General features: G+C 33.1%; 12 protein-coding genes and 1 non-coding gene across 19 annotated transcripts; 8 read left to right on the top strand and 5 right to left on the bottom strand.

Annotated features, from left to right (window-relative positions):
* Positions 1-4,802: 4,802 nt before the first annotated feature.
* On the bottom strand, positions 4,803-9,321 carry LOC123192433 (serine acetyltransferase 2-like). 2 transcript variants are annotated; one of them, XM_044604986.1, is made up of 10 exons: positions 9,106-9,321; positions 8,697-8,963; positions 8,108-8,305; positions 7,967-8,026; positions 7,071-7,166; positions 6,977-7,001; positions 6,676-6,770; positions 5,892-6,058; positions 5,728-5,801; positions 4,803-5,189 (listed from the first exon to the last, which is right to left on the bottom strand). In XM_044604986.1, the coding sequence occupies exons 1-10, from the start codon at positions 9,208-9,210 to the stop codon at positions 5,107-5,109; spliced, it is 1,170 nt and encodes a 389-aa protein (XP_044460921.1). In that variant the 5' UTR covers positions 9,211-9,321; the 3' UTR covers positions 4,803-5,106. The 2 variants fall into 2 exon arrangements, with proteins under 2 accessions (XP_044460921.1, XP_044460929.1); XM_044604994.1 differs by having other exon boundaries at positions 4,803-5,048.
* A 6,953-nt stretch (positions 9,322-16,274) lies between these two features.
* LOC123192420 (isocitrate dehydrogenase [NAD] regulatory subunit 1, mitochondrial) lies at positions 16,275-23,078 on the top strand. Of its 2 annotated transcripts, none has more exons than XM_044604973.1 (4): positions 16,275-16,947; positions 20,053-20,280; positions 21,144-21,222; positions 22,627-23,078. In XM_044604973.1, exons 1-4 carry the CDS (start codon positions 16,426-16,428, stop codon positions 22,899-22,901), a joined length of 1,104 nt encoding a protein of 367 aa, XP_044460908.1. In that variant the 5' UTR covers positions 16,275-16,425; the 3' UTR covers positions 22,902-23,078. The 2 variants fall into 2 exon arrangements, with proteins under 2 accessions (XP_044460908.1, XP_044460901.1); XM_044604966.1 differs by having other exon boundaries at positions 16,283-16,947; positions 20,041-20,280.
* Positions 23,079-24,148: 1,070 nt separating this feature from the next.
* Positions 24,149-28,679, bottom strand: LOC123203363. Of its 5 annotated transcripts, none has more exons than XM_044619791.1 (7): positions 27,870-28,679; positions 27,316-27,389; positions 27,137-27,231; positions 26,615-26,688; positions 26,424-26,527; positions 26,141-26,206; positions 24,149-24,788 (listed from the first exon to the last, which is right to left on the bottom strand). In XM_044619791.1, exons 3-7 carry the CDS (start codon positions 27,199-27,201, stop codon positions 24,522-24,524), a joined length of 576 nt encoding a protein of 191 aa, XP_044475726.1. In that variant the 5' UTR covers positions 27,202-27,231; positions 27,316-27,389; positions 27,870-28,679; the 3' UTR covers positions 24,149-24,521. The 5 variants fall into 5 exon arrangements, with proteins under 5 accessions (XP_044475726.1, XP_044475676.1, XP_044475853.1 ...); XM_044619741.1 differs by having other exon boundaries at positions 27,137-27,237; positions 27,870-28,678; XM_044619918.1 differs by having other exon boundaries at positions 27,090-27,237; positions 27,870-28,675.
* A 2,625-nt stretch (positions 28,680-31,304) lies between these two features.
* On the bottom strand, positions 31,305-35,677 carry LOC123210247 (protein DETOXIFICATION 45, chloroplastic-like). Its single transcript, XM_044628499.1, has 15 exons — positions 35,543-35,677; positions 34,787-35,089; positions 34,511-34,656; positions 34,042-34,182; positions 33,785-33,936; positions 33,392-33,527; positions 33,173-33,269; positions 32,985-33,085; positions 32,732-32,895; positions 32,576-32,647; positions 32,365-32,481; positions 32,168-32,263; positions 31,963-32,084; positions 31,815-31,875; positions 31,305-31,493 (listed from the first exon to the last, which is right to left on the bottom strand). Exons 2-15 carry the CDS (start codon positions 35,071-35,073, stop codon positions 31,482-31,484), a joined length of 1,704 nt encoding a protein of 567 aa, XP_044484434.1. The 5' UTR covers positions 35,074-35,089; positions 35,543-35,677; the 3' UTR covers positions 31,305-31,481.
* A 22,172-nt stretch (positions 35,678-57,849) lies between these two features.
* LOC123215594 (butanoate--CoA ligase AAE1-like) lies at positions 57,850-61,272 on the bottom strand. The gene is made up of 2 exons (XM_044635764.1): positions 61,015-61,272; positions 57,850-59,431 (listed from the first exon to the last, which is right to left on the bottom strand). The coding sequence occupies exons 1-2, from the start codon at positions 61,219-61,221 to the stop codon at positions 57,983-57,985; spliced, it is 1,656 nt and encodes a 551-aa protein (XP_044491699.1). The 5' UTR covers positions 61,222-61,272; the 3' UTR covers positions 57,850-57,982.
* Positions 61,273-81,363: 20,091 nt separating this feature from the next.
* Positions 81,364-82,635, top strand: LOC123192317 (pentatricopeptide repeat-containing protein At2g17670-like). Its single transcript, XM_044604820.1, has one exon. It carries the CDS (start codon positions 81,758-81,760, stop codon positions 82,262-82,264), a length of 507 nt encoding a protein of 168 aa, XP_044460755.1. The 5' UTR covers positions 81,364-81,757; the 3' UTR covers positions 82,265-82,635.
* Positions 82,636-85,100: 2,465 nt separating this feature from the next.
* On the top strand, positions 85,101-86,000 carry LOC123228471. Its single transcript, XM_044653915.1, has one exon. It carries the CDS (start codon positions 85,101-85,103, stop codon positions 85,998-86,000), a length of 900 nt encoding a protein of 299 aa, XP_044509850.1.
* Positions 86,001-100,628: 14,628 nt separating this feature from the next.
* LOC123196098 lies at positions 100,629-100,735 on the top strand. Its single transcript, XR_006497604.1, has one exon. It is a non-coding gene; the product is annotated as a small nucleolar RNA R71 (small nucleolar RNA).
* Positions 100,736-108,981: 8,246 nt separating this feature from the next.
* Positions 108,982-109,887, top strand: LOC123228447. Its single transcript, XM_044653887.1, has one exon. The coding sequence runs from the start codon at positions 108,982-108,984 to the stop codon at positions 109,885-109,887; it is 906 nt and encodes a 301-aa protein (XP_044509822.1).
* A 5,119-nt stretch (positions 109,888-115,006) lies between these two features.
* Positions 115,007-115,870, top strand: LOC123228400. Its single transcript, XM_044653801.1, has one exon. It carries the CDS (start codon positions 115,007-115,009, stop codon positions 115,868-115,870), a length of 864 nt encoding a protein of 287 aa, XP_044509736.1.
* A 5,142-nt stretch (positions 115,871-121,012) lies between these two features.
* LOC123195778 lies at positions 121,013-122,024 on the top strand. Its single transcript, XM_044609620.1, has one exon. The coding sequence runs from the start codon at positions 121,041-121,043 to the stop codon at positions 121,950-121,952; it is 912 nt and encodes a 303-aa protein (XP_044465555.1). The 5' UTR covers positions 121,013-121,040; the 3' UTR covers positions 121,953-122,024.
* A 2,612-nt stretch (positions 122,025-124,636) lies between these two features.
* Positions 124,637-127,563, top strand: LOC123215763. The gene is made up of 7 exons (XM_044635991.1): positions 124,637-124,788; positions 124,854-124,986; positions 125,832-125,935; positions 126,017-126,188; positions 126,397-126,537; positions 126,619-126,707; positions 126,802-127,563. The coding sequence occupies exons 1-7, from the start codon at positions 124,655-124,657 to the stop codon at positions 127,403-127,405; spliced, it is 1,377 nt and encodes a 458-aa protein (XP_044491926.1). The 5' UTR covers positions 124,637-124,654; the 3' UTR covers positions 127,406-127,563.
* A 2,245-nt stretch (positions 127,564-129,808) lies between these two features.
* Positions 129,809-136,201, bottom strand: LOC123229918 (protein S-acyltransferase 10-like). Its single transcript, XM_044655962.1, has 11 exons — positions 135,861-136,201; positions 135,671-135,785; positions 135,398-135,472; positions 135,196-135,267; positions 134,931-135,068; positions 133,615-133,648; positions 132,661-132,770; positions 132,015-132,101; positions 131,646-131,729; positions 130,482-130,547; positions 129,809-130,232 (listed from the first exon to the last, which is right to left on the bottom strand). Exons 1-11 carry the CDS (start codon positions 135,949-135,951, stop codon positions 130,058-130,060), a joined length of 1,047 nt encoding a protein of 348 aa, XP_044511897.1. The 5' UTR covers positions 135,952-136,201; the 3' UTR covers positions 129,809-130,057.
* Between the last annotated feature and the right edge of the window lie 7,978 nt (positions 136,202-144,179).

The following is a 144,179-nucleotide window of genomic DNA, read 5'->3' as shown; positions in this document are numbered from 1 at the left end:
GACCCATAAAATGAGCATACTTGGTTAGGGGGTCAACAACTACAAAGATGACAATTTGAACTTATGATTTCGACAACTCCTTAAAAAAATTCAAAGTGATATCGACAAAGACACCTTTGGGAATAGGCAACAAATTCAACAATCTCAAGGAAGCCACATTCCCAAGTTTGAATTGTTGACAAACAGAACATCCCTTAATGTAGTTCCTAACATTGTGCCATATTCCTTTCTAGTAAACAACTAACGATAACCGCTTGACAGTTGCAGTTACACTTGAATGCCCTCTTGTTGTAGAGATGAAACAAACACAAGAGCTGATTCTACAACTCAAGAAGACCTACAACTAACTTCCCTTTCTATCGAAGCTGATTATTCTGTCACTCATATTTCTTAAAAGCAGAAGAATCATAAGACTTGGCTACAATGATAACCCATAAGGAAGTGTCTACTTGTCACCCATCCTTGATCTGAGACATCAACTCATCAAATAAAACAACAAAAGTGAGAGTAAAGAGTTAACCACTGTGATATCTAGAAAGGGCATCTGCAACAATGTTCTCTTTTCCCTTCCTGTATTTTATCTCATAGTCATACTGGAGCAGTTTAGCTAACCAAGCTTGCTAGGATGGAGTAATCAACTGCTGCTCAAGCAAATACTTGAGACTTTGATGATCAGTGTGAATAACAAAGTGTTGGTTTCAAATATAGTGTTCTCACTTCTAGATGGCAAAAATAATAACAAGCATTTCTTTCTCGTATGCAGAGAGCAGCTGATTCTTGGGTGATAAAGTTTCACTAACATAAGCAATGAGGTGGTTCATATGAATAAGCACCGCCCTAATTCCTTCGTTAGAAGCATTAACTTCTATTAAAAATTCTTTAGACAAATCAGAGGGGTTAAAACTAGTGTTGTGCTGAGACAAAAATTGAGTTTCTCAAATGAATCTTGAGCTTTGATAGTCCACACAAACACATTTTTTTTAGAAGATCAGTGAGTGGCTTAGTAATAAGGCCATTGTTGTGTATGAAACGTCGATAGTACCTTGAAAGACTAAGAAACCCTCTGAGCTGTTTTAAGGTTCTTAGCATTGGCCATTCCTGGATGGCTAGGATTTTTGCGAGGTTAGTTCTAACACCTTTTCCACTAATAACATAACCGAGATACTCCACTTGAGTGACTCCAAAAGTGTACTTATTGTGTTCAGCATAAAGTTTATTAGCTTTTAGCAGTTATAACATTATTTCCAAATGCAATAGTTGTTCTTCCTTACTCTAACTGTAAACAAGAATGTCATAAAAAAAACAAGCACAAACTTCCGAAGGTGAAGCTTAAAGACTTGATTCATGATGTGCTGGAAGGTAGACGACGCATTGGTAAGGCCGAAAGGCATTACTAAGAACTCGTAATGTCCTTCATGGGTTTTGAAGGTTGTTTTTGCAATTGAGAAAAGGTGCTTTCAGATTTGCCAATATCCAAACTGTAAATCAATTTTTTTAAAAAATGACAACCTTGCCTAATTCATCCAATAATTCTTCAATGAGAGGTCCTTGATTGTAGATTGATTCAATGCACGATAGTCAACACACATATGCCAAATGTCATCTTTCTTTTTTACCAACACGATATGACTCATATAAGGTTGGTGTTATCTCTAACTACCCTCAAATCCAACATTTCTTTAACCATTTTTTCAATAACATCCTTCTGCATGCCACTGTACCTATAAAGGCGTAAGTTTACAAGTTGAAAGTCTTCCTTGACAATAATTATGTGGTCCTAAAACCTTTCTAGTGGCAACCTTATTGACTCAGCAAAAAGTTGGTCATATTTTAACAACAAGTGATGCAATGCCTCCTACTCATGAAAGACTCATTCAGTAACTTGCAACTCAAATAATTGCTCTATATCCTGTATTAGAGAGCCACAGAAATTGCATAGAGACAAGTTGTTGTTGCTTCCTCAGTAGTTTATTTAACCTGTCATTTCTAATCATACACATTCTCACTTCTCTATCTCCTTGCAATTGGTGGTACTAGTTCCTTACCCAAAACTTCATAGTTAACTCTTTGAAGTTCTACACAATATCTCCTAAATTTGATAGCCATTGAACCCCTAAAATGAGATCATAACTTCCTAAAGGCAATATATAAGTATCCACAACAAAGATTTGTCCTTGAATTTTCACCTCCAAACCTTCACAATAAGTATCATAACCTAAATCCTGACCATTCGTCATTGTCACTCTCACTCTAGTGACCTTTTTCAAAAAACATCCTACCTTGCAAGTTGTAGAGGCACTTAAAAAATTATAAGTACTCCCTGAATCAATCAGGATATATAATAGTTGTTTACCATAAATTGTTTTCACTCGCATAATTTTAGATCCTCCAAATCCTTGTAAAGCCTAAAGACTTAATTACATTAACCTCAAGTCTTCAATGACAACCCTAACATCCTTTATTTCCCCACAATCTTCATCCTTTGTCTCTACCTGCAATTACAACACAAAAGTCTGCTTCTTCTTACACTTGTGCCCTGGAACATATCTATCATCACACCAAAAACAGAGGCCTTTGACGCTCTTTTCATCAATAGTTTTGCTAGTAGCTATATTTTGGTTAACATGGGGAATAGGTAGAGGTAAACGAGAAATGTTTGGAGTAGGTAGCAGGCTTAAGTTATTGCTGACTTAAAGTTTGGCCTTCCCTAATGCCAGCCCTAGTGTATAACTCATTAAATTTGTCTAAGTATTGCTATAAGAAACTGACTTGTCTCAAGTTACGCAAATCGACCAAAGGATCATCATACATGTAGTTGCCAAACCGTGCACGCATTACTGTCACGTATTCCTCCCAAGTCATCATCGAATCATCCCTGGTTTTCATTAATCCTTAGTGTCATTGGATGGCACGATCCTCTAGATGCAATGCAACTACATTTACTCGATCCTCACTCAAGGTTTTATCAATATCAAAACAATATTTGACCATAGTAATCCAAGTGTCGAAGTTATTGTCATTAAACCTAGGAAACTCCAGTCGAGTGACCTTTTCCCATGACATTTTGGCTTCTGAGTTCACCTTCAAACTACTTCTTTCATTCTTCTGATTAACTGTCTACGACATCACTTCTATTTGCTACAAACTTAGTCCTCCAATTATCTTCCTAATTTCTTCTATCAAATCCTTCATGAAGTCTTGTTGCCTTTTCTTCGATTCAGATACCAAACTTGCTACCATCTACGTGAGTTCTCGTCGTAGCTCTTGTAAACACGTTCCGTCAGCCATTGCTAGGTCGTGCTCTAATACTAATGATGCAAGTTGTTCTAGAATTACAGTGACAGAGAAGAAAGAACACACACAGAGAGAGAATAAAGAAGAACAGAGAGGGAATTTACACACAAAAGTTTTTACTTATTCCTTTCTAGCGTTTACATATATCTCCCGCCCAATGACTAAATGCCAAATTACAAAATAGTCATCTTAGTTCTTGTTTTATTTAACAGCATGACACCATATTGCATAAATTAGAAATCCAACTTTGCACTAAATTGTATAATAACTTCCATGCCAACTCAAACGATTTACTCTGCATTAGAATGTAAATAAATTCATGCTAGATTTTGTAATCCTCGCATTTTTAATTATAGAATTAAACAGAAATTGACGATTAACACTAAATTCAAATAATTAAATTGGATATGATCTCCTTCAAAGCTTAGAATAACATCAGATCCATTCAATCCAAATTATTTTAAAAGTACTTCAATTAGACAATAAGCTTTAGCTTAGCATCGGAATTAAGAACAAAAAGCTATTGATTAAAAGCTTTGAAGTGTCAAATTTTCAGTTAAAGAGAAGATGATATCACCGGACGGAAATGAGAGGATCTAAAGCTACCAAGTAGGAAACGCAGTAGGCTGAACCAAAAATGTTGTCGTTTCTCTAGAGTTCCCGTTGCCTTGTTCTGCTTGACTGGGCCAACTCTTGCGGACTTCAATTACTTTACGTACAGCACAAGTATCTATTAAGCATAATAATAGCATTTTAATTATTTTTTTCTAACCATTTTCATTAATTTTTACAAAATTACTGAAGGGTATTTTCATCTTTTTAATTATTATAACATGTACAAATATCATTACCAAATACTCTCAGCAAGTGCGGGCACTCTGAACGCTTTGTAAGTATTTGGGAGCTCAATTCGCTAACGAGTAAAAAAGGTAATTTCAATCTAAATTTAAGGATTTTAACTTTTTTTTAATCTTAAATAAGAGAAAATTTTTTAATAAAAAAAAATAGAAATAAAAAAAATCTCTGCAATTGAGAATAGGTTGGAAATGGATATACATGTATTCTCTCCCCGTCTCATCCCTGCCCCGCCACTATCCCTGTTCCTATTTTTATCCGTTTATATTAATATATTTATTTAAAATATTAACATATTTTTATAATTTTAGATTATTTATATTTTTCAAATTTATTTAAGTTTTTATTGTTTATATTAAAATGATTAATATATGATATTTGTGACTTTGAAATAGTAAATTAATTTTAATTTTATTTAATTTTGTTATTTAATATATTTATGTTGTGTTTAAAATATATAATAAGGGGATTTTTTCTTATAAAAAAAAAATAGAAAATTTTTCTTCATAAGAAGGAGATATAGAATCTTTATCATCCCTCTAACGAGAACAAATCAAAAATAAAGATTGATATCTTTTATGAGAATGAAGATGGGGATTGAAATCCCTTCTCCATCCCTCCCCATTGCCATCCCCGCTGGCAACATATAAAGATGATTAAAAGATGTCATTTCTAACAAATACCGCAAACAAGTACAAGGAACTATTGATATGAGATGAGCTATATAAACTACAATAACATTATTTCTTCAATGTCCTGTTATGAAACATGCTGCTGCAAATACCAACTCTATTCTGCTGATTAATCTATAAAGCTAACTTCATCGACAATGTAGACCTCTGCCTATGCCCTTGCCTTTTCATATCCCTCACTTGCCTTATTTTCAGTATCTGAAGGTCCTGAAAATGTTGTAAACGGGGTATAATATGATTAGAGATACGAAAATTTCTTCATTCGTCAGCGTATCAATCCACACTTAGCGGTGGACCTTGCCTTTGTAAAAGTGACAGCCACATTTTCGAAAAATATTTTGGTGGTATCTGCAGATTCATCATATCAAGAATCACAGTTAGATAAATGAGACATGGATCAAATTGACAATGAAGCCAAAAATTACCAACATAAGATCAATGGTAGAGAGCTGAAGATAGTTACAGTATGAAATTTTCAGAGAATATAACATATTTTCAAGTACACTATCCATGCAGTTCATTAACAGATATCTTCAGCATTTGACTTTTTTTTTAATAGATTTCACACATATGACATCAATATTACTGTGAGTTCAAAATATGACGCTGCAGACAGATAAAGAACCATTAATCAAACTGAATTTTTGCAGCAGGTGATATCAATTTGCTTCAATGTAATAGTTTGTTTAAATTAACCCTGTATGTTTAATCAGAGCTCTTCCAGAAGACCAGGAATTTCAGCTGTGCCATGAGATTAGTGTGGTAGTATATCATTTTTACAATATTCAATTCAAATGAAGCAGAGGCAGCATCTACCATTGAATTGAATATAATATGTTGCAGGAAGAGTAATTTTTAAAGGTTAGTGCTAATTAACATTACTTACTGTGATTCATTGTCAGAGATGGGTGTTGCTCATCTACATATCCTAACACCGTTGCTGGCGTTCCTGCCACCATGCTAAAGAATGACAAAGAAAGATTTATCAACATTAAATTATTATGAGAACTAATATTCCAATGAGAGCAATTTAGGAAATAATTTCTGCACCTATGCGGAGGAACTTCCTTCAAAACAAGGGAACCGGCAGCAATCATTGCCCCATCACCTATTTTTATATTCCCAAGTATATTCACACAGGCTCCAATCAGTGCACCTTCACCTACTTTTGGATGGCGATCACCAATTTCTTTCCCAGTCCCTCCTAGAGTCACACCCTGCAGAACATTTAAATGTAATTGGCATAATTCAGGAAGTTTCATGCTAAACCAAACTACAAGAGAGTTCACAATTGAAGAAAAAGACTGTTGTATATAAGAAATGAGAAACATCAATAAGAAATTATAGAACTAAAAAATGAAACTTTTGTCCAAGGAAGTTTATAACAAGAACAAAAATAGAAATCAACAGGATTTTTCATCATAAGAAAATGGGAAAAACTAATCATTCTTCACCAATTGTTTTATGCAGATATAATTATACCCTAGCACAAAATGGTATGTTGCCACCAGCCACTTAAGTGTAGCAACAAACAAGTGAAATTAAAACTTTAATGAATATTTTTTGGTTTCATTACATGTTTGTAATAAACTCCATGATCGAAATGCATAAAAACGATCACTAATACAAACCATTCTGAAAGTAAAAATTAATCAGTTTCTTATAGCTATTATGTCTACATTTATACAAGAACTCATAATTAATTAATCTTAAATAACAAAAATGAGAAGAAAAAATATTTCCAAAAAAATATGGTTAAACATTCTCAAAAGCACTCAATATTTCAATATAGAAATACAATGGAGAAAGAGACAGATAGAATGAAGTGGCTTACATGCATCAAAGAAACTCGGTTTCCTACAACAGCAGTTTCACCAATAACAACACCATTCCCATGATCCAATGATATTCCTTCTCCGATTCTTGCAGCTACAAAATATTGCAAGCTTGATTATTTACTTAAAAGCCATAGCAACTACAATTGTATTTCTTTTTGCTGCTCTACACAACTTTTTTTAAAATGGTATATCCCTATTTACTTGTGAAAAACACCACTTTTGTTCTTTTACTAAACTCAACAATGAGATGTTTGGAAGCGGTGAAAAGTATAATACAGAAAAATAAAATGAACATACCTGGATGTATATCAATTCCAAATACCTGAGATGTAAGGAATAAGAAAATTAGAAGGAATAAACCAGAACCAAGGACAACCAAGAAAAAGATTACCTCACTAATTCGGCTTTGCAATGCAAATGCTAACACTTTACGTCCTTGCTTCCATAACACATGTGCTACTCGATATGATTGTAGAGCATGGTAACCCTGAAAAAAAGAAAGAACTGATTACCCTTAGGAGGTGTTTGGTTTGGATAATGTTTTATTATCAAAATAGAAAGATTACCTTGAAGATAGATTACTTAAAAGATTACTGGGTATAAATGATTACTATGTTTAATAAAATTTGATAGGTATAAATAATTATTGTGTTTGGTTAAAGGTAATAAAAGATTACTAGTAAATTATTTTACTTAAATGCCCTTGAATATAATTATTTTTAAATATTTTTTATATTATTTGTCATATTAATTAAAAATAAATTTATTTTTGTCTCAAAAATTAAAAAATTCTAATATAATTATAACAAAATAAAGATTACCTTGGTAATCTTTAAATACCGAAAGTGAAGGTGGTAATCAGATTACCATCTATATTACCTGCCACGTCAGTATAGATAATAGAAGATTATTGTAATCTTCTATTACTAACAATAGGTAATAGAAGATTACTGTAATATTTTATTACTGACAAACAAAGAAATAAAAGATAGATTACCAAGGTAATATTTAAAACCCATAACCAAATGACCCCTTATGGGTACATTTCTGAATCTTGGTTCCACTGCATGTCGAAAGAAAGGGAAAAATTAATGGGTGAAGACAAATAAATATCTTTTCTTTGATTATTGAATATGAGAAATCATTGTTTAATGGAGTATGACATGATCATACCCAATCAAATGGAGTGAAAAATTAAAAAAGGCACAACATTACCCGTATGGCATAAAAGTCGTTTTAGAAAGTTGGGCACAAAACACATTCCCTTTACAAGTGAAAACACATTACCTTGAGATACAAAAGAGCTGAGTTATATGACAAACAAGCAGGGTCTCTGTCCTTAAATGCCTGAGGAAGAGGATGAGTTGAAATATTAAAACCTATACGGTGCAATGTCAAGCAGCGAACTCTATAAATTAGAGTCAGTACCTGTGCATCTAACCGAATGGAACGTTGAATATCTTTATCATGCATCATTACATTAGAAAATATATCCATAAGTTGAGTTGCTAAGAGTGTAGGATTTTGCAGTTGGTTGGCCAAAACAAACCCCAAAGCTTGCTCTAAACAATCATGCGACAAAATACTGGCATACAAGAAGCTACTTAAAATTGGTTCTCTCTCTGCCTGCAATATGCATTTTACCATTATAAAAAGAACCTATAAAATTCAAAATCATTCCAAACTCCTATGAACAACAGAACCATATGCCCGCAATTCATCACTTGAAATATAGAATTCTGGATTGCTACCTAAAGCGGCACAATTCATCTGTAAAGCAAACAAATAGCAAGGTTTAAACTATTTTATCCGTTTGTCCTCCAGCGCAGCAAGAAAGAAACAAAAGAAATTCGACATTTGATTTGATATACGGCTGACTGAAAATACTGCTGTAACTTTCATGCATGCTAGACAATTACTCGGAGATCAAATTGATAAACAATCATTAAACTTATAAATACCAAGTAACAAAACACAAAAGTGGCAAAATAATGAAGAGATAGCAACAAAGTAAGACCTCCAACTTGGCTTCTTGTCGAACAGCATCCCACATCGGGTCAGCACCAGAACAGGGGAAGTTTAAAATCGGGTCGGATTCGGTGCTGGATAACCCCATTGCACAAACAGGAAAGACCTTCTCGAAAGGGAATTTAACAAAGACATCTTCCTGTTTTTGTTCTTCTTTGATAGAAAGACGTCTAGAGAGCATATTGGAGAGCATACCCCGGTGCTCATCGTTCAAACAAGCCATGAAACAGAGAAAAAAGAAGAAGAGAGGAAGTGTCTATTCGATTGAGAGGGAGACAAAGAAGAGGAAACACAGGAGAAGAAATGAGAGGTGTCGTCATGAATATAAAGACAGAGAGAGAGAAAGAAATAAATAATGGAAGTGACCATCTCGATTAAGAGTGGGTGAGTGAACTTACAACTGTTGTTTGTTTGGTAACTTTGGTTCCTTGGTTCTTCTTCTTCCTCGACAGAGGAAAGAAAAAGTTGAACACTTGAAACTCATCAGAATCTCTACTCTCCATACAAAAAAGAGTCGCAAAAAAGTTTCATGAATGCCTCACACTCACACATATGGCTCTAGTGGGCCTATTCAGTTTGAACGGTTCGGCTCCCTCCTCCAAAAGTCTGCATCGAGCTTTTGATGAGGCTCAAAACCAGACTTTAACCGATCTTCATAACCACTATTTTAGTTTATAAAAATATAAATTATTTACGCGTAATTTGTATTTTAAATATATTATTTCAAAATTTTTAATCTAAATTATATTTAATACGTATTTTATATATTTTTTATATTAAACATATAATTTTACTTTTTTTTTTAGAAGTTTTATATTTTTTTAAATAAATTTTTTAAAATATAAAATTGTTCTTCATATTTTCAATTAATTATCATAATCTTATGAATATACAAAACAAAAACTCAATTTTTTATCATCCAAATAAATAATTTTTTTTAATATTTTTTTATGATAATTAAATATTGATTATATATTATGTTATATTAAATTTAATACTCAATTAGATATTTTATATTTAAATTATTAATCAAAAGATTTATAAAAAATATTAAAATTATGTTTGGTATTGTCATATTTTATTAACGATATATCGTATTAAATCTATATATACATATTTTATAGTTTTTTATATGAATTTTAGAACTTTTTTTATAAATGTATTTTTTATTATTTATTACATTATATTCATATGATTTTTTTTTTATAAATTTTAATATTTTATTAATTTTATTAAAAGTCTGACTGAAAAATAGTAATTTTAAAAAATATTATTGATAAAGATGTGCTTTATCATGTTGAATGTACAGAGAAGACAGATCCGATTGAATATGGCCAATTAAACGGCCAGAGACATTCTTCAATTATTTTATTTACAAAAATATGCTTCATCATCATTTGTGTCTAAAATTTTGTACCCACATTCTTGTTTTCGATATTGCAAATTGTCCTGCCTCGCTTTGCAGCTGCCGTTTGCTACCAAATCTCTTCAAGCTGATGTTTCTGTCTTCATTGCGCCTATTCAAAACTGTTTGGGGCCATCTTTGACTTTTCCACGCCATCAAATAGTTACACCTGGGCCCACTGTGACGGCTAAAAAAAGCAGCCATTTTTATGCTACAATTATGATAATCTCCTTGGCGCCCCATAGTTTCAAAAGTGATCACAAGAATCCCTCATGTTTGTGTGTACTATTTTTGTGCCTTTTTTTGGTGTTCATTTAAAAATAAATAGATTTAATGGATCGGATTGGATTAAAATACTAAAATCATGAGTGAGTTCAAAGTTTTTATACTTAAATCTAATAAAATGCAAAACATATAATCTTCGTATTTTCATATTTTGTATTATCTTCTTAAACAAAAAATAAATTTTAAAAAAACTTACAAATCAATATCGCAAATGAGGTATGAATTTTTGTGTTGAAACCTTTGAGGCTAGAAAAATGTTGGAAGAAGAAGAGAGAGAGGGTTTTTTCTAAAATATATGTATATACATATACATATATATATATATATATATATATATATATGTATATATATATATGTATATATGTATATATATATATATATATGTATATATATATGTATATATGTATATATATATATGTATATATGTATGTATATATATGTATATATGTATATATATATATATGTATATATATGTATATATATATATATATATATATATATATATATATACATATACATACATACACGTATCAAGACCGACAATAATAAAGAAATGAGAATTAATTAAAACAATTTAATTTTATGAGGTCTAAAAATGATAGTAGTTATAATTATAGGTATTATATAAGTATGGTCAAGAAAATGAGTTTTGCTAAAATTGTCTTATACACGAAGTATATAAAGATGGTTGGACCGCTGTTGACTAAATTGAAAATGTCTATGATTTCTATTATAAGTCTCTAACTCCAAAATTGTCCCTTTTTTTTCTCCATTTTTCAGACAAATTCATTTTAAAAATAAAGTTTATATTAACTGATTTATTTATTTACTAGTTAAATGATAATTTTATTTTTATTACTATCGGAGAATTTTATTAAAAGTTTAATAAAAAATAAGTGTTTAAATTTTTAAAATTTATAAACAAAAGTTTAAGAATACACTAAATCTTAAGTGGGAATAAGCCCTAATTACAAAACCATTTTTGCGATGGATTGAATATTTGATTAGAGTTTTAGGGCTCTTTTACACGTTGCTCACTCTGTTCTGTAAAAGGACCGCTTTCCCAACAAACCACTAGCCTGTTGAAGGGATAAGTGAATGAACCCCCACAAGTTTGGTGCCAACTGTTCAAATTTTTCACCCAACCCGAGTAAATAAAAAATTCATGAAAGCACCCAATAAATTGGCACTTTATCTTTGCAAGTGCAGTCTGTGCAAATTCTGAATTTATCATAAGACTCTTATACAAGATACTATTTTATCGAACCACATCTTCTAAAATGGAAAAAAAATCAATGCATGGATATAATAAGACAGGAGTTGAGTGTATTCATAACTGCAAAATTTAGGTACAAATTTTTCTGAGCTAGATCAATCAAATCGAGTGTCAGTTATGGAGTAACTTGTGCTTCTTTGCTTGTCTTCTCAATCTTTCCTTCTTCTCCTCGTGCTCAGTTCGCAACTGCTCTATTATATCCTCCCTCCTCACAATCTTTGCACTGTTAATACATCAAACTTTCAGGGATATCAGTCCTTGGGCAGCTGCCATTTGCTATAGTTCTTTCAAACATTCTTATACAAGTGAAAGTGGGCTGAACAATATTATGAAATGGAAGTATTTCAAACATGTTTTTCCAATAAGATGTGACTGTACCTTTGTCTCTCTTCTCTCTGGATGTCAGCAAAACTAGTTACCATGCAGTCACCATTTTCTTCATAATCATCTCTTACGTGCTTCTTATGGTTCTGCCTGGAGCCACACCATTAATTCAAATGATCAAACTATGAACCGAAACAAATATGACAATCAAGTAAATTAATGAACTAATGGGGTAATAATTATATGAGAGTAACAGAAGATGCAGCGTACTGAACCAGTAATAACACTTGTCCAATTAAGATTTTCAACTGGTCATACTTGTTAGTAATTAAAAGATCACAACAATGTAAATATTGATTAAAACCAAAACGATTGAAAGTCTCACCTTGATAAACTTTGACACAGAGAGGAAATATAGTCCTTTTCAATTTCACTGTCGTGACAAAGACTATCCTCAGGCTCTTTTCTCTGCAGAAACTGATGGCCAACACCACATAAAGTCACAACCTTATAATGTAAATTGCATAAGATAACTCTAGATGGTAGCATTGACACACCTGCTCATGTATTTTATAGGACTTTTTCTGTGAAGGAATAGATTCTTCATTTTTAGGCTTGCAGACTTCCATATCCTTTGCCATTTTCAGCTTTGATGGAATTTTCAACCTTATTATCAAGAATGGTTTAGATGACCCATTAAGGTTTTTATTCTTGAAAAAGACTCAAGTCTGCTAGGCTCATTAAGTTCCTTCTTATGCTTAGCTTTATCCACATCAAAAGCCTAATTTTTTGAAGAACACTGAAGCTTGTCTTGAATCACTTTTGCCTTCTTATGTTTAACAACTTTAATTTTGTCTTCTGGTATCAACCTCTTAATAGATCTCATCTGCTTTGACCTCACTTTTTCAATGCAGGGTGCAGGTAACTTTTTGCACTGTTTCATACTTTTATTTGATAGAAAATTTTTGTGCTCTCCGGGAACCTTAGAAATCAGTTGTGACTTTTTGGGTTCATCTTTCTTCTTTCCTTCATCTAAATGCTTCTTTTGTAAAGAGTTTGACATTGCTCCTTGAACGCAAGAACTAGGATGTTGTTGGGTAGCTTTTCCCATGGTAGAAGACAAAGAAGTGAGATTCTCATAATCATCAGAGAATATAAAAGTTTAAAATATTTATAATTTTTTTATTATAATTATTAATTAATTAATTATATTATATTATAATATTTTAAAATATTATAAATAGTAATAGGCCAAGCTAGCCTATGGGCCTAACACCTCGGCCTATGACCTTGCCTAGAAAGTTCATGGGTTGGGTTTAATACACTACAGTGTTAAGTTAAGTTTTATTCGTTGGTTTCAAGGCAAGCCAAGCCAAGACGAGCCTCCATTCAGCTCTGCTCAATTGATGTCTCTAACCATGATTACCAAGGGTAAAATGAAATATTCTATATTGTACATTTATCTATAATTTGTTTTTTTTTTCTATTTTATAAAATGTTTATTTATTAAATTTTCTTATGTATTATTTGTTTTAACAATTCATTTCCCTTGAGCTATTATTAATTTTATTGTTTTATTTAAGATATCAAGTTTTGGTTTTATCTTAGATGTTAAGTTTAGAAGAAGAGAAGAGTAAAGGGCTCATATATTTGATTGATTTCATGTTATGGAAGTATAGGTTTAATGAAGAACACCACTCTAGAGTGCAATTAATGGTAGGAGAGCACAATGACACCTTTTTGGAGGAGACATGTTTTAGACAATTTATTATTATGGAGGCATATAAATTTAGTGTTATGCACCTCTATTCAATGTTTTATAATCAAATTAATCTTGGATACCCTTTCTTATAGTTTTGGTTTCAATTAAATGAAGTGACAATTTGATTTGGGCCTTTGAACTTCGCATTGGTGGTCGGATTCAGGTTTAGTCACCAAGCCAATGTAAAATCATATGTGTCAGTCTAAGGGGCAAACCAATTAAAGTTAAAATATTTCCTCGGATGCAAGATTTGCATTCAATTTTTTAGGAACATGCTTGGGAGGAAGATTTGCATTCAAGCAGTTTTTTTCACAATGGGCTCATGAGGCGAAACATACAAAAATGTATGAGGATGTTGCTAACAAACATTCTCATTACAATTCAAATGACAGAGTAAAAAATGAATGATAGATGAATCTCAAACTTCGTTAATATCATATCCCTTTAAGAGTTTCATAAATAAACTTAGACTTTACTAATATCATATCTCTTTTAAAGTTTCATTGACAATTTTAGACTTTGTTAAGATTGTATTCTTTTTAAGAGCTTTAATAACAACTTTAGACTTTGCTAACATCGTATTTCTTTTAAAAGCTTTAGTGACAACATTAGACTTTGTTAATATCGTATCTTTTTTAAGAGCTTCACTAATGACTTTAGACTTTGCTAATATCACATCCTTTTTGAGACCTTTGTTGACAAATTTAAACCTTGCTAAGATTATATTTGTTTTAAGAATATCACCGATAGCTTTTAACTTTACTACATATTTCATACTAAATCTAACTCTAAATTATATAAACAAGATTAAATATTATACTTATAATTCATACTAATAATAACAATTGAAATAGGATCGAAAAACATATGTTAGAGTGAAAAATGAAAGTTAGAAATGTAATATTTAATCTTGTTTGTCATAAGCTAATCAAAATGAAAGTTCGAGTTCGGTTTAGAAGAAAATTTTGAGGTTTGTAACTCAGTTAAAATTTATAATTCGAATCTATAATTCAATATCATAACTCAAATTTAGTATTCAAATTCATGGCTCAATTTTTTAATCCCAATTTTTCAAATATTTAACACCCATGACAATAACCATTGTGGCCAAAGAGATGTGGAGAAAAAATGGTTCTCTCGTATTGAATTTTTTTCTCACATATTCTGTCGCCTTCATCAATATACCAAAATATAGTGCTATCTTCTTTTTATTGTTTTTTTGTTTGTGCAAAGAACAGAAGCAAAAAAAGGTGCAGGGGAAAGTGACGAAAGAGAAAGGAAAAATGATGGGAAGAAAATGGTGGAGAAGAGACAAATAGGGGAGAGAGGGTGAGAAATGTTGCCTTGTCGGGAGAGATATCTTTTTTTTGGAAAGTCAAAAGAATAGTATAAAAAAGTGGAAAAAGTAAAAAATCACATCAAAAAGTGGTGAAATTACAGTACATTAATTGCTGCATGTTTAATAAAAATCCCAGCTGGCTCATATAAACTATGATTTAACTCGATTTAAATCGATATAATTGGTAGCTCACTAGTTAAATTGAACTCAATTTGATTTAATTTGTATTTAATTTATTTTCCAAATAAGTTATATTTTATTATTCAAAGTCATAAAAAATAAATTCAAATTATGTTAAATCAAATTAAACCGACTTCTAAGGCAGAGCCGATTTAACTCATATCCAACCCTACATTAAATATGTGATAGCTTCATGTTGAATCTGTTTTTCATAGAAAAATAAAACTAAAAAATAAATATCGATGAATATACAAATTTATATGCATCGAAATTGAAAAAGTTAGTACGAAACATAACCTTATTGTTATTAGCATTGTTTTAACTTACTCATGGTTGCCAGCCAAAATATCTAATTTTGTATATGATTGATTCCAACCTAAGGGTTGATGGACTCTTAAACTCATATCTGTTAATTTTAAAAAATTTAAATATTTATTATTTTAATAAAATTTATTTATAGAATAAAGATAAAAATATTATTTAATTAAAAATAATAAAAAAACTAAAAATTTATCACATCCTTTTATTTAATTTAAAAATTTAATAATTTTTTTTTTTTATGAAATTTTGAAAAATAACTATATCTCTCTTAGAGTTTTTTTTTCTGTCATCAAAGACGATGAAATTCTATCTTTGTTTTCAATGAAGATGCCCATACAAGAAGGAAGAGAGATGAGGAGGGAGAGAAAATGCAGTTAGAGAAGATGGAATTCACTGTCTTCGATGATGGAAAAATATCTTAGGAATAAAATGATTATTTTTAAGCTTTAAGTAAAAAAATTATTAAATTTTTAAAGAAAACATTAATAAATTTTTAACTTTTTAAAAATATTTTTAGTAAATAATATTTTTGTATTTAATTTTAATAATAAATTTTAATATAAAAATAAATATTTGAGTTTTTAAAAAATTAATAAGAATATTTGGGATTTTATCATTAGGCTTCAAGGGGCTTGCCAAAATTTCCTAGAATAAAATCGAAACGCCGCGTTTCAGTTCCACTCGGAGTCAATGCCCTTTTCATGATCATCGCCACTTGCCCAATTATTCATTATCTTCGCTTTTGCCAGCTCTTCCGCGTAAACGCACAACTCAAACTCCTCTCGTTTCTGATATTCGTTAATCCAAAACCTCGTAACCCGACCCGATGGCTCGGCGTGCCATACCGATCCTCAAAGAATTCCTTGCGAAATCCACAAACCAATGTTCCGGATCGCTTATCCCGACCCGATCCGTAACCTACATGCCGCGACCAGGAGACGGCGCTCCACATCCGGTAACTCTAATTCCAGGAGATGGAATCGGTCCACTGGTAACCGGCGCCGTCGAGAAAGTAATGGAAGCGATGCACGCGCCGGTTTATTTTGAAAAGTATGAAGTGCACGGTGATATGAAGAAGGTTCCGGAAGAAGTGATTGATTCGATTAAGAAGAACAAGGTTTGTTTGAAGGGAGGTTTGGCGACGCCCATGGGCGGTGGTGTGAGTTCGTTGAACGTGCAGTTGAGAAAGGAGTTGGATTTGTACGCATCATTGGTTAATTGTTTTAATTTGCCGGGATTGGTCACGCGGCACGAGAACGTGGATATTGTTGTAATCAGAGAGAACACCGAGGGTGAGTACTCCGGACTCGAACACGAGGTGGTTCCTGGAGTTGTTGAAAGCCTTAAGGTATTGGTTCAGAAGTTTATGTCATTGAAATTATTTTGTTTACTATATTGCTTTTAGCTGAGTGTTACTTGTCTTGTTTGGGCTGTCATTGATATTATATTACGAAAATAAATTGACGGGACTGGTTTGTGAAGGCATCCATTATTATGCTAGTTCTGAAAAAAAAATATTACATATGTTTTATATTTTCTCTTTCATTAGTAGCATTGTTAGAAAGACTTAGATGTAACGGATGCAATATAATAAATCTATTTGTGTAGATATGTTCACTGAAATAGTTACTATATTGCTTTGAATTGAATTAAATTTGACATCTTGAAAAAAGTTTAGATGTTACTGGTATATTAAGTCACTCATATGTGGTTCATTAATAATGTAATTGATAATTTGATAGTATTCGATGGGATAGATGCAAAATTTTAGGTGTTGATTTCTAAAATCACTCATTGTGGCAGTGGTTATTGATGAAAGGAAAATAAAATATATAGTAAATGTGCCTTGTTTTTATTAAATGGACATATTAATGATGTGGTAAGCTTGTTTAGTATATGTTTTTGTCTTTTAGTAGAAAAGGGTATAGATTCTTGATAATATAATATGACGTGCTTGTCCCATCTAAGTGTATTGGTCTAGGTATAATGTTTATTGAAACTGTTACTATATTGCTTTTAGCTGAATTTCAGTAATAGGACAATTTCAAAACCTTTAGGTGGTACTGGCATCTCAAGTCATTTGTATTTCCGTTGGAAATAATATAACAGTATCTTTTATAAATTCTTGATTATTAATAATATAATTGAAAGTTTTAAATGGGAGGGTTGCAACGTGTTGTTAGGTGCTAGTTTTAAAAACCACTCACTGTTGTGGTGGTTTTTGATGAAAGGAAATAATACAATAAAGCAAATGTTACTTGTTTCTATAAAATGGACATATGAATGATGTGATATGCTTGTTCCACTTGAATTTTGTCCTTTAGGGTCTCGATAAAGTGACATGCTTGCCCTATCTGAGTGTATTGGTCTAGATATCAATGTTTTAGCTTAATATTAGTAATATGACATTTAAAACAAGAAAATAATCTTTAAGTGGCACTGGTGTATTGTTATTCGTATGTCTATTAGAAACAATATATCAAGTATGCATTAAATATTCTTGTCCATTAATAATATGATTGAAAGTTTTAGATGGTATGGGATGCAACATGCTGTTTGGTGTTAGTTTCTTAAACCTTTCATTATGGTGGTGGTTATTGATGAAAGGAAAATAATCTAATGAAGCAAGCCTGGCTTATTTTTATTAAATGGATGTATGAATGTGTTAGACCCGTGGGAACTAGGGTGTACCAGAGCAGGAATAAGGTTGGCAGCACTGGAGCTATGATCAATACTTAGGCAGCTGGCGCAGAGATTTTGGATGATTCTCCTGAGAAAAAAGTAAGCCACGTGGCTGGATGTGAATTGCTGATTTGGTGGGGAACCATTAGCTGCTGATGAATAAAGCATGGCAGAGGGAACAATGGGAGGAGACTGGGATTTGGTTAGTACAAGGGAGCTTCTGCTCAAGAAGGGAGTTTGACCTTTAGGGAACCTTTGGTTTGGGTAATTTTTTTTATCAAAATAAGGAGATTACCTTGAAGATAGATTACTGGGTATAAATGATTACTATATTTGATAAAATTTGGTAGGTATAAATAATTATTGTATTTGGTTAAAGGTAATAAAAGAATACTAGTAAATTATTTTATTTAAATGCCCTTGAATATAATTATTTTTAAATATTTTTATATTAATAAAAAATAAATTTATTTTTATCTCAAAAAATTAATAAATAATAATTTAATTATAATAAAATCAAAATTATTTTGGTAATCTTTTAATACTTATGGTGAAGGTGGTAATCAAATTACCACTTATATTACTTACCACGTCAGTATTGATAATAGAAGATTACCGTAATTTTTTATTACTGATAAACCAAACAAAGTAATATAAGTAATAAAAGATAGATTACCAAGGTAATCTTTAAATCCCTGGAACCAAACGGCCCCTTAAAGTTGTTAAACCTATAGTGTCCTTTTCCTTTTCTTTTTTCTGTATTTCAATAGTACTCTGTGTGTGTAAGCTTTTTACTAGTGTGGCTTACTTTTATACTTCTTTGTTTGATACGAATAAATGAAGTGTTCTTCACAGAGTATGTTCTGCCTGAGCTGATTTCTTTACTGTTTTATTTAATATTTGCTGGGTTTATAACGGCTTTATCCAGATTTTATTAGAATGATATGATATGCATGTTCCACATGAGGGTTTTTTTTTTTTTTTGCACCCGGGGGGGTGGGGGTTGGGGTTTTACTAGTTGAGTGCATAGATTCTGGATAATTTGACATGCTTGTCCCATCTAAGGCATTCTCATTTCATGTCAGTAAATCGATATTGTTGATAACCAAAACGGTTAATGTTTAACCCTTAATTGCACAAACAAATTCATATGACAGAAGAAATGTTTATTGAATCAAAGGGATCACTGAGGGCAAAAAAATGGTTACAAGTTACCAGATGCTCCACCTGGGTAATATGGATTGCAGAGCTCCTCTATGTACTATTACTGAGTGAATTTCTTCTAATCTTCTTTAAATAAGTACATATCCTCATTATTCTATCCTATAATTCTAGCTTGAATATTATTTTGCCTTATCTCCTTGTAGCTTTATCTTCTGCTGTTTGTCACCTTATCTACTAAGTCTATACTTTTCTCCGCTGGTAGACTTTCCAAGCTTTATCCTTCCTTGGTCTTGTATGATAGGTTGCGAGGGGGCCTAACAGTTAACATTAGTTTGTCTGCTTATTTTTAACAAGCATAACTAATAGGACTTGTGGAAGCACTTTTGGCTATGACCTATTTGGTATGATGTCTTCGAGAAAATGTTAAGAAAGTAGAGTTTTTAGCATAAAATTGGTGATTGTTTGGTTGTGTTAATGTAAATGTTTTATTTAATAAATGTTGCTCTTGGGTTTATTTACTGTCCATTCAGTGATTTGTCTCCTTTTTGGTGCGTGGTCCATGATTATGTTTGTATCTCATACTACCTTTTGCTAGGTGATAACAAAGTTTTGTTCAGAGCGTATTGCAAAGTATGCTTTTGAGTATGCATACCTGAACAACAGAAAGAAGGTGACTGCTGTGCATAAAGCAAACATTATGAAGCTTGCTGATGGTCTATTCTTGGAATCTTGTCGAGAGGTTGCCACGAAGTATCCTGGGATCAAGTACAATGAAATTATTGTGGACAACTGCTGCATGCAGCTTGTTTCCAAGCCTGAGCAATTTGATGTCATGGTATACAGTTACATTCAGATGATACTATAATTGGAAAATATTTGTTTGCTTTGATGGGTCATAATTATGGGTGATGTCAACTTGCCTGGCTAGTTTCTGTCCAACATTTATTTGAAGTCTAAGATATACCACAAATTTGGTTTTGCTTTCTGTTTTTCATTTATTAATTTCATATCTTTTTGAATCTGTATATTGGTGATGAGACAAGTTGCTTGACTTATTAGATCAATAGTGTTTTATAGTTTATAACTCATGATAATTAACTTATAACAAAACTAACTCTTCACTCTCAAAGTTCTGCTGAAGTATATATCCAAGAGCAACCATCCAAGGTATAAGTATTGGTGAAAATAAGAAAGTGAGATCCCTTATCATGGTGGGGGTGGATATTGAAATATGATTCAACCCTCTAGTACTTAAAAAATGTGGGTTGCTTTTTTTCGCTTGGCAGAGCATTTGAAGAAACCATTTTCTATGAAGTGAAATTTATTGATAGCTGAAAAAATAAGACATTCTCAAAATCAGAACTCTCAAAGTGAAGAGTTAGTCTTGTTATCTTAGTACACCTAATATCCATTTCCGAACTGTGAGTAATGGTACACTATTTTTGCCAAAAAGTTAGAAGAAGAATAGAAATGGATAATATATGTTTCTTTTTTTTATTGAGAATGCTGCCTGTGTGTTGAAAATGTTGACTCTTTTGATAATTATTGTGCGGGTATGTTTACTGTGTCTGGGGTATTGGTGCTGAATTTTGATTGTGGTCTCTTGCAACTTAAGACTGCCTTCTGTCTCGAATTTATTCATTGCCTCCTATTTCAATGGTTAATCCTATAGCTGATTCTATTGGGTTAAAATTTCAGGTTACTCCCAATCTTTACGGCAACCTAGTTGCAAATACAGCAGCTGGTATAGCTGGTGGCACAGGAGTCATGCCTGGAGGTATGAGAACTGAGTTTTCCCTCTGTATTGATTTGATTGTGTTGAATTATATTAACGTCCCTCTTTATGGCAATTGCTTCTCAGAAACTGGGTATCATATAGCTAACTTGTCTAAAATCGGTTAGTTTGATCGCATTCTAATGCCAATTAAGCTTGTATGTCTGTAAAAAAGAAAGATAAAGGTTAAATTTAATGTGTTAAATGAAGAAGCTTTGTCTTCATTGAATTTTTGTTGTTGAATTCTTATTTGTGTTATCATTTGTGGGATGAGAAATTCTAATAATGTAATTGACTACATGTTTATATTACAGAATGCGGGATACTTTTACAGGATTGTGAATAGAGTTTAGTCTGTAAATGTGTAACAGTTCAAAGTGTTTTGCTACTGTAGCATTACTAGAGATTACATAGGAATGGGAGACTGGAAGGAGCTGCTTTGATTAAAGGGATCAAGTGTTCTTTTCTTATGAGAAACTAAAGAAGATGTACTGACAATAGTTTAAAAAAGGAGTACAAGTAATCAAAGCAATTGAGTTTCATCTTACACATGCCACCATTTCGAATCAAGAGTGTTAACTTGTTATGTTAAAATCATTAGCTTCTGTTCCTGGGTAGAAAGATCAATGATTTTAAACAATTTAAGCAGAAATGAAATTGAGTTTAAAATCAAAGTGGAAATATGTAGTATGTGAGAGAAATTTGCCAGTTTTGTTGGTGAGAAATTGCACTTGTATGTCAGTCTCATACCATAAGTTACCTCCTGTCAGAAAGCTTTGCAAAGAGTAACTTAATCTGAGGCTTGGCAATAAGTGAAACACCATGTCCTATCCCAGGCTTTGAGAGCTTAAACTCTTAGTGGGCATCTGTCTTGGTCTCTCTCCTTTCATCACAGACTAATGTTCAAGACCAGAGGACTCTCTCCTTGCTCTTTTTTTCAGTTTTTTCCTTTAAAGAATGAAAAATGGTCTCTCTTGTTGTATGCCACCTCTTGGAAACTTCTCTGGAATCTATTTTATGAAATATATTTTGCTTATGAAGTTGTTTAACCGGTATAGTGGTATTTAGTTGACTATAGTGGATATGCAGATCCCTTTAATTGGTTTTGTTCTGCTGCAATCATCGTAAAATTATGATAAGATAGCTTCACTAACAGATACTATTATGTCTTATCTTCAAAAGTTTGATAATGTTTCTCTTATTTCATATTGCTTATTACGTGTATTACTTATTAAGAAGTTGTTTATTTTATTCTTTGGTTTTTAGTATTGGGATAGTGTGCCTTTTTTTTTTGGTCTTCCTTTCATTTTCCCCTTCTAAACATATATATAGAGAAAATATCTCACTGCATTTTAGGAATTATATTTCTGGTTTAAATTTGATTGTGATTGGCACTGTGGTTTGCAGGCAATGTTGGGGCTGATCATGCTATATTTGAGCAAGGTGCTTCTGCGGGAAATGTGGGCAATGAGAATATAGTGGAACAAAAGAAAGCAAACCCTGTAGCATTGCTTCTTTCATCCGCCATGATGCTGAGACATCTCCAGTTTCCCTCATTTGCTGATCGGTTAGAAACCGCTGTCAAACGAGTAATATTGGAAGGCAAGTACAGGACAAAAGACCTTGGAGGAACCAGCACCACTCAAGAAGTGACGGATGCAGTCCTAGCAGCTTTAGATTGAGAACATAGTTTTTATTTACTTTTCTTGCCAAGAGAGTACTTCTGGATTAATTCTGGGATTTTAGCCATGCCCATATATTTTTCATTTCACCTCTCAATCTTATTTATTGTCCGATTTTCCTCAAACTACAATTGAAATTACCTCTCTTGTCTAAATAAATCTCAAATTAAGTTAAAAGATGATGTCTTTTAACTTAACCATGTGTACGGGAAATGGTTGATTATTTTTGTATACTGATTTAGTAGTCCTAGAAATGGGTTCCGATCATCCACCCCACAACCACAACACACACCACCCACCACCCCCACCCCCCCCTCTTTGTGAGACTGAGACTCTGATTAGAATCAGTTTCGGTTTGGATTCATGATTTCTACCTATGCATTTCCTTTGACATCTCCATACATTTTTATTGAAAGCTTCTTCTTGTGAAATGAATTATCTAAGTTTTTGTTCAAGGGGCTGACGCGGTTCTTCTCTTTGGAGGGAGCCCGGCTTCCAGAACCGAACAGTTGTTTTTGTTGAGAAGAAATACTTTGGATCTTGAATTCAGAGACTAACACTGCAAGCAACAAAGTTAGAAGGAACTACTAGTATCAATAACCCTACACCATGTCCATAAATATGTCAGATGTTTTCTTGTCTTGATGATTTGATAGAAGATGGATGCTGATCTTGAAACAATAAATTTAGATGCCAAGAGAGATGGATATGTGGACTCTGGCTTGTTAATCATCTTGAGTTCCCATTACCAGTCAGCAAAAGTAGAGAAAACAAGTTCACCACTTCATTTTGCACTGTTTAAATATAAAAGTAATGTTATATGTACAGTCTGTCTGTACATAAAAATTACAAAGATTGAGATGAAACTGAAGTGGCAGATGTCATCTGTTAAAAACATTTGCCACATCAGCACCTCATCAGTTTGTATAATTTTTCTGTGCATAAAGTTTGTGCACACAGCATTATTTGTAAATCTAAATATATATATTCCTTATTAGAAGAGTTGAAGCTTCTCTTTATAGTTCAATATCTACTATAAAAAATAGATGCATTTTTTATTGCTCCAATCTAATCAACATCTTTTCCATGATATATGGTGAATGTTATCAGGCATGCCTATGCGTGCTATATTATCAACAAATCCTAAAAAATTGTTCTAATTACGGGCAAAACTATGCCTAATATTGAGTTTGTAATGATTTCATATGGTATTGGGGTGCAATAATGAGTGGCAACTAAGTATGCAGTTACACTCAAAAAACTTGCAATCTCATATTAATGGATCTTTCAATTTTTTTGTTCTTCACAAAGACATTATCATCTCATAGTGACAATAACGTTCTTTCATAGACCAATGAAAAGGCAAATTTATCACTAACCTTTAATGGGTTTTGTAAGCAAATTTGTGGAAATGATACTTTGTTACATAGCCTACATGAGGGCATCAGTCCTTTTGCTCCCAAATTATGTGTGAAATATGTCATTTGAAATGATTATAACTAGTTCAGCTACATGTTGAAGTCCGAAGGAAGAGATATTTGTTACTCTATTCTGATGATGAATTGTGTTTGGGCAATCGATCCTGATGCCTTCACTACATAAGGGTTATGTGCTGAGAGATTAAATCCAAATGCTTGAAAAGGCTTCCTCAAGAGCCCTCTTCTTGCTCAGTTCTATACTCCATCCTCCTGCCAATCCACCCCTCTCAGCTCGGAGCTTCATCATTTCCTCGTCATCAAAAGAATAACCATGAGTGTCCAGGCCCCCTGGAAGTGGTACTGGTTGTGGGCCCATGCCCGTAGGCCGAGGCTGCCCTCCAGCAAGTGTAGGAGCATATTGTCCCTGTGTACCAACAGCAATGCCTGCCTGAGAACTCTGGCCTGGGGCCTGTCTCAGCAACAAAACAAATTAGTAAATAAAGTTAAAGGAGAATTTAAGGAAAAAAATAAAAGAATAATGAATAGAAACTTGAAGAATAATTTTTAAGATAAAATCTCCAAGACTCCTGAATTCCCACTAAGGGCAGATCGGGATCAGGGAAATAAAAAGAAGATTAGAAGATAATTCTTCAGAAATTTTCATCAGTGAATGTTCGAGCTTGAAAGCTAGTAAAAACATGGCAATGGAAAAATGAAAACTGATTATCCATGTGAAAGATGTCATTCCTAGATTTTAAATCTAAAATGCATGTCTTAATTGTCATCCTCAGCTAGGAAAAGCAGAAGAAAGAGTTTGTAAAAATAGTGCTTAGATAGAGCAATACTCGCGAAAAGGCAGTCCTATATAGAATTGTTTTTGCAGGGCTATATAATCCCACACCAGGTATAATATGGCAACCAGATGCACCTAGCCTTACATGCAAGATATGCAACAAGCTGGCTTACACAAAATAAACATCAAAATAAGCATTTAACTTCAAGAAATAGATAAGTACGATTCATGTTATATTGGACTCCAAGATTTACAAGGCCTTCGAACCTTGCATGAGTTTTCACAATATACAGCATTAAGGCTTTCAGTGCACAGTAAAAATTCACATAGTTGCTCATACCAGCATGCTTTACTGAAAAAGAAGGCTTTCTATTTGCATGTAGGATAACATGGATAAATTAAAAAATTTATATAAATACAGATTGAACAAAGTACCAACTAAAGGCAAAATGGAAGACAAACACTTATGGAAGTGATCAGTGTTGGCCTTGTTTTGGGTTATTTGGCAGGAGTGCAGTATATATAATAGGGAAACAAAAGACAAGGTTCATAATCTGTGGGATAGAATATACTTCTTTTCCTTTCTCAGTGCTTCTATTACAAAGGAGTTTGAAGATGGCTCCTTTTTCTTCATTTCTAGACAAACCTGTTTTTTGAGGTTTACAATTTTATTTTATTTTTTTATAGGATGGGTATATATTAAACAGTAAAAGTTCAATATTGGAAAGTAGTCCAAACTATGAAATTTCAATATCTTTCACATGCTTTAAGGTAGCAATAATGACACAAGTAGATCAATCTAGTGACAAGTAATCTCGTTCCGCATTACATAAACCAATTTGAAAGAAAGAAAGAAAAAAATCTACCCATAATGAAGTACACATGACTCGTAACAAATTTGTAAAATAATTAGTGACTTCTGTTAATCCACATAGCTAGGAGTAGACTCAAGTGGTTAATAAAAAGCGTAAGACTCAATAATCAAGAAAAAGCATAACTAATTATACATAAAACAATCTCATCCTCACCCCTTCAATATCATTCTGTGCAGGATTTCCTTTGCTTGCTGCCAGAGCTGCAGCTAATTCTTCTGCCTGTTTGATTAGGATCAATATTACTACAATTAATAACTTCTAAGCAAATTTTTGTAGATAATATCTCAAAGTAACTAAGGCTAGATTCAAACAGAGAACATAGATTCACAGTAATCTCTGCGACATAAATCAAAGAAGAAAGGCCAAATTTAATCATCTGTCATAATTGAAATTGTGGAGGATCTTTATTGTAAGAAAATTATTACAACACAAATACCTTTCGAGCTTGATTGATCATTATAAGTTCAGCATTTTCTTTTTGGTATTGTTGAATTTTTTCTTCAATAGCTTGTATGTCTATTCCTTCAATCAAGTTGAATACTGCAACATAAGGCTTTCATGTTATAATAGCTCTCTTGCAATTGGAATCTCAGTGTGATAGATAATTTGGATAACCAGAGTTCTTACTCATATCCTCCACTTCCTCCAAGTAATCATTGTATTCTCTCAATGATGGAAAATCATCTTCTCGTTTATTATATCTATAAAATTGAAAACTGTTTAGTCTGTTGGCATCAATGATGCTAAATAGTACTGCCTTTTCAGTAATCAAAAAAAAAAAAGTAATTAATAGAATGGGCTGGAAAAATCAGCAATAACAAGGAAAATCATGTGTCCATGACACAGAAATATTGGTTGTACTATGACCCAAACTCACTAGCTACTTGTTAATGTTAATGCAAAAAAGAAAGCACAATTAGTAATTCCAAAGTGTATGAAAACTGATACCAAGGTGTACTTTGAAAAAGAATAAAAGTAAAAAATCATATCACTGATGACTCTTGAAGTTCATGCTATAGACAAATATTACCCACATGTTGTTACTGATGATTCTAAAATATGCAGTTGTTTATCATAACATTATCAAAGGAAATGACTTAACCACATCCACGTGAATCTAATAACAAATTCAAGCAGAGAGAGATCTACATGCTCGCAATCCTCTTCCTGATGGCCATCTCCCTGTTGTGGGGATTCGATAAGGCTTTTATCATTTTTGTTTCCCTCTCAGCCTATTCTCTCCTTTGATCCTTCATAATAAGCATACTATTAGTTAAAAAAGATTCATGTGAAAAAAAAAAAAATTCTCTGGCAATATTTATGTATACCTCTTCAAATAGAATATTCTGCAAAAGGCTCTTAAGGATTTAGCCCAGAAAACTAGATTTCAAATTTAACATATCTGTGCAGTAAACATCCCATCAGTTTGGTTGCCAACTCAAACTCCAAATGAAGACACTATTTCGAGATATATGATATTGGTAGTGCATAAATTTTCCAACACATTGTCACGACTTAGCAACATACATTGGGCTTTGACATGAGCAAACAAGTTTTACAAAAAAAAGTAATAAATTCTATTATGCATTTTTCACTGCACTATCTTATGTTCTGAATTTTCCAAATCACTATTGATTAGATTGAGCTAAAGAAACCCAAAAAGAAAAGATAATCATCAACCAGAGCTATTTGAAAACCAAGAAAGGGAAATTATCAATCAAAAGATTCTTCAGCAACAGAGTTTAAGCTCCACCATACAATGGAAACATTAAAAATCTTCAAAAAGTAAAAATGTCACAAATAGCAACGAAATGAAGGTAAAATATCTTATAATAACTTATTCACAATCTATATTAAAAGAGGAAGAAGCTAAAAAGTGCACCATTAGATAAAATGGCAGCCAACTGTGGGTAGAATCGAAGCTGAGAGTTGCGTAGGGTGACGAGTTCGTGAAGTGAGCTGCCTTGGCTAGGATGATGAGGTAGAGCTTTCGTAAACGGAGAACTGGCGATGCGTCGTCGATGGAGCTTTAGTCTGTAGAATGAACAGATAAGACTGTGCTATAGATAAAGCTTCTATGGGCCAAGCTGAGTAGCCAAGCCGGGCCTGGGCGCTCTCTATTTGGGCTCAAAATCCATGGGTTTGCCTCCCTGGTTTCATGGGCCAAGTGCAAATATAATTTGTTATTTAAAAAAAATTGATTCGATGAGTCCTTATACTTTCTTCAGTGTTGCCCCAGTAGTACCAGAAATGACAATTTAGACCCTACAGTAATTTGAAGAAATTACTGTACACCAGAGCCTTATTAAATGTTTAATTTGTCCATGGTGTTTCCGTTTGTGTTGAAAATGTCATAATGCAGCTGAAAGTGATACCATCTGTGATGACACTGAGATACTATTCATATGACAAGATATCGATTCAAGTCAAGACACAGAATACAGTGATTGTCTATGGAACCACAACACAGACCATCTCCAATCTTGAAGCCGCTGGAAATCATGGGAATTCCAGCATTGTGATAGAGAGAAACCAGTTTTCCTTCCAAATCAACGCCCACAAGCCCGCCATTTTTGGTCATTTGTGGTAGGCCTATGTATGTAAGCACAGTTCCTACAAACTTTCGGACGACAGGTAATCTATTAATTTTTTTCTCATAATTGCGAGACATCCACTGCAACAATTTGTCACACAATTCTGATTGGTTATATTTTTTTTAATTTAATCTGTCTTTTATATATATATATATATATATATATATTATAATGAAAATGAACAATTTTGCAGAATGGGCAGTTTGATGAAAGTCGTCTGTATCCTCATCTCTTCCCTGTTAAGGGGAAGATTAGAAATCCCCGTCTAAATATTGATCTTTCCACCCGTCTCGTCGCAGCATTATCCTGTCCCTGGTGGTGCATGTGTCCCTGACATGGTTCATTATCTGTTCAACCTCAACAAATTCATAATGATCATAACTGATTTGGGTACATAAGCGATCCGTTTAACTCTAAACACATACACCAGACTTCGTCATGTTTTCCAAAAGGCCAAGGGACTAATTCCCACCCAAATAATGTTATTTTCACAAATTTCCACTTATTAATTTTAAAAATTCTGTTTACCTATGAACTGTTATATTTATTAATTTTAAAAATAAAATTGTTATTTAATCCATAATATTAAAAATAAACAAAAATTTTATCTCTTTTTCCTCTTAAACTCTAAACTTCAAAAAGTAGCAATTCCTCCCTTAAATCAAATTTTAAAAAATCATTTCCCCCCTTAAAGTTTAATTCAATCTCTGGCCATTTCCTCCACCACCATCTCCGACAATTTCTCTCTCATAATAGTTCCTCTTCCGCTAGTAATTTGCCTCGGCATCTCTTCTCCCTCCAACGGTCGTGCATTACTCGTCTGGGAAGACAAATCTTCTTCTCAAAAGATGTCGAGTCATCTTCTTCTTCTAGATGACTTGTCTTCTTCTAGGAAGACGACCATCTTTCTAGACGAAGACAAGATCCTTACGATAAAGCTCTTTGTCTTTCAGGCTTGAATAACCAGTTGGAGGAGGGAGAAATGATGAGAGAGACACCACCAAAGGAATATGAAGCATTAAGGAGGAGAGGCTATTGATGATAGCATTAGAGATGCCATAGAAAATTGAAAACTAAACCCTAAGGAGAAAAATATTATTTTTTAAAACTTGACTTAGAGAGAAATTGTTAGTTTTTAAAATTTAGGAGGAAAAAATAATATAAAATATTAAAGGATTAGAGTTTTACTAACTTTAACCGTTTATGAATAGATAAATAAAATTTTTATAATTAAATAATAAAAACTTGGAAAATCAGCCAACTTTGAGTGGGAATTAGTTCCCCGGCCTTTCCAAAATGGGAAAAGGACTATTTCCCACCCAAATTTTAGAGTATTCTCAAACCTATACTCACGGGAGATGAAAAACCCCAATTCTCACCCGTGACGAAATTATCGTCTAAAATTTCAGTTAGAGACGAGTAAAATCATCATTTTACTTATAAACTTTAAATTTTATCATTTCCCCCCTGTAGGTTTTAAAAACTAACGCCTCAACCCATTCTCAAAGTCTGAAAAGTTTAGATTTCACTCCTAAGATTTGCTTCCTTCTCTGGCCACCATCGATGGCCAATGCATTCCACCAATCTTTTATCTTCGATTGCAAAGAACGACGAAGGATGACCCTTTGTCGCCCAGATCTAGACGACGCTTTGTCGTCCTTCGTTGTCGCTTCTGGATGGTGCAACAAGCGACGAAGAGTCGTCCTTCGTTGTCTGGGTGGTGCTACGAAGAGATCTCTGTCTCTTTGTTGTACCGTGCAACGAGGAGATGAAGATCTCTTCATTGTACCACCACCGTCGTACTAGGAGAAGGAGGAGGCTGAAGACGACATCGGAAGATGAAGTTGAAGAATGAGGATGAAACTGCTATTTTTGAAAGCTATGGGGGGCGGTTGAGTTTTAAAAAATATGGAAACCCTATGTTTGGGGGTAAAAATGTTGGTTTTTAAAGTTTAAAAACTTTAGGTAAATATAAAATGTTAATTTTTAAAACCTGAGAGAGGGACAAAGAATAATAAACTTTATAACTTTTTAATATAAACAGTAAAATAACTATTTTACTCTTACCTTTAACAAACAAAATTAACAAAAGTTTGGCTATGGGTGAAAATTGAGATTTTTCATCTCTCATGAATATAGGTTTGAGAATGACCTACAAGTTGGATGAAAAATAGTTCTTTTTCCCTTCCAAAATAAAGCTTGGGGCTTGTAGCGTAGAGCAGACTCAAATAAAAAGATTCGTAAATCAGCCAATAATCAACAAATCATCCCACCAGCTCTTAGTTTCCCACACGTGCTCACCGCCATTCTCTGTTAAGTTCCCTCTCAAGTCATTCCTCACTGCAAAGTGTGTATCTAAACTCGGAAATCTTTATTTTTAAACCCCCTCTTGCTGAACTCCACTCCACTAGACCGAATCTTGAACTCTCGAACCCTTGACCAGGTCAAGGCCTGATCTAGGTTTGAGTTCTACTTCCACCACGACGAAGAGTTACATATTGAAAGTACTTTATTCTATTTTATTTTGTTATTAACATTTCTTATTATAATTTTTTTTATTTTATATTAAATCAATTATGGAAATTGGAAATACATACCAAACAAATTATAAAATCCTTATGTGAATAAAATAAAATATAAATAAATTTTACTAATTTATTTAACAGACTATGGTGACAATATGTGATTGAGTGATATAATTATTTATCTTTTTTACTGTAAAATTATTTTAAAAAATATATTATCACATTGATAAATTTATACAAATTATTTTACATATAATATTATCGATGGAAATGACAATATTCTTATATAGTTGAAACTTAATTTACTTATTTGCTGGTAAATAAGACAGCTTAATTAACATCTAAAAGCTGCCTGCTGCATCATCACCTTCCAAGTTAGATGACAACCTGAAATGTAAATTAATTATAATATCAATTTATTGCCACTAATAGTCTAAATTTAGAGGAGTTAAATGGGTCAAACCGGATCATAGGTCGCCCCGACCTGAAATATAGGAAAATAGTTTGGCCTATATATGTAGAGTTGGGGTATGAGTCTTATATTTTTTATGAGTCAAACTGGCCCATAAAATCTATTTCTGTGTAAACTTTAGACCTGATCTAATCTATAGGTCTGATGAGCCATGGTGAAGCCAGTGTGGGCAATTGCCACCTCTACTTAATCTTACTTCAGGAAGGAAAATGAACATTGAAAAAGAAAAGTGATACCTCAAGTTTTGATGCCACGTCCTTCTGTAAGAACCACCAGGGCCCATTCTTTGAATATAATCTGATTAAAATTAGAAAAATGTTGAAATTTTAAACTAAAAACCCTGTCGTCTTCCGATAAGTCAATGTCCATATGAACAATTAGTACCTCATATATCCAGCAATTACACGCAGGCCCATGAAAAGGGTCAAACCGATCCAAACGCCCGAAAGACCGATGACATTAGGAGCATACAGCAAGAATGCACAAGAAATTGCGGCTATCACCATCTGTATACCATTTTGAAATGATTTAACACTGTTTATAAACTTATTAACATCTGTAAATTTTTACTGAAAGGTGTATAGTTTACCGTGGTGAAGGCAATGTATGAAAAATCAGAAACACCATAATGCAAACCATCAAAAATGTAAGCCAGACAAGTGATGGGCTCACAGGCACAGAGAAACTGCACAAAATTTGGATGGAAACTCATTAATCTGATCAACTTTTGAAGCTTAACAAATATAAACAAAAGTGAAGCTAGTTGCAGAGTTTGCGGATACATACTAGTATGATGGATCTGATTACTCCAAGTACTTGTGAGTCATTGGTGAACCATGTGGCTATGTAACTAAAAGAAGTGCCAAAAATCAGGGCTAGACAAACACCAGTGAACAATCCAGTCTGCAGAAACATAACACAAATTCTGTGAGAAATAAGAGGATTTTGTAAGTAGAATTGGCTTAGCTGCAGCCATGCGTCGAAGCACACGAGCAACCTTTAAGGCGAAATGTGTTATCTCTTTCACTGTGTTGTAGTGTCCCTTAGCAAGATAACTTGCAATGAGAGCCTGCAAATGATGGAAGCAGATTGGTAAAGAAATATGCTTTCAGAAAGATGAGAAAGAGGGAGACAGAGGGCAAGAAAAATTTACCTGACCAGATGCAGCTTGTGCATCTGCAAGAAGGGACATAGATAACCAGACTTGTAAACATATTTGATGAGCCGCCATAGCTATAGCTCCTTGACGAGCAGCCATTGATGTGCTCAAAGTTATGGTCAAGACACAAGCAAGAGTTCTTCCCAGAAGAAAACCGCCTGAACACAAGTTTCATTTCATTATAATTGTAGCATGATAAAGAGCAAAATGTAAGTTGATTTTTAGTAGCTAAATGAAGGACAGTTACCAGATTTTAGGTAGTCAGCAAAGTGCAAAATTTTCATGTTGGGTACCAATAAAACAGTCCTTTTGTTAAGATACCAAATCATCAAGAAAGCAACAATGTATCTGAAAAATTGGAAGCAAAGAGCAGTATTGATCAGTTTAATTAGCATTGCTAAGGAAGATTAAACTCAGAGCAGTGGGAGAACATACTGAGAAATAACAGTTGAAATGGCTGCACCAGTTGCACCCAACTGACAATAGTTCATAAGTATAGGGAACATTAATACAGCCGCAAAATTTCCCAATCCTGCAAAGTATCATTGAAATCAATAATTTGCTCTGAAGCTTTTATTCTAGTTTGAGTTAGGAATATATAAATGCAACATGTTATATTTTGTGAGAGTCTCAGGAGGCAGAGCAGAAACTTGCCTAAACATAATACAGGAGTCCTTGTATCCTTAAAACCACGGAATATGCCCTGAATGGCTAGATAAACTACCACTGCAGGAGCACCGATTGCTCTAAGACACAGAAATTGTTGTGCTGGAACATGCATGGATGAAGCCTGTCCATTAAAACAATTAAGAAATAGTCCTCCCCTTTCACTTTAAATGGCGAATGATGTATGTAAAATTTAAACGAATTCATAATGGAGTTGGCAAACAGCATATCTGGACAATGGGATCTGTGACAGACAGAAGCTAGTAATCCCACAATTAGAATTAGTTTATAAATGTAGTCAGTGGAAACATTGAAGAAAAAACCACAGAACCATGGTCCAATCTTATAGACAAGTTATATACTGAAAGAAGTTCAACTTACAGATGATATTCCCATCATGTTAAGAAACACTCCAGATCCAAAATACATCGCTAGGGCCTCAGAGACACCAATTGCAAATGCTAAAACTAAGGCAGTAGAGACAGAAGGAAGAAACTTTTTATCATTGTCCTTTGCCTTCGTAAAGCTACAATCTGCAAGAGTAAGTTCATGTTCTTTGAAGCAAGTTTCAGATCAAGTGCTTTGACTGAATGGTAGTAAATAGGCAACGAACTCAATACTTTTTCATGTAGTTTCACCTGAAGCAGACTCCTTCGCATTCTTTGAGATATCTTCAGCCACAAAAGATGTTGCAATATTGAGAAGAGGAATATTAAATACTTTTGAGAGGATGTTGAATATCGATACAGAAATTCCTGCAGATGCCAACTCCAAGGCACCTTTTTTTTGTACAGTTGGAATATTAGAACTCAAGAAAGACAAGAGGATATATAAGCATGACACACCAAATGTTCTGAAAGCAATGGATCATAGCAATAAGTTGTGTTTCAGATTTTCAGAAAACCAACATGCAGCCAATGGGGTATATTAACTATGCATGGTCTAGATAATGTTTTGATAATAGAGTTTATTTAGTAGGAAATAACATCATGCCCTCAATCAAATACTATTGTTCTCATATTCTGCCACGTTGAATTCATAAAGCATTCAACAATTCCAGAAGCCTCAGTATAATAATAGGCAGAAAATAGATAAAGAACAACTTACCCAGTTTACCAATATAAGCTGTTTCCATCAATTGTGCTAAGGGCTCAATTGCTTGTCCAGCAATTGCAGGTAAAGAAAGCATTATAAGATCCATTTTGACATTCTGTGAAGGGGATTGACTGTTAGCCAGGGCCACCCTTGACTCACTGGAAACCAATCCAGAGTTTAAATTATCTTGTTCATCCAATTGTGAAGCATTAACAGAAAAGGTAACTTGTTCATATGAAAATCAGAAAAAGAGGGAAAAGAAAAAGAAAAGGAAAAGAGAAATCTTACAACTTTTCCTTGCTGAGTTCTGCTCCACTGTTAGATGCGAATTCCCCAACACTAGGGCTGATTCGAATAAAATCTGAAGTATCTTGACTGCTGATTGATCCACAACACTTAATGACATTGTTGAAGCTAAAACCTCCTCTGTTTGTCCCCGCAAAACGAAATGTCTGATGAGCTTTTGCGGCACCTTTTCCTACAAAAGGCTTGCCGAGTTTCTTTATTGCTCTTCTTTCAAAACTACTACCAGTAATCCCGTATGAGGGTCCTCCCATCAGCTGAGAAACTGTCATTTTGTCGATAATTTACCTGCTTGTATTACACAAAATCCTTTTTAAGTCATGCAAATAACACATGCCATTCCCAACATACTGGCAAAGAAAATGAAAATTTTGGCATTTCAGTTTGGTTCCTGAGGCTATTGACATGTTATGAAATACAAGAGACAAATCTACTAACTATGTTGCTTACATGGGACCTCATCAAACAAAAGCCTGAACCAAATACGATAAGTTGTTAAATGAAGTGAAGTCAACAGGAAAAAAAAAAAAAAAGTAAAAACATCTCCTCTGATTCCTCTTTTCCGTACAAACTAGCTGTATACTTAGAATAATAAGAAGAAAAGAAGAAAACCCAGAAAGCTAAAAGCTGCAACTAACAAACTTAACAAACATAAAACACACGCACATACAGCTACTAAATTTCATACAGCAGTAAGATTTAAACAAAGAATATAAACAATGTGGTAGAGTGAGAGAAAACCTGAGGAGTTTAGGGGGAAGCAGAGACAGAGCTATCTCACAATAAATTTAAGAGATGCTTAAGATAACTGCAACGTGGGAAGATTTCAGTATATCTGTGTATATATATACTTGAAGTTCGAAGTGCCTAGCCTTTTTTTTTTTTTTTTTTTTTTTAAGCAAGTAATTTCATCATTATTTTTAGAATTGAAATCTCACATTAAATAAGGTAAATTTTAAATTTAATAATTGATATTATAATTATCAATAAAATTATGTGTATCTATTTTGGGTACATAAATATATACACATTTATATGTGTCATCATATGATTGGATGATTTTGAATTAAGAATAAAACAATAACCAATCATATGATAACATATATGAGTGTATATACATTTATGTACTTAAAATAAATACATATAATATTACTCTATAATTATTAAATAAAAAAAATAAAAAATTTACTCTTATATATCAAAAAGATACTTTAATTCAAATTCTTTTGTGGATAGATTTTTGTTTTTTTATTTTATGGTTCAAACAAAAAATAGTGACTAGCCTTATTGTCAGAGAATAGGTGTGGATTTTTTTTGGCAGCTTGGATTTGATTAAATACAAGGAAGACTTACTGCACTACGAGAGTAGTAGGCATGGGTCTACAGTAATTTGGCCAAAAAAAAAAAAGTTAGAATATACCCACACTCAATTTTTCTTACAGTATGGTGTAGTCCAAATATTCCCCAAAATTTCCCAAAATCTTTACTTCCCATAATTAGGGATGGCAACAGGGAGAAGCGGGGAGAGGATCTCAATCTCAGTCTCTATTCCCGTAAGAGATATTAATCCTTATCCCTGTAAGAGAACAAAAATGATTTCTTGTCTCCTCTTTATAAAGACAAATCTCTTCTCTGTCCTCGCAGGGAAAAATCTTTTCCCCATACTCATAAAGAAAAATCTTTTTTTTATACCTTTTAAATATAATATAAATATATTAAATAATAAAATTAAGTAAAATTAAAACCAATTCACTACTTTAAATATCACAAATATAATATATTAACCACAATAATATGTACAACACAAACCTAAAAAAAATTTTAAAAATAAATAATCTAAAACTATAAATATATGTTATTTTTTAAGTAAATATATTAATATAAAGGGACAAGAATGGAGGCGGGGTGGGGCGGGGACATATGTATCCCCGTCCTTGACTTGTCTCCTATTGCGGAGATTTTTTTATCTCCATTTTTGTCATTTTTCTTGTTTTTATTAAAAAATCCCCTCCCTGTTAATGTCAGGGAGAGTTGAAATCCCTAAAATTGAATCAAAATTATCATTTCTACCCATAATACTTAATTCACTTATTCCCTCCAAATTTCTACCATTGCTTCTTAAAACCTATGTTTAAGGTGCAAGGCGTCATACTTTTAAAATTATCCAAGTTTCACTCAATAATACTTTAGTTATACTATTATAAATTGTTGATATTTAGGTATTTAAAATTTTCAATATAACATTTTAATTTATTTTTTCAAATCAGCAAACAAATAACATGTAAAAATTTAATCTAGAGTCCAGGGCCCACTCTCAACAAAATTTCTACATCGGCCACTAAGTACAGTGCTGTAGGGAAAAAGGGGATTTGGTAAGTCGCAGCAATGAAAGCTTACAGTATACAACCCACATCAACCGCGTTTATTCTTCCTATCAAATAAAAGGAGCTTATAATTTATAAGTACAGCCGTTCAGACTGCAACACGTTTCACTTGAAATTTAAACAATCCAACAGGCCACGCGGTGCGTTTGTTGTCATTGTATAATTATTGGTGCTGATATAAATGATTGATTGCTTTGCCTATTCCCATGTGAGGATAGGATTTTCGTGTCACCAAGTCAATGGGTAGTGTAGTTTTCACGTATTATTCTAATGGAATGTTTTTTAATCCATTTTTTTTTTTAATGAAACGTTTGAATCGTGATTTAAAGACGGATTCCACTGTCAAATAGTTATTGGGTGGCCAAATTTCTGCATATTTTTTTAATGGGATTGTTGAGATCAGGATCAATAGAATGGTTGAATTATGGAGGTTTAGATGAATGGATCAAGCTGCTGTTGGAAATCAAGGTACTGTTTGCCCACCACCATGAGAGTTACCTGAAAGTGAGGGAAATAGAGACGGCGTCCCCTCAATTATTCTTAACGCACATGCATCATGAGCCTTGTCTTTGTTGAAAATGAGATAATCCTGTAACGTGGCCCTCCCACTCCAAGTTAACATGTGCATCTCTTTTATTGGCTTCTTTGTTAGCTCCTTGGAGAAAAAAATACTTAATTATAGTCTGCCCCACAACCTGCTTGACTGATGAATGATTTCCAATCGCCATGATTCACGGTCGGTTAGAAAATCTCAAATTTCTGTTGTTGTTATCATGACTTACAAGTTTATTACAGAGGAATCTTTTACTGGTTTTATCTTTAAGAAGAAATCTAGCGAAGGGCTTTGAAATTGTCATCCGTAATTATTTATCTTTCGGAAAAAAGAAAATGGAGGGCTTTGAATAACCCAAACTCAGAACCTTGTCTCACCTTAAGTTTTCATCTCTGCTGCCAACCAACCATTTCTCTGACGGACGTTATCCATATTCCGTGGTGGATTTAAGCCAGGGCAAGGTTGGATTAAAACCGTAATATCCAACTCAAACTTGTTCGAAAGTTAATATATGTTAAAATATAGTTGATTTATAAGTATAAAAATAAAAATCTATAATATACAAAACTAAGTAGTTTGTGTTAATATATAATTTATTATATTTACATATTACTTACTTATATTATTTTTATTAGATATTAGACTTCAGTCTCGAACATTGATATCATATCAGAATATATTGGATATATAAGTATGAAGATCAAAACTCATATTACATAAAACTAATTGACTTATGTTAAAGTCTGATCTACCACATTTATATATCACTCACTTATATTATTTTTATTAGATATAAAACTTTAATCTCTACCAACATACAATGTCATAAGTTAGATCAAATAAAATCCACTGCCTTTCATAATCATATTCAATTATTAAGATAAATAAGGGAAAAATTGGATAATAATAATGGTGATATAATGAAACACTATTTGTTTGCCTACAATGTGAACCAATAAAAGAAATCCGGAATATTTAGTCTGCCAAGAATTGGTGCTTTGCTTCTACAATAATTGAACATTATATTTAATGCTTGAAAACTATATGGCCATATAAAGGACTTATTTATAGAATTGTAAGCATCCATTCACGTGAGTCACAACATTTTAGTCATGTCACTTCATTTTCTATTAATTAATCAAAATTCGAATTTGATAAATTGTTATACATAAAGTGACAATCTTATAGACATTCCTTCAAACGGATGTTATAATCATCACTAATCAATCATTTAATTTATATAGTTATGTCTATATATTCAAACTTAATGGGGAAAATATATTTGAACTATTAGTTGAATGAAAGATCGAAAACAAATTGTTTTCTATCACTTTGGACAATGTCTTTACAAATGATACTTTTATTGAGTTGGTCAAGGAATGATGAGAACAATACTTGAAGGAAATGGTGAATTTTCCATCTTAGATGTTGTGCTCATATTATTAATTTAGTGGTCCATGATGGTTTGAAAGATGTTGATACAAGTGTTCACAAAGTGAAGGAAAAATATAAAATACATTAGAGGGTTACAAAGCATAAGTTTTTTTAGTGTGTTAATTTGTTGTCATTGACTAGGAAGAAAAGTTTGAGATAGGCTATTCCAATTAGATGGAATTCTACCTTTCTTATGCTTGAGAGTGCTCTTTATTATTGTCTTGCCTTTTATTATCTTTCTTTGAGTGATAATAATTACAACAATTGTCCATTACCAAATGAGTAAGATTGAATTGAGAAATAAGCAAATTGTTTTTTTTTTTTTTATATGATATTATGTGCTTATTTTCTAGTAGTAAGTATTAAACTGACAACTTTTATTTCTGCTCAATTTTTGTTGTATACCTTACTTTGAAACAACATATGGATGGAGTAAATGATTACATGAAACATAAGGAGCTGTGATGTTTGAAATGTTTGTGAAGTATTGGCTTGAATTTAAAGTGATCTTAGTTAGAGTTGTGATACTTCATTCTCGTCACAAAATTTAGACAAAACTATTTTCTTTGCATAATGAGTATGCATCAGAGCCTAGGATTTCTCTATCAACTAGTCCATTATCTTCTGCTAAAACTAATATTAATATTTAATTAGTTAATTAACAATCCAGGGCGATGCCATAAGTGAAGTTATGATGTAGGCTTAAAAAATTGTTTTTGTTTTGGTTAATCATTATTTTTCTCCAAAAAGGCTTATTAGTATATACGTAAAATATTGTTAATTTTATTTGGTGATACTTTTATAGGAATTTGATACTTTGAAAGAGAGGAGTTTAGGCTACTTTCACAAAAAATAAGAGTTTTGAGCAATATTTAGAAGAGTTTAAGATGGATAGAAAGTTTGATTTGGATGTTTTTGCATTTTGGAATCATTAGCTTATGATGTTTTGAGTATTCCTTTATCAGTAGTATTAGGTCTGAGTCCAGCCATGACAGGTCAATCCGATCCAGTTTACTTTAACTGTCAAAGGCAATTGATATGGGGGAGTTATTGACAGTTGAACATTTATTTAAATGTCAAAACTACCTTCCTAATTATATTAATGTCATTTTACGTAAAAAATAGTTTTTTTCTCACTAGAACCATGAAACACAAAAGACACAGAGAGATCATGTCTTCCAAGGATTGTGGTACTTGAGTAAATGAGGTCTTGGAAATGAATCATGTCAACACCTTATGTCGTATTCTGATGGTTTCATTACAAACACGAAGCTGGGTACATTAATTTTAATGTTTACAATTTTTATAAAATTTGATTTAACATGTTTAAATGTTTCCAACATTGACATTAAAGGATATGTTCTATTTATTCCATATTTTATGTGAATTAAATTCTGTATTATGTATTATATAATCTAAAATTTTGATTTGTGATTGAAAATCTATTTAAATTTGAATTTTGGGCACAAATTAAATTTGACCAAAATTGCATGAAAGTGATGATAAAAAACATGTTAGGTAGTTGCTTGGAATTATTTTACATGTTTTAAATTAAAAATTGCATTGAAATAACGTCAGAATCGATGAAAATTGAGCCGAAAATTGTGATTTGCAATGTGACTTTCAAGCAATTGTTTTGCTAGATTTTGGCAACCAAGGCTGTTGTTGGTTTGAGAAGAACGACCGACCAGAGAGCTTTAAAAGCCTTATGGTATTGTTGTCGAAGGATGACCGAAAATGACAAACTAGATGGTGAAATATTTATGGTTTTTTACACATAATCGGTTTGGGAAAACCTAATTGCTCGACCTATTTGGTCAACAGGTTAACCCATGGTCAATTAGGTTGACCCTAAATCGATAAACTCCTACTCAGATCAGTTGAACAATCAATGGTTAAAGTTTGACCTCATAAGTTAATGGTCAACAGTAGTCCTCTGACGTGTGTAAGAGCATGAGGTGTATGAGAAACCTTTTCCGGCTTATGGCAACGCGTATGGCTCACTCCTGGCATGTGAATGCATATGCATGCACTATTTCGACGAGTGGAGGTGCATGCGATATCGACTTAGCACGTGAAGGTGCATAGGACTATATTTTGGCACATGTCAACGCATCAGCAACTCTTTTTAGCATGTTTGGACACGTGAAACCCTTTTCTGATGTGTGGTAACTGTGTGATGCTTGGATCAATATGTGGAATGTGTTCCATGGGTCTTACAATGCGTAAAGACATGTAATACTTTATTCTGGCTCTCGAAAACACATATCGATATTTCAAAAACACATATTTCTAATTCATGCAAGTTTGTTGACTAGGGACCATCATATTAAGTAAATGATGTGATCATTTGATGATCTAATGACGCATATTGAGACTATATATATAAAATCAGTCGTACTCTCTTAATTGAAAAAGAGATAGTACATAGTCTAAACATATCTATGTATGACTATTAGCCCCATTATTAATGATCTTATTTGGGATAAGAATTCAAAAACTTTTGGGATTGAATGGATACATTACAACTTGTTAAAGAGCGAGGCATAGTAATGTACTTGAGAAAATCCACCATTTTGACGTTATTCCCAAATTAACGAAATGTAAGGTATTTGACCTATCACAAATTTCATAGAAACTTTATCGTGGATAAAGTGACTCTAAGAATGATACAAGTTGATGAAATGATCCTAGTCATAATAAATGATACATTTGTTGTATCGTTTATTTTATATGTTAAGTGTAAGAATTCTGATATTGACTGTAACACCCCAAAACTATAATAAAACATATGATTTCAAAAGACTTCATAAATCCCTTAAATAAAGTCAAATCTTGAATACAAAGTTTTTCAACCACAAAAAGCATGAAAAACAAAAATCTTTCAAACAAAACATACAATCAAATAGTTACTAAACTAATTTATTATTTTTTTTTCTCTTAGCCAATCTTCCCAGCTAACTTCTTTTATTCTTTATTCCCCAAAGCTAAACAGAAACTCACACTTTATGACATCTTTAATCTGCAAAAATGTTAATGACGAGGGGTAAGCCGTCAACTCAGTAAGCAGAAGCTAAATGTTATATATGCATACTTAAACATTTAATTTAAACATTAATAAAGAAAATCAAATAAAAGAAGGTCAAACAAAAAACCAAGTGCTTACACATATAAAATCACAAATAAATAAATAAATAAATTATTTCAGAACCTTTCAAACTATCAAACTTAAGTTAAAATTTATTTTAAACTCTTGTCACGTAGTGTCACCTGTACTCCCGGTGACCCGGCCAGAATTTCAGAATCAAATGTCACCTGTAATCCCGGTGACTCGGCCAGAATTTCAAAAATGTGCACAACAGAACAAATAATCCAACTGGACCAAACTTATAGTTTCAGAGTTCAGAGCAGATATTCAGAGACTACGGACAATGAGTCAAAACCGTATATATATAAACAAAATTTCAAATCATAAATGTACCATAAATAATTTTATTGAATCAATGTCTGAATAATTAAAATTTAAGTGGAACAAAAAGTATACGAAAATATTTTATAACTTGCAAAAGTCATTTGATACAAACAGAATGAAATATCATTTATATAACTTACAACCCAGGTATGTGAGCAAAACAATTATATATATATATAAATCAAAGAAACATATATATATATATATATTATATAAACAAAGCATTTGTAGAAATTCTTTGGGTTTGTTTTGAGTATCATTTCCATACATATATGCATACAAAAAGAATAGTTTCTACTTACCTCGACTACCAGCAAAAGCCTACACAAACCCTTATACGATCCAAGCTATCACGTACAACCTATTCGGATCCTAGCCAAAACCAATGAATTCAAATTGTAATAATACTCTTAGTAATATCCTTAAATCCCGCTGAAAATCCTCAATTCCAAAACTAATTTTACAAATTCTAATAGTGTCTAAGGTGAATAATCCTAGACTTAACTAACACATATTTATACTGTATAACCTTTGTTCTATGAATTTTATAAATTTTTACACAAATTAAAACATTACAAAACTTTGCAGGGACAAAGAAGACATATAGATGGTTTACCCAAAAATTATTCAGCCAAAAAAAAATAAATATAAACTTCTAAAAAAAATTACTTCCGTCCACAGCTCCTAATCACAGCAACAGTTTTCAAGTTTGACAGTTCATGCTTCCAGCAATTTTATAAAATTCTGTATAACTCGAAAATTCACGAAATTTTGCAAATATAAACTTAACATATTGACGTTTTTATCAAATAAATATGAACCCAAAAATATTTTAAAAGTCATGCAAAACGAAATTTTTATCACAAACCATTAACACTGCCAAAAACATTCCAGATTGAACATATACTCTTATAATAATTTTAGTAGATAACATAAAATTTACAAAATTTTGAAAACTTCCAGAATTAAACTATATATGCTAATTTACTTATAAAAAAATTATTCGAGTCACAATCAATTCAAAAAGAAACTGAAAATTATATTTTTTTACTGGTCACAAATTCTGTCAAATAAATTTTAGGTTTAACACTCAATACTTTAACAATTTTAATAAATTATATTAAATAGATAAAATTATGAAAATTTTCAGAACATAACTAGACATATTGATTTATGTAAAAAAAATATTTAAATTGAAAACGATGAAAAAAATATATATAAAAATAAATAAATCTTTTACAAAATTAAGATATCGACAAATTACTAAAAAATTGTATTATTATTATTTTTTCTTTCTTTTCATAAAACGAAATTAATATATAAAATAAAAATAGAATTAAAGGTACATAATTTCCTTTTGTTTTTAGTAAATTTACAAACTAATATAAAACTATCATGAAACAAACAATTTACAATGCAAAATTGAGTCGAATCCTAAAAGAAACCCTAATCTTTAAATCATAAAACACCTATATATCAAAATAATAAAATATTAAGACATACCTTAATGAAATAAAACAACACTATTTCCTTGCTTTAGTCTCCTACTCACAATTCTTCTCTTCCTAAAATCATTACTCCAAACTTTGCTCTTTGTTTTGAAAATAAGAAAATCCTCTCTCTCCCTTTATTAATAATGATTTTATTTTTCTTTAAAGAAAAATAAGTTTTGAAATAAATCCACATTTATCACCAATAAAATATCTCATCTCTTAATGGAAAGATTTAACTATTATCTAGATTTTACCTAATAAAATATTTTTAAAAATTAAACTCACCTTATCCCCTAAAATTTAAATTTTATCCTATTTAAATAATAATAATAATAATAATAATAATAATAATAATAATAATTATACTAATGATAATAATAATTAAAAGGTGAATATTACAATTCTCCCCCCTAAAAAAAAATTTCGTCCTCGAAATTAGTACATACCTAAAGCTTCAAAAAGTTGAGGATACTTCTCCTTTATTTCAGCCTCTTGCTCCCACGTGGCCTCTTCTAACGAGTGATTTCTCCAACGCACCTTTACCAATGGAATAACTCTATTCCTTAGAAATTGCTCTTTTCTATCAATGACTTCTAAGGCTTGCTCTTCATATGACAAATCTTCAGAGATTTCGATTGGCTGATAGTCTAAAACATGGGATGGGTCCGCCAAATATTTCCTTAATGCCGAAACATGAAATACATTGTGAAGCCTTGAGAGACTTGGTGGTAAGGCCACACGGTATGCAACTGCACCAATCCTCTCCAAAATTTCGAATGGCCCTATAAACCTAGGGCTTAGCTTCCCTCTCTTTCCAAACCGAAAAACTCCTTTCCAAGGTGACACCTTCAGAAAAACAAAATCTCCAACCTCAAATTCCAACTCTCGTCTACGATGATCAGCATAACTCTTTTGTCTACTTTGAGCTGTGCGAAGCCTTTCTCTAATCAACTTAATTTTGTCAGATGTAATCTGAACGAGCTCTGGTCCTAGCAACTTCCTTTCTCCAACTTCTTCCCAACAAATAGGTGATCTACACTTCCGACCATACAAAGCTTCATAAGGAGCCATACCAATACTAGAGTGGAAACTGTTATTATAAGCAAACTCTATTAGTGGTAAATGGTCTTCCCAAGAACCACCCAAGTCTAGCATACATGCTCTCAACATATCTTCAAGGGTTTGGATAGTCCTTTCAGATTGACCATCAGTTTGAGGATGGAAAGCAGTGCTAAAACTAAGTTTTGTCCCAAGATTTTGGTGCAAACTTACCCAAAATTTAGAGGTGAAACATGCATCTCTATCCGACACAATAGATTGAGGAACTCCATGCAATCTCACAACCTCTCGAATAAATAAGTCAGCCAACTGAAACATATTATAGGTGATTTTCACTGCCAAGAAATGTGCTGATTTAGTCAAACGATCAACCACCACCCATATAGAATCAAATCCCCTTTTTGAACGAGGCAAACCACTCACAAAATCCATAGTAATATGGTCCCATTTCCATTCAGGAATAGACAAAGGCTGTAGAGGTCCCCCAGGTCTTTGATGTTCAATCTTTACTTGTTGGCACACCAAACATTTAGAGACATAATCAGCAATATCATTCTTCATGTTTCTCCACCAAAAGTTATTTCTCAAATCACGATACATTTTAGTACCCCCTGGATGAACGCTATATGCAGATTCATGAGCTTCACTCAAAATTTCCTTTTTCAAATTATTATCATTAGGCACACAAATTCGTTTCCCAAACCTTAAAATATCATCGTCAGACAATCCAAATTCCAACTTATTTCCTTTCTTTACTTCATTTACAATTTCCAATAATAACGGATCCTCCTTCTGAGCCATTTTAATTCTTTCAATTAACATTGGTTGAACCTTTATGTTTGCCAGAAAACCACTATAGCCAGGTAATACCACCATGACTTCATATTTCCTCAAATCATCCAATATATGTTTCTGAGTACAAATTAAATTTGCTATACCCCCAAATGATTTTCTACTAAGAGCATCAGCTACCACATTAGCCTTCCCTGGATGATAATGAATACGACAATCATAATCCTTCACAAGTTCTAACCATCTCCTTTGCCTCAAATTTAACTCTTTTTGGGTAAATAAATACTTCAAGCTTTTATGATCAGTGAAAATCTCACAAGTTTCCCCATAGAGGTAATGCCTCCAGATCTTTAAAGCAAAAACCACAGCTGCCAACTCCAGATCATGAGTAGGATAATTTCGTTCATAATTTTTCAGTTGCCTAGAAGCATAAGCCACCACCTTACCATGTTGCATCAACACACATCCCAAACCTTTCTTAGATGCATCACTATAAATGATAAAACCACCACCGCTTGAAGGAACAGTTAGCACCGGTGCAGAAACCAATCTTTTCTTTAACTCTTGAAAACTCTTCTCACACTCCTCATCCCAATGAAATTTGACATCTTTTCTTGTCAGCTGAGTCAAAGGTGATGCAAGACTAGAAAATCCTTCCACAAATCGCCTATAATAACCAGCTAACCCCAAAAAACTTCTAACTTCTGTAACATTAGCAGGTCGTTGCCAATTCACCACAGCTTCAATCTTAGAAGGGTCAACACTAATTCCATCCTTAGTTACCACATGTCCCAAAAACACCACCTTGTCTATCCAGAACTCACACTTTTTAAATTTTGCATAAAACTTTTTCTCTCGAAGGGTTTGTAAAACAATCCTTAAATGTTCTTCATGTTCCTCCTCACTCTTAGAGAAAACCAATATATCATCTATAAATACAATAACAAATTGATCCAAATAATTTTGAAATACTCTATTCATCAAGTCCATAAAAGCTGCTGGAGCATTAGTTAACCCGAAAGGCATGACTAAAAATTCATAATGCCCATAACGAGTACGAAATGCTGTCTTTGGCACATCATCAGGCTTAATCTTCAATTGATGGTACCCTGATCGTAAGTCAATCTTTGAAAACACTGCTGCACCTTGCAATTGATCAAATAGGTCGTCAATCCTAGGAAGAGGATACTTGTTTTTAATGGTGACCAAGTTCAGCTGACGATAGTCAATGCATAATCTCATAGACCCATCTTTTTTCTTCACAAATAATACAGGAGCACCCCAAGGTGAAACACTAGGACGGATGAGTCTTTTATCCAATAACTCTTGCAATTGAACCTTCAACTCTTTTAACTCTAAAGGTGCCATCCTATATGGAGCCTTAGAAATTGGAGCAGTCCCAGGTAATAAATCAATTGCAAATTCAATCTCTCGATCAGGAGGTAAGCCTGGTAAGTCTTCTGGAAATACATCTGAAAAATCTCTAACTATCAGAATATCCTCAAGTCTTGCCTCTTTATCCTTATCAACTGTAACACAAGCCACAAATCCCCCACTTCTTTTATTTACTAAGTTTCTAACTCTAACTGCCGAAATCAACCCACTATAGGAACTTTGTGCCCCTTGAAATCGAAAAGCTTCATCTTCTGATATATGAAAAATAACCTCCTTGGAAAAACAATTAATACTAGCATGATACTTTGCTAACCAATTCATCCCTAGAATAACATCAAAGTCATACATCTCTAAGGGTAAAAGATCTACAAGAAATTTTCTACCCCCAAGGCAAATTTTCACAAGACTTATAAACACAATCAATCCACACACAATCACCTAGAGGAGTAGCGATTGATAAAGGGTATTTTAGTGGCTCAGGGGATTTCTCACAATGACAAGTAAAAGCACATGATACAAAAGAATGAGTTGCACCAGAGTCAAATAAAGCTTTAGCTTCCTTAGAAAATAGAGATAATGTACCTGCCACCACATCGTTGGAAGCCTCAACATCTTGATTAGTCATGGCAAATACTCGTCCTTGAGTCTTTGGCTTCTTGTTTTGACCTTCAACATTTTGAGTGCTAAAAACACCACGCTTCTTTGGGCAGTCTTTGACTAAATGCCCTATCTGTCCACAGTTAAAACAAGCTCCAGTCTTTCTGTGACATTCTCCAGAATGTGCCCTACCACAAAAACTACAAAGTGATGCTATATTATTCTGAAGAGATCCCCCTCCCATAGGCTTTTGAGATGAACCACCCAAATTTCGAGGTTGAAAAGAACCAATTTGCTTGCTTGAACCACCACTACGATTGCCACCAGGCTTAAACTGCTTACTCCGTTTGTCTCGAGCATTCTGAGACTCAGCTAAATATCTCTCTGCTATCATTGCCCGCTCAACCATATCAGCATAAGTATTCAACTTTAGAATAGACAATCGACTCTTGATAGCTGGTCTTAAACCCTCAAAGAAACGTCGACAACGACTACCTTCATCCTTTATAAGTCCTGCTGTAAAACGAGATAGAGTAGTAAACTTTTCTTCATACTCAGCCACAGATTTGTCACCTTGAATTAGACTAAGAAAATCAGCCTCCATCTTAAAGCGCACATGATCAGGAAAGTATTTCTCATTGAAAACCTCTTCAAACCTACTCCAAGTAATAGGGGCTGCACCCAATTAATTCCTTAAAAGACGTGAAGTAGCCTCCCACCAATGATCAGCCTCACCTTGAAGCATAAATGTAGCAAAGACAACCTTTTGATTATCACTACACCCCATAGCTGTGAATATCTTTTGCATTTGCTTCAACCAAGCTTCAGCTACCATAGGATCTGTGGTCCCTTTGAAGACAGGAGGTCCTAACTTCTTAAATTGCTCCAACGTTGCACCACTAGCATTAACATCTTGTTCTTCATTCCTCACATCCTGCCTTGCGGGGGCTTGACCATTTGCTAATTGCTCCAAGACTCGAGCTTGACTTTCTAGAAATTTATTAATCGCATACAACATCGGGTTGCTTTCTTGAGCAAGTTGACGAAGGGTAATGTTGTCATTATCTTGATTGTCATCTCTTGAAGCTGAAGGGTCTTGCCTTGTAGCAGATCTACGTGGTGGCATCTTAATGACAATATCAAAATTAGCAAAACTTTAGTGTAAACTAAAAATATAAGCCTATATATATACTAAATTTATCTAAAGATAATCATATAACATGATTTTATTGCTAAATCATATTACCACAACACAAATTAAATCATCTTAAAAGTCTACAGAATCTTAAACCTAAAGCTCTGATACCACAACTGTAACACCCCAAAACTATAATAAAACATATGATTTCAAAAGACTTCATAAATCCCTTAAATAAAGTCAAATCTTGAATACAAAGTTTTTCAACCACAAAAAGCATGAAAAACAAAAATCTTTCAAACAAAACATACAATCAAATAGTTACTAAACTAATTTATTATTTTTTTTTCTCTTAGCCAATCTTCCCAGCTAACTTCTTTTATTCTTCATTCCCCAAAGCTAAACAGAAACTCACACTTTATGACATCTTTAATCTGCAAAAATGTTAATGACGAGGGGTAAGCCGTCAACTCAGTAAGCAGAAGCTAAATGTTATATATGCATACTTAAACATTTAATTTAAACATTAATAAAGAAAATCAAATAAAAGAAGGTCAAACAAAAAACCAAGTGCTTACACATATAAAATCACAAATAAATAAATAAATAAATTATTTCAGAACCTTTCAAACTATCAAACTTAAGTTAAAATTTATTTTAAACTCTTGTCACGTAGTGTCACCTGTACTCCCGGTGACCCGGCCAGAATTTCAGAATCAAATGTCACCTGTAATCCCGGTGACCCGACCAGAATTTCAAAAATGTGCATAACAGAACAAATAATCCAGCTGGACCAAACTTATAGTTTCAGAGTTCAGAGCAGATATTCAGAGACTACGGACAATGAGTCAAAACCGTATATATATAAACAAAATTTCAAATCATAAATGTACCATAAATAATTTTATTGAATCAATGTCTGAATAATTAAAATTTAAGTGGAACAAAAAGTATACGAAAATATTTTATAACTTGCAAAAGTCATTTGATACAAACAGAATGAAATATCATTTATATAACTTACAACCCAGGTATGTGAGCAAAACAATTATATATATATATAAATCAAAGAAACATATATATATATATATATTATATAAACAAAGCATTTGTAGAAATTCTTTGGGTTTGTTTTGAGTATCATTTCCAAACATATATGCATACAAAAAGAATAGTTTCTACTTACCTCGACTACCAGCAAAAGCCTACACAAACCCTTATACGATCCAAGCTATCACGTACAACCTATTCGGATCCTAGCCAAAACCAATGAATTCAAATTGTAATAATACTCTTAGTAATATCCTTAAATCCCGCTGAAAATCCTCAATTCCAAAACTAATTTTACAAATTCTAATAGTGTCTAAGGTGAATAATCCTAGACTTAACTAACACATATTTATACTGTATAACCTTTGTTCTATGAATTTTATAAATTTTTACACAAATTAAAACATTACAAAACTTTGCAGGGACAAAGAAGACATATAGATGGTTTACCCAAAAATTATTCAGCCAAAAAAAAATAAATATAAACTTCTAAAAAAAATTACTTCCGTCCACAGCTCCTAATCACAGCAACAGTTTTCAAGTTTGACAGTTCATGCTTCCAGCAATTTTATAAAATTCTGTATAACTCGAAAATTCACGAAATTTTGCAAATATAAACTTAACATATTGACGTTTTTATCAAATAAATATGAACCCAAAAATATTTTAAAAGTCATGCAAAACGAAATTTTTATCACAAACCATTAACACTGCCAAAAACATTCCAGATTGAACATATACTCTTATAATAATTTTAGTAGATAACATAAAATTTACAAAATTTTGAAAACTTCCAGAATTAAACTATATATGCTAATTTACTTATAAAAAAATTATTCGAGTCACAATCAATTCAAAAAGAAACTGAAAATTATATTTTTTTACTGGTCACAAATTCTGTCAAATAAATTTTAGGTTTAACACTCAATACTTTAACAATTTTAATAAATTATATTAAATAGATAAAATTATGAAAATTTTCAGAACATAACTAGACATATTGATTTATGTAAAAAAAATATTTAAATTGAAAACGATGAAAAAAATATATATAAAAATAAATAAATCTTTTACAAAATTAAGATATCGACAAATTACTAAAAAATTGTATTATTATTATTTTTTCTTTCTTTTCATAAAACGAAATTAATATATAAAATAAAAATAGAATTAAAGGTACATAATTTCCTTTTGTTTTTAGTAAATTTACAAACTAATATAAAACTATCATGAAACAAACAATTTACAATGCAAAATTGAGTCGAATCCTAAAAGAAACCCTAATCTTTAAATCATAAAACACCTATATATCAAAATAATAAAATATTAAGACATACCTTAATGAAATAAAACAACACTATTTCCTTGCTTTAGTCTCCTACTCACAATTCTTCTCTTCCTAAAATCATTACTCCAAACTTTGCTCTTTGTTTTGAAAATAAGAAAATCCTCTCTCTCCCTTTATTAATAATGATTTTATTTTTCTTTAAAGAAAAATAAGTTTTGAAATAAATCCACATTTATCACCAATAAAATATCTCATCTCTTAATGGAAAGATTTAACTATTATCTAGATTTTACCTAATAAAATATTTTTAAAAATTAAACTCACCTTATCCCCTAAAATTTAAATTTTATCCTATTTAAATAATAATAATAATAATAATAATAATAATAATAATTATACTAATGATAATAATAATTAAAAGGTGAATATTACATTGACATAATTAAGTTAAATTCTCATCCAAAATTAATATTGGCACAATTAGATTCAATTTTAAAATGTCAAGCGTTTGAGTCATGGAAGATGATTGAAAACATAGTGAATTTTCGATTTTGTCTTATGTGAGATATTTTAAATTTTAATACTTAATTGCGACAATTAATGTTCATTTGGTTACACTGATTGAGTCATGTTTGATATATGTCTTTGTGATCTAGTTAACTATAACATCCTAGGACAAAATGATTGATTTAAATGAGAATGATACTGAATAGGGATAATTACAATGTGTGGCATTTCATAATGCACAATATCTTAGATGAGCAAAAGACTTTGGAGACCGTAAATCAGGTTAAGATGGAGTCGCAACTGTCGAAGAGATAAAAATTTGAATGATGCCTTGCACAAACATGATGTGGACACACATCATACATGTAAGAAGCAAGACTCATTTTATGTGATATCTTGACCAGTTTCATGCATAACGATCTGGTATACGAGTATCAGTAATGTTTAACTACATATATCATAAATATGGTTTTGATAGAAAAGTTTGGAAGAATTATAGCCTCAAATAAAAGCAATTGATTATTAAATTTGATCGAACGTCAAATATGATTGTATAACTGAAGTCAGCTAGGCGCAAATTGACAAATAAATAATAGGTTCATGTAATAGAGCGATCTTTTCCAAAAGTGGGAGAAATTGCCAATGTAAGGCATGAATATTTGAGCCAAACACCTCGCTCTCTCTCTGAGATTTTGTGTGTTTAAGGATTATGAATAATAATCTCTAATTCGCAACAATGTGCCATATATTAATTGAAAATGCCTATAGCACATGCAAGTGTGTGTCTAAAGCACAAGACCGTGTATCACTTAAATTTGAAATTTATACATAATCAATCTTATCTGACTGATGTGACACAACACACAAGTATGACCTCTCTATACATAGCCGTGTGTTTCCCAAAACTTGCATTTTGGCTTAAAAATCACATCTAATCATGATTACATCATATACTCATGAATAAAGACTATTTTACTTTCAAGACGTATTTGCAGGTGTTACTAAAATAGGTTGCATGGGCAAAGTATTGCTATAATACTAGTGTTCACTCCTCAACTCAAACTTCTCCCTTTGAGGTTGTCTAGGGAAGGCCACCCCTAACTCTTCTTTCATATGTCCCAGGAACTACAAAAGTATAAGTCATAGAAGATTTGCTCCTTCAATGAGATGACACATGTTAGGAGTTACAATGTCAAATTTGAGAAGCACAAAATCGAATGAAATAAATCTATGATTGTTGCCAGGTAGAACAGAAATTTGAAGTTAGTGACTCAGTCTGTAAGGCTTCAACCATATCGGCAAACATTGGTGCATCAAGGATCCTCTACCAAACTTTTTGATCGCTTATACAACCCGACCCCTTAGGTAATCCGAAAGATTGACAAGGTAGCATATGAGTTAAAACTTCCACCAGCTAGCCACATTCATCTGGTCTTTCCCGTGTCATTACTTAAACGACATGAAGGTCCATCTTCCATAGAAATTACTCTTGATCTTCCTGATATTGGCCCTGAAGTTTCTAAAGACCTTAAGCAGCCTGAAGCCATTTTGGCAGTGTGTGGCCGTGGTTGGAAGTAAGAACTTCTTGGGTTCTTCGTCAGACCTTTATTCTTGATTACCCGAATTTTTCACTGCTTTGAGGACAAGGCTTTTCAAAGAGGGAGGAGCTGTTACAGTTCGCATGTTGCATAACGTGGTGCCTTCTTCTTTGTTAGTGTAAGTTATATTCCTGTTTTACATGGGATGTATTTTTCGGTAAACTCTGTTTATTATTGTTCATGGGATAGTGTTTTTACTGTGTTTGTTAGCTTAAATTGCTCATGTACGCCTATATAAAGGCTTCTAAAAATGAATGAGAGATCATGACTATTTCCTCACCTGCTTATTTTATACAATGTTTTATTTCCTTTTCTCCAACATAGCTTGCAAGCAAAGAACTCATAAGCAGAGGCGAGGTCGTGGCCATGGATCCCCGGAGGGAGACTATATCATGTCAGAACATAAATAACCTTTCCTCTAGTCCTATTACAGAAGAGAAAGGGAGCTCTTTTGTAACACATGAAATTACTCTGCAAAAATTTCTTAACATTGAATGTAGTCTCTTGAGTTACAAGCTAAACCTCTTTAAAAAGATTATCCAGTTCATCATAATCACCATCTCCTTTGCACTAAATTCTATCTTTGATTTAGTGTAAGTATCGTTGGTACAGTTTTTAATCGAAGTAGGTCCTTTTGTTGCTGAGTCAATTGAAAACATGATTTGGTACAGTGGGTTGATCAAAAAAAAGAAACACTTAGACGCTGTACTTCTGATCTTCTTCAGCCAATTATTAAAATATTTTTATTACCATTCAAGTACATCTTCCTGTCGGTGGGGAAGAAATCTTTAAAGAGCAAAATAAAGCGCTCTTGGTTCATCACTAAGCAAATTCAAAGCTTAAAGACCATTTAAAAAATCTGAAGAGTCTTAACTTGGATTCGAAAGGTTGGTGGAGATGAGAGTTCTGGAATATGATTCATGTCAAGAAAGTAGGTTTGAATTTGTTTATGTCACTTTGTCTTTGACTGGTTGTTGTATATAAGGCCAAATATTGTGGAACCATGCATTTGTTCGGACAATTCTTCCAACTTCATATTTTGTAAATGGACTAGTTATTCTGGAGATCTCACTCGTTTGTTTTTAGCTTTAAACAATTATTAACTTTTTTCTCTGCATAAAACAGACCCCTCATGCTATTACTCCTGTTTTTAAGTCTCCATGTAATAAAGTATGGTCCCCCAGAGCACGGTCCCCCAGAGCACATGCTCCATGTAGCTTGCAATCATTCTTTGGGGTTTCTTTCTGATAATTGAAGCTTATAACTTCCACATTTTGGAAAGCGCTTTTCCTCTATTGGCTTTCTTGATAAGCACTTTGGAGAACACCATTCTTGGTTGAATTCTGCATTGCTAATTGCCATCAATAATATATGGTCAAATAATTCTCAATTTTGTTGGTGCCATGATAAAAGATACAGATAGGAGTTCTACCTTTCTGGGTCTTCATTATGGATTTCTTAGAAGGATTCCTCGTCATATATCTTCTTAAGCAATCTTTAGCTTCCTTAAATAAAGTAGAGCCATGTGGTAGCTTTGTTGCTATTATTGCAAAAGCCCATGTGATGTTAGGTCAAAGACCTTGCATTCTGATGTGTAACAGCCAAATTTACAGTGAATCAAGAGGATGAATGTGTACTTAGCAGAGGATTTACAGGAATTGTTCATTGAAGTTAAACAAAGGGTAATGCTATCTGAATAATAAATTCACCATAAGAGACTATGAGAGTGACTTGAGGCTCACTGTCATTGAGACATGTGAGAAGGTTTCAATTTTAGGGGCTAAGCTTCTGATAATTGAAGTTGAATTTTAATTTGTGGCCCCTCCTAATAAGTGCTATTACCGGCATTACTCAATTTCTTGATAAGCTTTTTGGAGAACAAACCCACTTCCAATTAATACTCCATTTGTAATTTTCCCACACAAAATGCTTGATTGAAATTTGCCTTGCCAGTTGCTATCATAATCATGTCCCCAGCAATAATTTTCCAATTCCCTTGGTGGGCATGGCACTATATATGTCGTAATGTTAATGATCTCATCAAATGGTATTGCTTGTCCTCATCTTTGCAAGCATATCAGCCACTTCTCTATTTACCTAAAGCTTTTGATTAAGTCTACCTTAGTTTTGCTATAACATCCCAATCCTCATCTTCAAGGCCGTTTTTTATGGTAATATCCCTTACCCACTTTGCTAAAAAAATAGTAACTCAATTGGTGCTCTTGATTTGTCCAGAAAGATGATGATTTGAGTTTGGAGACAAGTTTTTAAGCCCTGCAAACATTTGCTATTGGATACATCAAACTTGGAAGATTGATAACCCTTTTTTATGATGGAGATTTTCCAGTTTATGTTCAATGTATTTCACTGTTACTTTTAGTGCAGACGAGGCATCACTCTGTTGAGAATATTCATTTTAGACTTTTGCACTAGAAGGATGCCCCGCACATGAAATGTTTTAATTTGGCCTAAAATGACTATTCCATAAAGTATTACGCCAAGGATTTATTCCCACCCAAAGTATTATATTTTCCTAAGTTTCCTCAAATAAAATTTGAAAATCCTATTTATCCACATATGAACGGTTAAGTCAATTAGTTTTAAAGGTAAAATCATAATTTTATATTTAATATTAAAAATAAACTTAACTTTGATTTTATTTCTCTCCTAAACCCTAAAAACTAACAATTTTTCTTTAACCTAAGTTTTTAGAAACAATATTTTCTTTCTAAAGTTTTCAAACTTTCAGATTCACTTTTTCTGACGATTTCTAGATAATGTCTCTTCCTCTTCAACGTTACTTTATTTTTATGATTAAACTTTCACATTATTTCCTAAAGATGTCACTTTATTAGTTTCTGTAAGAGACACACTGGCCTAGATTTCAATTTGTTTACTTAAGATCCACGCTTGAATGTTACAATCACAAAATGTTCCCTTCAGTCATTTTCTTAATTCAAAATTCTGATGTGGCATAATGTCAATGCTTTCATAATGCATGATGGATCCCTTGCTCCAGAATCTATCCAGTGAATATTCTGCAAAGATTCTTCATTCAGGAGAGGATGGCCTTTGGATAGCAGAAGATATGTTTCCTGCCACGTAATAATTTAATTTGGGGCCATTAAGTTCAACGATAATATTTTAGATCAAAGGACTTATTCCTAGGGCTAGATTCGAACTGAGTTGAGCTTGAGTTCAATTCGATTCACATATACTTGACTCAAGTTTGAGCTCGTGAAAGCCAAACTCAAATTCGGCTCGAATTTAACTCGTTTTTCGTTATCAAAATGATGTCATTTTAATACATATTAATCAAAACGACGTTATTTTATATCAAAAATTTTAATTAGAAAATCTAATGAACAGTTGGAGCTTGAGCTCTAGCTCGACTGAGCTAGGCTAAGGCCGACTCGTTTTGGGCTTGATTGAGCCTAGCTCGAGCTAGCTAGGTTTGAATCCAGCCTTACTTATTCCTTTCCTCCACCCAGTATGTTGTTTTCTTAAGTTTTTCACCCTTAATTTTAAAAATCTCATTTACTTAAACCCTAAAAATTAACAAATTTTTTTAATCCAAATTTTCAAAAATAGCATTTTTCCCCTAGGGTTTCTAAATTTTCAGATTCAATTCTTTCGATGACAAAAGAGACTTCTTTGGTAGTCCTCCTTTCAACTCAATGCAGCGTCATCTTCATTTGTCTTTGGACGAAGACAAGGTCTTCGTCAGAGACAAAGACGAGTCGTCTTCGTTTTTTGACGATGACGATGCCATATAGCGCCGAAAGGAGGACGACTAGAAGAAGAACATGCCAGAGAGGAAGAGATATTGCCTTGAGATCGTCGGAGAAATCTCTTTGTCACCAAAAAAGTTGAATCTAAAGGTTTGGAAACCCTAAGGGGAAAATGTTATTTTTGAAAACTTGGATTAAGGGAAAATTGTTAGTTTTTAGGGTTTGGGGGAGGGGGGGAATGATATAATTAATAGACTCAGTTAATTTTAACCGTTCATGTATGGGTAAATGAGATTTTTAAAATTAAGTATGAAAACTAAGTCCTTTGGTCTAAAATATTATTGTTAAACTTAATGGCCCCAAATTAAATTATTGAAGTGATAGGAAATATAACCTCTGCTATCCAATGGCTATCCTCTCCTGAATGAAGAATCTTTGCAGAATATTCACTGGATAGATTCTGGAGCAGGGGATGCATCATGCATTATGAAAGCATTGACATTATGCCACATTAGAATTTTGAATTAAGAAAAATGACTGAAAGGAACATTTTGTGATTGTACCATGCAATGCAAGCTTGGATCTTAAGTAGACAAATTGAAATCTTGGCCAGTGTGTCTCTTACAGAAACTAATAAAGTGACATATTTAGGAAATAATGTGAAAGTTTAATCATAAAAATAAGCTATGATCAATGGGATTGGCTGAGCTTCTCCCTGAGAGTAAACTTCTGCACCTTTCCTGTTGAATTGACTGGTATATCCTCAAAAATCACTGACCTGGGAACCATATAACCTGGTAAATGATCCTCACAAAATTTAATAAGCTCTTCAGGATTTGAATCACAACCCTCCTTCAATTTCACAAAAGCACAAGGCACCTGCTTCAATTGATCATCAGGTTTTCCAACAACAGCAGCCTCCGAAACTTTTGGATTACTTAACAAGACTGCTTCCACTTCTAGTGAGCTTATAGTCTCTGCCCCAGAAATGATGATATCGGTTTTCCGGTCCTTTATTTGTATGTAACCATCAGGATGTCTAACTGCAAGATCCCCAGTATGATACCATCCATCCCTGAAAACTTCCTGCGTTGCTTCCGAATTTTTAAGGTACCCCAACATTATACCATTGGCCTTAAACATTATCTCACCAATTCTTTTCCCATCAAATGGTACACTTTTCATTGTATTAGGATCTTTGACATCAACCCCTTTAATGAAAAGGCTGTGAAGGCCCTCACGACGTCTAATCTTTTCGCTTTCATCAATTGTTGAAGAATCCCATTCAGGTTTCCAGGGCCGAACGGTAGCTATGCCAAGGACTTCTGTCATTCCATATGCATGTCCAATGTTGAACCCCAATTCTGCAACTTTCTCAAGGATTTGCACCGTTGGCAATGCACCAGCAATGACAACATACACCTTGTTCTGAAGTGGCTTTTTCTCGCTTGTTGAGGCGTTTGAGATTATGTTCAAGAGGGCTGGTGCTCCACAAAAGTGAGTGACATTGCAAAGGAATATCGAATCAAATATAATCTTCGCGGAGACAGTTCTAAGGCAAATATTGGTGCCACCAAGAGCAGCAAGTGCCCAAGTGCAACACCAGCCATTGCACCGAAACATGTCGACTGTCCAAAGAAACACAGGCATTTCCCCCATGCCACAGCGAGAAATTTGTGCCAATGAATTGAGATAAGCAGCTCTGTGGCTGTAAACCACCCCTTTAGGATGCCCTGTTGAGCCTGAAGTAAAGTTCACCGAAATTGGAGCACATTCATTTTCTGGTTGTATCATCTCAAAATGATCGGACTTTCCCATCTTAAGAACATCATTATAATCCAAACTACCAGGCGGTGGATTATTCACCATTAAAGAATCTGCTGCTTCAACATCAAACTCTGGGATCACCACAAGGAGAGGTGGCTTAACACTTGTCTGAGAGAGTATGTTGAATGCTTTGAGGACAAGTTCAACAAACTGATAATCAACAAACATGATTTTGGCCTCAAGCTGTTGGAGAATTGATGCCACCATGGCTGCATCCAACCTGGTGTTAAGTGCAGAAAGAACTAGCCCAGCCATTGGAACTGCAAAATGGAGTTCATAAAGTGCTGGAACATTTGGAGCCAAAGCTGCCACCTGAATTGGAAGTGATGCTTAAACTTGGTGGTAATTTTGTAAATGAATTTTCTAAATAAGTATTCATAAGTCAGTCTCTGAGGGGGACATTTTCAGAATTCTTAACTTGCAGAACTAGTTGTAGTGTAAACTTACAAAATGTGTGAATACTGAGAATTTTTCAATCATGTAATAAAAATAAGACACAATGAAAAGAACATTTTTCCATTATGTCTATAGATTTATAAATCAAACAATAAACCCTCAACTAATTATATATCTTTTCTTCCACCATTTCCATGGTTTTTTTTTCTCCACAGGAGTTTTAAGTTTTCAAGTAGACTAAAACAAAGCAAAAATATTTTACATCTAAATTTCTAATTGGATGATGCCTGTCCTTAACTCTCAGATTGCTTTCTTTGTCAAGAGTGGCCCGATATAACTATATTAAGATCATGTTTGATTACTATTGAATATTTAGATATAGTTCTGATTAGAGAATTTATATAAGATTATTTTGATTAAAGTAGAACTAGAAAGTAAGAGTGTGTGTGTATGTATATATATATATATGTAGAGTTAAAAAAAAAAAAAAGAAACAGTTCAAGGGGATTATTATGTATAAGTAGAGGTGTCAAAGAGGTTGGACGCTTATTATTTTGGCTCCGTTTACATTGGTTTGACATTGAAAAAAATAAGTCGTGTTAGATCTGTGGGCTTAGCCAGCCGTGCCCAATGCTATGAGATAAGACAACAAGTTGGCCCGTGATGGTTGTTAAAAATATAAAAAATTATATTATTTAAGAAAATTAAATAAAAATTAAAAATATTTAAAAATTATAATTTTCTGGGCAATCTACAAAAACAGGTTGACCGACTCGTTAAAGATCCATAGAGACATAAGTTAAAAATCCTAGGTTGTTTTGCAAACTTTCATGCTAGGCCTTCGCCTAGCGTAACATAAGGGTTCAATGGCCTATACTGGGATCGAACCAATACAACCCGGTCTACTAGCACCCTTATGTACAAAGGAAAGGGACTAGAGTCTCGATTCTAGACGGCTCCATTTAATTTATGAGTTTATTTTATTCATGGAACATGGACTTATATGATGGATGGAGATATAATAGAGCAACTTGGCTCATTAAAGATTTGACGACCGACAATGATATAAAATTAAAATTGACCAAGTTTTAAAAGTGAAAGGTTCCTCCAATCGAGATGTACCAAGTCTAATTCAGTACAAGTCTCCTATATGAGATAACAATAAAAAAATGAGAAGTAAACTTATAAAAATATTTTATAGACATTTAGGTCATGAAAGTCATCGTCCCATTTCAAGCACAGCTATTTTTTTATACTGAATTTACAGCATGACTAACGCATAATATTGACCATGAAGTCGACTTTGACACATAGGGTTCATCTCTATATTAGTTTAGTTTCTTCTCTACAGATCAATATATAGAGAAGTTAGCAAGAAATCAATAGAACAGACAAAAGGGAAGGAAAAAAAGACGCAAAAATTCTATATGGGGATGAGTTTCAGCGAAGATTATTAAAATATAAAGAAGAGGAAGAAATAACAATGATAATGAACTTACAATATCACCCTGAGAAATCTGCAAGTTGAGCAAAGCAGAAGCGAGTTTGAGGCACCTTTCATACGTTTCTCTCCATGAAAATCTTACAGTAGTTCCATAAACAATGGAAGTCTTATCTCCATAGACATGAGCTGCCCTCTCAAGGAAGTTGATTGGCGTCAATGGGACGCAGTTTGCAGAGCACTGAAGCATACATTCCATTTGCATTTCTTACGTCTTTTAAGGGACTCGTTCAGAATGCAAGATAAGTGAGAGTCTATTTATATATAGTCGGATGAGTCAGCCCACTCTATTTAATATATATATATATATATATATATAATGCTAAATTAGAAAAGAAAAACAGCCCGGTTATTGGCATATTGATTGTGAATCATCAATGCGTTCATATGGTATTTGTATGCTTTGAATAAGGAAGCTTCCTGAGTCTCTCTAATATGTTTAACTTCATAATATTAATCAATTAAAGAATAATTTCGTGGGCATTGAAGAAGTATCATGAATGAAAATATAGTACAATTAGATTACAAAAAATTCACATATAAACATACAAACCCTTATTCATATAAAAGTTTTCATGGTGATTGGCTATTAAGGAGTGTTTATATTGGCTCCGAAATTACATTATATCCCCATATTTTTCTTTCCCCTTTTTCTTTTATTAGAAAATTGACAGAAAGACTTGATGTTTATTTCTTGACGCCATAGACAGTTGTATGAACTCGCTCAGAAGTTACTTCGTCAAGGGTTTAGAAAATTTTGAGTCAATCCCATTAACAAACAAGTCTTGATGAATCTCTTCTGAATAACATCTCAATTCAGCAATTACCATCATTGATTTTATCAGTCGCAGTATATACTCCAGACAGAACCCATTCTAAGACCTAAAGACCAAGGAAATTTACACTGTAACTTAATAGATTTATATCACTTCTGAAATTTTCTCTTATTCTACATTTCTACAATTAACATGATTACAAGTGCTACTGTTCTTGTATCACAGTAGATGAATGAAGCAAATGCATGATCAACTATGGTAATTAAGTGAATCAATCAACTGTATGATCAACTTTGTCAGATAACAAAAGTATATATATACTTTTGTATACATAATTGGGTAGATAAGTGATGTGTTTTGAATTAAGGATAAAGTAATACTCTATTACATGATAAATACATATTATTTGCATATACCCAATTTTATATTTAAATGTATTTACACAAGATATTGTTTTTTGGTTTTATCAAAATGGCATTGTTGGGATTTTGCAGCAACAAAGCAAAGTTACATCTTAATTGTGAGGTTTATAAGTTAATAGAGGTTTCTTTTCTTTGGGTGGAATTCGTCAAATGATCCCAAGGAATCGTTTCTGCCCTCTCAACACGCGCTCCTCGGGCAAGAACATGCTGACCACATTTCTTCACGTTCAACTCCAAGTTTAATGCCTAAAACCCGCTAATTAAGACTTTCCTCGACCTCTCCTTCTTTCCTTTGACAAATCTACAAAATGGATTGATGTAGATGATTGACTCACCCCGTGCTTCGTATAACTTCTTTTTTATTATCTTCTCAAATTCGCTTCCATTTTTCGGTTAAGATACTCCCTATATGGCTGCAAAACGCTTCTGAATTTTCAACACAATTGCTTTAACATCAATTTGTAGTTATTTGATATTGTAAGTCATGTCATCACAGTGGGGTTCTGTACCGAAATTTGGCGAATGGGATGTGAATAATCCTGCCTCAGCTGATGGATATACTGTGATATTTAAGAAGGCTAGGGAGAAGAAAAGGGCTGCTGGTTTTTCTGGTGGGCATATTGAGCTATCGCCGAGGAAACATTATAAAGATACTAGTAAACCTCCCCCCATTAAAAAATGGCTTTGTTGTGCTCATATTCCTTATTGAGATCACTATGTAAGATTTATGGCTCACATGGTATTTATTTTATCAAGTATAATTATATTTATTTGATAAAATAATTAATTTTAATAAGATTTACAATATCTAAATTCTATTGGTTGATGAGAAGATATGACTTTTTATAATAAAAAATATAACTCATTGAAAGAAAGAATGTAACTTTTGATAAAAAGTTATAATTAACATTATAAATAAGGTTTGATATTTTCTCTACCTCTCATAACAAAACACTTGTAAATACTTAAGTTTTTTCCATCATCAAGAAAGGGGTTAAATAAGAGAAATTAACATCCTCCAAATTCTTCTACATTTTTCTTTATGTTTTGTACATTTCAATATACAATGGATTTAAGTATGTTTTCTATCTTCAAATTATATGAAAAATATTAAGTTTAAATTTTATGCGTATGATAGTTTAATGTTCAATTGTTTTTTCATGAATATATTATAACTAATATGTGGTACTAGAGCATGGTTTAGAAACCCATGCTTTTTCATTAAAGATTATTGATTTAATGTATAGTTAAAATCTTAAATATTTGTAATGTATTATGAATGATTTCAAATTATATTATAATGATTTGAATATTTATTATTTGAAATTTATATTATGAATGATTTGTAAATCACCAAAGTGGTCAAGTCTTAATGTAAGCTCAAATTATAAATATTTCTAATAATTTGAATTTTACTATAATTTAAAATTTATATTACGAATGATTTGTTAGTCAATAAAATGCTTAAAGTTTAATGTCAATAAATTTTAAATTATAATTTATTATTATTTTAATTTACCCATATACTTTTATATATAAAAATGATATTAAAATTATGCAATGATGTTTGTTAGTAGTAAATTGAAGTTTGCACGGGATTAGCCCAAAGGAGACAAACATGATTGTGGTAAGTAGTATGTTCAATTAGTTTTACTTTACATATCCAAAGATAGCAAATAGATCTAATCATTTCAGATGTGGTTATCAATTATTATTTATAGTTGTATATCTTAATATCACCTAAAGTAGAACTTTGATCTACTTAATGTTATATTTTGAATTTGAATTCATGTGATAGATTTTATGATTCAAAACATTAATGTATAATTAATTTAATTTTATTTGCAATATATATACTCATTTCACTTCATTCATTCACGTGCTTCTTTTGTTCCTTTATTTAATGGATTGAATTTCTTTGATTGGAGTGAACAAGTCCAATTTCACTTAGATGTTTTGGATCTTGATTCGACACTCCAAATACTGATGAAAGTAGCAATGATGGGAAAGATCAAATAGATTAAATTTAATGTTTATACAAATGACAATTGCACCCTAATTTGGTCTCTATAAACTTATCCCTAACTATGAACAATCTAACATCTCACTAACATGATCTTAATACTGAATACATTGACAATATTGTGTGCATAATCATCCATAATTTACATATACATAATATCATAAAGGTCACATTTACTAATGACATTCAATCAAGATTCTCACATTATTCATGATCTTATTCTCATCACTTGTTCACATATTCATTAATATCCAGAGTCTCTTTTATGATAATTAAAACTAATCGAATAGGCAGATCATGCCATCACATACAAATATATATATATATATATATATATGTAAATAATCCCTTTAATCATAACATAAACCATGGTTGAATTATGTCTCTCATCAATACTAGTAGACTAAACATGATACTATGTTTAATTTCCATTCCAAAAGGAATTATACAGGAGCATCAAATAGCCTTAACATGATTCACAATGAAAATAATAGGTTTTACTTACCTTGAATTCGCAAAAGTTAAAGTGCATAAGTAGACTCCATTCTCTCTGGATTTTCTTCTATCCATGTTGCCAAAATTGGGTTGCCAGCGCTGCCAACATAAAGTTAAAAGATCAAACTTCAAACTCTTTCTCTCTTAAGAAGGTGCGTGCACTAGATTAGGGATGAAAATCCCTAAAACGTAGCTATCATGCCTTTTTTAAAAAACTGAAATCACGTACAACACACACGAGTGTATATCCAAGGTATATAACCATGTGTCACTAAATTTGAAATTCAAGTAGAAACCATCTTAGGGCGAATATGGCAATGACACATGGACTTGACCTCATTATACATGGTTGTGTGTCACCAAAAACTTACACTTTAACTTTTAAATCCATATAATATCTAATATAACTGTGCCCTTGAGACATACTTATGAGTGTTATAATTCCTCCCCCTTAATGGAATTCCATCCTCATAATTCATTAGAAATAGTTCAGGTTGGTTTTCTCTCATAGTTTGCTTTATCTCCCAAGTGGTCTCTTTAACCTTATGATTCCTCCAAAGCACCTTGACCAAGGGAATTTGCCAATTCTTTAGTTGCTTGATACTTTTATCTAGGTTCTAAGTTGGTCTCTTATCATAAGTCAAGTCCTCTGACAATTAATTCTCCTTGGTCCTCAACATATGTGAAGAATCACCAATATACTTGTGCAACGATGAAACATGAAACATATCATGAATATGGTCAATGCTTGTTAGCAACAGAAGTTTATAGGCTACCATATTGATCTATTCTATAATCTTATATGGATTGATATACCTGGTAGCTAACTTACCCTTTCTTATAAACCTTATTATGTGTTTGAAACGGGCCACACGGATGAAAACTCTATCACTTACACTACAAATCTCGACATCTTTGATCGACATAACTCTTTTATCGATCATGGGCCTGTTTCATCACCTATTTAATCAACTAGATATCTTCAATCAATTTTTGAGTCAATTCTAGTCCAAATAGTAGAATCAGTACATCTCTATTAGTGTAGAGGAGAAGGACACCTCCTTTCATAGGGTGTTATTTAAATTGTCGCTTGATAATTATTATCATAGGCAAACTCTACCAAAGACAACATCTTTGCCTAACTCTCCTTATAATCCAAATAACAAGCTCTTAACATGTCTTCTAACACTTGATTAGTTTATTTGGTTTGACTATTTGTTTGAAGGCTAGCATAAACCTCATGTTTCTATATGATACAATAGTCTTGGACACACCATGCAATCTGAAAATTTCTTAAACATATAATTTTTCCAATCGATCTGTAGGGGTGCTATCATTGATAGGCGGGAAATGTATCGACTTAGTCATGTTGTCTATTATTATCCACAATGCATTGAAACCACTCTAAACCCTTGGGAGCCCAATAATGAAATCTATGGAGATATGTTACCCTTTCGATTCAGGTATACTTAGAGGTTGAAGCAATCTTGATGGTCTCTAGTGCTCGACCTTAACCTACTGATCGGTGAGACACTTAGCAACATACTCATCAACGTCTCTCTTCATATTAGATCACCAGAAACTCATCCTTAAATCTTGATGCATCTTTACACTCCTGTGATAGGCAATGTAAAGAGAACTATAAGCCTTTGTAAGAATCCTTTTCCTCAACTCATTTATAGGTGGAACACAAACTTTGTTTCTAAACTTAAATACACTATCTAGCACCTAAAAAGCTATCTCAAGACCTTTCTAAATCCTCTAAACTCTCTATTTACACCAATCATCCTCTAACTAGGTTATCTTGATTTCCTCCATCAATGTGGATTTGATCTCTAATTTAGCTAGAACCCTGATCACCAACTCAATTTACTCTTAGTCCAAATCTATCTAGATTTCTCACTGAACCATTAGTTGTGATAGAAATACCTCTATACTGAGGGTATTTACTATTCATTTATCTTGTCGAAGTGATACTTGATGTCATAGTCATAGTCTTTCATTAGCTTGAGTCATCTCCTTTGTCTCATATTTAGCTCCTTTTGAGTGAAGAAATATTTTAGGCTTTTGTGATCAGTGTATATATTGTATCTCACTCTATATAGGTAATGTATCCAAATTTTGGGAGCAAACACTACCATTGCCAACTCTAAATCATCTATGGGGTATTGGTATTGAAATCTTTTAATTGTCTCAAGGAATATGTTATTACCTTACCTCACTGCATTAATATTGCTTTTAAACCACTATGAGATGCATCAATGTACATATCATATTCGACTTCTTCCTTTGGTTGGGCCAACATAGAGTAGAAGTCAACCTCTTTTCTAACTCTTAGAAACTCTACTCATATGTATCTAATAATTGGAAATAAGTTTCCTTTTTTGTGAAAGCTATGAGAGGTTTTGTTAGCTTAGCGAACCTCTCAACCAACCTTTTGTAGTACCTTACGAAACCTAGAAAACTGTAAAACTTTTTGACAATTTTTAGTTTCTATCAGTCAAACACTGTTTCAATCTTGCTCAGGTCAACTGATACACCCTCTACTAAGACTACATTCCCAAAAGAAAACTACTCTATTAAGCCAAAATTCATATTTTGTGAACTTTGCATACAATTACTTCTCCCTTAACTTTTGCAAGGTAAATCTCAGGTGTTGCTCATACTCCTCATGACTTTTAGAGTACACTAGTATTTCATCAATGGAGACCATAATGAACTTATCTAAGCAGTCATGGAATACTCGATTCATCAAGTCTATGAATACTACGAGGGCATTCGTCAATTTGAATAACATCACAGCAAATGCAAAATGGTCATACTGCATCTAGAAAACTATCTTAGGTATATCCTACTTTCCACCCTTACTTAATGATAACCTGTTTTTAAATCTATTTTAGAGAACACCACTAAACCTCATATTTGATCAAACAAAACATCTATTTTGGCCAATGGGTACTTGTTCTTAACATTACTTTATTCAGCTCTTGATAATCTATGCACATTCTCATAAACCCATTTTCTTTTTCACGAATAGGAAATGAGCTTTCCAAGGGGAATGACTCAGTTTAATGAACTCATTTTCAAGTAATTCTTAAAACTACTTTTTTAATTCTTACAATTCAGCTAGAGCCATTCCGTAGAGTGTTTTTGAAATAAGTGTTATGTTTGACATCAGTTCTATACTGAACTTTGTCTCTCATTCAGGAGCTAATCTTGGTAACTCTGTTAGAAAGATATCTAGAAATTCTCAAATGACTAACGTTTCATTTATAATTAGGCTTGTCTCCACCTTACTCACCATATGACCTAACAAACCTGTGCACTTTTTACTCAACATTTTCCTTACCTTCATGACATTGGTCATCATACTTTTGAAGCACTGTTTACTGAACTCAAACTGATCTATATTTTTTAAGCTAAATTGGAGTTTCTTTCATCAACAATCAATCTTAGTTCCATTCTTCCCTAGGAAATCCATCCCTCAGGTGTAATACCCTCAGGTACGTTTCAGGGGCATTTATGTCTTTTGACCCTGTTTCAAGATATTTTCAGTTTAAATATATATGTTCACCTGCATGTGTGTGCTTATATATATATATATATATATATATATATATATATATATATATATGTATGTATATATTAAAAAGATATGGATATATATAAAGAGAAAAAAGACAAAACAAAGAAACTTCAAGGGTTTTCCATCATCTTCCCATCCATTCCAGCAGCCAACATTCTTCATGTTATTTTCTTTTGTTTTGTGAAGATAAAGGAAGGAATTGAAGGGGATGACAAAATAAAAAAAGGAAACAAAAAAGCACTTTAGAAACCTTGGTAACCAAAAGATCTCCTTCCTTTCCCTTTACCTATGTTTATATGCATGTTATGTGAGTATGTTAGTGTGTTTTGGTGTTGATTTGAAGTGGTTTTAGTGATAAAAGAAGCAAAACAAAGAGGAGAGAGCCAACTTGTCAAGATTTGGCTTGAAACAAGGTAAGGGGTATTATCCTTGATATGTTTCATGTTTTATACTTTTGGTTCCTTGGATCTATGTTATAAATGATGATTTTGAAGTTGAGGAATGTTGTTTTGCCATTTGAGGTACCTGTGTGTGTGATTTTGTTCATGGTTGAGAGTTGGATAATATTTACAGTTTTACCACTGATTTCATCCCACATTTTGACTGTCTTATCTAATGAATTATGAGTGTTATTATAGCTTTTTGGAAAACTCTTTGAATCCTCTTTTCAGTGATATATAGCTCGTATTAATTAGATACCGTTTGGACTATTAAATGGCATGAACAAAAAAAACTATCTTACCAAATAAACAGTGAAGACAGTTTTTTGCCACTGACTTCATCCCACGTTTTGGCTACCTTATATGATGAATCATGAGTGTTATTATAGCTTGTTGGAAAGCTCTTTGAATCCTATTTCCAATGATATACAACTTGTATGAATTAGAAATTGTTTGGACTATTAAATATTATATGAACCAAAAGAACTGCTTTACCAAATAAATAGTAATGACAGTTTTTTTGCCATTGATTTCATCTCACGTTTTTACTGCCTTATCTAATGAATTATAAGTGCTATTATATTTTGTTGGAAATCTCTTTGAATCCTCTTTTCAATGATATACAGCTTGTATAAAGTAGAAATCGTTGGGACTATTAAATTGTATGAAAAAGAAGGCTACCCTACCACATGAACAGTCTCATGAATAGTATTTCACAGTTTTTGGAAATAAAGAAAAGGAGGAGAAAAAGGAAAGGAAGAAAGAAAGAAAGGAAAGGAAAGAAAAGAGAGAAAAAGAAAAAAAGAAGAAGAAAAGAAATAAAAGCAAGAAAAGGAATTTGGGGCACAAGATTCAGGGGTCGTCCCAAGAGTATGGTATGGTGAGTTATGGATAGTTTTAGATGGAAGCAAGATTAGTAAGATATAATACACGCATGTATGCTATGAACTATGAGGGGGCACTTTACACTACACTGCCCACAGTAGGGCACATCCGTAGTAGGATATAGACCCACAGTAGGGTCCACTCGTAATAGAATATACTCGTAATAGAGCACAACTCAGATTAAAAAATGGTATAGTGAGAGAAAGGAAAAGAGCTCGAGCTTAGAAAAGTGTCAAATCCATATAGTCAGCTTCCAGAAAGTATTAAATAGACACCAGTTGGGACAAAGTATAACCCAATCAACAAGAATGAACTAGATTATTCTCTCGATTTCTTATAGAGATTATGATGTGGGGTTAAGTCCCGAGAGTTAGTTAAAATAAGAAAAGAGATAATTTACTTCATTCTTTCCCCTTATTGAGTGTTCTTATCTCTCACTTCCTTTTCTTTTATAATTGCAGGTACGAATGATCGAGGTAGTTGTGAGGTAAGGTCAAGTTAGCAAAGATAGACCTAGGCTTGGCCGAATCACCTATGGTTTCTGTTACATGCATATGATACTATTGATTTTTGACCCTATTCAGATAGTTGTATAGTTGTATCTAGGGGCATGTATATGATTACTCCATGATTTTAGATGTTTCAGATGAGTTTCATATGGAATATATACATTTTTTGTTTACTTCCAGATTTTCAGTTTTCTTAGAATACTTTTTAAACACTTTTGGTGATGTGTTCATTTTAAAGTATTTAAAAAAAAAATATAGTGACTTCGGATATTAATTTGTAATATTTCTCCTTTGATAGGTAGTACTTATGGGGAGGGATGTTACATAGAATCATGCCAAAGTCTGACATCTTGAACACTATTAAATCCACAAAGAAGTTGTTTGTCTTAGATTTCTGTAGTTTGCCCCAATAGCATCTCATCACTTATTATATACTAAGCATATAGTAATCTTATCTTAACTCTTTAAGCCACCTTTACTAGTTGTACCCTTAATCTCTCAAGTAAAGTCTTGACTATAAAACAATGAATAACACTACGATCAATTAAAATGTATAAAAAATTATTAAGATAGGAAATCTAACGAGTGATTATTGATCAGTTGACCTCAACAAGTCTCTAGGTGGTGTTGGAAACTTTCGTAGTGGCTCCCCCCACTAGCTACTCGATTCGAATGATAACTCCAAGGCAAGATCTAGCCATGCACCTTGGATAATGACACTTGTAGTAGACTATTTACCTAGTCAGGTACTTTTTTCTATAATACCTGGCATACCTCTAACAAGCGGGAATCTTTAGTCCCTTTGCTTATTGCTGCTTTTCCAACCGTTTTTGCTCCTTTTGGGTTAGAATGACCTATTTCATTTTCTTTCTAAAGAAAGGCCCTTAGACTAGGGTTGATTGAGTTAGGGTCTAGCCATACATCCTTTTGACAAACACCTTAACCCTCAAGGCTCTACTCAAGGCCTCATTGTATGTCTGGGATGACTATGTACCCATCATCACATCTTGGGCTATAACTAGGTTGAACTCGTACACAAATTTATCCATCATCCCAATTTCAGTGTTAGCTATCTTAAGGGTGTATTTTGCTAAGTGATTGAATTTGTTGAAGTATTCTTTTACTGAATATGTACCTTATATTAATGTAAGAAACTCCTAAGCTCGATGCACATTACATCTGCCCCCTATACTCAACCTCAAACCTCCTCTTGAATTTTGACCAAGAAATCTTTAAATTTTTTTCCATTTCTAGGATCAGGTTTTATCATGTTCTAGCACTTGACTTGAGGAAGTAGGTGGCATATTAGACTTTCTCTTGATCTGTCATGTCAAATAGAGTCATGACACTATCTATCGACTTTAGTCATTCTTAAGTTATAACTAGGTCTTTTGTACTATTAAATTTTTAAGGTTGGTACATGTTGGGTAAGTAAAAGATGGGGTGCAACTAAGTCTTGGTTAGTATTATTGTTGATGTTATTGGTACGAATGCCACTTTAATAAAGCCTTAAGTTTGTGCTTGAGTCGACTCACTAACATGAGTTAGACTACCTCTTTACTCTCTTAATATCTCTCTAACTATATTTTTGACAACAATAGCACTTAAACCTGCTTATGGAACTTGAGGTATTGCCCCGTCACTCTAAGTCCCCAATAGGTTCTAAGTCTAATTATTACTAGTACTGGCTTTGGTTTGCCTTATTTTTCCTAAAAAACTTACAACTATAAATCTCTATATAAACTTCGTAGGTATAATAAATTTTTACTTACAGTGATTGGTTATGAGTATGGTCAGCATCGCTTAAAGGACTTACATTCTTACTCTATTTGACTACACATAAACTTAGGACATTTTTTTAGTACCAAAATCATGCTTTGATACTAATTTGTAACACCTCCTCCAAAAGTACTACCCTCTAGAGGAAGATGTCCCTAAATTCACTATTTTTAGTATGCTCAACTTTAAAAAAAAATTCAAGAACTCATTAAAGAAATGTCATAAAACCCTTGAATAACATCATTTATTAATTATCAAAATTATAAAAATATCCTTTGTCATAAAAACCATTGGAAGTGTACAAAAGATTTCTCGAACTCAAAACATAACTGAAAAGTCATAATGTATAGTCAAATACATAAATGGAAAACCATAATAAAATAAAAATGGAGAGAAGAAAGAATAATGAGAATGCCTTCACAATTATATGCCAATTGACCATTGTTTGTCCCATAATCGTTACGATCAATTGCACCTATACATATGTAAGTGGAGGAGTAAGTAATGAAACACTCAATAAATAAGAAATTCTATTGTTAATTTTTACTTAAATTCCTAATATACCTTTGATCTCGACTTATACTATCTTTGTCATCAAATGTTGGTATTAAGCTCTCATAAGAATGATAATAGATCCTATTTATAATCTCTGTGCTCATATTGTACTATAAGGAATGTCAAGGCTACAAATCTAATCTCTTGGGTCAAATTATATCTCATTCAATCACTAAGGAATCACTCTCTAGATTTTCATTTGGTATGACCATGACTTACTTGATTAAAGCATTATTATCCGAAAATTGTAATTGAATTGTATACTAGATCGATTGGACCAGATCAAATTCAAGGATTTGATACTTTGGCTATGTGAGTTCTCTTTCTGTTTCTTTATGGTTAAACTTATTCACAACTAGGCTCTACTACAAGCAAATACCATACTATAGGTACAGTATCCTATTATGAATGATACAATGAATATGTACCTATGGTACCTATACTAGCAATCCTATGATGACTAGTATACATGCACCTTAAGCTTTCACTAAACTCAAGCTCGTCCTAGCTTCCACCTTAAGCAAATGCCTTGCTAAAATCTCATCTTTTAGACACGTTAAGCACTACTACGTATTAAGAACTTTTGCTAGCTCTCAAGATGACTCATAGGTTTTTAGCTTGATTCCTTTCACTCTTTTCTTTATTCTACTTTGAACACATGGGTGTATGTCTCTTAACATATAAGAGTGTGTCTGACTATTTACTTGCACACAACCAACCTTCTTGTGGCCTTTCCTCATATGGCATTTTTCTTATACACATAGGGGTATGCCTTACTCATATAGGCATATGCCCTTTCAGATATTTTAATATACTTTTTTTTTTTAAAACTCGTCTAAACCATGTCACTTTGTAGGGGTATTTTGGTTATTTCACCATCATATATGATCGTGGTAAAATTACACATAGGAAGTCCATATATCCTAGTCAAATACTCACTGATCAACGATATACAATGGTTGTCAGGCTGGTAGAAAACATAAGTTAGATTTTGGACTTTGTGCATACAGTCGTGTGTTCTATACCACATGAGTGTGTATTGAGTCCAAAATGCAAAAAATGTCTGATTTTCACCCTAATTTAGTCTATACAAACTCCTCCCTCTTCATCAGTAAGTTAACATCTCTCTAACATGATCTTAATATTGAATAGGTTGACAATATTGTATGCATAATCATCCATAATTAATATATATAATATCATAAAGGTCACATATACTAATGACATTCATTCAATCAAGATTCTCACAACATCATTCATCATTCTATTCTTATCATATGTTCACATATTCATTAACATCTAGAGTCTCTTATATGATAATTAAAACTAATCAAAGAGGTAGATCATGGCATCACATATAAGTATATATGCATACATGTACATAATCCTTTTAATCATAACAGAAACCATAGTTGAATCACATCTCTCACCAATACTAGCAGACCAAACATGATATTATGCTTAATTTCCATTATAAAAGGAATCATACAAGAGCATCAAACAACCTCAACATGATTCATAACAAAAATAACATGACTTACTAACCTCAAATTCGCAGAAGTTGAAGTGCATAAATAGGCTTCCTTCTTTTCATATTTTCTCCTATCCACATCGTTGGAACTAGCTCACTAGAGCTATTAATGGAAAGCTAGAAGATCGAGCTTCAAGCACACACTTTTTCTCAAGAAGGTGAATGTGTTAGATTAGGGATAAAAATCTCTAAAATGCAACCATCATGCCTTTTTAAAAACTTGAAATCGTGTACAACACATACATACATGTATCTAGGGTACCTCGTTGTGTGTCACTAAATTTAAAATTTATGTTAAAACTATCTTATCTGGTTGATGTGGTAATAACACATTGGCATAACCTCATTATACACAGTTGTGTGTCACTCAAAACTCACACTTTGACTTTTAAAATAACATAATATTTAATATAACTATTGTGCCTTTGAGACATGCCTATGGTTGTAACAGTTAATATGATGGTTCATGTACCATGCATGAACATATTCTTAAGATGAAAAGCTTAGTAATAAAACTAAGGACTTTATGAATGAATATGGATGAGTATTTGTTAGTATAATTCATACTTAATTCCTTACCTCTTGAACAATGTGGATCATTTCAAATGAATTGCAATATTATAAAGGGCAAGTGGAATATTAACGAATTGACCAATATACTTGTTTAAAAGGAGAAAAGGTTAAAGAATCAAATAGTTCATTCTATTCATCTTCTAAGTCATCAAGAAATTAGAAAGAATTCTAAAAGGGAAGGAAGAAAGAGCAGGATTTCACAACCTCATAAGAAAGAACATGAGATTGTTAAGTGCCATTTTTGCAATAATGTTAGACACTTAAAGAAAGATTGTCCCAAATGTAAAGTTTCGTTTGAAAAGAAAGGTAAGCATTGTACTTTAGTATGTTTTGAATCAAACTTTACAAAAGTTCCTCATAATACTCGGTGGATTGATTATGGTTCCACTACTCATATTTCAAACATGTTGTGGGGATTCCTTGTGATTCAAACCATCAAGTCAAATGAAAATTTTGTGTTCATGGGGAATAAAACCAAAGCTCCAATTAAAGGCATTGGCACTTACCGTATACTTTTAGATACAAGACATTATTTAGACTTGTTTAATACTCTTTATGTACCTATATTTTCTCGCAACTTAGTTTCTTTACAAAAACTTGATGTGCAAGATTTTCATTTAAGTTTGGCTTTGGATCTTTTAGTTTATTTAAGATTAATGATATTATTAGTTATGGAATATTATGTGATGGTCTCTATAAGTTTAAACTTGATAATGTATTTGTTGAGACTTTAATGACCTTGCATCATAATGAGGGCACTAAATGCAATTTAGTTGATGAGAATTATGCTTGCTTATGACATGAACATTTGAGTCATGTTTCCAAAAAAAGGATGCTAAGATTAGTAAAGAATGAAATCTTTTCAAATTTAGATTTTACTGATCTTGACATATGTATTGATTGTATTAAAGGAAAACAAACAAAACACACTAAGAAATGAGCCAGAAGAAGTACATAACTTCTTGAGATTATACACACTAACATTTGTGGACCTTTTCATACTCAAAGTTTTGTAGAGAAATATATTTTATCATATTTATTAATGATTTTCATGTTATAGATATGTTTATCTATTGCATTATAAAACTCAATTGATTAATGCACTTAAGGTGTATGTTAGAAAGGTTGAAACACAATTAGATAAAAAGGTGAAAATTGTAAAGTCTGATAGAGGTAGTGAATTTTATGGAAAGTTTAATGAATCAGGATAATTTCCATGTCCATTTGCCAAATTCCTTGAAAGACATGGTATTTGTGCTCATCATACAATGTCAAGTACACCACAACAAAATAGTTTAGAAAAGTGTAATTATGCCTTAATGAAAATGGTAAGAAGTATGATGAGTCATTCATCTTTACCTTTATCTTTATAGATGTATCCAAAAAAAAAAAACCATAATGTATTTACTAAATAGGATACCTAGTACAACAGTTTCAAAAACATCTTTTGAATTATAAATAGGAGAGAAACCTAGTTTAAGACATTTACTTGTTTGGGGTCGCTTGACAAAAGAATTTATAATCCACATGCAAAGAAATTGGACTTTAGAACAACTAATGGATATTTCATTGGCTATCCAAAAAAGTCCAAAAGGTATAGATTTTATTGTCCTAATTATAATGCAAGAATTGTTGTATCTAGAAATGTTAGGTTCATTGAAAATGGTGAGATTAATGGGAATGAAAGAATGTATAATATTAGCATTTATGAAGTTAAGGTGGAAGTTCTTATACCCAAAACTTCTACAATTGTTGTTCCCTAAGTTATAGTTCAACCAAATAATAATTAAGAACAACAAATGAATGAGCAAACACTTTATGAAAAAAATGCCAATGAAGAACCAACTATAGTCAAACCACAATAAACACCATTAAAAAGATCGAAAAAAGAAGGAGATTTGTTATTTTAGATGACTATATGGTTTATTTCCAAGAGTTAGAAATTGACAATGATCCACTTTTTTTTTTTTTTTTTACAAGCTATGAATTGTGATGGTTCTACTAAATGGTTAAATGTCAAGGAAGAAAAGTTAAAATCTATGATCAAAATGAAGTTTGGGATCTTGTTGAATTACCTAAAGTATATTAAAAAATGGATGCATATGGATTTTTAAGACTAAACATGATTTAAAAGGTAAAATTGAACGACGTACACACAACTTGTTGTCGAAAGTTTACTAAAAAAAAAGACATTGATTATAGAAAAACTTTTTCAGTAGTCTCTAAAAAAGTTTCTTTTAGAATCATTATGGCTTTGGTGACTCATTATGATTTAAAATTACATCAACTAAATGTTAAAACTACCTTTCTTAATAGAAATTTAGAGGAAAAGGTTTATATGGATAACTTGAAGATTTTTCAATTAAGGGAAAGGAACACAAGGTGTGTAAATTAAAGAAATCAATATACAAACGTAAACAAGCCTCCTTATAATGGTATCTTAAGTTTAATTATACTGTCATTTCTTTTGGTTTTCAAGAAAACATTATAGATCGATGTATATATGTAAAGATTAGTATGGGCAAGTTTATTTTTCTAGTTATGTATATTGATGATATGTTGCTTGTTGTTAAAGAGAATAAATTTAATCTCATGCAATGTTTGAAAAATGAATTGGAATGACAACAAATGAAAATTATTCTCATGCATCAGTTGTGGGGAGTTTAATGTATGTATGTTCAAACTTGCACCGGACTAGACATTAGTTTTTTTGTCAGAATGTTAGACAAATTTTAAAATAATCCAGGTTTGGAACATTGGAAAACTACAAAGAAAGTTCTAAGATACTTATAAGGAACTAAGGATTATATGTTTACTTATAGAAGGTTTGATCATCTTGAGGTAAGTGGATATTCAGATTTAGACTATGTTGGATGTATTGATACAAGAAAATCTACATTTGGTTGTTTGTTTCTATTAGTTGGAGGAGCAATTTCATGAAAGAGTGCAAAACAATCTATCATTACTGCATCCATTATGGAAGCTGAGTTTGTGGTATACTTTGAGGCCACTATTAATGGGTTATGGCTATGGAACTTTATTTCAAGACTTTGGATTGTCAACGGTATTGTCAAACCGCTAAAAATTTATTATAAAAACTTTGTTGCAGTTTTCTTCTCTAAAAACAACAAGTGTTCTGTAGGTGCTAAACATACAGAAATAAAATACTTTATCATTAAAGAAGAAGTTCATAAACAAAAAGTGTCAGTTGAACACATTAACATTAATCTTATGATTGTAGGTCCTTTGTCAAAAAAATTACCTCTCAAAACATTTAATGAACATATTGAAATGATAAGTATTATTAGACATCATTAATGACATCGTATTATGTATATATTAAGTTTATGTATATGACACTCTGAGTTCATTTATATGTTTATGATATTTACAATTTTCTATTTGTACACATAATTGTTTAGAATAATGTTTACAAGAATAGTCTTATAATAAAGACATCAAAGTTGAACCATTATGATTATCTTTATTAAAGATCATGTTAAATTGAAAATTAATGTTGTGGTACATAGAAAGGACTGTATGTCAAGAAAATGGAATACTACCGTTATGACTCTCATTAATATTCAACTTAATAATGATATAATATTATAGCCAATGGAAAAAAGATTTTGCTATATAAATTTATGCGCATTACATCTTTCTTATTAAATTGTAAAAATAATATTATATGAACCAAACAAGAGAATATAAAATTTTTGACTCACATGATATTTATTTTATCAAGTATAATTGCATTTATTTGATAAAATAATTAATTTTAATAAGATTTTCAATATTGAAATCCTATTGACTAATAAAAAGATATGACTCATTATAAGGATGTATACTTTTGATGAAAAGTTACAATTAACACTATAAATAAAAGTTGCTCCTCTCTCTATATCTCTTATAAACAAAACAACAATATTACTACAAATATTTAAGTTTTTTTTGTCATCAAGAAATGAGTTAAGAAAGAGAAATCAACATCCTCTAAATTCCTCTACATTTCTCTTTATACATACAACGGGTCCAAGTATATGTATTATCTTCAAACTATATGAAAAATATAAAATTTAAGATTTATGGATATATGACAATTTGATATTCAGTTTTTTTTTTTTAATGAATATATTATGACTAACACATTTTTTTCTAATGTACTTGCATATAACGTTGGAAACGTGCCGAGTCGAGCCTAAATAGGGCATGACTTGTTTTTGACTCATTTTGGACTACGCTTGACTCAGGTTTGGTTCAGGCTCGCCAAGCTTGCTCAATCATATATTTGTGTTTGGTTTGCTTGGTAATTTTATTATTTGTGATCGGCTCGCACTCGCTTCAGGTTTGCATTTCAAACTTGTTTCAAAATATAAAGAGAGATGAATAGTAAATTCATAAAAATACAAATTGAAGAAATTACAATGGAACAAATTATGCTTAATAGGTGAAACTTATGGACTAAAATAATAAAAACATAGGGTAATAGTTGTAGATTAGAGGGTGATAATGATATTGATGATGAGAATCACCGAAGATACATCAGTGGAACGCTAGAGAAATGCAAAGGAGGAGTCATGTCGACAACAACTGCAAAACAGAGAGCAAACAAGAGCTTATCATCTCATTGTCGGTCAGCCTATCATCTCATTGTCGTTGATCGTCTTGTCTTTTTGGTAAACGGTTAAACATGTGATGCAATAGAGGTGGGAATGTCTTTAGGACTAGAAGGAAAGAAAACATAGTGCGAGAACACATTTAGGGCTAGAAGGAAAATGAAATATCTTTAGGTAGGGATGGAAACAATGTCGTTTGCTGAGGGTTTAAACTAGCAGTGCTTAGCTTGTGAGCTGAGTGAGCCAAACATGGTTCTACTTTCTAGCTTGTACTCGGGTTCATGTTCATTTTCTCGTGCTTGTCCAAGCTAACTCGTTCCAATCCCGAATAAGCTAGTTTCGAATCCAACCCTACTTACATAGAATAGTTTTGTAATTTAACATCTAGGTATTTCCATTTATTGTAAAACAAATTGAGAGGAATTAGGGACTATGATCGTTCATGTGAAATGATAACCAGATATAGCTCAGCAGATAGCCAAGCCAGAGATTATTGTCATGTATATCTAGTAATTTAATCAGAAGAAGGTATTCATAATTCAACAAGGCGTGATGTTTCAGTAATTGCGTCCTTCTCAGAAGATATGGCATGTTTGCGTTTTAAATCATATTTGATAATGTTTATATAGTGTGCATGGCATCATCAGACACTCAACTACGCAAGCTCCATCTGGTGGATTACAGACAAAGCAAGCACTAACCACCGAGTGATTTTTAGTCAAGGATTGCAACGACATGACTATCCAAATTTATGTTGAAGTTGCATCCCAAATAACCCCACCAGCCGAAGAGCTGGGACTTCTTAATTGGGAGATAAGGATCGGGTTACACTTTGAAAATAGATCAGAATAATTTATTATTTTTGTTAATCATTCATGTCAACATAATCAACTAATTGAGCATGTCACAACTTGAGGGAGCTTTTTCTAGTGGCGAGTTGCCAAATCAATAGTCTCAAAATCCACTTTTCCACCACGGAACGTTCCACAATGCACCAAGAGGAGCCGTGCCGCTTTTAAATAGAAATATTTGTCGATAAAAAACTATAGATTTCCATTCTAATCCATATCATTTTTGTAGCAATAAATTATATACATAAACAGCACTATATTACTATATGAATATATATTATTTTATTTTTAATAATCTAATCATATAATGATACATCATTATTTATGTATAAAATTATACACAAAAATTATATACATAACACTACTTTTTATGTTGACTGTTAAACGGTATTCTCATATCCACCATATTTTGTTGAAATGTAATTAAACCTTCCCTTCCTCAATAACAAGAAAACTTTTCTTTAATAGTAAATCTACTTAGTATATACAAGAGAATTTCCTTATTTACCTTCATTTCAAAAAGGGAAAACTATCTTTTGTTTTCTACCCAAGATTTTTCTAATATTATAAATACTTCATTTTAATTCAATTAGAGTAAGAATAAAATTTTATAATTATATTTAAATTATGAACTTTTTGATATTTCTATTTAAATAATGTAACTTCTCTCAAATTTTATAAATATAAAAGACTAATGCAAGGAGGGGGGGGAGAGACAAAAGCATAGACCCATATAAATGGCACTTCAGCAATTTATCTAGCTAAATCACTTTATACATATCCATTTCATGATATTTTGTAAACATCAAAGGATACTATAGTTATATCGTAATATTTTAAATTTATTAAAATTTTATTTAAGTGATTATGAACACTTATTTATGAGAGATGAATGACTGTTTGATGTGAGATGTACATAAGAACAGACGAATGTTCAAGTGCAAAAAAGTAAAATTAACACTATGAGCACTTGTGCATGTAACAAAAATGATCGTTCATGAGTAGGAATTATCAAAAATTCATAATTTTGATCCTAGTCATTTGTAATATTTACACTTATGTTTATATTGCACAATGATAAGATAATATTTATACTTATATTTATATTTATTGGTAATATATAAAATATTAGCATTTTTTAAATTACATGGACAAATTCAACAAGCTCTGTCCCCTTGCCAATTCATCCTTTTTAAGTACTATGTGGGCTTCCGAGAGCTTGGTATGTAAAAGTTGGGCCCAACTTTTCATTGAATGTAGAAGCCCGGCTCATTCGACATGCTTCTCTTCCCTCTCTTTTCTTTTTCTCAAGCCCTTTTTAAGCCCTAACTCTCCTGCACCTTCATCATTTACCAGATAGACTCTTTCACAGAGATGAAGACTTAAGTAGCAGAACAGAATTGAAAGAGAAAAATGGGAAAAATCCCACCTGTCTTACGCCCTTTGGTTTCAGCCAACACGCTTATAACAACTCCATTACAAATTGAAAAATCCCAACGCCATAACTTTCTCAACAAAAGACCCTCCAGAAAACAGCAGCAAAAAGGACTCATGATTCACTAAAAGCCAAAAGAATTCCATCTCTGTTCAAGTCCTCTGAACTCTCAGAAGCCAAGAAACTATTGGACTCCTTCATTTCAACCATACAAACCCCACCTGACTGCCCCTTCCACAACTCTCTCCTTCAATCCTACGCTTTGATGTCCACCGTTGATAATTCGATCTCTTCTCCGCCGCATGATCCAAACCAACACCGCTTTCTCCACCGACCGTTTAACTTACCTTATTTTTTCTTTCGCAGGCGTGCAAAGCACCTGATTCTGACCTCTCTCGGGTTCAAAAAAAAAAAAAAAAGGCTCAATTTGATGTTCTATACTTCATTGATGAATGGTTTGCGTAGGAAACGAGACTCATTGGGTGCACTGACATTGTTAGAGGAGATGGAGACTAGGGATTGTAGTCCTAATTGTTGCATGTATAACGCGTTGCTGCATGTTTTGTGTAAGTCGAAATTGTTGGAGAAAGGAATTGAATTTTATGAGATGATGAAAGAGGGTGGTATGAAGCCTGAGATGGCTAGTTATGCCACATTTGTGAGGGCACTTTGTCGAGTTGGCCAGGTTTCTGAGGCTTACGAAGTTTTTGATTATGCGGTTGAAAGTAAGAGTTTGACAGATGTTGGTGCTTACACTACATTGGAAATGTAAAGCACACTTAAGTGGCTGAAGCTATAGAAAAAGTCCATGCGGTCTATTTGGTTGGTTTTGATTACTATTGTACTCTCTTTATGTAATTGTTCTTATAGGTTGTCCTCTGTGCCGTTTACACTGGCAATCAAATCATCTCCCAGCTTATGCTATAGTATAGCACTCTCAATTTTTTGTGTTGAATTTGCTTGTAACAGTAAATATGCCTTCCCTCCATTTGTTATTCTCAAATGCATTGCTTAATAGTATAATTTGCTGATGCCATCAGAACAGGTTTTTTAAGGTGCATTTAAGGATATGGTCCTGTTCTTTTGTGGCATAAGATGCTGCTCTCAAGAGTTAAACTTGCATTCTAGCACTCTTCAGGCTCAGAATATCATGGTTATGTCTGGCAATAATCCCTCCGTAATAACTTGGATGTGATTCTTATTATTTGGAGGGTTATTTTTCTTTATCAGGTTATACCCACTGCATTATTCTTTCCTTCGCGTAAAAACTACTGCCTAACTTATTGAATTTTACACTACGTTTTTATTTAGTTTAGGTAAATGCTGCATGCTACTAATGACAACCATATACATAATGTTTTCAGCTACCTAGCTCATTTCTTTTCATAAGTACTTGTTTTTGTTCAATCACTTACTAATTTTTAGTTTGCTTTCAAAGGATCCAATGTTATTCAAATGCTAGCGTGCAACTATTGGCACCGTTGTGCTCTTATTATGAGAACTGAAAGAATTAAAGTTGTTGTGTCTCATTGACCTGCATTTACATTTGTAGTCCCCAACCAAGCCTATTCATTCTTCTGGCTAGTTTTTTACAGTTCTGATGCATCAAAAATTGCCAAAATTATACATTTATGGAATTACTGTTTCTCCATTAATTATTCTTAAATGCATTTATCAATTTTCTGATCCCATCAGAACAGGGTTGTGGAGGTAAGTATAAGGACATCGTCCTATCCTATACAGTTTTAGCATTAAGAGGCTGCTCTTAAGAATCAAACGTGCATTCTACCACTCTTCAGGCTCAGAATATCACAATTACGTCAGGCAATAATCTCCTGAAATAACTTGAAATCTCATTATTTAAAGGATATATGGTTATTATCATGTTACACCCACTGCACAACCTCTTCCTATGAGAAAAAGCTACTGCATATCCTGTTCTTACTGGCTAATGCTGCATAAATTTACTACATTGACAACCATATACATAACCATTTTAGAAACTTACCTCATTTATTTTTCTAAGATGACCCGACGTATGCAAAATACTACTGTATAATGATTTTGTACCATTATACCCATGTGATTAGACCTGAGATTAAAAATTAAATTGCAGTGTCTCATTGACCTGGATTTATATCCGTAGTCCACTACCATGCCTTTTCATTCTTTCGGTTCATTTGCTTCCATGTTGATGGACCAAGGAATACTTGTATGTAACACAATGAGGTTTCTTCTTTGTGAAGCTTCAAATTGTTACATATTAATTTTAAGTTGTCAAATTGGGACTGAAATGACTTCTTCACTGCATTTCTTAATGGCTGCTCTTTGGGATTGAGGCTATTGTAGGTTTGAAGATGGTTTGAGATTAATCATGCACTACTTTTTGCTGTCTTAATTGAGCACTTCCAAGTTATAATTAGGATGTGCTAGTCAGATGGAATTTGACATGGGAAATGTAAGCACGGTTTGCCCTTTAACATATATTTCAACTTAAAACATATTTTAAATATTAATAAAAACTATGTGCATTCAGTTTTGAGCACTCAATTGGGTATCTAAATAATGTATCATTACATAGTACATGATTAGGTTATTTTAATATGATAACACATCATCTGAGTATTCATTTAAATGTTGGAGTTTCTCGCACTCTTTTGATTATTTTCTAGCCATTTATCTTTGCATCATTGTTCAACGATTGATGTGAGAAATCCTATCTTGGATTCTTATGACAAATAAAGTCTCAAAATCTGCAAACGACTGGAATTATTCATTACAAAAGTACCAGGGCTACAATTTTCTGATTGAAAATGTCAACAATGTCTAGTCCTGAACCCATTCTGGCAACACAAAACAAACGAATGCCACGGCATTGTCTGCGACACAAATGCTAACCAACATTGTCTGCCAAGTTACATATAACTAATTGTTTTCCTGTCTCCAATTATTACTCTCTTGTTAACAATTTTTCCATTGCAAATTATATATGCTAAATTCTACAGCTTGCCACGGCATCCAGTGACGAATTGAATGAAAAATATTAATGAATTTTTTTGTATGATCTTTTGTACCAGCCCTAAATAGTCCTCATATTAGGTCTAGATGCTTGGACTCGAACGTTGCAAATTCTTGTCTCCTTTTGTCTTTCGCTTTCATGGTTTTCTTATAGTGTTTCATTCTACTTAGTCAATGTACTGTTTTATTGAAATTAGACAACCATAAATTTGCCAGCCTTTTATGTTTTAAATTACTCTATCCAAGTCAATGATTGAATCCTGGTTCAGAAAAAAGCACTAGGAATGATTGGGGAGACAAAGAGGCATCTCCATCTTACCACCATGACCACTCAGCAAAAACAAATTTTCAATTTCCCAGTTTCATGACCACATGATTAAAGAATGAGTAAGGTTTGCATTTTGCCAACAACAAAGTTTACCAATATCTTCCTTGGTTAGGTGCATCACATTGCCATCACATGCATGAAGACTCAAGTGGAGCCCTCATTGTATGCTATTTATATAACTTCAAAAGGGATTGCCATACAAGCTTCAATTTTTTCTTTCTTGGTGATTTCATCAGCATCACTTGGAAAAAATTAAACAAGAATGGCAACTTTTAATGCCTTTCAAGCAATGCAAGTTCCTTCAAGGTCTATTAGTTTGCCTGCAAGATTGTTACATCCTACTTCACTAAAGATTGAAGAAATGTTTAAAAAACTTAAAACCTGGGATTCTCCATCTGCAGCTGTGACTTTCAGTGGAATCGAGGCTATTCAAACTGGTTTGATAAGGCTTGCAGAGTTGTATGCTTGTGTGGAGGAGCTTTTCCACTCTCCCTTGACACAAAAAGCTCTTAATAATCAACAACATGTGGAGTTGGTGGAAGAGGCTCTTGATAGGTCAATTGGATTATTGGACGCATGCAGCAATGCAAGAGAGTTGATTTCGAGTATGAAGGAGCAAATGCAAGATCTTCAGTCAGCTTTACGCAGAAGGGGTGGAGATTACTCCACCATTGAAACCAGTATTCAAGCTTATATTAACTTCAGAAAGAAGTCAAAGAAGGACATTGCAAAGTGCCTTGGAGCGCTAAAAAAAATAGAAAACGTCCATTTAACAAATGCTGATCATCAATATCTTTTCTTGGTGATTAAAGTATTAAAAGAATCCAGTGCCATCACAATCTCAATCTTCAAATCCCTCTTATTGTTCCTGTCCATGTCAGTGACAAAATCCAAGTCTAGAGGATGGTCAGTTTTGATATCGAAAATTATCCCAGTTGAGAAAGGCCACAAGGTTATAAATGAAGTGGAGTGTACGGAGATGGCCCTCTACTCTTTACAGGTACAAATGCGAGGAAACAATGGCAAAGCCGATGTGCAAATGGCACTCAAGAAACTAGAAACAGTTGATGGAAGTATCAGAGGTCTTGAGAGAGGATTAGATTGTTTGTTCAGAGGCTTAATCCAAAATAGAATGTCACTTCTTAATGCTCTAACACCTTGATCATTGACTAGTTTATGATTAAGTATGAGCATTTCGTAGATGTAATTGTTCAAAAAACCCAATTTTGCAAGAGAAACAATGTAATAGATGACATTGAGATCCATATATGTTTTAGTAATTCTTTAAATTTATTTTACTGTTATTAGTGTCATATATTTGCAAGATTTGCAACCTATATACATTATGAAGTGAGTTTAATGTTCTCAATACCTCCGATGACATCCTATTGAGCTTTTTCAAATGCTCAGGTCATATTGAATAATGAAATTTCCAGGAATATAAAAATCTATTATTGAAGTATTAAGATATCACTTTCTAATAACTATGGGTACATACAATGGAGGTATTATGTCTGCGTGAAAGTGAACAAACCACATAATAAGATTGTACATAGAGATGGCAATAGACAGATAGAGTCAAATACCTTAATCTTTACCTTTGTCCCTTCAAGAGAAACATTTCTCCATTTCTATTCCATCTCCAATACGGGGATGACGGAGGCTGAAACATTTATCCCTATTCCTACCCAATCCCCAATTGCGGGGATTTTATCCATTTTTGTTCTCATCCTCAACCCCATCTTTATTGGGGAATCCTCTCTTTGTTTAAAGAGAGATAGATTGAAAACTTGATTTTACGAGCCAAATTGTTGTCTCTAATTATATATATTGACTTTTATATAATATGTTGGTTCATTATCAAGATATTGTTGATTTTAGATATAATTCGTATAATTTTACTTTTGAGGCATTACAACTCAAAATGTGCCTTGAAAGTTTAAAAGCATATAGGCTATTTGAATTATTCATTTTGCTTGAAAATATTAAAAGAAAATTGACTATATAGTTTGTGAGTTTTTAAGAGGGTTGCAACGTTATATTTTATTTATTTATATAAACCAAAGAAGTCGGTTCATCATTTGCCATGCATGCATCATCTGCTGCATCATATTTCTGGTCTCTTTAAACAGCTCACCCTTCCCACATTATCAGCAAAATAGCCAGAGATAAGATTTCAGGTGATGAACCAACCAAAAATTAATAATTGACTGGTAATTTTCTCTGTTCATTTATATTGTTAAGTTCTGTAATTTTTTAAGCAATCAACAATTCGATTCTTGTGCTCTACTTTTTCCCGTATCATATCTGCCATTTGATTCTACTCTCCTAGCTTTCATTCCAGGACTACGGGAAAGGGGAATGTACAAGAAGCAACAAAACCTGAAGAAAAATGAAACAAAATAACATTAAAGATATCACTGTTCTGCACTGTGAAAATTATCCACCAAAGACAAGATGCATATGTATTTATAATCCTCTTAATTACTCTCTAATCAGTGACGTTAATTGTTAAACAAACGCCGCTAATCTCTCCTCAAGATAATTAATTGTTCCATTGTCTCTAATATTTAATCTCCCAATTATACACTGCATGATTCTTGGCTAAGTTGATTTCTTTGCTAATTTGTACACTTTCCTAAGGAATTCGGTGCATGCCCAAATGAAAAGAAAGATTTGGAGTTAGATTTTGTTGTAAAAATTAGTCCTTTAGACTCAGTACAATTCTATGAAATTATATTTTTGTCTCCAATTGTCGTTTTCCATCTTTGTTTTGGGTTATAGGAATTGTTAACACTTGGCCAATGGGGCTCCAAATCTTTGCTTGACTCCAGGAAATGAGACAATTACGAAATGACAGCCTTTTGTGCTCTTAAATTAAGGAAATGGAGACTGGAAATGTATCTAAGCATGATTGACTGCTGGCAAAATTAGAATTACAAGAAACTACGAAGCAATTGCGAGGAGACAGAGTCAGACAACTCCCATTTAACAAATTCATCACGATCTCATACTCTGGTAATTTTAGCTGAACTTGTTTCATATTTGATAAAAGAAAGAGCCAAGGTTTCAGGTAGAAATGGATTCGATCCAAGCTGGAATTCAAGTTTGAATTGAACAAACCTAGTTTAAACCGATCAAAACATTTAAATTCAATTTAGTCCGGATTGAATTCAAAGATAAATTATTTTTTAATTTAGTTTGAGCATCAATTTATCAATCTTAAACCAATTTTGAATTGATTCTTTTAGATTTAATCTAATCTTGAGATGGGCTTTGTTTGGTTTCAATTCGAATTGAATCAAACTCTAGTTCAATTTGTTAGCTAACAATGCAATATTCCATTTGTCATCTCTTTGGCAAAAGGTTTACTCATGTAGGGAAAATATAGAACTAACAATTTTTAATATGATCTATTAACTTGACATGATATGATATGAAAAAATTTAGGTAGAACGGAGTTTTTTTTACATAAACTTAAAACTAAATAAGGTTAGATTCAAGTTGACACAAAACTAACTCGAATTTACCAAAAACGTTTGAGAAATTTTATTTCAGTAGAATTTGTTTGGGACAAATTTAAGAAATGTTAATAGACAAGAATCAACAACAACCAGAATTTGTGCATACTACATATAGTTATATCTTTGTATAGTTGTAATTACTCTGATTGGTCTTGATTTTTATTTAGAAATTTTATTCTAATTTTGAATTTTGAGAATGAGATTTGGCTATTAAAATTATTAATATGTTTTGAAGGCTTTTGATATGTAATCATTTTTGGCTACTTATGAACAAGGAAAAGTGCTATGTTATGTATCTTGTTAATAGTAGATTGAAAGAATTTGAAGAAAAATTGCAACGCTCAAAACTATAGGAGAGTTGAAAGAGTGAATGATCAATTCAAGTTGTATTAGGTCAACATAAACATAGTTAAGGTTAAGTTAGGGTTCAAAGTTTTCAATATATTCTCATTCGGATCAAGTAAGAATTGAAAGCTTTTTACCCAAAACCTAAATTAATACTATATAAATGTAACTTGATGATACAAATTACAAGGTTTAAAAAAATGAATTCTATATTATTTGTATGTTTACAAAAAGGGAGAACGGCTAGTTTCCATTCATTTTTTTATCTTAGTGACACTTTCCCACTCTTGAACACGACACTTCCATCAAAATGTAAAGGGTAATTTTAAAGGTCAAATAGTATATTCACCAATTTTTTAATATATATATTATAAGATTAATTTCATTTACACCCCTTAATATAAATAAATTAATTTTTCTTCACCAACTTAACTATTTATCACTAAAACTTTTATCTTTAATTATTGAAGAAAAAAACCAAAACCCTAAAAACTAAATTTAAAAAATTGAAATAGTAGCTTGGAATGAATGTTATTGGTAAGAGTTAGAATAACATCAAACTTATGTGATTAAGCTAGAATTACACCATCTCAGTTTAATTCAACTAGAATCACATCATTTCAGTGTAACTTTAATAATTGTCGATGATTGTTTTAATTTTTTATATTTATTTTTATAATTGTTAATTCTAAAATTAATATAAACTAGAGACGAAAACATATTTAATAAAAGTTTGAAGGAAAAATGTTATTTAGTTTCAATAAACATTGAAAATAATAGATGATATTTTAGTCTTTTTAGTAAGTCTATCCTAAATGGAAAAATATTATTTTTATTGTTCAAGGGTGAAAAAGGAGATATCAATTAAAATAATATTTTTTCCCCTTGTATACATAAATAGTCACTTTTTTTTCTATTATACATATATAGTCTAAAACATAAAATACTTAAAATACCTTTAGACTTTATACTCACCCAGCCAAGACTTACACAATCAAGCATAAACTCATCCAATTGAAACATGAAACTTACTTATTTACCCAACCAAGGTTGAGATATGAGGTGAAAATGTGAAATTTTTTGATGATTTTAACAGTGGAAAGGTCGGCCGAGTGGTTGGTTGGTTGGTTGGTAGACCACTCAGCTAACCAATTTATTTTTAAAAAATTGGTTGCCACCTAGCCAAGCTCCCAACCAAACAATTTATTTTAAAAATTGGTTTGGTTGGGTGTTTAGCTAACTAACTGACCAATCCATCTAGACAATCTCAAATCTCATAATATTCTCATTTTAAAGGTAAAGTCAAATTAAAAAGTAATTTTATTTGTATAATAGGAAAAAAGATGGTTATATATGTATAAAAGACAAAAAAAGTGACTATTTTAATTAATATCACGTGAAAAAGTGTCATTAAAACAAAAAAGTTGAAAAATAGTAGTTCTCTCTTATAAATATAAGTCGAAAAGTGCATTCAAAAAGCACTTAAGGATACATTTGATTTGAGAAATATTTCATTACCAAAACTTAAATATTAGCATAAAGATCAATTATCTTAATGTGTATAATTTAATAATGTGTTTAGGTAAATTGGTATGTATAAGTAATTATTATATTTGGTTTGTAGTATTAAAAAATACAAAGATATTATTTTATTTAAATGTCTTTTATCAAGTAGGTTTAAACTGTTATAAAAATAAGATTACTTTAATAATCTTTTAATATTTAAGAGAGCAATATTATATGTATACACTTTTGAACACATAAATAATATATCATTATGTGATTAAGTATTTTATCCTTAATTCAAAATTGTTATTATACCACCAAATCTCAAAACTTTAAGAGTTTATATCATTTTTCCCCTCATAGTTTAAAAAACTAACATTTTCTCTCACCTAAAGTTTAAAAAAGTTATTTTTCCCCCTAAAGTTTTTTCTTCATTTTCTGACAATCAAAATCTGTTGTTGTCATTGGCCGACCACCCCAACATCTTCTTCTTTGGTTATCAACGTTCCCACAAAAGTAAGCTTTTTGTCGAACAAAGATTATTCGTCTTCTTCCAACGAACCTGTTCCAATGGGAAGGTTGACAGTCAGAGAAGAAGATGTTGGGGTGGTCCGTTGACGGCAGCAATAGATTCTAATTGTTGGAGAATGGAGAAAAAACTTTAGAGGGAAAAGTGAATTTTTCAAACTATAGGAGGGGAGAATGATATAAATTCTTAGGTTTTAGGATTCAATGATAAAATAACAAATTTTCTTGTTGTTTTGATTAAAGTTAATAGTCTGTATAGGTAGGTATTTGAAGTTTTAAAACTCCATGGGTGGAACTTTGCAAATGCATCAACACTTGGGTGGGCATAAGTTTTTTGGCCAACATATTAATTTTATACATGCCAATCATGTGATAATCAGTAACCCACATGCAATTTATGCATGCAATTAGCCGTACGAGCCGCTGATGGCGTCTGCCCTTTTGGCCCTGTACGGTCACATGGTTTGTCTTAGATTGATTCATTTGAAAGCAAGCAAAAACCCACTCTACCTTCTGCCGTTTTGGTCTCTCTCTATCCTTCATCCTCCTCTCACATGCATTCAATATTAATATTATTCCCTTTCTTCAGGCACATGACTCAATAAATTAAGCATTACATAGTGGGTTATGTGTAATATTTCTTATCCAATAATCCAATTCACTGCAAAGCTATTGTTTCTTTTGGACAATAGGCTCTGCAATTCTATCTATTTTGGACAATAGGTATTACAATTCAAAATATTGTCTTGATAATTTGAAGAGTATTCAAGGTATTTTATCAGTCTTATCTTCGCATCTATAAATAATATGTGATGTATATATATATTTAATATTTTTTCTTTACTTTGCTGGTGTAAGATTTGTTTAGGAGTGTTATATTATAAGTCTCATTCTTGTTCAAGTTGGTCTGGTTAGGCAAATAACGTGCTCATGTTTCTCTAAGGTTGAATAAAAAAGCATGGTCGGCTGCAGTTGCATGGCCATATATTGGCCATGGGAATCGAATAATCTGCAATTAATCTGTTACATCAGGCAAGCAATAATAGCAATAATATAATGGGCGTTATAAACTGTATGACAGACGAGCATCAAGCTAATTGATTGATGAAAAATGGGTAGGTCATCATTTTCATGGCGGTTGTAATTTTCAATCAAGGGATATGGCTGTCATCGTGACCATGTTTGAAAGTTGTATAGCATGAAAAGGACGAATGAGTTTGGAGTTGGAATTTAAAGCTTAAAATTTCATCAGCTTAAGCAACAAAAAGAAACTATTTACATATAAATCATTCTTAGGTATGTAAATCATTAAGGGTTCCAATTTCCCCAACCTCTATCATTTGGGACCAATGTGATGTGAAGATGATAAGTTCATTGATTGGGTTTAACTTTCATTATGAATAATTAGAGGCATAAATGGATATATTTGTGCACAAAGTCCCACTATATTCAACAAAATGACTCTGGAATTGGTCGTTCACATGCTCCCTCGTACATTGCAAGCATAATGTACGGTTTATATATGCATTAATTGGTTAGATAAATAACTCAACATCATATAGGGGACAAGGAGAATCAACCCATCATCATCTTTTGTTAAGTCATTTGCACGTGCTGCCAATGTGCAAAATTTAAAGCAACGGATTAATTGTCCCATAATCAGCCCATTATCAATTTCCAAGCTAAACAAATGCTTGTTTCCTTGTCTGCTAAACGCACACATCCAGCACTCTACTGTAGCTTTGTCCTCACAAGTTGCTCTAGCAATTGCCTAGATCCATGGCCTGTATATGATCCTTTTCAATACTTTTTTTCACTGCTTAATCAGTGCTTTGAAGAAAGACATAATTCTGCTTAACCTAATGATGATCAATGAATAAAACTGTGTTGGAATTTGTGGCTTCAAACCATATAAGAGAACAAACATTTTTCATTATAAATATTTACCACACTACATTACAACATACAATAACTCCTTGATATATATTTCTATTAATGGATAAGATGGTTAAACTATCAAAGCGGTTTATAGGAAGTTAAATAACTAAATTCAGACAAGAAAAAAAATTCATGAAATTCAAAATTTTTAAAATGTTTCGTGGCATGATTTTTTATATGTCACAACACTGACTTTTTTTGTCTTCAATCATCTTCATGTTGTGACATAACATCACTTTTATCATGTCGTGACATTAGAATTTTTTTTTTTATCTAAACCAACTTCATTGTGTGGCAACATTACTTTTCTTATATGGTGACATAAGCCATCCTCAAAAGTTTTACACTACACTTTCCAAAAATGTTTAATTTTCAACACTTATCCTTGAACCTTTTTGGTGGCAATTCCAAGGAGAGTTTTCAACATTTCAAATCTAGACTCCGACAACATTTTGGTGAAGATATCAATGCATGACTTGAGTTTCGGAATTACACTAAACCATCTTGATCTCTTTTAATATCTTGGCTACTCTTATAGCATGCTACTTTATATTTATGTGCTTAGTCTTTCCATGATGGACTTAATTTTCAAAAATGTAAATAGCATATTTGTTGTCACACGCAATTATGGTTACTTCAACTTGTTCTTCTTCCAAACCCTTCCTTAACTTTATGATTCATATTACTTGATTTGTCATTGTTGCGACAATAACATATTTCGAATCCCAAAGTAAAACCGTAGCTTGTAGTGTTTTTCATATCATCTATGCTTCTAGCCCAATCACTATTTACATATCCTTACACCTTCTTCTCCTCAGTTCTCCTAATCTAAAATCCCTGATTCTTGGTTCATTTAAGATATTTCAAAATCCTCTTTTTTAGGTTCATGCATAAAACCTAGTTATTGTTAAGTACATCAAACCTCCCATTAGACTTTTAAATCTTTTTTCCTTGGCCCTTTTAGTTCCATCAACCTTTCTAAGCCTAAAATTCACTACTAAAGGAGTTGAAGAATGCTTACAATTCTTTGCAGAGAACTTCTTTCAGAATTTTTTGTGTATACTTTCTTTGGCATATGAAAATGTCATCCTTCTCCTGATTCAGTTTTAGACCTAGAAAGTATTTCATTTTTCCTAAATTTGTCATCTTTAACTTTTTCATCATGGTACGTGCTGTCATTGACACCCAAATTAAATCTTAAATTCCTGCAACAAAAATGTAGTAAAGGAAAGTAGGGATCGTTCCCTCGAAGAGCCTTGATTAGTATGTCGTCACAAATAATCGAAACAAAGAAATAAAGGGGGGTTTTGAACTGAATGCAAATTATAATGGAAAACAATAAATAAAAATTCAGAAAAATAATCTAAAAGGAATAAATCGATTTAACAAACCTTGGTCTTCGGTCACATCCACCATTGGAACTACGATCGATCATCGAAACAAAATATCAAATTAATTATTCAAATATTCGTTGTGGTACTAAATTAACCTGTCCTTCCTTACGATTAGTTAACCAAAAACATGTATTTCAATTAACCCTTATTGATTAATAATTCGGATACGATCTCGAATTTAATTAAACAATAGCATTACGAATTAGAAAGACCAACAAAGCAAGACAACACAAACGTACGACGTTGCATTTAATCTAGTTGATTATTTCCCTAGGATTATCGCTTCTGACGCAGCAAACGATAAACTTAGTTGCCACTTCGATTAGATGGATTGAACAATTACGGATTCAACACCTAAACTAGCCGTAGATTATATTAATTGATAAACTAATCACGCGCCTTAGAAATCAACCAACATAATCATAAACAAATAATTCAGAAAGATAATCAATACTCGAATAAATAAAAAGATGCATTAAAGAACAAAAATAAATCTCACAATCATTGTAGTTCCATGGTTTCAGATCCCTTCAACCAAGATAAATTATTCAGCCACTGTAGACCATGTTTTTCTCTCTAATTCTCTAAGTACAATGGTTGATAATTCTTAAATAAAAATAAGAGTATATATATATTATCTTCCTACTAAAAATCTGGAAATTGAAAGTGAATCCTAATCTCCTAATCCAATCAAGCAAAGTGATCCATATCTTCCCAAAAAGAAAGGAAAAGATATGTATTTTTAATATAAATCCTTCTTCCAAAAATATCATTCCTTATTTAGCTCAATTAATCATCTTTTCCAGCTGGTGATTATCCTTTTCCTAGGAAGCAAATCTTAATATTTTCTGGACTCTTGCAACTGATCTGGGCGTTCAGATCTGTTTTTCGGATTCTGCTCTCATCTTTCACGTGCCCACGCCTAGTCTGCATTACGAAATTTCCAGTTTAATATATCTGCTCTAGTTTTTCCTCTTTTTGGCCCTATTTATTCCAAAATTGCTCAAAGCTTCCTAAAAGCAAAAAGATAAGTAATTCTATTAGATTGCATCAAATTTCCACACAACACAAGGAAATTATAAATCAAAATAGTAACAATTAATGGCCTTATCAAATTCCCTCACACTTATCTTTTTGCTCGTCCTCGAGTAAGACAAAAAACAAAAACAAAGCAAACACAAAAATGTTCCATCAATCTCTTTTCTCACGATACCGAAAAGTGTGCATACCTTAAGATTCAACCCAACCAAGATTCAAGCGTCAACACACATCATTATCAAACTTCACAAGGAAATATGCACAAAAACAAATCAAGATAATCACATTCTAAAGCATGTATAAAGTTTTGGTGAATCTCCTCACGGTTATCACTCATATCACTCATGTGTTTAATGGTTCGGTGTTTCGCTCAAATTCTTCTAATGCAAACATTCTACCATAAGCTTGCTCATGCACCAAATCTCCACTACTTAGATTATATACATGCATAAATCAAAAGGACTTTATTTTAGGTTGTAATGGGGTTTTGGGTAAAGGTGATGATTAATGGATACAAAAGGTTAAAACCATGAATATTAACAAAACATTTAAACACATAAGGGGAACAAAAATGTCAAGCTAAAGCCACCACATTCACCACATTTCTTTGCTACTTGTCATTGCCTTTCTCTTCTCTCTTTTTCAACTTCTTTTCTTTTTTTCTCTTTCTTTTCTGTCTTTTTTTTTTTTTTACTCGAATAAATAAGAGAATTGGGTAGCAAAGATAACAATATAAGGCAATCTCAATAGCACTCTCAATGCCAACTTCTTTTCATCATCTCTTCTTATACAATTAAGTTCCCTTTTCCCCCACACTTAAATTTCTCAAGACAACAAATTCACCAAACAACAAATTTTAGTTTAAATGCCCTGCTAATTTTCATGGTTGGGTGAAGATATTTGTTTGAAGGCTTGGGTTTGTAATATGGTTTTAGCACAAAGAATCAAGGGCTTTGTAAGGCTCAAGGGGCTAACTAGGGAAATTTAAAATAGGTTGGCTTTTTAAGCTAAAGAGTTTAAACAAGAATGCCTTTATCATTTTCATGCATGCATATTTCAATGTGGTCTCGAAACGGTTCAAAGCAAGTTCTAGAGACATATTCACATGGAAGAATATCACTCATCAAAGAAAACATAGATTGATATGAATGTTTCAATCTTTTTCGGCTCAAAACTCACGGGTTAATTAAATTCACCTCAACTTCAAACAAACTCGAGCACTCAATTATCAAAATTTGTTTAAATGCATACCCCTAATTAATCTAACAAATCAGTGTACAATGCTCTCCTATTGAATCGGCTAAATTCCAAGGCATGCATACAAATTAATTCATTCAAAGTGAGATTAATGGACTGTTTAGCTGACTAAAAACAGGGAGGGATACACTAGCTGCCATAAAAATCAAACTTTATCCAGCAAGGAACAGCAACATAGACAGAACGAAGTAAAGAAAAAAAAATGAGGCATAACAGAATAAGCATATCGCACAAGAGGACAGAAAAAAAAAACTGACAGAAAAATAAAACAAGTAGACAAAATAAACTAATAGTAGAACAGAAAGATGACACATAAGAACAGAGCAGAAAAAAAATAAATATGAGACTGAAAGACAGAAAACTGAAAGACAGAGCAGTAAACAACAGAAAATAAAACACAAATACACCCTCCCCCACACTTAAACCAAACATTGTCCTCAATGTTTAAACAAATAGAATAATAATTAAAACATAAATTTAAAAGAAAAGGACGAGGAAACTTCTCTGATTTTGTGGAGAAGGAGGAACAGTTCGAATTATGGAGATGGTGGAAATGGCGGCGTGAATCCTTGCGAATTGAAAAAGGCTAGCAGATTGCGCTCCATACGGTCTAATTTTTGTTCACATCTCTGCAGTTGGGTCCCTATGCTATCGAATGAATGAGCATATGAAGATGATGGAAGATCTACTTGTGGTTGGGTATGGCAGGGAGCTGCTTCTGCTTGCGATCTGTGCTGCTATGTGGCCTGGAATGAGGCGGTGCTGCTGGTCTAGGTGGCAGGAAGCTGAAACTACCATCTGCTTGTTGTCTTACAATCCCCATCCTGTCTAAACAAGTTATATCCAATGGTTCTACCTCACAAGCAGTATGCATGTTATGATTAGAAATATCTAATAAACCCAAGTTAACAGCTAATTGAGTAATATATGAACCAAGGATTAAAGGGTTTATTCTTTTTCTGGACCACTGACTGGAATTGGGTGAGTAACCAAAAGCCTAAATTAACCTGAATGTTATGCTCCAGACACCATAAAAAATAAAACTCAACTTTGGAAATGGTACCTGCACTATCCCTCCTTCCAGAAAAATTAAAAGCTAAGAATCGTTGTAAATATTTGAACACGGGGCTTTTTAAATACGAACTCTTAGAAGCACTAGGATTATAAGGAGCAACATCAACTGACCATTCATGCCATAATTCAGTAGGATTAAAATCAGGATTGTAATCACATTGGGATCGTATGTAGCGTTCACTCTTTTCATCCTCTTTTTTCAAAAACCCCAAAGCAATGTTAAATTCAGAAATTGAACATGAACATTCTTTCCCCATTAGCCTAAACTCAACTATCCCCTTGGTAAACAAATCAAATTCCTCAGCAACATTAAACTGAAATGTTGTATAAAATTCACGGGTGAGCTCAATAAACGCAGGGCAGTCCGCATATACATAATTTTGCTAATTCAATCTATTCACGAGCTCATCAATTTCATTACGAATTCCTAATTGATCAAGAGTGTGAGTGTGAATATACTTACATGGGTAGATTTTTCACTCACACATAGACCCATACCGTTGTTGGTCTTGTGCATCTATGAATGTATTGAAACCGCCTAATTTGAGTTGTAGGCTACTGGAGATTTCCAATTGCTTCCCTTTTTGAGTGCGCGAACGTGGACCCGAGCGGACGGAAGCCGTGGTGGTTGGTTGTGGCTGAGGTGACGGTGAAGGGAATGATGGTGGAGGAGTTACATTCGTCGGAGACGGTGTGGACTGTGGTGCGCTATTGCTCGGTGAATCATCAGAATCGGACAACAGCTCTGGTGTGGATGGTCTCCGATGGCCGAATTTTGCTGCTCGATGAAGCTGTGAACGGGTTCGGACCATGGTGTTTCAGAATAGAGGAAAGGGCTGCTAGGTTTTTATTTTAGGTGGAGAGAATTTGTGAAGCGTAGGTTTGGCGAATATGGTCTCTGGAAGCAAATAAACCCAGCCTTATAATCACACTAAATCATATGACCCCCTTGAATTTTAGAAAATAGCAAAGCAGAAGCTGGACTTTTGACAGAAGCACATGACCCAATTCCAGAACATCAAAATGCAGATTTCTCCCCCATGAACATTTACAGACAGCTCACTAGAACCTGGCAGGAGGAAGAACATGATTGAACAGTAACATAAAAATAAATTAAAATAAACCTAAGCAAAAATCATAAAATAATTGCTAATTAAATATCTAAAAATCCTAAAACTGAAATTGAAAACTAAAATTGGAACACATAAACCAGAATTAAAGCAAATGTCTAGAAAATTAAAATTTAAGCATTAATTAAAATAAGATTGAAAGCTTGGATTGCCTCCCAAGTAGCGCCTTTGTTTACAGTCATCGGCTCGACGTAATGCCTTCATCTATTTATCCGGGATCTTTCAGCTCCAGCTCTGGTGCCTGCAAAATAGAAGGTAACAATTTTTCATTAGGCACTAGCAATTCAATATAAGATAAATTATCTGTATTTTTCAGCTCTCTGCACTCATTCATCGCTGCCACTATATTCTGCACATCTGAAATTAATTTAGGTTCATCTCTTTCTTTCAAAATATTGTCCTGGTTAGCTGCTTCCAACTCATCTTCAGCATCAAAAATTTCCTGCGCTAGAGAATCAATTAAATCAATTGAATACACAGGAAAATCCACATCAGGATATTTCATAACATCATAAATATTAAATTGGACAGCTTCTCCATCAAATTCCATGGTCAGTGTGCCTTTATGAACATCAATTTTCGTTTTAGCAGTTTTCAGAAAAGGTCTTCCCAATAAAATAGGTGCAGATTGGTCATTACTTTCCATGTCAAGAACATAAAAATCAACTGGAAAAATTAATTTATCATTAACCTGAACAAGAACATCTTCAATTAATCCTTTCGGATATGTGTTCAATCTATCGGCCAACTGAATAACTACACCAGTTTGTTCTAAAGGACCCAGATTAAGAGCAGAATAAATGGAATATGACATTACATTAATAGATGCTCCTAAATCTAACATGACTTTTTCAATTTTTATTCCCCCTATGGTGCAAGGGATGCAAAACATACCTGGATCTTTGCATTTTTCAGGAAGATTTTTGCGAATTATGGCTGAAACATTTTCTCCTACCTTTATTTTTTCATACCTTTTGAGTTTTTGCTTTCTTTTCAATGTACACAGCTCTTTCAAAAATTTAGCATAGCGAGGCACTTGTTTTATTGCATCAAACAGTGGAATATTGACTTCACAGTCTCGAAAGGTCTCATATAAATCCGTATTGCTTTCGTACTTCAGTTTTAAAACTTTAGGAAAAGGAGGAACAGGTTTGTATTCTCTGAGAGAAGGATATTTACTTGTCGCTACCTTTTCGGAAGAATTATTTTCTGCTGCCAATTTTTCTCTGTTTTTTGCTGGTTGTGTTGGTGCAAGTTGTGCTTTAATTGGCATCTCCAACTCCTTTTCACTCCTCAACATTATGACACTAACATTCTCCTTTGGGTTCATCACAATTTGTGACGGCAGTTTGCTTGAATTTTGTGCTTCCAGCCTACTGATTGCAGTAGCCATCTGACTCATTTGATTTTCTAGATTTTGAATGCTGATTCTGGTTTCCTGTTGAAATTTCACAGTGTTAGTAGCCAAAGTTTTAACAATATCTTCAAGAGATGTACCTGAATCAGAATTTTGAGTTGGTTGCTGCTGTCTAGAAATATAGGGTTACTGATATGGCTAAAAATTATTCGAAGGCTGATTCGTATTTGCATTCCCATAACGAAAATTAGGATGATCTCTCCAACCGGAGTTGTAGGTATTTGAATAAGGATTATAATTATGATTTCGCTGCTGCTGTCCTAAAAATCCGCCCACTGCATTAGCATGTTCAGAGCAGTCCTCCTGAAGTGTTGGGTACACATCAGTTGGATGTCCTCCTACCGAACAAATTCTGTAAACTTTCGCTACCTCTGTTTTTCCTACAGCCATTTGACGTACGAGAGTAGTTAGATCATCAAGTCGTTTTTCAAGAGAAGATACATTTACCTCATTGACACGCCGAGACGAATGGTCTAATCTATTTCTAAATTGTTGTGAATTCGACGCCATATTTGCAATTAAATTTCGGGCTGCTTCAGGTGTTTTGTCAGCCAATGCTCCACCACTTGTTGCATCAATCATATTTCTCTCATTCGATAGAAGTCCTTCGTAGAAATATTGAATAAGCAGCTGGTCCTAATTTAGTGATATGGACAGCTTGCACAAAGTTTTTTAAAGCGCTCCCAATATTCGTATAAAGATTCTCCAGTATGCTGCCGAATGCCACAGATTTCTTTCCTTATACTGGCTGTTCTTGATGCTGGAAAAAATTTCTGCAGAAATAATCTTTTCATCTCATGCCAAGTAGTGATACTTCCAGCAGGTAGATAATACAACCAATCTTGCGTATCATCTTTCAAAGAAAACGGAAAAGCCCTCATCTTGATTTGTTCTTCGGTTACTCCATTCGGTTTCATTCCGGTGCACACCACATGAAATTCTTTTAAATGTTTATGAGGATCTTCACCTACAGAACCACGAAAAATAGGTAAAAGATGAATTAGTCCAGATTTTAATTCGAAAGTAGTATTAACATCTAAATTCGGAAAAGTAATGCAGTGTGGTTGTTGATTTAAATTTGGAGCAGCAAGCTCTCTTAAAGTCTGATTTTCAGTCATGTTTTCCTTTGTTTCGTGAACTGATTTGTGTGCTTGCAGTCTCCTTTTCGCTTCTTTTCTTAGCCCTTTTACAGTCTTTTCAATTTCTGGATCAAACTGTAAACTGGCTTGTTTCAAAGATCGCGTAACGAACATACAAATTAAAAACTCCCCGACAACGGCGCCAAAATTTGGTACGTGCTGTCGTTGACACCCAAATTAAATCCTAAATTCCTGCAACAAAAATGTAGTAAAGAAAAGTAGGGATCGTTCCCTCGAAGAGCCTTGATTAGTATGTCGTCACAAATAATCGAAACAAAGAAATAAAGGGGGGTTTTGAACTGAATGCAAATTATAATGGAAAACAATAAATAAAAATTTAGAAAAATAATCTAAAAGGAATAAATCGATTTAACAAACCTTGGTCTTCGGTCACATCCACCATTGGAACTACGATCGATCATCGAAACAAAATATCAAATTAATTATTCAAATATTCGTTGTAGTACTAAATTAACCTGTCCTTCCTTACGATTAGTTAACCAAAAACATGTATTTCAATTAACCCTTATTGATTAATAATTCGGATACGATCTCGAATTTAATTAAACAATAGCATTACGAATTAGAAAGACCAACAAAGCAAGACAACACAAACGTACGACGTTGCATTTAATCTAGTTGATTATTTCCCTAGGATTATCGCTTCTGACGCAGCAAACGATAAACTTAGTTGCCACTTCGATTAGATGGATTGAACAATTACGGATTCAGCACCTAAACTAGCTGTAGATTATATTAATTGATAAACTAATCGCGCGCCTTAGAAATCAACCAACATAATCATAAACAAATAATTCATAAAGATAATCAATACTCGAATAAATAAAAAGATGCATTAAAGAACAAAAATAAATCTCACAATCATTGTAGTTCCATGGTTTCAGATCCTTTCAACCAAGATAAATTATTCAGCCACTGTAGACCATGTTTTTCTCTCTAATTCTCTAAGTACAATGGTTGATAATTCTTAAATAAAAATAAGAGCATATATATATTATCTTCCTACTAAAAATCTGGAAATTGAAAGTGAATCCTAATCTCCTAATCCAATCAAGCAAAGTGATCCATATCTTCCTAAAAAGAAAGGAAAAGATATGTATTTTTAATATAAATCCTTCTTCCAAAAATATCATTCCTTATTTAGCTCAATTAATCCTCTTTTCCAGCTGGTGATTATCCTTTTCCTAGGAAGCAAATCTTAATATTTTCTGGACTCTTGCAGCTGATCTGGGCGTTCAGATCTGTTTTCAGGATTCTGCTCTCATCTTTCACGTGCCCACGCCTAGTTTGCATTACGAAATTTCCAGTTTAATATATCTGCTCTAGTTTTTCCTCTTTTTGGCCCTATTTATTCCAAAATTGCTCAAAGCTTCCTAAAAGCAAAAAGATAAGTAATTCTATTAGATTGCATCAAATTTCCACACAACACAAGGAAATTATAAATCAAAATAGTAACAATTAATGACCTTATCACATCACAATCTTCTTAAACTCATCAATATCTTTTGTATTACTTCCAATATTCAAGAGATCATCAACATATAGAAATTGTCACGATTCCACCTATTTTCTTACTTCCATACAAGGTTGTATCATAAAGACTCCTCTTGAATCCTTTTGTTTCACACAACGAACCTATTTTACTATACCAAGTTCTTGAATCCTTGTGTTTCACAACACAAATCTTTCATTTCCTTCCCACACAAATCCTTCAGGTTGAGCTACATAAATTTTCTTTTCAAGCTAACCATTTATGTGATACCCCTAGGCGAATCCCACATCGACAAAGCACGAGAGAGATGCTAAGTCTGTATCCCACATTGGTTAGTGGTGGGAGAATTTGATTGGTTAAAGGCCTGTGAGCTCCTTAACTGTTAAGACGCGTTTTGGGTTGCAAAGCCCAGAAGCAAACCCATGATGGACTGTGTGTCCAAAGTGGACAATATCTTAACAGTGGGCCGGGTTATTGGACCTGGGGTATTACAAATGGTATCAGAGCAACTCCGCGTGTCCTCTTGAACGATGGTGGGGCAAACCTCAGTGAGGACGCTGAGTCCCGTAAGGGGGGGTGTATGTGATACCCTTAGGCGAATCCCACATCGACAAAGCACGAGAGAGATGTTGGGTCTGTGTGTGCTCTGCTATGGATCTCACATTGGTTAGTGGTGAGAGAATTGGATTGGTTAAATAACCTGTGAGCTCCTTAAATTGTTAAGACGCGTTTTGGGTTGCAAAGCCCATTAGCAAACCCATGATGGACTGTGTGTCCAAAGTGGACAATATCTTGACAGTGGGCCGGGCTATTGGACCTGAGGTGTTACAAATGGTATCAGAGCAATGTCGCGTGTCCTCTTGAACGATGGTGGGGTAAACCTCAGCAAGGACGCTGAGTCCCGTAAGGGGGGATGTATGTGATACCCCTAGGCGAATCCCACATCGATAAAGCACGAGAGAGATGCTAGGTCTGTATCCCACATTGGTTAGTGGTGGGAGAATTTGATTGGTTAAATAGTCTGTGAGCTCCTTAACTGTTAAGACGCGTTTTGGGTTGCAAAGCCCAGAAGCAAACCCATGATGGACTGTGTGTCCAAAGTGGACAATATCTTAACAGTGGGCCGGGTTATTGGACTTGGGGTGTTACAAATGGTATCAGAGCAACTCCGCGTATCCTCTTGAACGATGGTGGGGCAAACCTCAACGAGGACGCTAAGTCCCGTAAGGGGGGGTGTATGTGATACCCTTAGGCGAATCCCACATCGACAAAGCACGGGAGAGATGCTGGGTCTGTGTGTGCTCTCCTATGGATCTCACATTGGTTAGTGGTGGGAGAATTGGATTGGTTAAATAGCCTGTGAGCTCCTTAAACTGTTAAGACGCGTTTTGGGTTGCAAAGCCCAAAAGCAAACCCATGATAGACTATGTGTCCAAAGTGGACAATATCTTGACAGTGGGTCAGGTTATTGGACCTGAAGTGTTACAATTTAGAAATATATACTTTGCATCTACATTTAAAATTTCCCATTTCCTTTGAGTAACAAGTGTAATGACAAGTCTTACCACATCTAATTAGCCACAAGGGCGAAGGTGCAAGTATAGTCAACTCCTAGAATTTAAGAATAGCATTTCATAACCAATCTGACTCTTAACTTCTTAATTGAATCATCTAGATTCATCTTAACCTTTTAAACCCATTTGAATCAATTAACTTTCTTTCCCGTAGGTGCATCTACAAGCTCACAAGTTTTATTCTTCTTAATCATTGAAATTTCCTTTTTCATTGCAGTTTGCCAACGTTTATGCTCACTTGCTTATGCAAAGGATGTTGGTTCAATTATGACACTATTGTACCTTTGATAAATCTCATGAAGAGGTCTTGTACCTTTTAGTAGTATCTCATCTTCATCATCTCTTAATGCATCTCATGCATCATCTACTTCTTGATAAACTACAACTTCATCAATTTCATCTCTCCCATATTCATGTGGCTTCTTTATCAAACACAACATCCCAATCGACTAAAGTTTTCTTCAGTCTTGGATTATAGAGTTGAACACATCTACCTTTGGTAATAGGTTTATTCAAAGCTTTGTTGAATCATTTAGAAAGACGGAGACAGGGAGAGAGAAAAATTTGAAAAATAACCTTTAGCTTGAACAAAAACACGTTTTATCAGCCTTGTTATCAAGTTTGCTCCTCCTTACATCAAGTGTATGCATATATCCAATACAACCAAACTAAAAAACCCCTTAATGGCTAAGAATGAACCTAAGGGGGAGAAGGGGCGGGTGAATAGGTTTTTTAAAAAAATTAATGCACAAATGTGAATTTTATAACAACAATTAATATAAGCACAAAATAAAGAGATAAGGGTTTAAAAATGTTTTGTATTTAGAGTGGTTCCGAGCTTTCTCTTGCAAGTCTTCTACAACTATGTCTTCAAGCAAATCGACTTAAAGTTCCACTACCTTTTTAACCATTTAGACTTGTTTATCCGAGATTGTGTCTACTACAACAGTTGAATTAGAATTTCACCCATAAGAGTTTGAATACAATAGTTTGTGTATAAAATTGCCTCACAAAGGCTGATAATACAAGTTTAGTACAAATGGTCTCTCAAGTATTTGAATTTAGCTTAGAAAGAGAGGAGAGCATTTGAGCTTTGAGAAAGTTTTGAGCTTAAAAATGTAGCAATGTAATGTCTAACCCTTTTTCACTTCAAATGAGCTCAATTTATTGACTTAAATGGCTTGAAAATGCAATAGATCCATTGGGTTTGAAAATTTATTTGTTGACTTTCAAAAATGACATTTTTCTCTTGAAATTATGATGAAACGATCAGTACCATTAGTTGAAACGGTTGGTACCTACATTTTTCGCTCAAAGTTAATCTTGATTAGAGCTCCTAACAATTGAATTTAAATTCTCATGCCACTAATGAACGTTTGGTACGATTGATATGCACAATCATTCTTCTCTTTGTAACACTAAGTCTTAAAAATTTCAGAGTCGTGAATGAGGGTGCAAACAAGTTGATGAACGAGTTCTTTAATGACTAATTTTTGCACTATGCACAATTGGTACACTTTTCTTGACTGTAAGTTCCATTGACATTTACTTTGACCATGAATGAGATTCATGAACACACATCATCCTCACTACTTTTCACAAAATTAAAAGCATAGTCAATATGAGGCTTACGAATAGTCGATACTATATGGTTGACTTTCTCCCTCGTTGACCACACTTCAATGATTGAACACTGATGGGTGTTGAGATGCCTTCTAAGTGCATGACTTATAATTGGTCAAGAACGTTTACTACTTTGCTTGGAACGATCATGCATGACCAAATTGAACTTGCCCCAAATTTCATAAGCATGAGCTAGCATAGAACGACTTGCAACAAGACTTGATGAGCATGTCATTTTTCTTCATGAAACAAACGTGCGTCTTGATGTATAGGTCGTTCACAGAGTTTAATTCTACATTTTTCACACTTTTTCCATTTCGTAATGTTTTACACATTCTTTAGACATGTTAGCCACTTTAACTTATGTTTTTATCATCATCAAAATATTTAGAGATTCAATACAAACACTCTTACATAACTGAGCATTGGTTTTGCTCCACTACAAGCTTCACATAAAGTCATATTCATAATCTTTGTTGGTAATTTGTTTAGCAAATATACAATAGTGTTTATTGTTTCAGCTAAAAAATCATTTGGTAGTTTCAATCTACTAAAAGGAAGACATCTTGTCATTTTCGTTGTTATTCAATTCTTCCATTCAACAACTCCATTTTTGCAAAGAAAAATAGATCATAGTGTATTAATGCTAAAATCCAAAATCTACACAAAAAATAAATAAATAAATAAATAAAATTTGGAAAAGGAGTACTCCTTGCCATTGTCAATTCTCAAAATTTTCAGATAAAGGCCACATTGAGTTTCACCCATTGTTTTAAACTTCTTAAACAATCCAAACACCTATGATTTAAATTTTAGAAATTAGATCCATGTTATCCCTGTGGCATCATCAATGAAAAGTAAGAAATAGTTACTTACATTTAGTGAATGTGTTTACATAAGTCCACAAATATCTAAGTGAACCAACTGCAATAATTCTTTTGCTCTCTAATTTATAGAATTAGGAAAAGGTTGCCTATGTTGTTCCCTAATTGGTGGCTCTCACAAACACAATCACTTGCTTCAATGGTGGGTAGTAGACAATGTTTTTAAAATCAGACCGATAGTCGAACTGATTATCTTACTGGTTCATGGTTTAACCAATTCAACTGAACAACCAATTGTTCAATCTATTACCAAATTATTATATATTTTTAAATAGTATCGAACATTTACCACTTATTTGAAACATAAAACATATAAACCATAATTTCAAATATGTTAATTAAACAGCTAACACTTCATTACAAAGATAAAGAAAAAAATCAATTACAAATCTTACCATTAATTTAATTAAGATCCTATAAATTGTAATTCTTTTTAGTTTTAATAAGACAAAAATTATGTAGTATTATGTAACTATGGTTTTGTTGGTTTTAAATAGCTTTTTCTAGTTTAACAGGGTTACCAAATTTGACCTAATTTTAAATAAATCAATATTTATATATACACTAGATCAGATTATAAAATGGGACCAGATTATAGATTGGTTCATTATTTAACTGGTCAAACCGGCTAGCTGGTTCGGTTTTAAAAACACTGGTAGTAAGGGTTATTCAAATCAAACCAAGTTTGAGTTTAGGCTAGCTCAAATTCGACTCGGCTTATAGGATTCTGGCTCAAGCCTTGAGTTCGAGATTGATATGATTAGCCAAGCTCGAGCTTGGCTTAGTTAAGCTCGATACTATAGCTTAAATATATGTTTTTCTAATAAATTTCTAACTTATTAATTATTAAAGTAAAAAAAAAAAGTTTTCTACTAAAAAATACATAAAGGAAGTTGCAGTAGGTTAGTTGAGTTATTAGAATCAATTTCATATATGTAGAATAATTAAAAACTTAAATTTGGTTGAAACTTGATATTTGAGTTTTTATTTATAGTGGTTAAACAAAGTTGTTGAAATGTACCTTCCCAATAAAATTTTTTGAAAGTTTGTCTTGACATGATTATTTCAGTGTGATGACAATGACTTTCTATTTTCAATCATTTTCATGTTATGTTGCGATATCACTTATATCATACTATGACATTAACTCAGTAGGATTTTTTTAATCTAAACCAACTTTATTGTGTCGAGACATTACTTTTCTTACATTGTGGCACAAGTCTTCCTATAAAGTTTTACACTTCTAACAAAGGTTCAATTTTCAACACTATGGTTAACTAGTGGTATCTATAAAGTATGTGTCAAGATAGGCAACTTTTTGGCTTTGCAACCTAATTTAGGTCAAGACAACACACAAAGTGGTTCTAATTAGGGTGGATATGAATGGAGTTAAACTTGAACACTCTTGGTTCAAGTTTGACTTGAATTAAAAATTATTTAACTTGAGTTAGATTTGAGTTCATTGAGTCAAAATTAAAGGTAACTTAAGTTTGACTCAATTCGACTTAAATTTGATTCGAGTTTATAGTTTGAATTTATGACTTAGATTTGCAGGATAGATTCATGGCTTGAGTTCGCGACTTATTGACAAAATGATTTTATTTTACCCAATAATTGATAAAACGATATTGTTTTAATAATTTTTTGGCATAACCAGAATGGAGTCGCAAGCAAAGTTCGAATTGAATCAAACCATCTTTTGGCTCATGAGTTAGATTGAGTCAAACTTCTTCTAACTCAAGTTTAACTCGATTTTAAAAAATGAGTTAACTGTTTTAGCTTACAATGGGTTAATATTCAAGTCAAGCCAGCTCGGTTCAATTTCAGCCCTAGCTTTGATACAATCTATAACATTTTAGTTTAACAGCTCAACTCACAGTCAAAATATTATATATCTACTTTTAGACACATAATCCATCAAAAATTTGCTTAGGAATTCATAGACATTTTAATCAGTCTTCACTTGTATGAGATGTCTATGCCCAACATTTCCTATATATTTTGTCAATCTTAGATCTTTTTAGAGTACTACATGTAGCCAATCTTATGGCCACGAATGATTAAAGAAACAATTTGCTGTCATAGATTGTTGTCGAAAAATGCTACGAGGGAATCAGAAAGTTGGACATGCATTCGGTTTTGATTTGACAGGGCAATCACTTGAATGTCTTTATTATATATAGAGATTGATTGACTCTTCGCCATTCAAACATCTCTTGCATTTTGCAGAGAGATTAAACTCAATTGCTAAAGTAAAAGATGGCAGGCTCTTCTGCATTTTCTGATGTTCATCCTCCTGTTAGGTCCGTTAGTTTGCCATCTAGAATTCACCCCACTTCTGTCAAGTTAGAATCAACATTAGACCACGTTAAAGCTTCGCAAATTCCTTCAACATCACCACGAGCTGATACAATAAAAAATGGCCTTGTTGGTCTTGCAGAGTTGTACAATTGCATTACAGAATTCATTCACTCCCCACAAACACAACAGGCTCTTCTTCGCCACAAGAATGGAAAATTGGTTGAAGAAACTTTGGACAGATCAGTCATATTGCTGGACACTCGTGGCACAGCTAGAGACATATTGTTGACAATGAAGCAATATGTACAAACTCTTCAATCGGCTCTACGCAGAAGGGGCGGAGACTCAAGCATCGAAAGCCATATTGCAGCTTACATTAGCTTTAAAAAGAAGGGGAAAAAGGACATTGCAAAGTACCTTGGAGCATTGAAGAAATTGGAAAGCAAAGGTTCCATTTCTTCCTCACTTTTAGAAGCAGAACATCATTTATCATTTATAATCAAAGTTTTAAATGAAACATGTGCCATGAGCATCGCCATTTTTCGAGCTCTTTTGCTATTCTTGTCGACGCCAACATTGAAGACAAAGCTTGGAGGGTGGCATTTGATCTCAAAGTATGTGTCCATGAGACTATTATCTTCTGAGCAGAAAGAGCAGAAGATAATTAATGAAGTAGAGAGTGTGGATGTTGCACTTTACTCTCTACAACGGACGAGCACTGCAAAGAAAAACGAAGTACACATAGCTCAAAGATTGTTAGAGAATCTTCATGTTAGTGTTGAAGGGCTTGAAGGAGGATTAGATTCCCTGTTCAGATGTCTAGTCCAAAATAGAGTCTCTTTTCTTAACATACTTACCAGCTAGAACTGTATAATGATCAAATTGTATTGTAAAAGGGATCAAACTGGCATGGCATCAACTTTTTACAGGATTGCTATCGTTCCAAATCTATATATGCTTCTAATATAGGTATATTTGAATGTAAAATTTGCTGCACAATTGCCTCTTTACAGCTTAATTCTTTTTCTAAGCTTCAATTATATCTTTAATTGTATATTTGAGTGTTGTAACAAGTGATTCATCAAATAAAGCGTCAAGTTCCAACTGACAAGTAATTCTTGATAAAAAGATGGATGAGACATTTAGAACAATTCAATCTAGGCAAAGCCGGACCTAAACCGAACTAGTTCGGGTTCAAAAGTTGGTATAGTTTGAATTTATATAGAGTTGAGAGGGTTACAGGCCAGATAGATAGCTCGATTTAGTTCAAATTTGACTTGTGATTTGATTCGAATCATTTCAAATAATTGTTAAAACGATGTTAATTTACCTATTATTAGGAAAAATGATATCATTTTATTAAAAAACAGTAAACTCAAGTCACAAATCCGAACCATAAATTTAAATTACAAATCCAAGTCAAGCTTTGAACTTGAGAACTAAGCTGAGTCAAACTCAAATTACCTTAAATTTGACTCAATAAACCTAGCCAAATTCAAACTGTCTTATTTATCATTCGAATCAAACTTAATCTGGGGATATTTGGACACAGCTCTGTTCCTATCCACTATCAGGAAAGTTTTTGTTCCAAGGCTTTTTTAACTTATGCTCTGCGGGGATTGTAATAATGAGCATGTGCTTCCAATATTTGTTTTTCCCAGATAATTTGTCATCTCAAAATTCATCCAGTTAGCCACGCATACTCTGCAAAATTTTCTGAAACTCCCTTGACATCAAGTTCCAAGATAAATAAATGTCCACCTCAATGCTTCGTTGTCTTGCATGGACACCTACAACTTTTCTGGCTCCTGTCACAGAACTTCTTGTGATTCACAATAACAGACTAAAGAATAGTTTATGTGGCCACATCAGGACCTTTTGTAAGCCTAGATTCATGCCTACGATTTATTTTTAAAGTTACACCAACCAATAATCTTGATTCTAGAGCCAGCCTAATATTATTTTTAGACTCAAATGTTACCTCTTTGTGATTCTTTACAGACAGGAATCACAAACTATATACAATATTAATCACGTTCTGCTCATTATGAATTCAATTCTTTGAAATTTAATTTTCTCACTCCTCTCTGATACTTTTTATACTTGTTAATTAGAATTTTATACCCACTGACAACACGTAAAATTAGAGTGATCTCACATAAGATGATGAAAATAAGTAGGATTGATAATTTAATTGATTGTGTAATGGTGTTTAAATAACAAACAAAATGAAAAACATTCTTAAATGGTTTAGTTTGTTGCTCCGGATCCTATATTCAATAGTATGTTAGTGAGTTCTCTACCTTGAATATGGTAGAATAACTATAAATGTTACAAATAAACTCTCAAAATAGTTTTCTAGAAGTGTTTTCGGATTGATCCTCTCTACCTTTGTACAATCTTTCTTTCATAGGAATAAGAGGTAAGGTTTAGTAAAGAAATTATATAGAAACTATACCCTAGACCCTATTACATTTAATCTAGTTATCTAGAAGGTAGTTGTTGATCAAGTTATACCAATGAAATGAGAGATAATGATATCATGATTATCGCATGCTTGTCAAAGACAAGGATAGAAGATGATTAAGTATATCACAAAATTGTCAAGTTTTTTTCCTCCCTACTGTTTTTGGGTGAAAGAGCTTTTATTTGCACTTTAGGTTGGCATGAACGTAGATGATATGGTTGGTTGTTGGGTGTTGTTTGCATAGGTAGACATTATATAATGGCTAGTTGCCTTTTTGATGTCATTCTGTAAGTTTGAGCACAAAAGAGTTTGACCGTATAACAACTGCCCCGCAATTTCTGGAGTGTGAGCATGACTTAAACAACTTTGGACCTTTTGAATAGATAAGTGACCTATGAACATTTGGGGTCTTTTGCTTTTGTAACATGTTGTGACTATGACGTCTACACTTTGCTTTTATTGTATGGCATAACATCGTATACCTTTCATGGTGAAATAGCTTGCCATGAATCATTGTAATGGGCAAGTAAGGCATGTTTCCTTCTTGATTACTTAACCTGTTAAAAGTGAGACATGCCAACAAGGAGAGCGCATATTCTTCAGCATTGATTTTTGGTTCATCAGACTAAGTCAAGAAGACATCAAGGGCTTATTTAAGCTTGCCTAAGGGAATACTTGCTAAGTTATGTTCAACCACTTTTATCAAATAAGCTCATTAAGCATTCAAATGATCATGCAAATCTAGCCTTCAAGCTTAGTAACCTAGGTTGCTTAGCCTATCTAAGTTAGTTTTAAGACCACACTATGTTGGGATTAATTAGACAATATCTTACGAATGTGAGCTTTATTATACACATTGGGAGAAGATATTTGTATGGATGGTTTTCGCTTGATATAAGTTATCATCTGCATTGCCACAAGTTGGCACCATAGCTTATTCATCATGAGTTATACTCTACATGATGAGTGTTAATGGTTCCTTGGACTATGTTAGGTTGTACACATCAAAAGGTGACACCCAAGGTGTAAGTTATTATCTATAAATCAAATATCAAAGCCTTTTTCAACCTAACATGATTTAAGGTCTACATGCCGAGAGACAATGTCAACATGACATAAGTTATCATCTATACAACGAATATTCACACCTTAGCCTGGTCAACATAAGTTATGCTCTACACATTGAGATATAACATTGTTATAATGTAAATTAGTATCTGCATATTGTTGTTTGACATTGTAACAAAGTGAGTTATAATTAGTTGATCATCAAAACATAAGTTGTAGTTTGTGCGTTATAGATTGATGTCATTGTAATGTGATTAGTGTTCTACACATCAAGGGTTGACACTGCCCAAGTGTAAGTTATGTTCTTCACATCATAAGTTGATGTCATTTTAACATCAATTACTTCTACACATCATATATTGACATCGTTATGATGTTAGTTAGGGATTGCACATCATACGTTGATATGTTGATGGAAACCAACAGGCTCATTGCATACGTTGCCATTTGTACATCAAAAAGGAATCTTGGTCTTTGGCTCAAGGGCACCCTTTAGTTTCTCTACAAGTAGAAATGAGAGATATTCATGTGAGAGATCTACAACCTTATAACGGCTAAAGGTTATGACAAGACCAAAGTCCCCAACATTGCTATCAACGTGTTGACGGTAATGGTAAGACCATCATAGTTTCATTCAGTTGTGTTGTCATGTAAATTAATATTGGTGTCATTTTTTGGAATCTCATTACAAATTGATGGAAAGAGTGTGTTATTGCTGGGAATTTAGAAAGAGCCTTGTAGGGCCCTCCTTCCAGCTCCAAATTGTTTATACGAAAGTTTGTACCAATGAAAAGTACAAAAGATCTTCTATCTTCTCATGGAGAAAAGAAGATAAAAGACTCAGAAGTTTACGTCCAATGTTATATTATCAAGTACTTTGACATAAATTTGGTAGAATAACTATAAAAACGTTACCAATGAGCTCTCAAAATAGTCTTCCAAAAGTGTTCTCGGATTAGATCCCACCTACCTTTGAACAATCCTTCCTTTATATGACTAAAATGTTGGGTTCAATGAGGAAATTATATAAGAGATATATCCTAAGTTTTATTACATCAAATCTAGTTATCAGGAAGGAAATAGGTAATCATGTTATCCCAATGAAATGAAAAATAATGATATCATGATTGTTATCCTATATCCATCGAAGATAAGGATGGAAGGTGTTGAAGTATATCATGGACCATCAACTTTCTTTATTCTCATTGTTTCTGAGTAAAAGAGTTTTTATCCGTATTTTAAACTAATTTGTAGATAGATGATATAACTAATTGTTGTGTGTTGTTTACATAACTAAATATTATACAATAACTAGTTAACTCTCTGATGTCATTTTTGTGAATCTTAATTTTGACTAAGAGTTTTGATAGCATTTAACAATTTTATAATTATGTTCATTGGCTCGAGAGAACTCTCAGTTGATGATAAAAAGTTGACTAGTTTGTGGCCCAAATATTGAATGACAACTTTTCTACACAGAAATATTAACCGACGTGTCATTCAATTCCAAAATCATCCAATGTTCATTACAAAAATTTTTAAATGAAAAGCAGGGCACATCCACTTAGGGCTACAATTACATCAATAAAAGTTACAATTTTATATCCAGCTTACAGTTTTTACATGTGATAAAAGCCAAAAGTTATATATTCAACTGTAATATTCATGGCATGGCCCATGGGGCATGGCTGCTTCGAAAGCCTCATCGTCAACAGGCTTATGAGAGATCACCACCTATCTCCCAAACCCACTTGCCCAAACTACTGCAATCCATTTACATAATATTTTGAAGCACACATGATGCAATGGAATGAATGCACGTGTCCTCATGATCAGCTTTGTGTAACTTCACGATTGCTGATGATATCAAAGGGAAAAAAAGAGGAAAACGAAATGGGAACCTTGATATTGAAAAAGATAAAAATCCATGGAGACGAGAAATACAAGCCACTCGTGCACACAATATTTATGGATATAATAATATATCTTACCATTTATTAATCTGTGTGAGATCTGGATCTTGACATTTCTTAAACTAGTTTTGTCTGATATGTTTTGTTAATCAAGGTTCTTCCAGTGGAGACAACCCAGACAGGCCACGTAGCAGCTGCTTTTTAATATTTTGGAGATGGAGGGTAAGGTGGCAAGAGGGAAGGCAAGCTTGGGGATGACTCTTCTGGTTATATGTAGAAGAAGAATACAAAATTACACAACAGCAAGACACTTCATTCCCCTTTATAGGCTGAAGATCAATAAAGAAATTGCATATTATTGAAGCTTTGTTGGCCGGCAACTTGACAAGAGAACCGCATTCAGAGGAATCTACATACTTTATACACATCCTCATCACATTGCTGTGATGGGATTTTTATTTTAATTGAGCTTTTCAAGTGTCCCTATAAATATAGAGTTATTTACTTGATAGGACCATCTCAAATTTTGATTTTCATGGCTAGTAAATACCATGTTCGATCAATCAGTCTGCCTTCGAGGTCACATCCTAGCACCGTAATAATTGAAGAAGAGTTATGCAAGCTTAAGGCATTGGAGGAATCATCAAGATTGTTGTTAACATCAGGGTCAATTTGCAGGAGTCTTTCAGGACTTGAAGAGTTGTACATGTGCTTGGATGATCTTCTTAATATGCCATCAAGCCAACAAGTTCTCTCTCAGAATAAACATGAGAAGTGTGTTGATGAATTGTTGGAAGGATCACTGAAGCTCCTGGATATTTGTGGCACCACAAGATATACCTTGTTGCAAATTAAGGAACATATTCAAGCTCTTCACTCAGCCATTCGAAGGAGAAAGGGGGGTTCAAGTGTTGAAAACAGCATTGCTAGCTTCACTTGTTTCAAGAAGAAGATGAAGAAGGATGCAAAGAAAATTATTGGCATATTGAAGCAAATGGATAACAATCTTGGAGTATCACCACTTCTGGAACAAGATCATCACCTCTCGGCTGTGATTCGAGTTCTTAAAGAAGTTAATGCAACAAACAGCTCCATCTTTCAGTCTCTCTTGTTCTTCTTGTCAAGACCAGGGTCGAAGCAAAGGCTAAACAGGTGGTCACTGGTTTCAAAAATGATGAACAAGAGAGGCATAGCATGTGAAGAGAAGCAAGAGATTTTGATTGAGTTGGAAAGTCTGGATTCTGCACTGTGCAACTGTGATGTTGAGAAGATGCAAAATATCCATGAAAGACTAAAGGCTACGGAGAACAGCATTGAAGGCCTAGAGAAAGGTTTGGAGAAAATGTTTAGGGGCTTGATCAGATCAAGAACCTCTCTCTTAAACATAATCTCCCTATAGGCCATTTTTCTATATGATAAATCCTGCATAGGCATCCAAATATTAGAGGATCAGGAAGGATTTCAATGTCAAATTCGAAAGCTTGTAAAAATATTGATATCTGTAGTTATAAAATGAAATACAAATAGAAAATCCACAATTCAAATTATCATGATTATTCTCTTTTTAATCTTTGCCATCTTTTTAAACTACAGTCTGCAATGAAATGGATAAATTATCAGTATTGAAGGAGATTTATCCAAGTTAATTTATTTGATTTCCAATTCTCAAAGCCTAATCTCATCGCTATAAATATAGAGGGCAAAGTGACTCATGTAACATTTCGCCAGCTTGATCTAACATGAATCAATATGCCTCCTGATTCTATTACATTTCTGGGATTGAAATGTGGCTTCAAGACTCAATTTTATCAAAAAAAACTTGTTGGGTTCATATATTTATCAACAGATGGGATGTCCATGAAAATGCAGAACCAACTAATGAGGCCGTTTCATCTTTTCTAAGTCATGAAATCATACGCAATAATAAACAGTTTTTGTATTGATAATTGATTGGGCATGAATAATTAAATGATTTGATAAGAACCTTGTGTGTGTGTGTGTGTGTGTGTGCACGCGCGCACATATTGTACATTTTGTTGTCACAATGTTTATATGAATATTTGATTAACACCTGGCAAAAATCAGTCATGTACTACATCTAATATGCTTCGTACTTCTTATATTTCTTGTACAAATGGACAGTGCACGATAATCTAATTTTACAAGTGGCAGAAATTAATGACAATCGGTTCACTACGTAGAGTACCCTTCTCCATTTTCAAGTTATAACATTAAAAAGCTTGAGAACATGCACGTATTTTCATGAAAATATATCCCAATTGATTTTTACATTAGATCAGTTTTACATATATGTTTTTTTTCTTCTAAATTTAGGTTTAGTCATGTCCTAGAATTGAACTTGCAGTATATACATGACACTAGAGTTTTATAGTATATGTATGAGATCTAATCTTGTAGTACATATGTGGACCTAAGATACATATAATACAAGTATGGGACTTGTACTGTAGTTTCATATTTCTAGAATAGTCATGAAAACATGTTTTTTGTTGATAGTTATGTTTTTTATGGGGTAATTAATTAAAATAAGTAAAAATTTATCCATTTATACGTTTTTATGCCAACATAAAAAAGTTTCACCAAATTAAACAAACACTAATTTTTTTACCCTTTTTACCCTTATGTTGAAAAACCAAGTAAAAATATTTTTTCTGAAAATGTGCGTCGGTTTATGGTGATTACGATGGTGGCTAGGGATTTTACAGTGAAACCCTAAATATGTCAAATTATGTATATGGATATTTTTGAATGTTTCGAATGGTATAAAATGATATAGTTTCGATGTTAATGGATGTCTGGAAGTGTAGCCGTTGAGAGACAAAAACGCGCAAATTTATAGTGTCGCACAAACTGCGCAAAACACTGTTCATATTGTGCAAATACTGTTCAAACCGCTTGCAAAATCGTGTAAAAATCCTGTTCACAGACTATGATATCTGCTTTTACGCGGTTTGAACAGTGTTTACTCTGTGTGAACAGTATTTGCGCGATTTGTGCAGTTTGTGCAGCACTGTAAATTTGTGTGTTTTTGTCTCTCAACGGCTACACTTCCAGACATCCATTAACATCGAAACTACATCATTTTATACCATTCGAAACATTCAAAAACATCTATATACATAATTCGACATATTTAGGGTTTCACTGTAAAATCTCTAGTCACCATCATAACCACCATAAACCGACGCATATTCTCAGAAAAAATATTTTTACTTGGTTTTTCAACATAAGGGTAAAAAGGGTAAAAAAATTAGTGTTTGCTTAGTTTGATGAAACTTTTTTATGTTGGCCTAAAAATGTATAAACGGACAGATTTGGCCTAAATAACATTTTCTTAGTCATCTAGAATACACTTTTGGACCCTTAAATATGATGTCTCATTATATGTAATGCCTGAAAAACATGGTGAAAGCAATTTTCTTTTAAAAACTTACTTTTTCTAAAAGCTTTTTTCTATATCATTCAATCTATGTTGAAAAAAGAATTAGACACTTTGGTCATGAGAGTTGCACAACTGTGCAATCTTATTTCCCTACATATATGTATTGGATTGTTACACATAATCTATACCTTATTATAAAAGTGTGTATAAAGAATCTCATAAATACCCTTTTGTAATATAAGTAATTGAATGGAAATGAATAAAATCTATAAGTGCAGGACTTAGTTTTCTCCTATTTAGTAAATGATTTTTTACTCACTAACTCATTTTCTCTTTGATTTTGTAGGTAACATGTAAAGTTGGTAATTGTGAGATTTGTCTAAAGTGTTATAGTATAAGAAAAATTATACTTTCTCTAGTTTACCTCTTTTCGATTTTAAAACTAAACATTTAATCATATAAGTGATGGTAAACACCCACAAGCATTAAAATCTTTATCATACAACTTATTAAAATTCAAAACATTCAATTAAAATGAAATCAAACAACCGTACACTAACCTACATTGACCAATAGATGACCTTAGCTCAAGAAAATTAGCTATCCATTATCTCAAACATCAAATCTATCATTAATATAAGAAATAATAAAATTAAGTACTAATTGAAGTATAGAAAGCTTCTCTAAAATAAGATATGAATCCAATAGATCTAGTCTCCTTTGATCGTCCCAAGCCCTTATTCTTAGAAATCGAGTCAAAGAATCAAAGAAATATGTAACAGGAATCTCAGACTTGCAATCTAAATAAAAAATGTGTTAATCACAAAATATATAGTTGCAATGGTACAACAGTCGTTCCAATAATCGTTCTTCTAACCCTTCAACATTCTATTTGGATTGGAGATATAGCCTCAAACGCTCATTCATTCTTAGAAACACTCGCTTTTCTTGGAAATTTCCTTCTACCAACTTTTGATAGGTTGATCCAATTTGAGAGCCAAAATTCTTATTTTTCTCATCAAACTTGTCTGTTTACTTGCAAAATAGAATATTGCCAAAATTATAGTAGTTTTGTGAGATCAATAAACCATAATTTAATCAAAACAAAAAGATTGAAAATATTAAATATAGCCTAAATATGAGCATGTCACCCTCTCTACGATCACTCTCGAAATCCACCCTTCCACCTTCGACTCTAGTGTTTCAAACCATATATCTCAATGCTAGCAATAGAAAACTGAAAGATCTTACCCAAAGTAACCAATTGCACTTCCATCTGCCTTGACAATTGTTGCTACATCGCTCTCTCATATGCTGTACGACCTTCTTGTTCCTCATCCTCTCAAAAAAAGCTCCAAAAATGATACAAACTGAAATTCCAATTTGCTCAAACACATTCTTCAAGCTAGTAACCAACTTTGATATTCAAACACAATGGTAAAATGATTTAATATTCTTTTGCTTATATCTTTATAATTGCCAACGAGATTTATGTATCTCTTATGGGAAACAAAGTAAACTTAAGCAACAAAGAAATAACAATTTGGTAACCCCCAAGTAAGAGCAGTCATACATTTACAAAATTATCCCTAAGCTAATAATATTCGTTAGTAAATCTTAAAGTCGTTGGTCTACATTGATGGTTTCTTATTGTTTCTAACCACTCTAGTGCACTCCACATTGTTCAGCGACCACATCTCATCCTCCCCACTCCCCTTCTCATAAGGCTTTTCTAACCGCTCAAGTTGTTTGACCGCTGAGTTCTCTCTTTCCCATTCTTCTTCTTGCAATGCTCACTTTTCCTCTATTTCCTAGGTCTTCAGTGGGTTAATCTCTATCCCATAGCCACTGGTATATATGTATCGGACATAGTTTGAGAATTTAGTTTAATGGTACTGCATTCTTGTTTTTATCACAAACAATAATAAAGTAAATTTTAAAGAATCTTACAGCTAGCTTTATGTTGCTCCACGTAATTGATGAGGCTAGCAAAAGATGTAAAACTTGGAAACAAAGCAGTAATATCAGTACACGTTTTTGAATAGAAGTTGAGCCTGGAAATTTGATTAAACTTGGCTCCTTGCTCGATAAGATCTCACACATGGCAAATCTTTTGCCCTTCTTTATTAAGTTTCCCGACTCCAGGTGTTATATTTAATAAATCATGAATTCGTAAACTCCAATTTGAAGCCGGATTAGAGTCTTCACTCATAAATAATTTTACTGCCAAGTTTCATTTTGCTTTTAGATATTCAAAATAATTACTTAACCACCATGCCTTACATAAAACTTACAAAATGCAGACCAATTAGACACTAATATAGAAAATTATAGAGAATTATAGAGCATTGACCCTCCCATACATTGGGTGGTGAACGTTATTGTGGGCATGGAATCTCAAGAGTGATGGGATTTCTTTTTTTTATTTAGACAATGCGAAGGTCAATGCATGGAGGAGTAGCATTCATGGTAGTTGAAAACATATGAACTGTCCTTAATAAAGGAGAATAAATCATGCATAAAGCTGATGCCTAATATTGCCAGGTTGACAGCCATAAAGAGAGCTGGGTGACATAACATGCAAATTCCTGTTTTATGCTAACTACCTTACCCATCTAATCTTGATGAGCCTGCAGATTAAATAATGTTCTAAATGATATTATCTAATTGGCCTTTCCAGATCCAAATGTGAAGTATTTCGAGATCCTCCAAATATCCATGTAGTTTTTGAGAAGGGTACAATAATTTATTATGGTAACCAACTTCCATGAATTGACACATGAAAAGACTAACCTGGCGGTGGCAATGCCCAAGGGTGGTGCATGCAGAAATTAAGTTATATTGAGACAAGCCCAATGAACCTAGTTGGTTTTAAAATTTAATGCAAAATTATATGCTCAAAGAGATGCAGTGTACCCAGACAACAACCATGTTTTTGCATTAAATGAGATGAGTTTGCACTTTATCTTTGGTGGAAGACGTGACAACTTAACCCATTCCAAAGAAAAACCCACATTGCTTTCATTTGCCAATGGGCCATGGCATTGACTAGCACTTCAATATGCTTTCTCTTGTTTAGATTGTTGGTAAGTATAAATATGTAATAAAGCAGCTTAACAATATAGATTAATTTAAACCTGTCTTATATCAAATCTTTGTAGCAAATATGGTTGCTTTCTCCACAAATTCCACTAAACACTACAATGTTCGATCCATTAGCTTGCCTGCTAGATCACATCCAACCACAGTTAAAGTTGAAGAGGCGCTTGACAAGCTTACATCTTGGGAGATGCACTCATCTTCTTCAAAAGCAGAGAAAATTCGGGCTGGTCTATCAGGTCTTGGAGAGTTATATAGAAGTATAGGTGAACTTTTTAGTTTACCACTGACTCAGCAAGCTCTATCTCAACATCAAAATGAGAAATGGGTCAATGAATTGTTAGATGGTTTCTTGAGGTACTTAGACATATGTGGCAATACAAGGGAAGCTATTTTGTTAATGAAAGAAAGTGTTCGTGAACTTCAGTCAGCTCTTCGGAGGAGCAAGTGTGGAGAGATGAGTTTTGAAAGCAATGTTACTGCTTATATCTGCTCTAGAAAGACAATGAAAAAGGAAATTGCCAAGTCTCTTGCTTCATTAAAATATGGGAAGAACATAATGGCAGCCTCCCCAGATCTTGATAATCTTAATGATCACCTCTACTTGGTGATTAGAATTCTTCGAAAAGTAAGTTTAATCACAACCTCAATCTTGAACTCACTCTTGTCATTCCTCTCTGTGCCAATGCTGAAGCCAAAGCCCACAAGATGGTCACTGGTTTTGAAGCTAGTCCATAAGAGAGTTGCAACATATGAAAGTCAATGGGAAGTGAATGAGTTAGAGAGTGTGGACATTGCAATAACCAATCTATTGGTGCAACAATCAAGTAAAGATGTTGAAGCAGAGAAGATTGAATCTGCCCATGAGAGACTGCAGGCTTTGGATGCTAGTATTGAAGGTTTTGAGCATGGATTGGAAGGATTGTTTAGGCGTTTGATCCATGCAAAAGTTACTCTTTTGAATATATTTTCTCAATAGATTAGAGTTTTATCATAGTTTCAGTAAATTTGTAATATGAAATTGAGTTATGGATCCGAATTTTAGAGGATCTGATAAGGGTGTATATTTGCCTTGGTGAATGATATTGTATAGTAAATTTGAATAAAATTTGAAGTGTATTTTCTCATTCAATAAGAAGATAGTCTTCCTTATCTCAAATCATTTTATTATTAAATTACAATAATATTTATTAACTATTAGAATTTTTTTTAATTTGGGTTAACGTTAATTACAATTTTAGTTTAATAATATCAATTAATCGAATAATTCAATAATAGTTTACAAATGAGTTTAAATAGTTAATTAAGAAAAACTCAATATAATCTAAATAGAAGATATTATTTTGGATTTTAAAATTTATTAAACTTTTGATGGAATTCAATATCTACTATATATCGATTATGTTTTTCAAAACTCATTAATAACTGTTATTCAGAAAGTTTCTATGAAAAAAAAATCAGTTATAATCAGTTAAATCAAACTAAGTTGGTCGCTCTAAGGACCCAGAATGCTCACTTGAAAAGATTAATCTTAATTACAAGAGCATCTCCTTCTTATTCAATGGACCGTTACTCGCTGTGTCTATTTTACTGGCAGCCAGAATGAAAGAAGCTCATGAAGCTTGGTTCGAATCCTCCTAATGGTGTTACGCATTTGTTTTAAAGATGGTTTGTTCAATACCCTTAAGTTTGTAAGTTTGATTTGTTTTGCTTTTGGTTCTGTTAGCGAAACGGTAGCGAAAATGGTTGTTGTGAGGATTAAGTTGCTGAGGAACGAGAGAGAGGTGGTGTTCAAACAAACGAGAAGTGACATTGCTCTGCCTCTTCAGTCTAAACAAGATGCCACTGCTCCTATCCGAGTACTGAATTTTTACGAGGAAACGTTGGTTGAAATGAATTATGTATTCAAGTTATGTTTGAAATTTGTATTATCTTATAATCTATCTCTTTTATGTATGACTCATAAACTCTTCGGTAAATTAATAGTGAGCGTCTTTATAACAAATTTATATTCTGTCATTCATCTACACATATATCAAAATCCTTTTTTAGCAAAATATCATATCCATCCAATTAGCAAAGTGTTGACGATAATCAATAATTTATTGTTAATATGGTTATAATACAATTTAATCATTTTATTAATAATATCCCATCAAAGTTAAAACATAAAAGTAGCATTTATCTCATATCACTATCGATTTACATTAGTTGACTTTCGTAATAACAATTAGATATTATTGGATTAAACAAAACTCTAATCCCACTATAGTTGTGGATTTAAATGGTCGTTGGCATTCATTAGTAAGCTTAACAGAGACATATATTTTCATATTTGAGAATGATAAATCTTTTATTGATTCATTATAGTTTTTATATATCTTTCAAAATAATCAATCACCACCATTCTAGTAATACAATCTCAATGACTACGTTGTGTTGGTGTCAAACTATATTAATCCATATATAAAACGGTTTGATGACCTCAATTCAAAAGATCATGTGTATCACTGTTTATCATATGATATATTTTATAAACACTAGAGTTACCATATATAAAAAATCTTTCAGCAGGTCAACCCAATGAACCTATTTATGCAACATGCACTTATATATTGTATTAAGTTGTTAATAAATAATTTTGACATATATCAAAATTAATGTTTTCAAAGTCAAAGTCAGATCGAATATCGATCTAATAATGGACGCAATTTGATCCAAACAATGAGTAGACTAATAAATTATTTAAATAAATATTAAAAATAATATTATATAGTTGATTATTAAATATTTAATCTCAATTATTGGTAGCATACAAATAAATTTAGTAAATTATATATAAATTTTAGCAACGAAATTTTTTTTTTTATAAAATAAAAAAAATAATAAAACAAACTTTAATCTGGCATGGTGGATCTTCCCGCCTTGTGCAAACAGTTGAGTCTGCTGAATCGATATCAACCAGATGATTTAGAACACCTACAGTTTTTGTGTATTATTGAGTATATAGTCAGCTTCCCACCTCTTGATGGTCCTGTGCTCTTTTGTTTTAGACCAAACACGACAGATGAATCGAGAAAGCCAATTTCTAAACTGAAAGTTGAGGTAGTAATAAATTACGTACCGCGAGACTGAGGCTAAATGATATCAACTATCCGGCAGGAGAATTGGCGGAGATCTGAATCAACAATTGGCCGAAGTCAGATGTACGGACTTGGAAAAGAAACTGCAGGGGAGGGTTAAATCCTCGAGAAAAATAAAAAGAAGCAAGCAGGATGATGATTTGCAGAAGCAAGATTTACGCAATTCTTATCAGAAAGCTCTATCCAAAGTAGTGAGAAAGATAGCTGATTTGGAAAAGAACTCTCTGATGCTGCTGTCAAGGCTGCCAAGTAAAATTCCCAATGACTTCTGCTTGATCAGTTCAAGCTTTCTGTATTTAACACTGATTCTCTCTTAATAAAAATACAACTTAAAAGAAAAAAAAAAGAGAGAGAGAAAATCATAGGATTCTTCCACGTGTGTAATTTGTTCGCACTTGTCAAATAACGTAACGGCTATATTTGGAGAGCTGGATTACCAAAAATGAAGCAAAGTCTAAGGAGGACCCACCCGTCCCACTCCACCATGAGGAAACAGCTAAAAGATTAATTTTAATTCTAAAACATCTCTCTCTCTCAAATGACCGTTGCTCACTCTTTCTTATTCTGTCTATTTTTACTAGAAGCCAAGATGACTGTGAGTGTGGCTCAAACCAAGAAGCTCATGAAGCTTGTTCTATCTCTTTTCCGCAGAGGCTTCAACTCCTCCAAATGGTATGTTATTTACTTGCATTTGTTTTTATAGGTTTGATTTGACTTGTTTTTTTCTATTTTATTAGCAAAACGGCAGCGAAGATGGCCGTCGCCAGGATTAAGTTGTTGAGGAACAAGAGAGAGGCGGTGGTTAAACAAATGAGACGTGACATTGCTTTGCTTCTGCAGTCTAAACAAGATGCCACTGCTCGTATCCGGGTACTTATGGCAATGTTGATTCAAATGAAAATTTTACATTTTTGCTATAAATGAAATTTGTATTCTCTCTTAATTGAGGTTATATTGCGGGGCAGGGGGGAATTCAATTTGTTGTTGTGCATTATTGAATACTAGATGCTAGCTTATTTTGTGGGCTTCAAATTTGTGAGAGAGGCTTGTTGGATTACCTCAATTAATTTCGTAGGTAATCCTGTTGGTAACATTATTGTCAGTAGGTTGAATGTTCCCTGTCAAACTTTTTATGTTAATTGCTGCACGAAGTTAAAAACATGTCAAAGAGATCTTTTCTCATTTTGAGTAATGAAATTTCAGCTCTGTGTTCACCATATGCTGGGTTTCAATATTTTTGTTTCTTAGCATGCATTGGTATTTAGAAGAACTTGAACAACATTCTAGCATGGTTAATTGTCAGACCTTGTAGGTATATGATGTCTAAGCTTATTTTGGTTTTGGGCAAAATGATTGTGTTTTTGAAATGATTCTCTTGGACCTGTTGACATGACTGCTACGTGCTTACATCTTCCTTCTTAGGCTACGCTTCTTGAACTCAGAAATAGATCTCTCCATAAATTGGAGCATATGACTGCATTGAGTTGTCATTATATTTTCATATAGGCGCAATGTTCTTGCTGTAAAGTGACCTTAAAGTCTAGTTTCAAATCATGCCTTTGAAATATTTGACAAGGTCCCTCTGCTTACTATCAATTCGTCAAAGCATTTGCTTTAGAATTATGGTTTTGGCACCTTGGATTGCAGCAAGTATGAATTTCGAGGATTATTTGCTTGGATAGTTGCCATTAGATTAATGTTTTTTGTTTTTGTAGGTTGAACATGTTATACGAGAACAGAATGTTCTGGCTGCAAATGAGTTCATTGAGCTCTTCTGTGAGTTAATTGTGGCCAGGCTGACCATCATCGCCAAGCAAAGGTTAGAAAACATTAATTATTATATTGTAAAGCTATGACAAGTCTACGATGTAGTTCTTATGTGGATCCCAATACATTGCAGGGAGTGCCCTGCAGACCTAAAAGAAGGGATCGCTAGTGTGATATTTGCCTCTCCTAGGTGCTCAGAAATTCCAGAACTAATGGCAATGAGGAAGATTTTTGAGAAGAAATATGGGAAAGAATTTGTCTCTGCAGCAACTGATCTGCGGCCGAATTCCGGTGTAAATAGAATGGTAAATCAAAGATTTATGCCTTCAGAAAGTGCAGTTATCTCATTCTTTTAGATATGGATTCATACTATCATAAAACTGCTCATCAACTAGGTTATTTGTAAATTATATTTTTGAGATGGTACATACATGAACATTTTGCATATTATGTTCCCTTGTTGCATCTCAGTACCTTTTCAGATGACTTAATAGCCCTTGGCCTTACTTCCAGTTGATTGAGAAACTCTCTGTCAGAACCCCTCCTGGAGAAGTGAAGTTAAAAGTGATGAAAGAAATAGCAAAAGAGTATCGGATTGACTGGGATACAACTGAATCCGAAACAGAGCTTCTCAAGCCTCCAGAAGAGCGTATAGTGTGTTTTTCTTTCTGTCTCCCTCTTTCTCATTTGTTATACGTTCAAGTCATCCAGTTTCCATATTCTATTCTTTAACAGGAAGGACCAGATGTTTTTGTTAGCCCTACCAGCTTACCTGTGAAACATACGCCAGTTCAGCCTGTCAAACCAAATAATTCAGCTATCAGGTTACTCAGTCAATCTCATTTTATTGGCTGCCAAATGTTTTAGATAGTGAAGTTTATATTCATTGTTTTTATTAGCTTCTGATTTCTGGTGCAGATCAGCAAGTAATGGAAATAGGAGCACTCTGCATTTTGAAGATACAACATCAGCTGCTGAAGCAGCTGCAGAATCAGCGAAGCAAGCAATCGCAGCTGCACAAGCTGCTGCCTATCTTGCAAGCACAGGCTCCAGACAAGTCACTCAGTCATCTGGTTTTAATGAAATTCCAAATGCTTTAAGCAACAAATCTGGATCTATAACTCTTTTTGGAAATTCAGCTGGCCTATTCATGTCATGCGATCCCCCAATGAACTCCGAAATTATAGATCAACAATGTGAATCACAGAAGTTTGATAGGTCTCATTATCTTAGCCATGAGGAGAGAAAGCCTGACCATAGTGAAGGTGGAGACGGCTATGGGAGGCACAGGTACAAGGCCCCTTATGCACATTCAGATATAGAGTTTGATGAATCTGATTGTGATGAGGAAATTGAAATGGAAGAACCTCCTGCCAGCATTTATCAACCACCTGAGCGACCTCCACCACCAGTACCTTCAACTGTTGACAAACAGGATTTCATTCATCATGTTCATCCTAAATTGCCAGATTATAATGATCTTGCTGCTCGCTTTGAATCTCTCAAGTATCGTAAATCGTAAGCATAATGTTAAATGCCTAGAGTATCAATTTTGTCTGGGTTCTGTAATCCATACATATCATCCAGTATACAATATAGAATTTATATAATGCATAGTGTATTGTTCTTGAAGGAAATCTATATATCTGTTATATCAATGTGATATCATTCTTTACTGAACCTCATCTTGGTCTGTGATGCAACTAGGTTTCTGATCCTTCATCTATGAATGGATTAACTACCGTCTGAAACGAATTATTGCATTTAATAATATCTGTTACACACTTCTGTCACATCTCAAAAGCAAATTTCTTGAGCTCACTGTAACTTAATTGTATATAAATTCCTTTTTCTATCAGACACCTAAACAAGCAAACTACCCATCGGCAGGAAATTTACATGCAAAACATAAAAGACAGTGAAGAAAATGAGAAACTTTGAGCTCCAAAAGCACATCAACACCACACCACTACAAACAGTGGTGTTGGTGTGCCAATCTCACCTCTTATTTTCGCTGAAAATGCAAAGAAGCATCTCTAATTCTTTCAAATGTATCACTTTTTTATGAACTATCTGAATTAAAGTGGGCAACAAATATAAACTAAGCCATTTCTTTCAAGGATTGAAATTCAAGTTCTTGTCTGCTCACTTTGTGGTTTCTTCATTCTTATCTCATATTTTAAATGCTCTTGAGATTTGTTCTTATTGTAAAGGTTAAACAAATATGGCTTCCACTATTATTATTAATATTTTATAAGTTCAAAAAGGCTGAACTTCACTTTACAAATCCGAGTTAAATCTTGTCAAATCTTACAATCTTTCTAACATGGGACATGGAACCTTTTCAAGTCTTATTGTTCCCATTTATTGTTGGAGTTTACTAGAAAGTGTAATGCTAATCTTCAAGTCTAAACACCTTTGCAAGTAAATTTCTGAAAAAATTGTTCAACTGTGATGAAGGCACCTGTAATTTCTAAGATTCATGGTAAGACTTAATTAGTAAACTCGAAAGTAGAATATTATAGCTTGTAGTCATCATTCTCACATTAATGGAAGACAAAAATTGTTCTGCTTCACCGCCAAAAATCCTTAGCATCTGAGAACTCTTTCATGCTTCAATTTGTTATAGATATTCCATATGTTGAGACAATCTTGCAAAGGAAAGAGTATAGCATATAATGTCACAGCTCTGTCTCTGGATTTACTTACTGAAACTCTATACACATGGGAAGCAATATTTTTTTGGCACACTTAATTAAAGTTTCATCACGGGCTGAAAAGCTTTCAGATGTTTATAAACCTGAAGGACCAAAAAGGGATGAATAGGCAACCAAAATTGCCTTTGGCATTTGAACATTCTATCAAATCAGCTGCAGAATCAAGTCTCTAAGAACCTAGGAGGTGTACGCTCTCTTATGGTCCATTCTTTTGAAGACAGTTTTGCTCAAGCATTAGATTTCTTTGTTACTTTATTAAGAATTAGAGTTGCTAGTTATTGCCCATTCCTCATATAAAAGCTCTTCAGATGCAAGAGCTGAGTGCAACTCATTCAACTGTGAAAAACAAGCATTGCAAATAACACAGAAATGAGTGAATTATAAGAGAAATGGCAATTAATCTCTTTGATTACAAGGTTCATTCTGAGTCCTTCGAGTAGCCCTGATAGATATGCTCTTGGCCTAGTTAACCGTCCGCTTCAGGATGGTTTGCTTGCCATCACAGATTTAAGAAACGGCAACAGATACTATGCTGCCTCTCATACTGTGTGCTCCTGAATTGGATTCCAAGCTCCTCGTCTCCCTCTGCCTTTTGCTACCATTGGCCCGTAAGTTTATATTAGAGCTAATATAATCAAGTTACAATATTTAGCCTTAGAACTTGATTGTCATTGCAGGATATGGGGCAGCATCAGTTTATATGTAGCATTCTTCTGGCAGCTATTCACAGTATGGTTACTTCTCCAGCTCCATTAAAATCGCAACAGCAGATACATTCAAGTGTTCAATGCAGCCTTTGGCATAAGAAATTTGTCAGCTTTTAATCGCATTTGATCTTCTTTTAATTCTTGATTGAACAATGCTAATAATGTGGCAAATTACAAGCTGGGAAAGATGGTAGGGTGGTTATCAATTATGATTCTATCTGGCTGGCACGTCTTGCTTAGATTGTCATAGGTGGCTCAACCTCAACTCATCTGATGAACTCCATATGCAACATTCCAGCGGTTTCAACTCTGGAATGGCATCTGATCTTCACTTGTGCGGTTGTGACACTGTCACAATTGCCTAACTTGAACTCTCCAGCATATGTTTCTTTTGTTTGAGCCATTACAGTAGTTGTATATTGTTCGTTCGTTTGGATGGTGTCCCTAGCCACGGGTCCTCTTCCTGATGTTTCATATGGCCAATGAGGCCCAATTCTCAAATTGAACAAATAGATACTGTTATTAATACTACATCACATCACATCATTTAGTACAACCGTGTGAACTGCGTAATCGCCAATTGGCAAATGGCAACTCGAGCCTCCACTACAAAACCAAGTACCCCACAGACAGCTTTAACTATACCTATTGCAATGCCATTTAGTAAAAGTACAGCCATGCTTTTTAGACAAAAACAGCTGTTAATTCAACGGGAAAACAGTGAAGTCAATGATACAATGCCCCACAAAATCAGCAGCAACGACACGTTAAAAAATCGAAGCATGAGTAGGGTCTTGACCTTTCTTCAAGTTCCAGTGTTGTGGGCAACCTTTCCAAATTAGTTATGTTGCTCCTTGCACAACAGAACTCGTACAGATTTCTGCAAAGTCCTTTACTGAAGGGATACACCCGTTCAGGAATCCCCCTGAAGTTACACAGAAGCATAACTAAGAAATTGGTAGATGCATAATTTTTAAATGTTAAATATTTTCGGCGTGTCTTGTAATCTCCCTAAAAGCCTATACATGGAAAAATTAATCAATTTGTTCAAGCTTCAGGTAGACAATTCTGGCAGCATATATTATCACTTTTTTTACCACAAAGCTTTATCTTCCATTAGTCAACACTCAATAGAATGAAAAATAACATATAAAAGCAATGAAGATAAACTAACCTTAAATAGAAGATGCGTCTCCGTCTTACAAGTTCATAGGTTGTCTGATTCGTTAGAATAAGATAGCTGAAATCAAAATGATGTTAGAACTATAACAATGGCTTTCTTAAAGGTACACTACTATCTTTCTTTAACCAAATTATGTGACAGATTCCATAATTGTCTCGTCATATTATAACATCAGAACAGTGAAAGATGAGCTGTGGAAGTGATAGAAACCAAGAAAACAAGACATAGCATTGAATGCCATCTCTGGGGCTGGACTCGAACCGAGCCCGTTTAAGCTCAAACTTAAACGAGCCCGAAACAAGCCAGCCCTATACGAGCTCGAGCCAAATTTTTCAATTAAAAATTTTAATACAAAACGACATCGTTTTGACCAATATATATTAAAACAATGTCGTTTTAATAATTAAAAACGAACCGAGCCGAATTCGAGCAAAGTTCGAGCTTAGTTTTTACGAGCTCGACCTCGAATTTGAGCTCAACTATATGTAAACCAAGCCGAGAGCTTGGCTCGGCTCGGCTCGGCTCGAATTCAGCCCTAACCATCTCTTTGAAGAAAAATAACTTGAAACTAATTAGCCACTCAATCACAAAATAATTCTGGTGTCACTGGCTCAACTGATACAAGAAACACATGAACCCTCAAAACATCTTTTGTTCAGTAGTATCTCAATCTACTAGGCAAATATATATATTTTCCCAAACCATGTAATATTTGTCAAAGAAGAAGTTGGCAAAGCTCCTAACTCTGCTAGTAATCTGCTTCATCTAGTAACCATTGCCAACCCCACATAACATAGGATTGATGGAGGAGAAAGATTTATTTAACAAATGGCATAAAAAAATATCCATGTCCTATGTAAACACGAATCCCATACAACTTTCTGAACTGTAACAGTACACAACAGAAGCTTTTTGCTAGTCCACTATTATAGCAATTAGGAACAAATCATTACAAGTAATTTTGAAAACAAATTTATTAAAATATTACATAATGAATCAACAATTGATAAATCAGGATCACATGGGAAGGACACAAAATGAGCATGAATGTTGTAATTACCAATTCTGACTTTTGTTGTACAACATAAGTGCAAGAAAAGTTTCTGCTAGAAATATCAAAATAAAAAATAGAAGAAAAATATAAACAGAAGTTACCTATGAAAAAGTAGCAATAAGAGCAGGAAAATCAAAGATATTGCCAAAATAACCAGTAAAACTATCATGATTGCATCCTTCCACCTGACAATGATATGATTTCAGGAACAAATAAGATTCAAACTGTGTAAAATTAGAAGTTCAGTTGTAGATATTTAAGAATAATTTTACTGCACAAAGCATTGTCATTGCCCAAATTTCAACTGACTGCCTTTTCTCATCACTTCTTCTATAGAGGGTGGTTATTGTAGAGCACTGAAGCCCTCAGGTAATACTTTCTTCATGACAAGATATTTTCAGCCAGGAAATAAATTTACTACAACTTAATCATATGATCAAAGAAAAAAAATATCAATAAACACATCATACCAGGCCCTTGATATATTGGCTTTTAAGTATGTAATGTATAAGATGCCAGTCCAGAGGCACAATGATGTCTCTTCACAAATGTACCACCTACAAACATGACCAAAATAATTATAAATTAAAAATGACAAAGAAACCTGGCTAAAAACAACATTTATACTCAAAAAAGGATACATATACAACAAAATTTCAAGGCCATAAAATATTCACTCATGATGCTAATGCTACAAAAAAAATAAAATAAAAGGCACTTTAATCTAATAAATCATATGATATTCTACATGATCACAAAATAACAACAGAACTACAGAGGTAAAACGCTAAAATTTGAAGAAAAACAAAGTCTTTTAAAGATGAAAGTTGAACCCATAAGTTTATCGATATTGATTCTCACCATAACTGTGAATAAGAAATATATCTGGTCTTTAATTAACATATCACAATTTTATTTCACAATGTTTGTCAATTTTTTTAAACTCAACTAGCACCACAAACAATACAAGGACACACTATTGGACAACAGATAACTAAATCACAAGAAGGTTAAACAAAGTCAAAAAATGTTTCTCCAATCTCCAAACTGTTAATTTGTTGGATCTTCAAAGGAAAAGAATAAAGGAACACACATCTGACAACAACGTAAACTCACCAAAATCGACAATGATTACTCTGGCCAACACATGTTCCGAGCCAAACACAATGATGATCAAACTGAAGAACACACCTGTCACAATCGTGACAATGCTTTGTCCGTGGAGGCTGCAATTAATAACAATAAGACATTACATCAAAAGCAATTCAGGGATCACCAAAGAAACAGCAAAAAATAATGACAAATATTCAAGCCACGAAATACATCTAGAGATATAAATTAATCAGTCTAGTTCATCATGCTACTAATGTGAAACATAAGTTGGCAAGAAAAACCAGACTCCTAAAAGCAGAAATCCAACCTTTAGAAACTTCTAAGGTCCCTATGTGTTGGAAACTGTATATGCTCTGACAGTCCTCCCTGTAGATTCTAATCAAAAAGTTTGATGATGACCTTAACCACTGAACTGTGTCCAAGAGATACTTTCAAGCCAGTACTATCTTACTACTTACCTCTATAAAAATAAGTAAAAACTTGTGTTCTAGCTGGTTTACTAGTGCTTTGTTTAGTGATCAAAATTTGCTTATAGCAAAGTTAGAAGAGATGGGATTTAATTTCTAACTTTGAAAAATAAAATAACTGTTAAATTGGTTAAAAATATTCAAATGATAAAATTAAGATGGCAAAAAATCAATGCTTTTTTCTGCTTTTTGTCAAAAAGTTGATAATACAACAACCATAGACATATTCTACAAGCAACAAACCCACTGAGCTTAGTTATTTACCATTAAATATTTGTTAAGGTCCTTTAATGCCAATGGTTAGGCAACTCACAGAGCAATGGAAATTTTCATTATTCAATGAGAAACAAAATGCTTTTGGATGAAATAATAATCAAGCACATCAGTGATTGCATCAGATTTTGACTCATACAGCAAAAGGAATTAAATTTGGTAAGAAAGAACGTAAAGTTGGATCTGTAAAAGAACATATATAAGAATAAAACCATACCTGTTCGACATGACAATATAAGCAAGTCAAAGTTCTGCAGAAAGCAATATAACATGGTCAGTAAACTTGTTGCTGTTTTATTTATTTATTTTGGAGGGGGTACACTGCTATGGTACAATCCAATGAAATGACTTCTCAAGAGGAGATTGCAAGTGGCAAGCAGATGAACTACCCGTCTAAAGTTCCTTTGGTTATAAATTGGAATTACAAGCCAGAGACGAGCAGTGAAGACACCTCCAAGCATTTAAAAAGTATGCTTATAACTGGTTATGGCATTAAAACAAGGAATAGAATGTATATCTTAGAAAATCAAGCAATCTAACCAAAACAAGATCTCCATAATATGCTAAATGAAGAGTTATGCAGTAATTACCCCATTCCCTCTCCAATCAACCAACCTCATTAACTATGAGCTAGTAGACACTGTAACCACAATCTATCTTAATCCAGTGCCCACAATCTATCTTAATCCAGTGCCCCAGCAATTGCCGGGTGATATGATAGTTTAGTCAATTTCTTGAAAGTTCCACCAGCCTCATTAACCCTGAACCAGTAGACACTGTAGCAAAAAATCGATCTCAACCCAGGGCCCAGGCAGTTACTGAGTGACATGATAGTTTAGACATCTATTGAAAATTCCACCATCAAATAAAATTAAGAATACATGGGATTTTTCACATTCAATCTAACACAGGCAAGGAACCTAATTAAAAAGATTTCTTTAGTAAATCAACATCGTTTATATGGCTTTTATCAAAAATTATAACTTCTGAACACAAGACTGCAGGGGGCAACCAGATGAAGTGTGCCAGCCTGAAGTTCCTTGTTTATGAATTAGATTTACAAGCCAGAGACAAACACCTCAAAGCATTTACACTCCTAATTAGTTCCAACAAAGAATATAAGTTATATATCTTCAATGAATCAACCTATCTAATCAAAAGACAAAGTCTCTCTAGTATGCCAAAGGAGATTTTTTCAGCAATTAAACCCTTCCCTCTATAATCAACCAGCCTCCTTAACTCTGAACTAGTAGGCACAGAATTGAACTAAATCCAGAGCCCAGGCATCAGTGTGATATGACAGTATAGTCAGTTTATTGAAAATTCCATCATCAACTAAAAGGGTGAAAATATATGAATTCTTCCCATTCAATATAAAACATGTTGAAGAAAGACAACCCAACTAAAAAGAATTCCTTAGAATAGCCACTATAGACATATGAGTAACAATCTTGACCATATATGGGTTATCATGCATGGGCATGCATCAATTATATACAACTTTTACGAACAAGCTATGATGTAATTGCATACCTAATGGATGTTCCTGGGGGATACATCTCCAGGACCAGCTTTGTCCAAGATGATGCATTACTTCCTGGATGATGTCTCCCTGACGGACTTCCCTCAATGGTAATGACTGTGCTTCCATTTTTACTTGATGCAGGTTGTCTTTGCTTAAACATTACAAACGGTCAAATGAATAGTAATATTAAACGGTTATAAATTCATTTCTATCTTTTGTCAGATTCCTCGTTACTAATACTTAAGATACATTAAAATCAAAATTAGTACTTACTTTGAGGATGTGGATACCTTTCTAAATATAGCATTTTTCTCGTTTACTTCTCTCATTGCATCAAGAACATAGCTAAAAGTACACAAAACAAAAATGCAAGAAACCACATTAGGCAGGAAACAAAACATATTAAAGGTGTGACTTCTCCTGATAAATATGTTACCAGTCAAATTTTAAACAAACAAAATTTCAATGGCATTACCCGGGAGAAGAACCAGAGGTCACAAAGTATTGTACCAATGTAACAACAAACAAAAACAAATATAACCCCGTATACCTGTAAAAAGGGGCGCAAATGTTAACAAGAATGTCAAAATTACTAAGAAGTTTAAGTAAATAAAAAGTAAAACATAGATTATATCTAAATCCTTCTACTAAGAGGTAGAAAAACTCTAAGCTTAGCTAAGCTAATTTCTAATCTAGGCAATAAATGTAAATTTCCTCAGATTCCAGTTTAACCGTAATGTACACATACCATGGTTCATGCTTTGTTTTCTCTATCAAATCCATATCGAAAAGAAAGAGTACGCCGGCAAATACCAGATGCAGCATCAACAGCGCCGCTTTCAATCCCAACGACGATCTCCGAGCTGTTCGATTTTTCATTTCTTCAGTTCAATCTTCTTATCAACGAAACAGAAAAGTAACAAACAAATAACACGTACCAGGATCAGCTAGACAAGGAAAAAGGCGATAGCATCGATCAAGAACTCCGCCACCGAAGTCTTGGAGAGTGTGACATAAAGCCGACAACATCGTCGTCGAAATCAAACGGTATCAGATCATGAAACAAAGATAACTTGAAAATGATTGCTGTTGTGTAGTAGCATCAGAATGTTTGTGTTTTCTTTTCAACCTCTTCTCTCGAGAACGTGAAAGGTTCAATTTTTATGAAAAAGAAGCTCAGTGCCAATTGTGTCTTTCATAATCACCGAGTTGTACTCGCTTTCTCTCCTCCTGTTTAGCTAAACTTTGCGAATTTGGGATGTGCACATTGCGCACCCTTGACTCCATTAGAATCTGCTGGATCCCACCGCACCGAATTCTTTTCGCTTTTCTACTTTGGCTAAATGACGAGAGTCGACCCAAAGTTTGATGAACTAATTTCCAGTATTTAAGTTTGAAAAAAACTATTTTCTCACTTGTCTCATAGATTTGTTCAAAATATCTGAAAATTGTTTTTGTAAATTTGTAAAAAAGTTCAAAAAAAAAAACCCTCAAATTAAATCACACTTTGTCCTAAAAATTTTATTAAAAAATTTTTTATATCTTTAATTTATATTAATTTCATGTAAAATAATTAAAAATTTGTATTAATACAAGTATAAATAAAGTTGTTAATAACATATAATCTTATGTTTGAGTTAAGCATAATTTTTTCAAATAATAGAAGCATTAATAAAAAAATTTTACAGGGTTTGGAAATTCAATAAAGTCTGAAGTGTTTTCAAAAGATTTTAAATTTTAATATGACCCTTAGTAATTTAAAAAAGGGAAATTATATTAAATGGTCAAAATTAAGGGGTTTAAGGAAAATTACCCAAAACAATAAGGTTTAAGCAAAAATACCCAATTTTTGTGTAATGACAAAACTGCCCCTATATATAAACAAGGAAATTTTCATATTTCCCAAGGGAATTTTCCACGATTTCACTATGTAAATTCAAAGAAATTTTCCCTTCCCACGGTCATCCCACGGGCGAAGAGATTTCTGTAGCTTTTCGTGTTTTTCGATGACCAAAAATGGCAAAGAATGTTAGTACATCTTCTCTACTCTTGTTTAAATCAAGTTATCGTTCATATTATTGAGATTTAAGGGAGATTTTGCGGTTTCAAAGTTTTGGGTTTCGATTTTGAACAATACTTAAAATGTTTTGATTCTTAATTGTTTTCGTTGAATTTCTTAAAGGGTTTTGTGTTATAATCTATGTTGATTTGATTTGTGCTGAAATTGGAGGCCGAAAAATGAGTTCGAAGTGATCGACGCTCTGACCGTGGGAACAGTGGATCCCACAGTCAGGACGAAATCTTCTACGGTCATGAGAGTTTAATCGTGGGTTAGGGAGTGAAGTAGCATTTTGAAAACATTAGGGAGTTAGGGGAGAACAATTAGTTCACTGGGGATGTCTCTAAAATTTATCATAAGACAGTGGGCTAATGCTGCGAAAACCGTGGAGGGGTGAATTTACTTTTTTGAAACTGCAAGAGTGCTAATAGATTAGAAAATTACTGAGAGAATAAGGGATAAATATTGGACCTATTTATAGTAGAAATTTTGTGAGGGGGTAAATTGATATTTTTCATAAATAGGTTTCTCGACGTGTAGATTTCGAATTTTATATCTATTTTTCTATTTTAGGGTTTTTCGACATATAATTTTCGAATTTGATATTCGATTTTTCGATTTTTGTGTTTTTTTACATATTTTACGATGTAATGACGTAATTTCAACTCAATATTTCGATTTTTTTGTTTATATGATATATCGATTCATATTTTTGAATTTCAAATTCGTTTTTTCGAATTTCATCGTTTTATAATATATCGACTCATATTTTTCAAATTTCTGAATAATTTTCTGATTGATGACATTCTAACATATTTCAATTTATAGAATTCGAATTTCAATTTCGTTTTTTTTATTTTTGCCATTTTAGGATAAATCGACTCGTATTTTTAAGATTTTTGAATAATTTTTTGATTATTAACATTCTAAGGTATTTTAATGTATAGAATTCGAATTTCAATTCCGTTTTTTTATTTTCGTCATTTTAGGATAAATCGACTTGTATTTTTAATATTTTTGAACGATTTCAAAAAAACATCTATCTATTCTTAATCTATTATCTAAATCTTTCATGTCTTAGGTAATTTCAAAATATCCCATGTATTTTTTTAATATTTTTTTACCCCCTACAATTACCTAACATTGTATTTACCACACTTATATGTTGTCTCATATCAAAATACATCTATCTATTTCTAAAATTTCATTTATAATGATCTTACAATGTTTAATATCAAAATACCCCTCATATTTTTATAACGTTTTATTTGACCCCCCATAATTATCTAACACTTCATTTAATACCCTTGTATGTTGTCTTGTATCAAAATATATCTATCTATTCTTAACATGTTATTTGAATCCTTTATATATTGTATAATATCAAAATACCCCTCATATTTTTACAATATTTATTTGACCCCCCATAATTATCTAACACTTCATTTAACACCCTTGTATGTTGTCTTGTATCAAGATATACCTATATATTCTTAACATGTTATTTAAATCTTTTATATATTGTATAATATCAAAATATCCCCCATATTTCTATAACATTGCATTTAACCTCTATATTATTATCTAATATTCAAGTACCCCCTTTATATGACATATAAACTAGATTTAACAAATAAAATTAAGTTTTTAGGTTAAGATTCACATAAATATTTTTTTTCACGAATAGCTTTTTTTCAATTCGAATTCAGAAATACAAACTTCTTCCGTCCGAATGAACCTGTACTGATTGATATTGAGCATAAATAAGAGTAAGAGTGAGTGTTTGAGTGATATGAGAAGTGTGTATAATAACAATGAGTGAGAGGGTTTATATAGATGTGGTGAAGGGTAATTTTGGTATTTTAAAAAAAGTTTAGGGCATTTTTACTTAAAAATAGTGAAATTGGGCATTTTTGCTTAATGAAGGGGTAATTTGGCCATTTATTATAATTTCCCTTTAAAAAAAGACAATAACATCTCTAAAGAAGTAGCAAATATAAGGTTAAATTCTAACTAAGTCAAGTTTAAGCTTAGACTAACTTTAGTTTGAGTCAATTTGAAAAAGTTGAGTTCAAGCCTTGGCTTATGCTCAATGAACTCCTTTCGAACTTGATTTTATTTGAGAGGAATCCAAAGATAAATAATATAACAATGTTTTTGAACTTAATAGAACAATGTAGTCAAGCCTTTAATGCATAGAGACATAAGCTTGATTTGAAATCATTGTTTCTCATCATTTAGAAGTTGTAGAGCTCAGCTTAAATTCCCAATTTAAGTTTGTAAAATGAGTTAAAGAAATTTTGAATTATCACAAGACAAATAATAGAATGTAAGAAAAATTAAAAACTAACAAAAAACAAGCCCTAATGTCTAAGCAAGAGAAGGCGACACAGAAAAAAAAAATGGAAGAATCTCAAACGGTTAAGAATTTGTTTATTAAAAGAAATAAAACAAACCCTAATGTTTACAGATTTTTGTGGATTTTTATACGCGCTTGGTACAATTTACAAAGCCCCTTTAGTTTTAATAAAGTAAGAGTAGTCCCTCTGGCTTTATAACATTGAGGCGCAATCCTAGTCTTTTTTTTGTAACACATACCAACATAGAACAATGTTTTCATACTTGGATGAGAACTGGATAGCTCACTTATCAATTAACTTGAACAAAATCTTCCAAACTTGGTAAATTTGATCTAAAATTGATTATTCCGAAAATTGAATGATGCAGAGTAAACCGTTTGAGTTAGCATGGAAGCTGTTATGCAATTTAATGCAGTGTTGGATTTCCAATTTATGCAATATGGTGTCAGACTGTTAAATAAACAAGAGTTGAGATGTTTAAAGAGCATTGATGGCTATTTTGTAATTTCACATTTAATCAATACAGCTATGTTTTCATTAGGCGGGAGATATATGTAAACGCTAGAAAAACTTTGAAGGAATAAGTCACAACATTTGTGTGAATTTCTTCTCTATTCTTCCTTATTTTCGTTTTGTGTATGTGTTTCTTCCTTCTCTGTCACTATAATTTTGGAACAGCTTGCATCATTGAATTACAAGTGATTTAGAAGAAACAACAACAATCTCAAACCAGCCTGGATTTTACATAAACATTGCATTGCCTATGAATCGAGAAAATGTGAATGAGTGGGTGTCTAAGATTATAATAATGTCATCTTTAAGCGCCAATAAAGTCACAAGTTTTCGTTTAAGCTGAGTTTTTTGCCAGCCTAATGGGTTATGGATATTTCAACTTCAAGTCTCAAAGGTTGTAAGTCAGCCACTAATTAAGTCAGCAAGCCTACGACATTGAACACATGCATGCTTTGCAGTGAGTTTATTGGACGACTTCTGGTAATTACTTTATTAACAGAAGATTAGGAGTTGTCTTTGGGTAGAAATATATTAAAACTTTAATAATCACTTGCAGTTTAACCTTAATCTAGAAAATTTTCTGGAGAAACTATTATATTTTACAATTCACAGCCTTATTCAGAGACGTCAAATTTGATGTTATTGTTTACACCTGCAACTACAACTTCCAGAATGAAAGACAAAGAGAATCACATCACTCTTTTCCCTCTGCATCTTACACTCCTTAACAACACATTTAGTAATCAGACTATCCAAGCTCCGGATTCCTTCTGTGGTTTTATAAGTTGTCTTAAGTTAGGAAAAAGTTTGAGGTAGGGTAGTCAGGGCATGATGAACAGTAAACTCATCAGGTAAAGAGATATTATGATTCTTGAGTTTGTCTTGGATGTGAACAAGTTTCAATATTTAGTCCATAACACCTTTAGATTTTGTGTATCTCATACTAATCAACTTAGTAATAAAAGATAAAGCTTCAGCATTGTTGGAGATCTGAAATCGTTTCCCTACAGTAGTAAAGAATTCTTTGGCAGTCCTATCAACTAGCAACCCACTAAGAAGATGTTCAATTATAGTCTTTTTCATAGCCATCATGCATAAACGATTCGACATTTCCCACTTAGCAAACCAATCTTTCTTTTCAATGATACTCTTATCAGTAGTATCAGTTGGCTTATCTTGAACAATTGTCATATCCCAATCATTTATTACCATAACAAATTCAATATCTTGCTTACATTGCTTCTAATTGCTTCTAGTCAGGACCTCAATAGTAGCATTGTTATTATTCACAGAAATGGAGACTAAAAGAAGATAATGCAACAAATTAAAACATTAGCAACAATTAATTAAAGTAGCTTTAAAATAAATAGTGAAACTTGATAAGTTACACCTTATAGGGATTCCTCAGGCATCATCATCAACTTATTTTTGGGCAGAGAAAATGACATGCAATAAGGGTCCCAAACACAAGATTATATATAAACTTTATAAGGACCTTTAGACCATATGATGTTCAAAAATAATATCACTTTTAGGCAGATATATTTTTTAGATCACAGTTCATCCTTTTCTTGATAGGGTAACAACTTTATGAGGACCTTTAAAACATATAATGTTTGAAAATAATATCACCTTTGGGCAGACATATTTTCTAGATCATAGTTCATCCTCCAATTTATAAAATTGATTGATTTCTGTAATTAACCTTATGTTTCCTTTATATTTAATACACACAATAATCACCTTTGGGCAAGAAATTATATATATTAAAATTACTAAATGTATCATTCCTAAAGGGAATATTTTGTAAGCCTCAAAATGTGTCGCTTTGGTGATCAATATTTTAAGAACTCACAAATTATTCCCTGATACAAAATTATGTTGCTCTAATTTTAAGATTTCATGAGACCTAATATCTTATGATCTCTAACAATTCTTTCATAAGTTTGTTACATATAATTTTGTGAATAATAATTAAAAAATTTTACACAGAATATTTGAATTTTAACAATTTTAAGCTCTAAGACACTAAAACATGCCAACACAACAACAAAACACTATTACAAGTGTCGCTACGATCTAGGAAACATGTTTCACATGCCTCTATGTGCCGCCAGAATGTTACACATGCTTCCACGTGCTCAAACACGCCATCATGGGCTTTCACGTGCTCAGATGCATCGTCATGCGCTTAGCACAACTTTATGGCACGTGATTGCATGGGTAAAGTACTCGATTTGTTCGGGCCGGGTTGGCCCATATGTAGGTCAGGTCAAACAGGTTATTTGACCATGCAGGTCAGTTAATCGAGTTAGGAAAACCTAGATCTGACTTGCAATCTGCAGAAATCCTAATTACCGAATTCTACACTTTTGCTCCCTAATTCCGCCACGACGAGCCACCAAAGGGATCCCCAAAGACACCAAATCACTTTATCGTTACTTTTCTAGCATCATGGAAGCCATTAGCGACGTTATTTGGCCATGATTTCACGACAACAATTAAGATCAAAACTTGAAGATCTGACATGGGGAATGGTCGTCAGCTAGGGCTGGATTCGAGCCGAGCTAGCTCGAGCTCGGCTCCGCTCGGTTCGAGCCCAAAATGAGCCTGGCTCAGCTCGGCTCGATCGAGCTCGAGCCGAGCCCGAACTGGCTCAGGTTGGCTTGGTATATTTTTTTAAAAATTTTTTTATACAAAACGACGTCGTTTTGATCCATATATATATACAAAACGGTGTCGTTTTGATATAAAAAATGAGCCGAGCCGAGCTGTTATCGAGCCGAGCTAAAAACGAGCCGAACTCGAGTCGAGCCAAATTCGGCTCGAGTCGAGCTCGAGCCGAACTCGAGCTGGCCATTAAAAAGCCGAATCGAGCCCGAGCTAGCTGCGAGCCGAGCTCGGCTCGAATCCAGCCCTATCGTCAGCAACACTCCAGTCATAGGGAAAGATCATCATGGTTGCCACGGCTCACGTCGACAGTGATTATGGTGGTGCCACCGCCAACGTGCATTATCACCGATTCTAGGGTTTGTTTATACATGCATATTTTAATCAAAATAATAATAATAACTAAACAAAATAATAATAACCATAATAAACCCTAATTGAATTTAAAAACCAGCCCTAATTTCAATTTTCCAAAAAATCCAGATTTTATATCTATGTTGATTAGCTCTGATACCACATGTTAACTTTAATTCAGAATATAATTTAATATGAACATAAATAGAATATAGAATACTGAATTTCATAACTAAACTGAATGCAAAATTAATAATTAGGAATATAGAAAAACTTGTTTGAGGTATATCTTTGAAACCAAAGATCTTCAAAAACCACCTAAAACTTTAAAATTCATTATGACGGGTCTTCCACTCCAAAAGCCTCCTTATGATGGCTTTGAATAAGTAAACATATCAAAATTAGGTTTTGGAATGGGGACCTAGCTTATTTATAAGAAATTATCTAGACTCTTCCATTAAAGGTCCAATAACTGAAGACCCATATTAAACCATCTACCTAGACCAATAACTTTTAAGTGTATTAGACATGTCTTTATTGACCACTCAAGTCTATCTGTAAACTGATATTAGGCTATCTAATTACTCGGTTTATAAAACCAAAACTATAGTTAATGTTAGCCCAAATCAGGAAATTTCCAACAGAGCACGTTGAGGTGTAACTCCAAGCTTAAAACATTGCTTCTTTCAACTAGAAATTGATCCATACTGGTGGTGGAAGACATAGATTGCACAATTAACTTGCAAAATCAGTCACAAAGAGGTGGAGTTGGAGCTGAATTTGCTTAGGCATCGAGAAGATTATCTTTAACAAAGGCAGGTTAGTTTCTATTTCTTGCTTATTAATTACTAATGCTATTTGTAAGTAACGTATGTATTAATTAAGAAGGATGAGTATGTTCCTAAAGTGGTATCAAAGAAACCAAAAATATTCTCTGTATGCATGTTGAATTTATAAATATTTTTGATAAAATTTTGAGTATAGTCTTCCATCACTCGTATGATTTTCTTATATGAAACAATAAAAAAGTAGGTTAGAGTAGTATGAAATACTAGGAGAAACGTTTGCTCGGATAGACTTATCTTCAATAAATAAAACCAGGACTCTAATAATTAAATTTGAGTTAATTTGTCATTTACATAGTGGAAGAAGACGACTTGCTATTAGGAAACCATAATTCATAAGAAAGATACAAAAGAATGATGAGAACCACATAATTAATGGAGGCTGAAGTGAGTCTAGGTGTTGATGGGATGGGCTGATAGGAAACATCCCAACATGTTAATCTCATAATCTCTGAA

Source organism: Mangifera indica, chromosome 1, assembly GCF_011075055.1.
Source record: "Mangifera indica cultivar Alphonso chromosome 1, CATAS_Mindica_2.1, whole genome shotgun sequence".
Classification (NCBI taxonomy): domain Eukaryota; kingdom Viridiplantae; phylum Streptophyta; class Magnoliopsida; order Sapindales; family Anacardiaceae; genus Mangifera; species Mangifera indica.
Note: the sequence above shows the minus strand (reverse complement) of the source record. Positions and strands in the feature narration are given on the sequence as shown.

Excerpts from the sequence above, each read along its gene's own strand:
- LOC123228471 (XM_044653915.1), top strand. The coding sequence starts at position 85,101 with ATGGCAACTTTTAATGCCTTTCAAGCAATGCAAGTTCCTTCAAGGTCT.
- LOC123215763 (XM_044635991.1), top strand. The coding sequence starts at position 124,655 with ATGACCGTTGCTCACTCTTTCTTATTCTGTCTATTTTTACTAGAAGCC. Across the intron at positions 124,987-125,831 it reads ATGCCACTGCTCGTATCCGG|GTTGAACATGTTATACGAGA; the intron begins GTACTTATGGCA and ends TTGTTTTTGTAG. Across the intron at positions 126,708-126,801 it reads CCAAATAATTCAGCTATCAG|ATCAGCAAGTAATGGAAATA; the intron begins GTTACTCAGTCA and ends TTTCTGGTGCAG.
- LOC123210247 (XM_044628499.1), bottom strand. The coding sequence starts at position 35,073 with ATGACAGTTTCTCAGCTGATGGGAGGACCCTCATACGGGATTACTGGT. Across the intron at positions 33,937-34,041 it reads TGCGAAGGAGTCTGCTTCAG|ATTGTAGCTTTACGAAGGCA; the intron begins GTGAAACTACAT and ends TTACTCTTGCAG. Across the intron at positions 33,270-33,391 it reads GACTCCTGTATTATGTTTAG|GATTGGGAAATTTTGCGGCT; the intron begins GCAAGTTTCTGC and ends GATACTTTGCAG.
- LOC123192420 (XM_044604966.1), top strand. The coding sequence starts at position 16,426 with ATGGCTCGGCGTGCCATACCGATCCTCAAAGAATTCCTTGCGAAATCC. Across the intron at positions 16,948-20,040 it reads GAGTTGTTGAAAGCCTTAAG|GTGATAACAAAGTTTTGTTC; the intron begins GTATTGGTTCAG and ends ACCTTTTGCTAG. Across the intron at positions 20,281-21,143 it reads CTGAGCAATTTGATGTCATG|GTTACTCCCAATCTTTACGG; the intron begins GTATACAGTTAC and ends TTAAAATTTCAG.
- LOC123192433 (XM_044604986.1), bottom strand. The coding sequence starts at position 9,210 with ATGGAGAGTAGAGATTCTGATGAGTTTCAAGTGTTCAACTTTTTCTTT. Across the intron at positions 7,002-7,070 it reads TGCAAAGCCGAATTAGTGAG|GTATTTGGAATTGATATACA; the intron begins GTAATCTTTTTC and ends CTTACATCTCAG. Across the intron at positions 6,771-6,976 it reads TGGAATTGATATACATCCAG|CTGCAAGAATCGGAGAAGGA; the intron begins GTATGTTCATTT and ends AATATTTTGTAG.
- LOC123215594 (XM_044635764.1), bottom strand. The coding sequence starts at position 61,221 with ATGCAAATGGAATGTATGCTTCAGTGCTCTGCAAACTGCGTCCCATTG. Across the intron at positions 59,432-61,014 it reads AGATTTCTCAGGGTGATATT|GTGGCAGCTTTGGCTCCAAA; the intron begins GTAAGTTCATTA and ends CTTCCAATTCAG.
- LOC123192317 (XM_044604820.1), top strand. The coding sequence starts at position 81,758 with ATGTCCACCGTTGATAATTCGATCTCTTCTCCGCCGCATGATCCAAAC.
- LOC123228447 (XM_044653887.1), top strand. The coding sequence starts at position 108,982 with ATGGCAGGCTCTTCTGCATTTTCTGATGTTCATCCTCCTGTTAGGTCC.
- LOC123203363 (XM_044619791.1), bottom strand. The coding sequence starts at position 27,201 with ATGATAAAAGCCTTATCGAATCCCCACAACAGGGAGATGGCCATCAGG. Across the intron at positions 26,689-27,136 it reads AGGAAGAGGATTGCGAGCAT|ATATAATAAACGAGAAGATG; the intron begins GTAGATCTCTCT and ends TCAATTTTATAG. Across the intron at positions 26,207-26,423 it reads TGATCAATCAAGCTCGAAAG|GCAGAAGAATTAGCTGCAGC; the intron begins GTATTTGTGTTG and ends CTAATCAAACAG.
- LOC123195778 (XM_044609620.1), top strand. The coding sequence starts at position 121,041 with ATGGTTGCTTTCTCCACAAATTCCACTAAACACTACAATGTTCGATCC.
- LOC123228400 (XM_044653801.1), top strand. The coding sequence starts at position 115,007 with ATGGCTAGTAAATACCATGTTCGATCAATCAGTCTGCCTTCGAGGTCA.
- LOC123229918 (XM_044655962.1), bottom strand. The coding sequence starts at position 135,951 with ATGTTGTCGGCTTTATGTCACACTCTCCAAGACTTCGGTGGCGGAGTT. Across the intron at positions 135,786-135,860 it reads TCCTTGTCTAGCTGATCCTG|CTCGGAGATCGTCGTTGGGA; the intron begins GTACGTGTTATT and ends AAAATCGAACAG. Across the intron at positions 132,102-132,660 it reads AGTAATCATTGTCGATTTTG|GTGGTACATTTGTGAAGAGA; the intron begins GTGAGTTTACGT and ends TCATGTTTGTAG.